The 143056-nt window shown below is 44.7% G+C and overlaps 5 protein-coding genes across 7 annotated transcripts; 4 read left to right on the top strand and 1 right to left on the bottom strand.

Moving 5' to 3' along the window:
- The first annotated feature begins 27717 nt into the window (after window positions 1-27717).
- On the top strand, window positions 27718-57879 carry cdon (cell adhesion associated, oncogene regulated). The gene is made up of 19 exons (XM_084559435.1): window positions 27718-28103; window positions 40464-40602; window positions 41012-41290; window positions 41742-41888; window positions 42437-42580; window positions 42671-42982; window positions 43062-43331; window positions 46012-46286; window positions 46652-46826; window positions 48082-48198; window positions 48768-48971; window positions 50002-50183; window positions 50882-50987; window positions 53169-53291; window positions 53568-53759; window positions 54322-54629; window positions 54748-54827; window positions 56161-56426; window positions 57134-57879. Exons 2-19 carry the CDS (start codon window positions 40530-40532, stop codon window positions 57286-57288), a joined length of 3408 nt encoding a protein of 1135 aa, XP_084415561.1. The 5' UTR covers window positions 27718-28103; window positions 40464-40529; the 3' UTR covers window positions 57289-57879.
- A 25051-nt stretch (window positions 57880-82930) lies between these two features.
- bcl9l (bcl9 like) lies at window positions 82931-108156 on the top strand. 2 transcript variants are annotated; one of them, XM_084559347.1, is made up of 9 exons: window positions 82931-83325; window positions 99403-99472; window positions 99642-100098; window positions 102055-102177; window positions 102598-102772; window positions 102890-102974; window positions 103240-105643; window positions 105743-105997; window positions 106391-108156. In XM_084559347.1, exons 3-9 carry the CDS (start codon window positions 99726-99728, stop codon window positions 107578-107580), a joined length of 4605 nt encoding a protein of 1534 aa, XP_084415473.1. In that variant the 5' UTR covers window positions 82931-83325; window positions 99403-99472; window positions 99642-99725; the 3' UTR covers window positions 107581-108156. The 2 variants fall into 2 exon arrangements, with proteins under 2 accessions (XP_084415473.1, XP_084415474.1); XM_084559348.1 differs by lacking the exon at window positions 82931-83325 and having other exon boundaries at window positions 99386-99472.
- Window positions 108157-108164: 8 nt separating this feature from the next.
- cxcr5 (chemokine (C-X-C motif) receptor 5) lies at window positions 108165-112922 on the bottom strand. Its single transcript, XM_084559351.1, has 3 exons — window positions 112855-112922; window positions 111108-111246; window positions 108165-109462 (listed from the first exon to the last, which is right to left on the bottom strand). The coding sequence occupies exons 2-3, from the start codon at window positions 111138-111140 to the stop codon at window positions 108404-108406; spliced, it is 1092 nt and encodes a 363-aa protein (XP_084415477.1). The 5' UTR covers window positions 111141-111246; window positions 112855-112922; the 3' UTR covers window positions 108165-108403.
- A 293-nt stretch (window positions 112923-113215) lies between these two features.
- ddx6 (DEAD (Asp-Glu-Ala-Asp) box helicase 6) lies at window positions 113216-125327 on the top strand. Of its 2 annotated transcripts, none has more exons than XM_084559349.1 (14): window positions 113216-113321; window positions 114080-114664; window positions 114783-114846; window positions 115143-115247; window positions 116575-116704; window positions 117157-117303; window positions 118087-118181; window positions 118274-118396; window positions 118519-118647; window positions 118864-118980; window positions 119351-119414; window positions 120014-120115; window positions 120220-120399; window positions 122061-125327. In XM_084559349.1, exons 2-13 carry the CDS (start codon window positions 114468-114470, stop codon window positions 120393-120395), a joined length of 1449 nt encoding a protein of 482 aa, XP_084415475.1. In that variant the 5' UTR covers window positions 113216-113321; window positions 114080-114467; the 3' UTR covers window positions 120396-120399; window positions 122061-125327. The 2 variants fall into 2 exon arrangements, with proteins under 2 accessions (XP_084415475.1, XP_084415476.1); XM_084559350.1 differs by lacking the exon at window positions 113216-113321 and adding an exon at window positions 113381-113514.
- Window positions 125328-125534: 207 nt separating this feature from the next.
- Window positions 125535-135879, top strand: treh (trehalase (brush-border membrane glycoprotein)). The gene is made up of 17 exons (XM_084559600.1): window positions 125535-127408; window positions 127505-127788; window positions 128365-128465; window positions 128549-128696; window positions 128784-128871; window positions 130047-130147; window positions 130318-130410; window positions 130599-130715; window positions 130953-131075; window positions 131163-131212; window positions 131855-132055; window positions 132166-132383; window positions 132905-133016; window positions 133787-133899; window positions 133991-134044; window positions 134294-134461; window positions 135539-135879. Exons 2-16 carry the CDS (start codon window positions 127706-127708, stop codon window positions 134429-134431), a joined length of 1740 nt encoding a protein of 579 aa, XP_084415726.1. The 5' UTR covers window positions 125535-127408; window positions 127505-127705; the 3' UTR covers window positions 134432-134461; window positions 135539-135879.
- Window positions 135880-143056: the final 7177 nt, after the last annotated feature.

Here is a 143056-nt window from a genome sequence, read left to right as displayed (position 1 = left end):
TATCAGGTTCTCAGTTTGTTGCTTTTAGCAGCTGTTATTGCATTCAGAAGACTGAAGTGCCCCCACTGAATCACAAGCATGAGCAGAGGAGAGGGACTCTGCCCTCAAGGGTCCAGCGTGGAGACAGAAGAGGAGGCGGGATATTCAAGATGACGCGGACGTAGTACGGCCCGGCCCGGCCCCGGCCCCGGCCCAGGCAGGGATACGGTAACTCCAGCCTGCCAGCCTGGAAACAGCCTGGCAGGCAAGGCAGCACAGGCTAGGTGGTCTGGTCTTGTTTACCCCTTCAGCAGCACGCACAAGCTTGTTTAAACAAAGCGGGTGCCTTACCTCGGCCCGTGGACGTCATCAGGCCGGCGAGTGTTGATGTGGCCTTTCCCTGGAGCTCCTTGGACTGTATACTCCGGAGAGAGAGAGAGGGAGCGAGAAAGAGAAAGAGATATGTAGCCAGCTGCAAAACTCCGACCACAGCAGCCCTCGTCCCAGTTGTTTGACCAGATAACTCTGGGCCAAAAAGATGGTGGAGCTGCATCAACATCTTGGCTCTCTGGCAGCTCTGCTTAACATTTGGATCCTAAAGTCGAACCCTGTAGCCAGCGATTCAGCATTCTTCCACTCGGCAGCGCTGCCAGCTCTGTCTGCAATCACTTGAGACTCACTCCATCACCTGTTGCCTGCTCCACACAGGTGGACCTTACTGATACTGTGTGCTCTAGTGCAGTTGTAAGTTGTTGTATGAAACCCACCACAAATCTGTTTGTACATTACAGTAGAGTGGCAGGCATTGTGTCAAGAATCAAACGGAAATATGGTTAAAAAGAAAAAACAGGAGGCAACACATTTAAAGTAAGAAGAACCTAAGGTGCACCAGGTGTTCTACATGAGAGTCTGTAAATAAAGTGTCCTGCAAACCTGAACTTACGAGATTCATGACCAGAATATTTCAATAAAATAAAACATATCCCTGATTGTGCTGATTAAAAAACAGACAGTTATTAGAATTTACTGTGTGTTTAACCGATCTCAAAGTGAAAGGAACATATTTAAATTTTACTTTTTGTCACTAAACCTTTAAAAATAAGTTCTGGTGTAAAGATGCTGACTTTTGACGCTGATATCTGTGATAACATTTCCTCCATGTGGACCCAATTTCAACAATCATCAATCCTGCGTCGGATAAACCTTACAACAGACTTTCATTTCTGCCCAGAGACGTACACACTTCCTATCAACTGCCAGTTTTCATAACAACAATCCAGACGGTTGAAACTGCAAGACGATCGAGGCGTCTGCCGTTCAGCGGACATCGCGTGCATTTTCATTTTCCGATTCTCGCTCAGATGTTTTAAAGGACCCAAGGTTGTTGAGTGTGAGACAAAGCGTCGAGCTGCCAATTCCTAATGATGAGTACTGGCCTTCCCTTTTAGAAAATAACAAGTCAAATGAGCCCTGATGATTTTATAAATGTCTGGGGCCTGCTCAAACCTCTGAACGTGTTTCTGAGCAATTTCTGCAGGAATCGTGTTGACTTCTTTGCTCTTCCTCAAATATCTGCATGCAGCTGCATCAATAGTCGTACTGTATAGTCTGCAGGGCGACATGACAACAGCTGTGTCCAAAATCACTCCCTTCTTCTTCACCTCTAAGACAAATTTCTAAATAATATTGAACTAAAGAAGCTCTACAAGTCCAGTTGCCTTTCTTTAGTGTTTCTGGATAAATAATATTAAAGAGCATTGCATTGTGGGATTGCAAGTAGAAAGTAGTGTTCATGTCCTGGACGTGCCTATTAAAGGGGAATTACAGTTTTTTACAACCTGGACCTTATTTCTGGTATAAAATACAATCGTTTACTCACCCATATAACTTTTGTGTCATTTGGAGTCGTTTGGAAGATATTTACATCTGCGTATATCCATATAGTGGGAGTGACTGGGGCACCGAAACACAGCCTCAAAAAATAACACATTATCTGCCGCGAAACTCGTTCATTTCATTTTGTTATGATACGCTAGTGTTATTCCCCGTTGAGTCCAGCGTTACCTGTTATCACCATCCAGGGTCTGTAGATTGACCTACTAACCTCTGACCTTAATGATGTCATCTCTGAGCGCACCCCGCTAGCTTGTTTACCTGTAATTTGCTACTGCTAGTTTTTTGCAACATCGCTGAATATTTTTTCCGATTCTGAGGTTGTGGACGACGACTTTGTTTATGATGGATGTCCTTACCGTTTTGAGCCAGAGTATACGGATGAGGAGCTCGTTGAAAGGAGGATGCGGTAGCAGAGAGAGGAACAGCTGGTCAAAGAACAATGAACCACTGCATGTCCGCAAATAGATAACAGGTAACTCCGTACTCAGCGGGGAATAGCACTACTGTATCATAACAAAATATTGGTGAAATTAACAAGTTTTGCGGCAGATAATGTGTTATTTAGAGGCTGCGTTTCGGTGCCCCAGTCACTCTCATTATATGGATATACGCTGATCTAAACATCGTATTTTATGCCAGAAAAAAGGTCCAGGTTGTAAAAAATGGTAATTCTCTTTAATTTGAGCACTTAAATAATAAATAAAATGGCAAAAAAAGGAAGTTCATTTCACTGTTCACTGTAGTAAACAGACACAGATATCACAGTCATGCTGAAGCCTTTTACCGGGGAATGTCAGTTTCCTAACATCTCCTAGTGGCCGCTGATAAACGCCACATCCATATCAGTCAAGGGCAGTTGAATGACTCATTAGTAGCTGCCATGATGACCACTTGACTGCTCACTTTATCATTAATCAAAGCCCTGTGTCCTTTAATGGCAGCCAATAGAGTGTAACAAGCAATGCTATCCGAGTGCTTTGATCAAGCATCTGCCTGTTCTCTATCACCCTCTTGGCCCCTGGTGGCCCCTGGTGGCGCTGGGTGGCCGAGTGTTGTAGGCCCAGCCGGGTCCGTGGGGACTGCTTTTAAAAAAGGTGGCTATCTCAGATGTCCTCCCCTCCTCCATACCGTTCCTCCTCCGTGCCCCCCCACCCCACCCACCCCATGCCTCTCCATCACATGAAAGCTACCAGAGGGCACCGGGTCTGATCCCAGCCGCTGACATGAATTTTTGATCAATGGCTGGTGCCTGTGAAGGGCCTTTTCCAACACTGCTCCTCTCGCCCACCCCCCCCCCCCCCCTCTCCTCCCCTTTCCTCTCACACTAAAGCTTGAGCAACTCCAAATGTCAGTGATGTTAGTTTAGCCATTGTACACGGCTGGCCGCATCTGAATGGGTGACTTGTCCCCAGGCCAGCCCCCTACAATGGCCCCCTTTCTCACTCTGACTTGTTCTCAGCATTTTCCCCCCTCCATGAAGAGAGGGCTCTCTCTCTCTCTCTGGCTCTCTTAGGTCTTTGGCTCTGCTGAGCATGGAGCCAGAGTTTAACCGAGAGAGAGAGAAGGTGCAGGAGATGGAGTGAGAAGGCCAGAGAGAGAGAGGAAGGGTGTGAAGAAAGCACAGAGGTTGGAGGGTCAGTGGGGAGGTGGACCGTGACAGAGCAGTAAGAGGTTTTATAACCAGAATTGTTACAGTGCGCTCTGCCAATAATTACCAGCATAGAGGAACGGCGGTAAATCTGGCTTTCACAGGCTGGCTAAGCTTGTTAGTGTGGTTTAATCGGACAGGGAAAGAGTGTGTTGCAGCGATGAAAGCTTCGGGCACTGAGAGAATGTGCACCGGCTCCGCTGATGAAGAGTGACGAGAGGAGATGGGGTGTGGAGGCGGCTCGGGGAAGAAGGAGGAAAGTCATACACGTATGGCACGTTTACAGATCGGGATGGGTTGAAATTCCTCATCTGTGAGAGAGCGCTGGGCGAGCGTGGACTGACCCAGAACAGGCAGCCAAGTGGGGAAAACAGTTTTTGCAGTCAGAGGCAGTTCTTAACGTCCAAGTCTGCAATGGCAAATCCAGTCCAGTCAGATCTCTGAGAGCGAATCATGAGTCAGGAAAATTTTACAGTTTCATTCTCTGAAAGGCCTGTCGTTCTTATGCTTAATTTCATATCCAGTATATAGAGAACAAAGTGTAAATTAATGTTTTCAAGCCACTGAGACACTAATCGTATACACAGAAGCTGTAAGCGACATATAAATGGATGGGTCGAGTGTATAGGTTGTGCCCGTGTGGATCAATTTCTGGCTGATCTTACACTTTACTCCAGCTGTTTCTATTTGTTTCTTCCAGCCTTTTTCCTTTCTCCTCATGTCTGAAGCAGATTCATACAACCCCAAGTGCAACTACTCCTGTAGATGTCTCAGTTCCAGATGCCACCTTGAGCAAATTTGCTTCCATTCGTAGGAAACTCTCAACTTTCTGTTGACTCTGAATGCATTTTTGCATTTTCTCTGAGCAGCCAAGTATCAAGCTCTTCATTTCCGTGATGCGACTTCGCAATCGAGCCCCTCCACCCCTCACCTCAGCTGCCCGTCGCCACCTTTTCTTCTCACCGTTCGCTGACATAATTATCATCATTAAATCCTCTCCTTCGTTTCCCCATGCGGAACAGATTTATTTTAGCACGTTAAAAAAGGAAAAACAAAACGAATGTAATATTTTCTTGAACAGCTGCTGGCTGGGCGTCTGCCAGATTTAGGAGAGGACACACACACACACACACACACACACTCCGACGCACATGCACAAACATAACTTACAACTTTTTCTCAATGAGGTTTTTATTGACGCTGAACATCTGGAGCAGAAAATGATGTAGAGAGGAAGAGGGGTAGAGAGGGGAAGCAACAAGTCACATGCTGTCACCGACTTTATTTTTAAGGGATGAGGTCATTTCTTTGGCTTAAATTACCGTGAACCTTTTATGCTTAGTCATTGTTTTAGTGGTTGTCTTTGTACTTAACGGTAAAGTTGATTGACTTATGCTGACTCTCTAATGTACTCTTAATATCTGCAGAGATTCAGTTGCTAAATTAAATGCTTGCCGGGCATTTGAACATGAAGAGTGCTTAATTTATTTTATTTTTTTAACTTTGGAGAATTCCTTTTATTCAAACCCTGGAGTTTGCAAGTCAACTTTGTGTGCTGCCATCTACTGACGACTCGCCGCACTGCGTCCAGGGGTCAGATATTTCCACATCTGGAAGGCACATGGCTTCTCAGACAGATGCATGAGGGGCGAGGGGTCACCCGGGCCCTTTAATGCAGATTAAAGAAGAAAAGTGAAGAACAACAGAAAATGAACAAACCTCTGTGGCGGCTCCACGGCTGGAGCGGCAGACGTCACTCAGGTGTGGTAACGTTGCAGGCTGCAAAAAGACGGGGAGAGGGTTCAGAAACAACCCAAGATTAGAATATATGTCACAGTTAACTGCATTTACATGTGAAGACTTTAATAATATGAGGTAACGTTGGGCTAATAATGGCTTCAAATTCAGAATTCAACGTCTATTCCGCTTTCTTGAGGTTTATTATAACATCAGATGATCTTACTTTAAATGTACGTGGCGTGCAGCTTGTGTCGAGTCTTTGTTCCCTCCTCTCCTCTGCTGCTCGCTCTGCTCAGACATGTTTCTCTCCCTCCCCTAAATTCCCTTCTTTCAAGGAGAGGTCAGAGGTCAGGGACTGTGACCTACCCTGGGGGTGGGTGAGATACCCCTCCAACTCCCTCCCTCTTTCTTGAGAGATAGGCCACGTCTCCCCATCTCTTTATTTTGTATACACCTGAGTCCTTCATTCTCTCTCTTGGATCACCCGACAGAGTGCAGACAGAGCTGCGGTGTCCGGTTTCCGGCTTTATTTTGGATTCTTTGAACAGATCAATAAGTTGTGTGGATTCTTTGTGCGTGCAGAAATAAAGAGAAATGCATTGAAACTTTGCTGGAACGGACATAATGGGGTCTGTGTGCAAGTGATGTTCGTTTGCGTCGTTATTTTTCTTTCCACCAAAATGCACCTCTTTAGCGGTAATGATTTTAAATTTTCCACATCCTGAAGATAAATTACACGTCGAAGATGATTCTAAAAACATTTTAGCATCATAAGCTATCTTTAAAAGGTTATTAGGTGTAATTGAGCGGCAGGAAGTTAGCTCAGGTCTCAAACGTAATGGCAGACAGAGTGTGACTGTTCTCTCTGCTCTCATTTACTCATGTGTTCTGACGCTCCTGTACCCCCTGCCTGTCCTTGGCACCGAGTCGACACGTGTGTTGGCTTAGAGTAAATTTTCTGGAGGCTGCAGGAGCGACAAGTTCCATTACGCTCAACCGTCCCCCCCCCCCCCCCCCCCGATCGCAAAGTGTTGCTGGCCTCGTTTCTGCTGCTGCTTCTGCTGCTCCTCAGACACGTTTAAACAACTCGCCTCCAAATCCTCCTCGCGCCGTATTTTGACAAGCAAAGTGTTCGGGGCGAAGCTGGCTCCGTCTCAAGCTTGCGTCTCCTTCGAGTGTCCTGCAGTGATGTGGATGATCTTGTGGTCAGTGTCCAAGGACTGAAGTGTTTCTGTCTGTTTCTGTACTTAAATCTCAAAACGCAAAAGTTACAAAAGTGAAGTGCTCCGGTTCAACATTTTCATCGGCGCTTATCCCTCTCTATTTTTCCACTTCATCCGTGTTTGTTTTAACTGCCACGGTTTATCACTTTTTATCTCCTCTGTGATTTGCATCACCGCTTTCCGTGATGTCTTTTCGTTCAGTACTCCTCCTTTTGGAGTCGCTCGTGCCAATTCTTCATTTTTCTCCACGCTTTTTTTTATTTATTTTTTTTCAGCCAGATATTTCAACAGAAACAGACATTACTGGAGCGGCTTCAGAGTCCCTGTAAACTGTTGAACTCATACTTGGGTTTGTGAGGTTTCACAAGCGGGATATGAGATTCTGCCCCTCAGCTGGTGGCATTCCTTTCCTCCTCAAATGCAATTATCTTTTCCCATTTGTCTGTTTTTGTTTTCCCCATCCTTCCCTCTTATGCTCATTTCCTGTTTTGAGCCGCACCAGACTTTTAGCCCTCGCTGCTCCCCCCTCCCGTATAAGTATGAGAGCATATCTGTTATTTACAGCCCCCGGGGGATACCTGTCATTCTCTCTGCTCCATTGTGATTGCTATGGTGACACCCAAATTCCACGGAGCGCAGGTCCCGACCTCCACCCGCTCCGTCATAAAGCTCTGACCCCTCACCTCCGCACCTGGGGATGGAGGTCACAAAACTCATTGCTGTTGATTAGAGAGCGGAGGAGGAGGAGATGTGGAGGGAGAAAAACAGATGAAGAATCAGATCTACAGTCGCCTAAAGTTATCTGAAAGAATATTTCCTCAAATCAGGAAATCAGTTCCTAATCTGTTTTGAGATAAAAGTTCACATCTTCTTTTTCCTGCTGCAGTATTTCAGTTAAATACCGGTCGTGCATTCATGAAATATCTGAGGATCTTTGGTCTTTGCTTAAAGTGCATCAGTCTGAATATGATTGCACACATTCCTCTGCAGGAATCCGTTTCTTTTCTCAACCTGTAGATATTGTCCTGGATTCAGCGGCAGTCCCGCAGGAGGTGAAGCTACAGTTACAGACTGATGCTGACTTTAATTTGACTTTAATTTGTTTGCAAACCCATGAACATCGCCTAATGTCTCCCTCTTAGCGCCGGCATATCAACAGCAGGCGATTCATTTTATTTTCTAAGGTCAGATCCCCGCCGCTTCTGTCACTAAAAATGATGATGCGTCCGACTGTTATTTAAGAAAACAAGCTCATTCCCCTCACAGGCGAGACCTGCGCCCGTGTGGCTGTTAACATTTAGCGCCGGGTGAATTAACCCTCCAGTCCCTCCGCCTGTGTTAGTCCATAATTACATGGTTTCACCTTTTTTCCCTTACTCATACTCAGCCACGTAATGGTTTACTCCTGCAGATATTTTAGTCCAGCAGACTCTGTAGTGTAACTGCAGAAGGAGATGTTCCTGTCTATTCATGAATGGACTGTAACATCTGACAAAAATCCACCCAGACGTAATAAAGCCATGAAGATAAAGTATCCTCAGATACTTTTACACAGTTTGCATGTTCTCCCTGTGTCTGCGTGGGTTCTCTCCGGGTTCTCCGGCTTCCTCCCACCGTCCAAAGACATGCTCGGCCGTTCTAAATTGGCCGTACGTGTGAATGGTAGTCTGTCTCTCTGTGTTAGCCCTGAGATGGACTGGTGACCTGTCCAGGCCCAATGACAGCTGGGATAGGCTCCAGCCCCTCTAGAGGACAAGCGGTTACAGAAAATGAATGAATGAATGTCGTCTTAACTTTGTCACATCCAAAGGCTCCGTGGAACCTGGTCAGGTTTAACTGTTTTGGGCGTTTAACTGTTTTATTTTGTAAGTCACTAACTCTCTATCGTTTCAGATGTCTTCACTTCCCCCGTGTGGTTGCTGCCCCTGATTGTTTGCCCCACCCTAATGTGTCTCACCTGTGCCTCATTGTATTTAGTCTCTGTGTTTCCTTGCTCCTTTGCCAGTGATGTTCTAGACATTTTCTTGTGTGCTTCATACCTTTTTTAGGACTTTGTTATTTTTGGACTTTGCCTACTTTGGAAGTAAAGACTTTCTGTCCAACACCTGAGTTCTGAGTCCTGCATTTGAGTCCCCCTCTGACCAGTTGCCTCGATGCAAACTTCAGTTGGAGAAGAAACTGATAGTGTTGGCTCTGAACAATGAAGAGCCGTCCAAGTAACGCCTCTAAATGCAGCATTACGTTCTGCTTTGTTGCAGCCTCTGTCAGTAGAAACATTAGAGTTAGTTCTACAACCTATTTCTTACTTTATGACTGGTAAACCTTGATGCAAAATATTATTTTACTGCACATAAAAAGAGTAAAGTCTGTCTGATGTGTTGCCATATTGCTCTGTTAATTATGCTTCAAAAATGAGTAAAATACTCAAGAAGAGAGAATCATATGAGATATTTTTTGTACACCGAAACAATGTGAAACATGCTCAGTCTTATTCTAGTAGACACAAACTACAGGGACAGAAAGGAAACCACACTGTTTCTTACAGCCATAAAGAGAAACCAAAGCTCTTCACCTTGTTATTTAACAGCGTGTTAACTCATCTGTTGCATTTATAAACTTTACAGTCCCGACCAGCATCGCTCCACAAGCTCTCCTCCCTCTGGAACGACTGGTCAGTCTCGTGGTCTGGATCTAATGAGGCAGACGTTATTGTTGGCTGGAAGACTGGCGCGTCAGTCTGACCCCCTTTGTGCCAAGATGCCAGTCTGAATCCTCCGCTGCCGCCGCCGCCGCTGCTGCTGCTTTCCATCTGACTGCCAGCCTGGCTGCTGCCGCACAACCCGTGTGACGCCCACCTGTCCATCACTGTTTTGCATGCCTGTCTTCTGGGCTGTCCACCGTTGGGCCAAACCACACAACCATCTGCTCTCTGCCTGGCTCCAGTCCTCTGAGACATGGATCATCAAAATGTTATTCCAGTGTAAACCTCAGCAGAACTACTGGAACCCCGGCGCTCTGGCACACGTCTGTATTGTCTCTGAGACATGAGGAGGGAACGTATGAACTGGACTGAACTGAACAGATATTGTCTCCCCCTGAGACCCTGAATGTTTCAGAGTGAACAGGATGTTGGGTCAAAGGATCCTGGTTCATCTGCTATAGAAACACCAACATCTCCTGTCTTTTTAGCCATCCATAATATGCACAGTCTTCATGTTCGTGTGCTGTTCACCCTGCTTTCACTCTAAAATCCCCATTTGATGTGGATTTCATGTATAAACTATTTATTTAAATGTGTTTTCAGGTAATTTTAACCGTGATTTATGCACTACATATGCAAATGTCTTCTTATTGCTCCCTTGTCAGTATAACTTTTATGTCTCTACACACAAAGGTAAAAGTCTTTGCAGGACTTTTGTGATATTGGTTGATCCTGTGACTGAATATCTGGCGTTAGTTTGAAGTTAAACTCCAGTCACGTATCCGTTCATCTCTGCTCAGAGATGAGGCAGAACACTGGGCCAAAATCAACAGGTGGCAAACATGCAAATAGACCATCACATTCACTCTTGCACTCTTACCCGACTCGTAGAAAATGTGTTTTAACTTGTAACGTTTGCAAATAAAAGAGTTGAACTCGGATCTGTCTGCAGGTCTGCATATCTGCAGAAGTTTTGCAAACTCCTCTGTGTCTCTAGAGGTAGTTGTTCATAAAACTAAAATGTGTGAAAATGGGAAAAAAAATCACGAGTCTGTGTTTAAACTGAATTGTAAAGTAATCTCTCTATCTCTTCAGATTAACACCGATCCTGATTTATCACTGCAGCAACACTAAAAATCGATTCACTTCACTGCAGAAGTATCATAACCTTAAACCTCTCCATCACCCTGCTTTCACACAGCCCCCCACCATCCTTTTTTCTTTTTTTTTTGCACTGCCTGTGCTCTTCTCTCGTCTCTTGTCTTTGTTTGAAAACAGCTTTCAATTTCCTGGGTAGCCGCCTTCAAAGGGGAGCGGGAGGGGTGAGAGGCCGAGTGGGATGCCAGAGGCACAGTGACAGCTGGGAGGCAGGAGACTCCGAGACGAGATCAGAGGGTTCGAGTTTCTGACCGCCACAGACACGCTGTCATTCTGCGGGCTCCTGCCCCTGCTGCTTTTAAACACACACACACATGTGCACACAAAAAAACGGGCAAACACGACTGAGTTAATGCCTGAATTCACAGTTAAGCAGCTTCAGGCGGCAAAATAAAGTTACAGGGGCACGCTGCACGCACACAACCTAACGTGTGCATGTGCAATTGCACCCACTTAGAGCATTATCACATTAAATTGAACACAAACAAACCGTCACATATGCAACAAATACACAGCTCCTGAAATCTACGCGTACAACTCGAGATCAAACTTTCCCATGAAGCACCTGCCCCGGCTCGACGCCCTTCATCCCGGCGCCAGAGGTCTTCTAAGGCTGCGGCGCGGCTTGCAACATCGAGCTTTTATTCCCAGGTGATGATGTAAGTGCTAAGGGACGAGTGAAAAATAATCTTATTCAATTTACATAATGTGTTGACGTTGGAACCGATACCGTTCAGCTGGAAGGAGCGTTTTCATTGGCAGCTCTCTCGCTCGACACATTTTCGTGATTAATGCGCTCAAACAGACTTGAAACATCTGTCCTACTTTCCCATCTAACCATCCCACTCGCACATTTGATAAAGGCTTTGGTGTGACTCACTTGTTTGGTGGCTTTCATTGCTCTTCAAAGCCAGGAAAGGTAATGGCACTTTGGCTTTTTCTTTCTTTCTTTTTTTAACTTTAAAGAGTTTTTGGAGGTCCTGGCACCACATTACAACCGTATCTCTCTTCTGTTTCTGTGCAGGCCAGAGGAGCCCACTGCAAAGGGAAACTAATTACGTCCTGATAGCGACGGGTAAAGTGATGCCAGGCCGTTTTGTTGCTGCCTGACGTCTGGCCTGGCAACCCCGACCAACCCCTGGAGTAAAGTGACATCAGCAACCACAAAGCTCCCGTTTGCACACGAGCGGGGGAGCCGGGGATAAACAGAGGATCTGTTTGGAAAGGCTCAGCGACGCTTTCCTAGGTCTCACCTCAAAAACCAGAGTGTTGACTGCTCTCGTATTCCCAGTGCATCTCGCACTCTCAAGGAAAAATATGCGAGAGCGGCGGAGGGAAAGCCTGAGATTGAGTATGAAAGAGAGAGAGTGGAAGAAAATGAGACAGTAGGGACTTGGGCTGGAGGGGGGGGAGGGAGAAAAAGAAGAGGGTGAGAGAGGGAGAGAGGCAGAGTGAGGGAGAAAAAGAAAGAGGAGGGGGGGCCGTCTTTGTTAATCCCTCCACATCTGGCTTCTATTAGGATGTGGGGGCCGCTAAAATAATGTTTTTCACCCTACAAGCCTTTCTGTGCTATAAATTACCCACCAGCCACTGTGCCTTCCTGACTGAAACTCTTTCAGTGGGCCAGTTTGCGTTTCTCAGGCAGCCGGCTCAACTCCTCCCCCTTTCTTCTTGTCTTGCTCTCGTCCTCTCTGCTTTCTCCATTTTGAAACTCCCTCTCAGGACCGGGCCGCGCAGTAAAACCGGGCCGTCCTTCCTGTCGGCCTTCCGCACTTCCTGTCTGCTCTTTGCGGCTTTTCGATCTCGTGCATTTGGTGTATTTCTGTACATGTGGTGTCACTGTTTGTGTCATTATTGTAAAAAAAGAAGAGATTTTTCATGCAAGTAAAAGTAGCTCCCTCTAGGAGCTCAGCACTTGAATATTACTCTGTGATCAATCTTTCACTGCGCTGAAAACACACATTAATTTCCCTCTTCTTCTTCTTCTTCTTCTTCTTCTTCACAGATTTAATCCTCTCTGCAAGGCTATGTGATTGCATTATCGTTTGGTCTTGGTTTTAGCTTTTTGGAAGCAAACCAGGAATCAGTTGTTTGCTAAAGAGTTATCACTTTAAGATTAATTCTGTAGCCTTTTCAATCTTTAAATGAGCTTTAAATAGAAAAAAGAAATGTGTATTGCAACTCATTTGACGACCAGCATGATTAATAGTCTGGGATTAGAGTTCTTAAACTGATAATCTGCCATTCATGTCGACAAATAGCTCAGATTTTGACGCTTTACATGTGTGCAACTCATGTGCATGTTTATCACATATGCTTCTTCCACACATGTCGACAAGAAGGGACTCCAAATCTCTGGTAACTTTGGATTTAATTACAAATATTTCTTCACTCATGCAGACTGGACATCACAGAGATTACAGGAATACCCCTGAAGATGTGTCTGGATCACAGGTTTTCCACCAACGTTTGCTTTATGAACACGGTGTAAGTAATGCATCGAGCGCTGAGTTCACTGACGGGAGATAATCCCATCTCAGAAGTCAGCAGCGGGCTGGCAAATCAAAGGGACGCAGCGGGTAAAGTACCGTATAGCTTATCCTGCGCGGCGTTCTGTTAATTCTGAGCACAACAAGTTATCTCTCCTCACAGACGTAAAGCTGTCCCTCGACGAGGTGTAAACTGCTGTAGTCGAATAAGACTTCAAACTGGGTTTCCTGGTTTTTATTGCACCCTTCAATCTTTCAGCGGTGAGACAGTCAGCCAGGTCTGATCTGTCAGTGGTCAGGCTCATCATTTCCAGGGGTTAACCAGAGTTCAGTGTGCAGAGGCGCATAAAATTAGCGGGCTAGCACGTATGGAGCTGGAGACATGAGGTCTAAGGGCCGGGCGAGAGGGCCAAGGCGGGGACCTCGTGGCGGAGGGAGGAAGGTTGGTGGAAGGGCTGAAGGGCGGCGGGTCAGTGCCTCTTCACCAGTAACACCAATTAGATAAATAAGAAGTGACAGGATAGAGGATGAAAGGGAGAGGACTCGCTAATGCGCAAATTCAAGTGGTAACGCTGAACTGAGCGAACCTGATTTTATGGCCATTAGACACCTGTTTGAGGCGGCAGCTGGTCGTGCCAGGAGGCTGAGGATTCCTCAGGTGATCTCCTACACCCGGGCACATCTGCTCTGAAACCAGAGCCCTGCATGCTGCGGCGGCGACCGGCAAACCGTTAAAGTAACCCTGCACACTTGTTGGTTGCTTGTTCTCACTTTATGTTCTTATGCTGACGAACCTTTTATCAGATAAGACTCAGGTTATCGCTCCAAATGGGTTTTTTTCAGTGAGCCGTGGAGGATTCCTGCTTTCGTTTCAGTTCACAGAGATCAATTTCAAATTAGACCTAAAAGAGCCATTACCCAACACCCCCAGTATCACACAATAATCCCCACATCACCCTCTGAAGGTGGCACTGAGTGGGCATCAACAAGCGAAAAACTCCGGGACTTTCACGAGGAGGGAATTAGACGTATCGTGTATCAGTTGAGGATGATTTATGTGCTTTGATACAGCAGCGTTTGGCGAGTCAACTTCTGTTTGAAGTCGTCCTGAGAAAGGGAATCTAATGAGCCTGCGGAGGGGAATGTACGCACACATTTCAGCACAGCGTAATTCTAGCTGGTCACGGCCTATCATCTGGATGGAGTGGATGTCACCCCTGTGCGGGCACCCACTGCGCCAACAGGCCCTTTGTCACATACACATACTCATGCCCTCTGTCTCCTCTTTCCGTCTCTCTTACTCCATCACATAATTACCTTCTGCACTTCTGCCAACTCCTCAGATGTTCACAGAGAGCCATGTCATTAGCCTGCTTAGATGGGCTGGCCCAGAGGATTGACTGTCTGGACCCCGGCTCTTCTAGAGACGTCTGGTCCGGTCCGGCGGTCTGTAACGCTGGCCTCCAAAACAACAATCTCAACGACTGTAATTTATTATCAGAGTAACCCATAGTTATTATGTGTCACATATCTGTGTGTCTGATTATCTCGTATTAGCAAGCTGCTGTTGCTATGGCTATCTGCTCGCATGCATGACGCCTGCGTATCCTCAGGCTGTCAGAGTTTATCGCAGTTAAGAGCAAGAATGTCGAAGATAAGAGATGAGTAACGAGATAGACAGTCAGAGCAGTGAGGTGCCAGCAGACTTGCAGATTCCAGCACGGGAATATCACAATTTATCCTGTGAAAGAGAAGAAAAAAAAGACTCAAACAACCTTTCAAAGAGCGACATGATGCATGTCAACGAGGCTCAGAATACTGGAGCCCACGTCATTTTTCTGTCATGATCCTTTGGATTATTTGTATGGAGGTGGGGTGCGTGGGGGTATGAACAGGGAAGGCTATTCCTCCATGCAGGGGTCTAAGATATCAAAGCCAGAAGACTGTGGGGAGGATGGAGAGGGTGGATGCAGCAGGAGGGTTTTGAGGTGGCGGGGGTTGTCCTTTGTTCTGAGCCCTCCACCAGGATCCCTTGAAAAGATCACCGAGCAGGCGGATTCGTCACGGCTCCGAGCTCTCCCCTCTGATTGGATATGGTGGGCAAGCAGATGTTGGAGCTGCAGCAGGGGGTTCGGATGATTCCAGCTCCTCGCTCTCACACTGCGGGACGGTCACACAGCACCAGCAGCTCTCAGTCACAACCTGCTGAAGCAGGGGCCCACCGGCTCACAACACACACACACACACACACACACACACACACACACCGTTCGCTTGGTTGCCTCTCAAAGACGGACACACTCGTACCCCTGCTCACTGCTCCTACCTCACATCAAAGATGAACATAAATGCTTCGCCCTGAACTGTGTTTTCTTCTCAAGTTTACTATTGGTGTTAACTGAGCGTGTGTGAATCCACTTCAAGGTGCTATTGATGAACTAAACATCTTGTCATGGGGTCATAGCTTAGCTTCTCCTTGAGAACAGATTACAACTGCACATGGAGCTGATGCTCATAGAGTTATTTATGCTAGTTTTTGTACATTTTCTGATGGAAGAAAACAGAAATGCGTTGAAATCATCAGGATCAAGTTTCACCTCATTTGAAGTTTAAAGTTTATTCAATTCAAAGTTGTGTAAAGCTTTTTTAAGCACCTTCCTGCAGTTATTTTAGCAAAAAGGTAAAAAGCTAAGTGTCAAATGAAGCCTGATTTATTTTCACTTTAAGTGCTAGCTGCAAGATAAAAGCAAAAGGATGCCTCAAGGCTAATACTCTGACCTAAACTCCCTTTGAGTGAACTAATTAGTGTGATTAGTGTAGAGATTACATGTCTGTGTGTCATTCGAGCGATCCTGTTTCTCATCCCGGGTAGCTCTGTAGCTCTTTATCCCAATCTTTAGCGTCTCTGCTCCAGCAGATAAGAGCACAGCGTGTACGCAGCGGTCTTGTGATGTAGAGTCAAACCCGCTGAAGCCTGGAGAAGCAATATCTTCTGCAATTTAGGCAGGGATTCTAATTGCTCTGCTTTGCATCAACAGACCGGTGCTCGCTAAAGGTCTGGGTCCCGTACAAACTCTTTCTGGCAGAGTCAAAGAGGCAGATATGCTATCTGGAAAAATCTGCAGACTCCAAAAACACTGCTCCCATACTGTCCCTCCTCGCCTTGGCTAAAGCTGCAGAATAAATGCTAATCTCCTCTGCTCTTCTGGTTTTCTCTTTCTCTTCTTGACTTTACAAACAGCAGCAACACAAAGAGATCAAAAAGAAAAGCTAAATAGAGAGATACTGGCAAACAAGCAGAGGGAAGGGGAACAATCCGTCCAACAATGCATTTTGTGATGCAGCGACCTGGAACAAGTATAAAACAAACGTTTCACTGAAGGCTCAGTTTCATAAATCTCCGCAAGATACATTTCATTTCTAATTCCTTGTTTATAATAAAAGAGTATATGGATTGACTTTCTGGTTTCATCTTGTTGGGATCTGCAGTTCCAGTTTTGGCTGGGGGTCTGAAATAAAAGTGTGCATCTGAACGTATGCCCAGTTCTCACAACACAAATCAGAGTATTTGGAAAGCCAGTGAATAAATGAACTTCTCTGGAGATTTATGTGTCAATACGCAGCATAGCATTCACCAGAAACAAAACAGATGTAGGGCTATCGTGATGGCAAAAGGTTTTATTGACAATATGGTCCAGGCTCAGGCTGAAAGGTTTTCAGCTTGCTGGACCGCGGCCACCAAAAATGAAGAGCAGCAGCGCAGTTTGGCTGAACATTGCTCATGGCTACGGTAGGTGTGATCATCAGAACCATGCAACAACATCCTGAAGGTGTCTGGATCCAGACTCGGTTGATTTTTCCGTCGGTTTCCTTTGTTATTTCTCAGACACATTTGCCGCTCCGCTTGCTTGCTTGCATGCTTTTGATTTTCCTGCAGCTCCAAACGACGACGCAGCTAATGCCGAGTGATTTAAAGCAGGAGGCGCGCACAGGAAGGAATTTCTGATTGATTGAAATAATGAACAGTTCAAGTTTGTCAGCGTTAAAGCCAAAAGGTCAAAGGGCAAATGCTTCTCGAAAAACAGACAGGAGTTGTCTTATCCGCTAGAAATCAGCCTGCTGCGGCTCTGATGTGCGCGCGAGTTTGATCTCTTTGAAGCGCAGCGCTCCCGTAGGTGTAGCATGGCGTGACTCGAGCCCAACAGGGTGAGAGAGGACCTATGAGGGGAGATGTTCTGGTTGTGGTTATCGGTGTGCTATGCTGGCATCCAGGCAGCACAGCATGCTGGAGAGATAACAAGCCTTCGGGAGGGGAGAGTGGGGGAGAGAAAGTCAGACCATCCACCTTTTAATACCATGTGACCAGGCCTCCACCCAGCTTGTGGACAATTGAAGTCTGAGCCAGTAATGCACATCTGTGCCCTATTTTATTGCTGTTCAATTTTGCAGTGGTATGTGCAGAGGGCAACAAACAAAGCACAGTTCCACCTTGTTCCCATATCCTTGACTGAAACCCTCACCCCCCCTCTCCCTTTCTCTCTCCCCCGTGTGGAGACCCATTTGGACACACGTAGGCATGCATTACAGAGAATGCAAAGGTGCAGATCTTATATTGAAGTAGCATTCCAGCGCAGCCCCCACGGGGTACATGACAGGGTTTTACTTAAAAGCAAAAAGGCATGCAGGGGGAGACTTCAAGTCTGAAGAGGATATTAGAAAAATACATTGAAAAAAGTTCCCTCTGGCAATGTTTTTTTCACTTTCAGGAACAATTTGGTACCTTTTCTTCAGAGGGAAAAGTGTGTTCAGATGAGAGGGGGCAGGAGGAAGGGAGGGATGCCATTTTTTTTTATGTGTGTGTGTGTGTGTGTGTGTGTGTGTGTGTAGGTCTGACGTGCAGAGGACGTAATGAAAACCAACTGGCAGGCCGTCACTATCTATCTATCCTGGTCGAGGAGTGCATTGACATGGAGAGGAAAAACAGGCCCTCTCCTAATCCAGTCAAGCCTGCACTTCTCTTTTTCTTCTCCTTTCTCTCCTTCTATTTCATTTTCAGCACACAAAACCGTTCTCAGACTCAGAGCTTACACAAAACAAGAGAACGACTTGGGGATAGATGTGAGCTGATGTGATGCGTAGCTTGCTGAGGTTATGAAAAATTTGATTCATGTGTTCCTCCAGACGTAAAGAGCAAGACTTGTTTCTTTCTTTTATCAGTTTGAGCACAAATCACCCACAAAGAGTCAAAGATTTTAGATTCGTGGCTTGAAATCTGAATCTTGCTTATTTAAAAGAGGGAAAACACCATCAGCCGTGCAGCTTTAACAGTCCTGAAGTCTGTGCAGACGTTAGGGACTACACGGGCTGACTCCCCTGCGTTCCACCTGGCTGCACGGTGAAAGCCGTCTTTGGTTCGATGCCGAACGTTAGCCTGCAGTAGGGGGGGTTCGGCCTGCGAAAGCGATAAGGCTCTGAAGAGAGCTCTTTCACACTCACGCTGCTTCCTAATCCACGCTGCGCCACCCAAACCACCAAGCCCAATATTAGCTTTCCTGCAGCTGGCCGGTGCAGGTAATGAATATGAGCACGAGGTTTGTTTGATTGCGTGTGTCGTGTTCCTGAGCTCCGGAAGGAATGTGAACATGCACATTTTTGACTCCGATGCAGATATGCAACGTGGAAAGTTTCCAGTTTGATTTTTTTTTATTATGGTTACCTTTTATTATTATTATTATGTTTGATTAATTATTGAAAATGTTCATCACAGGTATGGAGAGGCCAAAGCTACATCACTGACAGTCAATCCAGAAACAAGATGTATTCTGTTCACAGTTAAATAAACCAGACAAACAGCAAAACGTCTTATTGAGAATCTGGAATGTTTACTTATGAAAATAATTATTAAATTGTGATAAATATAGTTGATTTTTACGTAATGATGTCAGATCTGCTTTGGATGTCGACTTGGGTCAAACATTCAATCTCAGTGTGGATGTTCTACCCCTGAGAAGGACGTTTTTTGCACTGGCGACGCTCTGTTTTCACTGTGAGTGCATCAGACTCGAGCCTGCAAAGACGTTTCACAGCGAGCACCTTCTTTGGCATCAACAGAAGATTTATTTGCCCGTCTGATGAACAGAAATCCTCGCTCGTCGTTCGGCAAACGTTCTGTCAGAGTCCGCTAAACAAAACCAAAGTCCCATTAAAGCCACTCAGCCGCTGTGACATTTAAACGTTTAAACACTGGGTGAGCTCCGCCGAGGTAGACGTGACGCTAAGTAGAAACCATAAAGTTGAAAATGAATAAATTGTCATTATATGAAAACATCAGACAGGGCCTTTTTATGCCGTCGCAGGAAACGCTGCGGTGCTGTGAAACATTTATGACCTCTGCTCCATAGTTAAATGTTTGTTAACACCCCATCTACCGTTTTCCTAATCATCAGTCATTAGTCAAGTCCAACAGGCTCCTCTCATTAACCAGCGCAGGCTGACAGGTAGAGAGAGCCTTTCATTCTCTCCACATTTATTATTGCCTACTTTAATGAGCACTTTGGACCATCACCTCCACTCTGTGATTTATGGCGTTTTTAGCGGAGATCAGAGGCCCTGGCCTGTTGCGCGCCTGTGAAGCCGGCAGCCTTTCCTGACACTTTTGGGCCCGGCCTGGGTACTAAGAGTGTGAGGGGGGGCACAGCTGGGCCCAACATGGCGAGAGGTGTGAACTCCTCTGGCTTAATGAGCTGATGGAAGAGGCGGATTACAGGAGGGGTCAGAGGTGATGGGACCGGGGCCGCAGAGGCTGCTCTTAATATCCATGAGCCAGATTAAAACAGAAGAGATTAACTTCATCAATATTTACTCGGAGCAAATTCCTCAAAATCAAAATGTTCACTCGGGGACAAGTTGACAAGTCACCTGTGTGTGTCCATCTCTGCAAAGAACACAGGCTTTAAAACCACGGCAAGGACGCATCGGTGACTGAGTTTCCGTTAATGGACTCGTCATCGTTTCACCTCCACGCGGAGAAGAGCAGAAACAGTTCCCAGATAAGCAAAGAAACACGCACCATAATTAATTTCCTCCGCAGCCAAATGATTGCTTTGCGTGTCTAAAGTCTAACGTCTCATTATCTCCTAAATCTTCGCGACTTGACGGCTCTCCGCTCACAAACAGGCCGCTCAGTAGCAAGCGAGTCTGTCATTAGATGTGTGCAGCCGCTGCGTCATCTGTAAGAATAATAAATACTTTGTGCGGCTATTACGTGTTTGTGTCGTGCAGCGTGACTTTATTAAAACTTTCTTGCATGGTCTCTTTGCTGTAAACAAAAGAATCATCTGTTCAGATCCTGTTTTGAAGAAGGCAAGAATCAGTTAGGAGTAATTTCAGTGTATTTTCTGTATTCAACCAGTTTCAGGTTCTTTGGTAGTTTTCTTTCAGCTCAGACCATAAATGAAACTCGCCAAGTCCTAGGAAGCTGCTTTAGTGTGAGAACATTTTCATTTTCAGTCAAAGAATTGTCTTAAAGTCGGTGAAGGAGCACGAGTCGGTCACACCAACCTCCGAGCTTGTTTTGACATGAGGACGATAGAGAAACTCGGGGTCGTGTTAGCCACGCTCCTCTGCTGCCCTGACCCTGCGAGTACGTCCACCCATGAGCACCCGGGACGAGACATTATTCATTATCTAAACCATCAGAAGGTCGGGGTGACGCTACACCTGTAGCAGCAGTTGGCGCTCTGCTGGCTGCTTCTCCTCCTGACCTCAAACTGTCCATTTTCTCAGAAGGAAACTCGAGCTGCCTCAGTGCTCCCCACTGCGCCGTCACTCTGATCTGCTCCTGCACTGTCTCTCTTTCAGCCAATTTGTCCCGGCTGCTCGGTTTTCCTTCGCATGTGAGACTATAAACAAAACTAAACGCGTCATCTCGCCTTCTTCCTCTTGTTATATGGTTTTGTTTGCATTAAACAAATGTATTATCTGCTAAATTTTAACGTCAGATGCTCAGTCAGTCCCGTCTTGGAGCCCCGGCGTTTAAGTATCGGTAGCTGGATGACCCTTTTGTTTATGTTTGGATAACAAATTGGTCCATTTATCAGTCGTTTGGCGTGAGTGAGCGATGCCTCCTTATGTCTGTGTACCCTGCAGCAACCGAAGACATATTCAACGCTCCGTTTAGCTTAGAAACCTGCGATTCTTCACGTGTGGACACACTCTATTTTATTTTAAGCGTAGCGCTCAGCGGTGACCTCACTCTGTCGGGGATAGGAGGCAGAACGAGGGAGGAAGTCCAGTGAACTCATGCTGTGCTGGGACATTAACTGTGGGAGCGCACAGGCCATGAAATATATGCCTCTTTAGAGAGAGGGTTTTATTCTCCTTTAACTGGCCTGTAAACTGCCTCTCAGTGGCCTGATTGGGAGACCACAGGCACAGTGACACCAGCTTCACGAGTCCTAACACGCTGACCTGACCACAAAAAAGAAATGGGACACAGGTAAAAATGCATGAATCCAACTCTGAGGGGTCAAGGGGACTTTTGTCCGGCAAGCCTAACTTGAAACAGGATCCTTTTCAGACAGCTCTATCTGGCTCCCACTTGTACTGTCTTTCCACCCGTCCCAAGGGAGCTGCGATTTATGGAGCAGAGAGGGAAGCGAAGCCTGCGGGATGGAGCAGATTGTTCACGGATCTGGTTTGTCTCTCTGGCATGGGGGGGCGGGGGGGGGAGAGAACAAGAAGGAGACGGGTAAAGCTGGATAAGATAGCACGAGTTAGAGGAGGAAAAAAAAAAAATACTGAGATCATTATGAAGACATCAGTGTCTTCTCTGCACATCTGTCCAAGATTTCCCCTCGGCCCATCCAGTTCCGGCGAAAGTCACTCCTCTGGGGTTTAATTGAACCCAACAAACCTCTTGTGTGTCTTGCCACTGATAAGTCACTGTCATCGCTGTGATGTGGCCGAGGAGACAAAACATGCATCCTTGTGACTGCATTTAAACATACAGTACATGTGCAGGGAATAAACTCACAGGCAGATGCGTACACGTACTTTTCTTTGTTTACTCTCGGTGCGATGTCCTGCGGCTCCACTGTGATTATCTGGCGATGCTCTGCAGTGATTGTGCAGCTCGTCCCTGCTGGGGGCTGCGACGTCTAAAAATGTAAGAGAGAGAGAGTCTGATGGGATCTTCCTGGTGGCTGTTTGACCACCGAGGCGCACAAACAAAAGTAATACTTCTCCCGAGATGAGGGCGCTGTCTGTGTGGAAAGAGACAGGCGGAGGAAAAGAAATGTGGGCAGCGGACGCTCTATCACACCCTCACATCCTGTCCCCGGCCTCCGCTCTGTTTGTTGAATGCCGGGCTTTTTTTTATCTCTGCTCAAATCCCTGAAAACAAACAAACAAGCAAGCACGCCGGCACGGTGGAATATACACCGTGCTACTGCTGCTGGAGGCCTCCCTCCACTAATACCTCCGCTTGTGGATTATTTAAGCACCTGTGGGAATGCCAGCAGCTTCCAAAGGCCATAATGGGATAAGTTTAAACATCCAAACATTTTGGGCATGCGCTGCACTCGGAGTTGACAAATGTGCGCTGAAAAAATCTGCACCCAGGAATGCACACTGACAGCCTCGTGGCCTTGCCTAAAAGAAAGCCGGCATGATGGATGGTGTCCCTCTTGACAAAGCCAGCTGTTTGTGTATTTGCGTATTGACATCTATATATATTTATACGTATGTGTGTGTGTGTATAGATGATGTCCTTGATTCTGACCTTTTCTCAACAGATTTCTAAAATTTAGTCAGCATTTTAAACCATCAGTAATAATGGATGTGGACGTGTTAGCTTTAGTGGCTTTTATTTGGGTGTCTGAGCAGTGCACAGATTATTTTACGTTTATTTTACCAATAAAATTAAGCTTGGAAGCTGCAGCTAAACCCTAAGGAAGGAAAAACTCACAGTAGAGTTTACAACAGCCTTGAATCCAGTCATGGATATCAGGTTCTTTTAATTTAATTTCCCTTTGCAAACTATTTCAAGGGGCCGGAGCGGAAAACACAAAAGCTTTCTGCGACCATCTCTGTCCGTGCAACGGGGACAGACAAGCGGATACGTGTCTAGGGATGTAAAATTACGAGTAGAAAATTAAATAAATTTGCAAATATATTATGGAGAGAAGCATATGTGGAAGAAAACATCCTCAAATTAAAGTGTAAAGCAACACATTTATCTTCAAGCCCTGACTCAGTGAATTACGTCCCGTTTAGATCATAATGTTGTCCTGAATCCCCCCCGAAATAAGAAGAGCACCACATGCTCACATAGCTGAACAATAAGGAGCTCTCATTGAAAAGTTACTTGACAGAGAAAAAAAAAACATTGTGAATGTGAAATTCAGTCTCACTTTGAGTGTGTGAAGGTTATATGACCAGGCGGGGTGCGAGTGAAAGAGAGTGTGGTGACCTGTAACAGCTCCGTGACTCCAGTCTGGGGCTTTTAAATCCACACTCCAGAGTCCTGGATTGAACCCGCAGCAGACGCCCACTTCAGTATAGACAAGGCCTCCCCGATGGGAAACCGATTGTTTATTTAACTACTGTTATATGGAATACCTAGTGACAGGAAGTCCTTAAAACAGCAGCACTTACTATTTATATAGTCCCTTTTCGAAGTAAACACACTCGCCGCCCCTCCTCCTTGCAGCAGACACCCTGCCGTTGAGGAATGCACCCATTCACAAGCTGGTGGCCATCTTGGAAGCTTGCCTCTCACTTCCTGTTTCCATGGCTACACTCCAGTGCTACGGGAGATGATAAGCACTCGCAGGCTCAGGTCCTAATCCTTTTCATCTAGCTCATTTTCTACATCACTTCATGCCATTTGGAATGAGCTGGAAAAAGCCAGTTAGCCGCAACAAGCGTCACATTTGTACGCTCATAATCGCTGGATTCACGGACAGAAGCAAACGCACACACACACACACAACGAGAGAAGGAACCTGGCTGCAATTTTATTTATTTTCTTTGATTTTTCAGGTTGAAAGCATTCGGTCCGAAGCCACATTGACTTAAATGCAAAAGGCCGCGGCTACCGGCGGCTACACATGAAAGTTGTGCATGAGTCTGGTATACACATGTTTGTGCAGCTATGGGGCAGCTGCATTCTGATCTGCTCCTCCAGCGCTGCACCATAAATCACAAGGTCACCATGAGCCGGTGGGACCAGAGGAAACATCAGCGTTAAGCAGGAATGATATTTCACTTCGGCCTCTTCCTGCTCCACTATTCCCCAAATGCCCACTACCAAGGCACGACCGCTTTATCATGACAGCTGGTGCTGATTGGGATGTCGGGGATGAGACCGGAACAGCGTGTCAGTACGTTTTGGAAATGACTGCGCAGGAGTGAAGAGAAGCAGAGAAAGCTGCGTGCAGAGAAAATGCTCCTTCCCGGAACTTGTGCATATATACGAGAGAATATTTTTTTATTGACAGATGCTTTTCTGGATCAGAACACCTCATTAGTTTGATCCTGGCAGGAAAATCGGTAGCCGCGTTTATGGGAACGAATATATATTCTGGGGCCTGCGGACAACTCAGGCAAAACGGCGTCAATGTGAAAACTGGAGTTCGGACAGTTTTATGTCCCGTCAGTTCTCGCAGAGGCACGATATCAGACGGGGAGAAGGCCGTAAAGGCGGTCGGAGGATGTGCAGGGTCAGTGCGGTGTCAGAGTAAAGGGGACTCTGCATGGTGAAGTCCGGGGAGATGTGTGAATAAGTGAGATGTTACAGACTGATGAAATTCCCAGAGAGGCCACAACGGATAATGTGATCCCACCACGGTGATGCAGAAAACAGATGGACAAGGGGTGCCTTCGAATTTCTCTTTCTCCCTTGTCTTTTACACTTTTATGAACAGGGACTCGACGCACACACACACAGACAGTCGCTGCACACACCTGTCTAAGTCATGAGATATACGGCCCTCTGAGGGGAAATCCATTTAGTCTATCTTGTAAAATATTGTGATTTTTTCTCACTCTCGTATATATTTCTTCACCTGCACAAAGTTTTCCTTGTCTTATAAAAACTTGTCATGGCTACTTGGAAAAAAAACATTGTCCTACTCTATGCTAACTTCCCCTATAACAATAAATTCACAACAAAAGATTTCTCATGATATTTTACACCCTACATGTAAAAACTGGACCAATCCGCAAACCCAGACTGTCCCAAACACAGGGATCCTTCTTGTGTTATCTGAAAGTGTCTTTTAATAGCACTGGGAGTCAGGCGTCACTCAGGCCCCTGCTGACAGAGTCAACACAACAGAGCGCCGCTTTGCAGGTCATAAACACTCTGGTGACAGCGGTTGGAGGCTTATTATCCTCGCAGTAAAGGACAACAAGCTGAATGTACCAACTGCAAACAATCCCAGCCTGCAGATTTAAAACACAAAGCCCTTGTTAGCACGTCTCTCGCCATATCTCTGGATTTTAACCTCAATCGGGGAGTCAAGTGAGGAGAGTCAGTATGAAGTGTAAACTGACGGCGTTTCCGGCTGCTGCTAACTCATGGAGAAGTTATCTAGTATTGGCTAAATGTGTTGTAATTCGGTACATTGATCAGGGCTGATATGACTGAGAAAACAAGCCACGTATCAGTTAAATGTGGGCCAGAGGTCACCGCTGCTTTGTGTGCTCAACGTTTCTGCTGCTTCTGCTCTCAGTGAGCAGCTATCCGAGGCTGCTGCTGCTGCTGCTGTGGAGCTGGCAGCTCTGCGCAGATAAGTGAGTATATACCCCAGGGGTCCAGAGACAGCCGAACCCTCAGTGGATGAGAAGTGTCTGTGCTGTCAGCTTTGGTTCCCAGCGTGGCCTCTCTTGCTCGGCCGCCCCTCCCGCCCCCACCGAGCCCCTCCGTGGCCCTTTGTGTGTGGACCCTGCTCCCTGTGGACTCGCCGCTCTCTGGCCTTTCACATGCGACTGTGTCCAATCACCTCAGTCCCCCCCCCCCAACACACCACCCTCTGAATCCAGAGCCTCCGTCTCCATCTCCAACCAGCTCCTGACCCTGAGAGAGACAGAGGGAGACAGAGACAGAGAGAGAGAGAGAGAGGGGGCTGTTATTAGGGAGTTGAATACCTGCCTGAACGAAAACGAGAAAGAGGCAAAAAAGCAGCACTGTCAAATAAAACAAACCTTTATTTAGAGTTTATACGTTTAAACAGATTATGGTTGTTAATGCAAATTCACAGAGCAGGAACAAGATAGTAAGAGGAGAAGCTTTTAGTTTGTCACGTTGGGATAAATCACGTTTTTACTGGTGCGTATCTACCTCCACTATCAGGCCTGCAGTTATACGTGTTAATAAATTGTTAAGAAGGGTTTTTAATCACTTAGACTCTGCAGTTTAATAGTCACTGCTGACATTAAGTGTAATACAGAGAGCAAATAAAGTAGTTCAGATGCTCCGAGGTGAGGAGGTTAAGTTTACACTGAGAAAAGACATTCCTTCAAATCTGGTAAACAGTGGATTTATTCCCAAGTCCTTATCAAATATCTAAAAAGTCAGAATACGTGATTTCAACTCCCCTAGAAATAAAAAATAAAAGAGCTACGCAACTCCCTATATGAGAAAAACCAGAGCTGTGGCCTCCGTCCTTCATCGGTTCCACCTCTCCACCATCTCCTCCGCGTTGTTTTCCCTCGCCTGCCGTGCCAGAGATGTGCTCGTTTGTTGGTTTTGGCCGTGACCGTCTGAAGGCCTTCGCCTCCGCCGACCCAGCCTTGGGAGGACTGGATCACACCTTCCGTCAGAGTCAGCTGTCAGATGGTGAGCTGCACCTGCTGTCTGAAGCAGGGTGGGCCCGCCGTTGCTCCTGCCTCCTCCTCCGCCGCCGTCGCCCGAGCCAGCGCTGGAACACATAATTACTAAAGATGATTATGCTGTTTACTCATGCCCATACGCACAACAGATGACTGTTTCACACTCACTGCTCCCTCTCCCCTCTGCCTCTCTGAGGAGGCGTCTCACCCAGCGATGAGGAAGTGATTGCAGCCAACCATCGCTTAGACCATCCATCCAACAGGTCTGATGCCAGAAATGAGCCACAGCTATTAGCTGCTCAAACAGCCCCCTCCCTCATAACTTTGATTCCATTCAGTGGCCTCAGTGAGTGCTGGTTTAATCTGCAAGGAACAGTGTTGTCCACTGAAAATAAATACCTTTATACCTTTAAGGCTGTTGGTGCAGCAGATACACTCCTATCACTTAAATCTGTAAAACAGCTGTGCTAGTTAGTGTTTATTTAATTTAAAAGCCAATGTAAGATCACAATTAAGTAAAAAAACATATTGTTGAATTATTAACTTGCTTATCATCTGCACAGCCTTCATTAAATCTCTGCAGGTGAACTATTTCTTTGGAGATGTTGGTGATATTTTGGGATTAGGGTTTTTTTTAAATAAATAAATAAATAAATAAAAGTATTTCTGCAGCATAATGTTGCATAAAAATGAATTCCAACTAACGTATTTAATTTAATTAAATGATAAAAGGCATTATGCTTGTTAATTAAACGCGCCCAGGTGAGTGAACGCTCCAACACCGTCCACTCGTGCGCGCAGAGGAGGAAGGAGGAAGTTATTTCCTCGTTAGATTGTAAAACTTGTTAATGCACAGTCTATATGGGTAACACCCCCCTTGCTCTCTCTCTCTACCTCCCTCCCTCCCTCCCTCTCTCCCTCCCTCCCTCTCTCCAGGAGCCGTATTGAGCTGTGGGGCTGGGACATTCCTGGTTTGACGACCAGCCTCGTCGCTGCCATGATTTGCTGAGCAATTCGACACTGGCTTCAAAGATGCGTGTGTGGAAGAGGCAGCGGTAGAGACGGAGACGGAGAGCTGGAGAAGTTACAATAACGGGTAGAGAGACACAGAGACACACAGAGAGAGAGAGAGCGCGCACCGAGCCGGGACGTTAGCGCGTTTAATCCAAACAAACGGATCCAAACTTCCCAAGAGAAAACTCTCCAGACCAGGGGGAGTTGTCGCACCTTGGCCCCGAAGCCTGCGCCGCTCTTCGGCTCTGAAAACTCTTCCCCTTCTTCCACCTCCGGCTGTTTTCATGTTCCTCCCGTCGTCTCGCACTTTGAGCCCGTTTCTAATGGAGGGCCCCGTACGGATTTGCCATCAGAAGAATGCGTTTTGCTGCTGATTCAGCCGACGACTCGCAGCCTTTGCGCTCCTGCTGCAAGGAGAGGTAAGGAGGGTACGGAGGGGAGGCAGAGAGGGGAGTCCCGGGCTGGCAGCCTTGGGAAGGCTTCGGTGTGCGCACCAGGCCAGCTGAGCTCCTCTGGAAATAACAAAAGAAAGGTGGCGTTTAAAAGAAGCTCCGGGGTGTCGGTTGGTTTCCTCAAAGGCTGCGGAGCTTTCTCAACTTTGTGTTGAGGAGACCAGCGGCTCTGAGGAGCAGTAGGAGCCGAGTCTGAGGCAGGACGGAGGAAGGAGCTTGATAGTATGTGGTGGTATCCATGAATCAACTGTCCACATTATTATAGAAGTACAATACACTCTGACTTTAAATACTTAGGGAAACTTGTATGCTTTTATTGTCTACTTCATACAATGACAACACTAATATTTAACTATTCTCTAGATTGGTTTGCATTAAGTGTCAGATTATGATGTTATACTACAGTCTGGACTTGTTCAGTTTAAGGCGTTGTTACAATAAAACATGTAGCCTAAATAGAATCTTTTCAGCAGCATTATTCTGTAAAATCAATCCCTCCCCAAAGCATTCAGGTTAATACTCTGACACAGCTCTGCTCTGTTGTCTCTGAGCTGAATGAAACACAAGAAAAGACTTAATATTTGCTCAGTAAACAGCTCTGGAAGGCGGCTACACTTTACTCCACATCCCTGCTGCAAACAGATGGCCTGCAGGCTGCATTTCTACTTTGAAAGATGAAAGAACATTTTTAGAAATATATATATATATATATATGTGTGTCCGCTCCCTTGACACAGCAGTGTCACCTTTTTTAAAAGGTGAAAATGAGACGCTGCTTTGTCCTGATGTTGTATTTTTATTTTACAGTCGATCCGCTGAAGGACCCAGCCTTCAGCCACAGTTACCACTGAGCAGAAACATGGTGGCTTAGACTAATATTTGAAGTTGGGTTTTTTTTTTCTCTCTCCCTCTCTCCCTCTCTCTCTCTCCACAGACAGAGAGGCTTTATTGTTTCAGAGAAATCCCCAGAGGGTGTCATAAATGCCGGTTTGGTAAATCGATGTTAGTGTTGCTCTGAAATTTGGCAAGTGCACAAATCAGTGCGCGGAGCCGCGACTGTACCTTCCTGCTCAGGACGGAGGTGTCGGTGTTTACAGAGCAGGAGTATGATTAAACGGTTGCACAAAGCGTGAAAGCACTGGAGGCAAAGGGTCGTCTTTGAGGAGGCTGGAAATGAAAGCTCGTCGCACAGTCTTCACTTTGTTCCTCTCCGCTTAAATCAACACCTCAGCTCACTGTCTTACTCTTCTAATCTCTGTGATGTGAGGACTGTTTGGAAAAAAAATGTCCTAGAAGTCCCTGCTTATTTAAAGATTAGTGCGTTCACAAACTAAGTTATCTCACACCTTGCACTTCAATAACTTTATATATTGTCTGTTTAACAACCGGCTTACATTGGATTTTAAGAATTTTTAAAGTTAAAAATGTCTTTACTTTTAATGCAAGCCTTTGTTTTGCCCTTTATTACTAGAACTGTGTTAAATAATGTGCTAATATGAATGAAGTCTGCATAAATATTGTAAATATTGAGTCCAGGAAGGAGTTTTAGCTGTTATTCTGTGTGAAAAAGTAAAAGGTGATAGAGTAAAAGTGACTTTTTTTACCCCCCCTCGTCATGTTATTTCCTCTTCCTGCTGTACGCCCTTATCATCAGAGCTGCACAGCGACTTTTGTTACATACGGGTGACTCTCAGAAAATTGCACACTTAAAAGTTATCGAGAACAAAGTCTGGAATCCCTCTTGAATGCATGACATCCAGTCAGTGGGACACACATGGCTGCCCTCAGATAAAACACCTTCAAGTTCAAACAGTTGCTCGCGCATTGTTGCGTCGGCGGGGAACAAGAAGACACTTCCGACGGCTTTCAGATCCTCTCGGTGCTTCCCAATATTGGGCCAGCTTTTGACAGGGGGACGGAGAGAGATTTGCTCTTTGTGCTCGGGCTCGGAACGATGGCGTCCACTTTAAATGAGAACTCCTTCCTTGGGTTTTGATTCTGAATCTGATCCAGGACTTTTTTTTCTTTAAGTAAGTTGTTGTAATTTACTTTTTCAGTGGCCACTTTCCTTCAGCTTGGCTCATTTTAACTTAATTGACTCTAACATTTCCTTCAATACTTTTCTCCCTCGCTCTTACTACACATCTGACTGCACTGCGTCCTGGTCAGTACTCTTCAACACTGGCTTTTCTCTCTGTGCACTGACAGAAAAATGCTTTTACTTTTTATTTAGAAGCCCTGACGCCAAGTCATGACCTTTACGGATATGTTTCAAGTGTCAGAAACACACTTTTTCTGTCAGTTGTTCTGTTTCACATGATAGAAATATTTTAAAAAGGCATCAACGGGTCTTTTTTAAACTATAAAATACTAAAAATGCCACTTTAGGATCCAAAGCTACACGACTATTAGCTGCTGGTGTTCAAGCTGTATTTTTAGCATGTGAGAAATGACCTTGTTGTTTTCCCCACAGTTGAGAGTGTGATTGAATCGGGCAAAGATAGAGCCTCAAAATCTTTTTATTTTTTATTTTCCCCCCACCCCGTTTGTTTTCTCACTGTGTTCCTAGGGAAATTAATAAACCATTAGTGGCCCGGCTCTTATCAGGCCGACCCGAACAAAGCACAAGTATGCCATTAAGTTGAGTTTGAATAATGTTCTGGCCATTAGGCTGCTCGTTAATGATAAACACATGTTGCTGTAGGAGAACTATGTTAAGTGGGCAATTTGAATGTAAGCATGTGTAATGATACCAGGCCCTGCACTCATAATGGCTCTCTTGATTTTTCTGATGAAGTATTAAAGTCACACAGCCGCATGCGCACCGGCTACGACGAAGGATTGTGGAGTGGTCACAGCTGAGGTCACACTGAGGTTTTATTTAAGGTGAAACAGGAAGTGAGGTCATAATACGAGTTCAAGTCACGTAGTTCCTTTTATCGATCAGTTTATTGGCAGACGGTAACTCATTTCAGCTTCTAAAAATCCTCCTTTGTCTGTTATTTTGGGCTCTGGGAGACGGTGTAGCTGTTAGCAACGATCAGCAGATGTAAATAAGTCTTAGATGCAGCCGTCCTTTCAGCTGCTAAAGATTTTCAGTGATGGATAAGGTCTGTCTGAGGTGAGCATGGTGGGAGAGGGTGTGTCTGAGTATATATTTTCGGCACCTCCCACAGTCTCCCATTTTCTTGGCCGCGCAGGTTTGAGGCCAGACGGCTTAAAAAAAAACCTCAGCCCTGGCTCTGGAGCGAATGGAAGCGATTTTAAATCCTGAAATCACAACGTGGTCGGCTTGTTTATTTGGTTTCACGCTACGATCTGTCGTGTCATCGCACCGCGGATCAACCTTTGGCCGAGAAAAAATGTTTTGAGAGTCGTAAAACAGGAGAAAGAAAAAAAAATCTTGCGCTGTTGTTCATCACCGTTCGTTGGACTGCTGCAATGAAGTCACTTGCTAAATCTCTGATTGCTAATCCATTTCAGCGTCTTGCTGTAATAAAGCAGAATTTAGAGGACTGTTTTATGGTTGACATTTGACCCTCCTAGAAACTATTCCCAAACTAAAACCTGGCTTGTTTTGAACTCTTGACACACAGCCCTCCTTTTCCTCCCATTGCTCAGGGATTGAGTCATACTGCGGCGTTTTTCCCATTTTCTAACGCCGGCCTTTTTACTCCGCGAGCTTCAGCTCCCATTCGTCAAGGTTAGACTCAGACCTCAGCCCCTATTAGATGGACAGAGGGGAGTTTTGGGCAGCATGCCAATGAGCCCCCATGTTCAAGGAGCCGGGGGGGGGAGGAGCGGGGGTGCTGATTGACAACACCCAGCAGCCACGAGCGGTGGGTCGCTGGGAAAGATGGGCAGGTCAGAGAAAGAGTTTGAGTTCTTGTGACTGCTGGGTTGGTGAGTGCACCCTGCAGCTGCAGCGCTAACAAAAAAGACTTCACTTTCTTCCCTCGGCTTCCCTCCCTAAATTTATTCTAGGGCCAAACTGTGAGAGGAATTGGGTAAATTGAAGCCGCGTCGGAGGAGCCATGACGGCAAAAAGCAGTAGCCAAAGGTGTCGCTCGTGTTTATATGAAGTTGTCTTTATTAGCAGGTCTTATCTGCTCAGAGCTACACAACACATATTTCTCTCAGTGGGACCCCCTCCTCATTTCTTCCACTGCCCACCCCCCCGACTCCTCTGACAGATGATCCAAACAGCTCGCTGAACTACGCAAGCATGTTACTCCAGGAGGCTTCAGATAAGCTGCATGCTTCCTCTGGTACGGCTCTCCTGAAATGTCAAAGGTGAGCCGACTGTAGCCCAGTGTATACACCAGCTTTCAACAGATGGTCGGGTTGGGTTTCTAAAAATTCAGAACCTTGAAGGACCTGAAACTGGATAATGACTTTCGAGAGATTTCAGAAAAGAAATGAGAAACATCGGGGCGTAATTGTTAAGACAAACAAATAGTTTTTGGAGCAGTAGAAACAGATGTTCCAGCCAGCCACTGAAATGCAGCAGGATGAAGCTGTGCAGGCTGGAGATAGGCAGGGGCGAGGAGGCCTGCTTCTTCTCTGATGATGCTTTGCTTGCTGTTAGTGTTATGGAAATAACAGGCTTCGGCTAAATATATATGTTCTCGATATGATAAGGGAATGTAAACCAATACCACACACATGGAGCTTTGAGGGGGAACACGCTGTCCTGTAGAGAGGCGGCTGCAGATAATGAAAATGTCTGCAGATGGTCAAGAGCTGTTTGCATGAGACAGTGGGACGCTTTTTTTTTTTTTACTGTAGGAACAAAATAATTTAGGTCGGAACTTATATGGAGCTGAAGGGCTTGATAAAAAGACCAAAAGATTATGACAGGCTATTAAATTCTTTATCGGTCCCGAGCCAGAGGAAGCGCACTGAGAGTCTTTTTTAGCCGTATGGTTTGAAGTTTGGTTCTCTCTCTCTCTCTCGATGCCTTTTATTTATGGGCTCATAATCATTTAAAGGGAGTGTCTTTTGGCTTGTGCAGCAGCAGCAGCAGCAGCAGCAGCGTATGTGTCCTTAACGTGATGCAGAGCGCCACATGTGTGACAAAGAACAAAAAGTCCCTCGGCGGGGGTTTGACGTGGCGTTCCACCCGACGCGCTCGGCTCCCGACGCGAACGCGCGACGAGCTCCGTCGTTCTGCGGCGTCGTCTCGTTTAGCTCTCCTAATGATTCCTCAGCTCCGGGTGGGGGAAGAGATTTGAACTTGTGAACCGGACCCTTGCTGACAACTCTCACAGCAAAGCATTCTCGCAGCCTCAGCTTCTTCCTGTTTGCAAGATTCATTTCTTTTTCCCCCTTCCTGTAACTGACCCGGCTAAATTTGACCGCCCGGGTCCGTCACCTCGGCGCAGGGCCCCGAGAGCTGGCCCTTTTTTTTTTCTTCCTGAAAATGCGAGCGACCGCAGCTTTCTATTTCCAATGCTCGACCAATAAGTCACATCTGACATGGGGTTTTCTGCGAACCAGAATGTGTGCGCTGTTGAAAAGCCAGTGCGAGGATCAGCAGGACTATATTAAGGCAAAACTAGTGGCTGGCACTCCCCTTCAGCTGACAAACAGGCTTCTTGTTTGAAGGGCTGTTTTTCTCCCAGATCAGAGTGTGAGGCAGTGTGGGTACTGCTGCTGCTGCCTGCCTCCGGGCCTGTGGTTACGGGTGCCATTTTGGGCCTCCCCTTCTGCAACATGTGGGCCCTTAGGGAGCGATGAAACCCACTATTTATAATAGATATTCAAAGTGAGCGGAGGAATGTAAGTCGGAGGGATAAAACCTAGGGTCGCTCCAGCCTTCTGCATTGTTCTGGGAATGTTTTAAGATGGAGGCAGATACTCGGGTGTAGTTCCGCCTCGTGATAAATGGCAACACATCCCTGGTTTGACCGACTTTAATCAAGCAAAATAAATTACTGTCATCTCTTTGCGGCGCTCTCACACAGTAGCAAGTGCGCACAAACGTAGACAAAGGGTAAACCGAGCTGGCGTGTGCGTGGTTTCTCTATTTTTGCTGTGTTTCGGTGTTGTCACGAGGTTGTGTTTCTCTTGGCACCCTCGCGGCGCTACGTCACCCGCCGCCAAAAAAGCTCTCCTCACCTCCAGCAATAAGCGGCCGGGGCCCTAGACATTTTGGAGAGGTTTTTTTTTTTTACACGGTTTGACCCAGAGCCAGAAGTGGAAACTCAGATGGTGTGTGTGTTGATGTATCACCACGGGTTTGCTTTGCGTTCATTCGATTGCCGCACAACAAGCGAGGAGTGTTACAAGGAGAGACGGATAAACATTTAGACAAACTAAATAAAGCATTTACACACTCTGTCTGAGACCGTGTATTTATCTTCGGGTCCTCAGACTTGTACGTATAAGGGAGCCGGTTTGTTTGTTTGGGTTTTTGTAAGAGATTTGTGGAATCGGCGGAGGAGACTAATTATATTTTAACCCTTTTACATGTGTTTGTTTTCGTTCTGCCGGCTGGCCGTGGAGTTCAGGTTCTCGCGAGCAAGGCTTTCTGTCCCATAAATCCTCCCCCTGCGAACACACGGCCATCGTTCTATTATACTTACAGAGTCAATTTATCACTCTGAAAAATGAAAATACTCCGTGTGTGCTTTCTTTCTCACGCCTCTCAAGTGGCAAACAAAGAAGAGGCAAACACCCCGAAGGCAGCCCTGGTTTTATTTCTGTTTGCTTTTAAATGGTGACTTTGTAAAACGGAGTTTCTTGTTAGTATCTATTTGGACACCCTGTCATTTTGTTTTTGTAGCACATGTTTGAAATTACATTATTTAATGTATGTTTTAGCTTGAAAGTACTTTTGGTTGGCAGCCAGGGACCTATCAGGAGGAGACTGAACAGAAACTGTTGTCTGCGTCTTTGCTGCTTGTTGCCGTAGAGACGCAGGCAGTGATGGAATCCAGGGGAGTCGGGGAGGGACGGGAGGCGGAGGGGAGGACGGGGTGGGGGCAGCTGGATCGGATCACTGTATGCCCATAGTTCACAGCCCACACAACAGCATTCAAACACGCAGATAGTATCTGGACTCATCCACGGGAGACGGACGTTTTCAAGACATCCAGCAAACTTGATAATCTTCTTCCTCCCCTCTGCATTAACGTGTTTTCCCATCATCTCTCTAATCAAGAGTGATGGCGAGGAATGTGAATCTGTGGCCTCCGGCCCCGGTGCCACGGCTGTACAATCCCGGCTCCCCTTCTCACTTGCCGTGATGAATCAGACTCTTGGCACATGTTGGAGATCAGTGTTCTAACACACCCTGCGGGCAAGAAGGCCTTCTTGTGCATTCCTCCTTTCCATCAGAATTACCTTTTGCGTCTGAGCAGACGTTCCCCCGTGGGCTGAAAGGCCTGTGAAATCAGCTGGAAGGGCCCAGAGAGCTCAGACAATGGGGACGGGTTGTTAGTTACATGCGCTTTGCAAAAGGTCTCGAGGTGGCCTTGAATGGTGGCGATACCCGCGGATCTGTTTCCAGTGTCCGAGGTCGCTATTGAGTTTCGCCCCCGTGGTTAATCCTGCTGTTCAGGACCTTGGGAAACAACCATACCTCCCTACTCTCCTGTCCCTCCCCCTCACAGATTCCCAGGAAAAACAAGACATTGCAGAACAATCGCCAATTAAGATGGGTCTTACATACTGTACCATTCAGTCCCCACTCTCTGTCTCCATCCTTCCACCCCCCCCTCTCCCTTTCTCTCCGCTCTCAGCTCTCTGTTTGTGTCCTCGGCCAACAAGCCTTAGGGTAGAATTAGCGCTGTCTCCCAGGTCCCGGCCCTGGCACTTTGGGAGGGTCGGGCTTTGGTGAACGGAGGCGTTGTGGAGGGGGAAAGGTGGTGGTGGTGGTGGTGGAGGGGGGAGGTTGGGGTGTGTGTCCTTGGTAAACAGGGCTTTGTGGGATGTGACTGTCTGATCCCCGGGGGCCTCTCCTTTCATTCTTCCTCTGGTCTGATCCCACACCACTGCAGCGTAGTCGGGACTCTGGCGTCAGCGGGCCCTGGGACCTGCGTGGCCTCGTTATCACCCCGCACCTCCCGGACTGCCGATGCTATGTCTGCTGGAGACGGGACACGACAGCCGGCTTTGCCTCAGCAGCAGAGTGTCCTTGACGATGTATCTTGTTTGTCTTCTGTAGTCACATTCAGTTTAAAAGATTTATTGAAGAGGCTTACTCTAACTTTCTGCAGGATCTGGTGTTCAGACAAGGGCAGTCACTTTGTATTACGCGTCAAATTCACCCCCTGAAAGTTATTTTCTCCTTAAATCTCAAAGTGGAACGAGAAGGAGCCTCCTAATTCCTTCGGTTCATTCCAGATCATGTCGCTCTTTCTCTCCCTTCGCCGTCGCTCACTCCCCTTTCTGTCTAATTCTGTCCCACTTTTAATAACATCTCAGTCTTTAATCACACAGAGTTAGGCCATACCAGAGGCCCAGTGTTTCCACTCATTAGTTTCCTCTGTGGCCCCGGGGCTGCCTCTGTGGACTCACCCAGACCAATAGAAGAAGCCCATAATGGTCCCTTAGAGTCTCTTCTATCGGGAGGCTCTTCCCAAGTTCCCCAGGCCGAGCTGAATGTAGTCGGGCTGAATCATCAGTCAGTTTTTGGCAGACGTGGATGCTATTATCCGTATGCTCGTATCTCCGAGCCAAACAAAGAGGGAGGGGGAAAGGAGTTGGTGCTTGGCAACTTTTCACCTTGCGATGAATGTTTCACCTCTTCACACCCCCACCCCGCCACATCTCCTTTTACTCCTCAACCAGAGAGGCTTTCTATTTTCTATTATGCCACCCATCATCCAGTTTTGAGTCTATCTCCCATCTCTCTTGTGTGTGTGTGTGTGTGTGTGTTTCTCTTGTCTTTTTTCTGTGTCCGTCGCTCTCTCTCTCTCTCTTTCTCTCTCTCTCTTTGTGAAGCTGAGGAATGTGTGCGCTGCAGATCCTCTGTCAGTGAGATGTGGGGCGAGTGCAGACAGGTTTGGGGTATAGCATGTGAATCAGCTTCAGTGCACAGGTCAGATTAGACCATCATACCAGAAAAGACTTGACTGAACTCTTACCCTTCACGTCTCTATTAGCAGCTCTGCTCTGGGCGTCGAACCCTTTTTTTTTTTTTTTTTTTTATTAATCAGACCCGTGCCACTCTACGGTCTAGATGGCCGGCGCAGTTGTGATCAGCTCCTGTCATATTGGAGACCTGCTTTGTGATGTTTGTGCTTGGCTTTCGTTCAGCTGTGCAGTCTTGTGAAGCAGAGAGGCCAGGCCCCCTCACCGCCTCAGTCAGCAGCACCAGTTGTGACCTGTTCTTCCTCTGCCCCTCCAGGTCTTTGATGCTTCGCCGCGTTGCTTTTGTCCCTGTTTACCCAATATGACAGGGATATGGGCCAGCCCTACATGGGGGCAGATGGGGCTTTAAGTAGTTCCTGTAGAGAGGAAGCCAAAAAAGAAGTGCAGGTGCTAACCGCCCCAGAGCTTGAATCCCTTTCCCCTCCCTGAGGGCGGCCTGTCAGAGTGTTTATTTTCTCTTGTGTCATCACACGGGATCCCTCTTGTCTTACAAGGTTATAGATGGTCCTATTCCTGTTTCTGAGTTTTGTATTACTCCCTAGATAGATAAATAAAGGTGCTGCCCCTCAACACTCTGTTTTTACAATGGGACGTGACAGGTAGAAGTACAAACAACACACAAAACGGAGGTATGAAGTCTAAGAAGACCGATGTGTTTTCTTGCCTTCACACTGTTAAGCCAGGTGTCAGTCAAGCATTTTCCCAAACACACATGGGTCAACCCCCAAAAGACAGGAACTTTTCCACTTGAACTCACTGACATCCACCTCATTTATTTTCATTCACTGTCCCCGCGTCTGTGTATCAGCTTTCAGCTGTGCAGAGTTGTTTTTAATGCACAACGTCTATTCAGTTTATAGCGGGGTCGGTACGGCCTTGAGAACGGCCGTGCATCTAGAGCATAAGTGCAAAAACAGGAGGGTAACTCCAGATCAGATTTGAGATGGGAGGAAGAAATCAGTTTTTTTTTTTTTCCTCTTTAAAAAGGAAAGTCTGGAGTTTTGAGAGGAGTGAGGGAGTGGGCTGGCTGCAGATTAACACTGGACCAGGAGAGATGGCTCCCAAGCTGCTCAGACTTCATTTGACAGGGACTTCCCCTTTGTCAAAGGGCCACTCCAGCTTTTGTCTGGGCGTCTGCTCACGAGGAAACGGGACTTGCCTTTCCACGCAGCCAGTGTTGCCAGCATCAGGACGAGTCTCTGATGGGGGATAAAAGATATCCTCACAGTGTCTGTCTCCACTGAGGAGGCTTCATGGTGGCGGATGTCAGAGCACGGCCAAACAGATAAGAAGCAGGAATGATGCCCTTGTGTTTCCTCGTTGCGCCAGATCCATGGGCCAGATAGGCAGCTGTGTGTGTGTTTACACAAGGGCATCTAGTCAGAACTTCAGTGCACACACTGGTGCGCCCGCTGGGAGGACCGAACGCGCCGGAGTGAGAGAAAGAACGGTGGATGCGGAGAGGAGGAGGAGTCACAGAGTCGGCTCCGGTTTCCCTTCCTACCGTGTGCCAGTGTACCCGAGCTTGGCTGTGCATTGTTATAGCACTGTTGTTATTATTGTAATTATATATCATTATTCCGGCAGAGAGAGAAAGATAGTTTCCACTGATGACATGAGGGCAGTGTGCAGGGCCTGTTGCAACTCGTGGGATGGAGAAACGCCAGCTTGCAAGATGTGGGTTTGATCTGCCTGAATGAGCATGCACATACTTACTCTGGAGTCTCAAATGCAAGGCAAACACCACATGCATAATGTAGTATGTTAATAAATCCTTAAAAAAAAAAAAAAGAGTTCACTCAGAAACGGTTCTACCAGCTATTTGACGTTTAAGCTCTTCTGCATGTGTGTGATTGAAACAGAAAGAGCTGGAGGTGACCTCAGGGGGCTGGTCCAGGGCCACCAGACACCCGCTGGTTCATCCTCTCTCCCTGCTTTTCCCTGACCTTTGACCTCGGGGTGAGAAGGGGGCGTGAGCCGGGAGCTGGAAGAGTTTATTATTTCCTGCTTCTTCTCTCTTCCTCTTCTCAGGATACCTCAGAAAAAGAGAGAGAGAGAGAGAGGGAGGGAGAGGAAGATGAAAGTGTGCAGTTTTGACATTCGAAGTAATTACCGGCATTGTCTTTGAATGAAATGCATTGGCTGGAAAAAAAAGGAGCCCATGGTTTAGGATCTTCGTGCAATGAAGTGGACAAATCAAACATCTGGTTGGAAACCTCATCACGTTGAGAAGAAAGGGCTGAAATGTTTAGTAATTGCAAATGCACAGACTCCCTTCCATCAATATTATACTGATTAGAACTCTGCAGATGCACGTGTTTAATTTTTGAATCAGTTATTTGCAAAGGCTCAGCCATGGATGTGTTTGGAGGATCAAAACTTGCACCATCTTCTCATTTCATTTCTCAGCCTCTAACCAGACCGACCTGCTCGAGTGTCGAGCAGATGAAACAGTGTTTAAGTTTGAGAATGAGGGGTTAGAAACCTGTTCAGCTTCACCGATCCCACCTAGGCATCATGCTTTTAATTTGACCCACCCTTCAGCCTCTGTTGGCCCTTCCGCTAATGTCTGCGAGCCACCGAAGCACCAGTGTGAATATCACAGCTGGACAGCCATTGTCCCTCCGGCCTCTGGCTCAGACCCTGGTTACCAACCAGGAACCCGGGATCAAAGCTTGCCCGGATTACTCTCGGAAAAAAAAAGGAGGAGGAGGTGCTGCATTCGGAGGGGGTCGGTTTGAAAAGGATAGAGGAATGCTCCTAATTACGTGCCCTCCACTCCTTTTCTGTCTCTCCCTTTGGCTCTTCTCTTGTCTCCCCGAGTGTGTCTGGCCTGCACTTCAGGCTACACTGAACCTATGAGGAAGCAACACAGTGTGACAAGAGAGTGATATTAAGAGTGAGGCGACAGTCTCTCCACAGCTACTCCATTAGCAGGAGACCTCGGCGACCCAGTGGGTGAGAGGCTGGACATTCCTGCCTCTGTGGAGACACTGAAGTGGGTGAGAAGACGGGTCAGAGGAGAGGGTGGGAGGTGGAGATCAAGGAGTGTGTAAAGAGGATGTGTCGTGAAGATTAGGAGGATTGTCGCACGGGATTAATTTGGAGCCTAATTGATTTATTTTTTTTTTCTTTCCACCTCAGAAATCCTCTTCCATCTTGTTTATTTACTTCTGCTCACGTTTCCGTCGGCGCTCACGCGTTTCTCCTCTCGTCTGTGTGCTGCAGGTTTGCTGAAAACACGAGGGCGTACGCACCGGGCAACACGGCTGCTGGCAGGGGTCAAAGTGCACCATGGACAGTGGCCTAAGGGTCCTCCTGTCCACTGTGCTGTGTCTCAGCCAGTCCCTGCTCATCAGCTGCTCATGTAAGTTGCTCTCCGGCTTCCTTTTTAAAAAAAAAAAAAAAGTATCTTCTTTCAACCACAAACGGAGGTGTGTTTTATGGTGAGGTTTGCACAAAAATAGCTTGGTTTTAAAGCTGTTACAGTAAAGAGACAGAAATATATTACGTACATTCACTAGGAGGCAGTAGACAGGCTATGGAGTGTCCTAAAAATAAATAATTGCAACTTTAAAATACAGATTTGTGATCTTTTAATATCCTTTGGTTGTCCTCGGTTAAAAAAAGAGGCAAAAATAACACAGATTGCATCCAATACTTTGCAATTTTCCTTGCATGAACACTGTAAACTAGTCAGGATCCGAGTCTCTGAGATGTCAACCTGAGAGACTCTTGACTGAACCTGTTTTTCTTTGCCCTTGTCTTCTCACCAGCTCAATATCCCTTCTTCCGCTCTGAGCCCGAATCCCTGGTCCAGAGTCGAGGCTCCGTAGCTCGTCTGCGATGCTCGGTCAGCCCTCCATCGGCGGCGGTTTCCTGGCGCTTCAGAGGCCTTCCCCTGGACCAGGACACGCTGCCCGGTTTGGAGCTCAGCAGGGGCTCCCTCACCATCTCATCCCTCACGCCCGGCCACGTTGGCGTTTATCAGTGCGTGGCACGCTTAGACCACGGGCCGGCAGTCGTCAGCCGCCACGCTCGTGTGGCCATAGCAGGTACGGATGCAGGGAATTGCCCCACTGTGCACGCTTCTACTCACTTCAAAGCAGAGTGTTGAAGAAAGAGAGGAAGTGGCCTTGAGAAAGGGAAGGCCATTTTGTGAGTGTTGAACACTTAGAATAACGCCTATCCTCGGCTGCGTGTTGCTGAGTGGCCGAGGGGAAGGAAGCGGTAGGAGCTTTTGTGTGGGCACCCTTCCAGATGCCTCTTGACCGGCATCCTTAATGAGCCTTGGGCTTTCCTGTGTGTAGCGTTATATTCCTGCTGGGGCCGAACGCTAAGAAGCTGACCTGGAACTGAATCACTCACTGCAACAATAAACAAACCCGCCGATCCAACACAAGCGGTGCTGATCGCCTTCGATCTAGGCTCGGCTGACGCTATAACCCGAGAAATGTTTGATATTCTCCACAGAAAGTGAGTTTAACTTTTATTTTTTTTCTGCAGAAATATTAGAATATGAAGATGGGAGGCGGCGGTCGTTATCGGTTCAGGAAGGCAGCACCGTCCTTATAGAGTGTCCACTACCACACAGCGTCCCTCCAGCGCTGCCCAGACTCAAAGTACGAGGGGAATGGATGGAGGTGTCGACAGGTACGTTTGAAACTAGTGAATAAACGTGCAGGTAGTTTTGTTTTTTCTCGATTCTGAACGAATACCTTGGAACATGCAGTGGTTGTTTCTGATGTGCATCCTAAATGTGTTCAAACATACAAAACAGAAGGTTGGAATTCTATGTCCCAGTGTTTTCCCTACGTTTCCAAAGATAATATCAGATAAGTCAGAGTGAATGTAGGTCACAGTTATTTAAAATGAATCTGATCCCATATTTCCACAGTACAAAGAATTTTGGGTTTCAAATCAGAAAAGACATTTTTAAATAAGTTGTTTCTCTCAGGGTGATAAATGATAAAGATTTAATGAAGACTTGGAACGAGTTGGCAGGTCCACTCAGTGAGGATTAAGATTCATTTTACAGTGATTGCGTAGAGTCCGGTGACATGATTGGACACGATTCTCCAAAAACAAACATTTGCGTTCGATTATTTTGGCCGAAGAATTCCTCCATTTGTCCTTCATCGTCGTCTTTGTTCGCGCTCATGATGAAAGACCGTTTCTAAAATCTCTCGTTTCCTTCTCAGATGATTATTTAGTGCTTCCGTCTGGGAACCTCCAGATCATCTCTGTTTCATCCCAGCACCAGGGCATGTATAAATGTGGTGCAATCAACCCTGTCACACGGGAAACCGTCATCCAGAAACACGGGACGAGATTATCAGTCAAAAGTAAGCTGAGCTACGTTTAATTTGAAGGTTGAGATGTTTTTATATGTGTTTGCTGTTAACATCTACTCATATGGCTCATCATTTGTCTAGATCCAGACCCCTCCTCCTCCTCCTCCTCCTCCTCCTCTGTGAGGATAGTTTATCCCTCCACCCCGATGAATGTTACGGTGCAGGAGTCCCAGCCGCTGACGTTGGAGTGTGTCATGTCGGGAAGTCCTGCACCGGCCGCCAAGTGGTTGAGGAATGGTGAGGAGGTCACACTGGGGCCTTCTCTCCAGCGACTGCACAACAACCTGGCCTTTTCATTAGGGGTGACGAGGCGTGATGAAGGGAGTTACAGCTGCGTCGTTGAGACTGAACAGGGGACTCTAATCAGCGCTAACTACACTGTGAATGTCCTCGGTAAGGAAAAAGACGAGAAGATGAGTTCATGTGGTGACACATGGTTGTGGTGAGGTTAATGTTCGTCCTCTCCTCCCAGAGCCTGCTTCCATCCCCGAGGGTCTGGGCAACCAGCTCATCTCTCCCGGCTCCTCCGCCAGTTTCACCTGCGTGGCGAGAGGAAACCCTCTACCGAACGTCACCTGGCTGTTCAACGCCGACCCCGTTGTCACGTCGCGCCGCGTTCAAATCTCCGGATCCTCGCTGCTCGTTTCTGACGTCACGCCGCGGGACGAGGGAGTGTACCAGTGTCTGCTGGGCAACGGGATCGGCTCAGCGCAGTCACATGGGATTCTCACAGCTCAGTCGGGTATGTGTGCGCCGCTCACCTTGACTCATTTATTATTTGGGTTAGGCAGCAAACCGCATGAGTGATTCATTCAACAAATATTGAAAACGGCAAAACATTTTTTGGGCAGGGCGACCCAAGACGACAGAGGAACATTTTAATATTAAATTAACATGTGAAAATGGTGGAAGAAGAGCTTCATGTGTTCCAGTGTCTAAAGACGGGAAACAACTTTTGAAATGTCAAAATATTTTTGGGCAGGGCGACCCGGGACAGCTAAGGAATAACTTTAATTTAGTTGGAAAATGGTGAAAGAAGACCTTTATGTGTTTCAAAGCGCAGCAACATCTTCAGACTTAATGTTTTGTCACTTTCTCAAAAGCTGCAAATCACTTTTGAAAAGTTTGGAAACCAGACTTTTCCTCCCCGGAAGAGTTGGTGTTATGGATGCATGACTTGTAAGGCTGAACAGATTACAGATACCAAAGGGGTGGAGTTCCAGAAAAGCCACATCACTGTAAATGGTGAAAAAAAAAAATCTGTGAAGTGTTGGAAAGAGTTAAGGCGTCTTGCCAGATGGGATCTCTGTGGGTCTGCACATACAGTATCCGCAGGGAGTCCTCGCTTTGTGAGTGTGAATGTGTGTGTTTCTCTGAGGGCTGGTAGGGGAGTCGTGGCCAAGGCCGCCCTCCTCCTGAGCCTTGAACTGAGCTTGAGCGTGAGAGTGAGCTTTGTGCGCACCGTCGGGGATAAGCCCCCGGACGCTGGAATGTAAGGAGTAGCCGTGGAGGGTTATGACGAGGACCAGACCACCCAGCTGTCAACATCATACACAACTGCCTTTTATTTATTAACACATCACAACCCTCCTCCTCCTCCTCCTCCTCCCCGTCCTCCAAGCCTCCCCTCTTCCCTCTCCCCGGCCGCTCTCTGAGCTCAGACCCCATTCCTCAGCTCGCCCCTCTATCTGCAGGATGATTAATGCAGCTACATGTGGTACATAGGGAGTACAAATCAGACAGGACCGGGCGGGTTCACTGCAAAACATTTGCCCCCCTCCTTCCACAAACTACAAGGAGGAATATCTTTTGCTGCCAAACGCGTTTATACACAAAAACAGAAAGTGAGGCCGATAAGCAGGAGCTGCCGAGCACAGGTAAACACTCCTCGGTACCAGGCGCGGGAGCTTATCGGACGCCCTTCGCGTTGCAAGTAAACAGTCTCGTTGATCTGTGCACGGTCTGTTATGGCAATTCATCACAGAGACCAGTCTGAAATACGCTCGGGTTTCTGTTTGGTGTCGTTGTATCCGTTACCGTGACAACGCGCCGCTTTCATCCTCCAAGCAGAAACACAGAGAGAGAGATGTGGTGTTCTGTCTGTTTCCTCTCATTCACGTCAGCGCACGTTGTTTCCTGCTCTGAAATGACGAAGCGACGAACGCGGCTCGTGCTGAAATCATTAATTTATCAGTTGATTAACGTGAAATCCATCATCAGCGACAATAAAACAAGCCTTTGACTCTGTTTTACACCAAATTATTCACTGATTCACTGAAACAGCGGCCTTAGTTGCAAGCATATTCTCTGGAAGGCATCATTTTCACGTCAGAAATATGATGAATACACCCACAAGTCCTCCGCATAAGCTCAGCTCTGTCCAAAGTGAGGCTCCTGTCGCTGCTGGTAATCCTTCGTGATTTAACATTTGCTCAAAGGTGCTCTCCTCTCTAATGGACTGACCTTTTTCTCGGAAAGGACCTGGCAGCACATCCCTGTCCAGGTGTAGTAGCATTTACTCACGATGCATCACCCCTCCATCTCCATCGGCACGGTGAGGCTGCCGTGTCCTTAATCGCCTCCCCCCCCTCCTGTGTCAGCGTGCCGGAGCCCTGGCTGCGGCTGAGCTATGAGTCAGAGCCGCGGAGAGCCCGGAGTGTCGGAGGGCTGAGGGAGGGAACGAGCAGGAGAGTGCTGAGGTCTGATTCTCTCCGGTATTTTAATGGTTGGTGTGTGGAATGTGTGGCAGCTGGCCGCGGTCCCGGGATCAGGTCTAGTGTTACCAGCTCCAGGCCTGTTTGTTTTACAGAGTGAACCGGTGCCGCACACACCAAAAAACAGCCTGAAACTGGACCCAGGACCCTGCAGCGTGCCCCTGTGGCACGCCACGCCGCGCTAACCTCCTTACTCGCTTGTTTAGATCTTAATGCTCACTCGTGATGCTGTTTGACCTCAGCGGTGTGGCTCAAACTTTTCGTGGGGCACTGTGTGAAGGTCTGGGGGAAGAAGAAAAATAAAAATAAAAAAAGTTCCACTCGGACTCTGCCAAACCGGTGTCAGCATAACTTGCCCAGGTGGACCTCTCCGGCTCTGGCACAGATTTAATGAAAGTGTGATTAGATCTAGTGCTGCAGAGATCCAGGTTGTTCTTGTTATTTTATGTCGATGGCAGCTTCCAAATGTAAAACTTTCCAGCGCTGTAAGGCCGCTCTGTTAGCCGCTCACTGAGTAACATTGATGCCTTCAGCTTTTATTGCACTGTGCTTTCTGAGTTTGCAAGTAAAGCCCAGTTATGTTAGACATGTAATAAGAGGATGGAATTAGATGGTACTGGTTCAGACGTTGATCTATAACATTTTCATTTCTGTCCTGATTTTATCTTTACAGTTGTATTTTAATAATATTGTATTTCTCGTTGGCAGATCCGACGCTGGGCCCCACTGGCGACGTGCCGCCAGAGGCCTCGCCATCGCTCCACCCCATCCAGAGCGACGAGGGCCACGATCGCTTCCTCACCGAAGACGAGAGCGAAGCGTCCAACCTGCCGCCCGACAGGAGCGCCGACCGCCCCACCCCGGAGGCGCCGATCATCATCAGCCCGCCGCAGACTCACAAGCCCGACGTGTACGACCTGGAGTGGAGGGCGGGCCGCGATGGGGGAAGCCCCATCAGCGCCTATTTTGTCAAATATCGGAAGGTGAGAAGTTGAGGATGTTTCATTTCTTTTTTCTAACCCAACTGAGAATGGGTGAATATAATGTGTGCATTGAATGAAGAGAAGTTCCTGGACTGACTGAAAGGTTGATCATTTCCGCTTTAAAGTCCCGTGTTAGCTTCAGTAATCCTCTCACTCTGGCTTTTAAACTGCAGCGGTACTAGTGAGGCTGTTGGCAGCAGGACTCCGCTCCGCTGAGTTGGAAATTGTGACAGAAATCTCAAAGGCATTGTTTCTGAGGCCGGCCAGACTCGGAAAGAGGCAGAGCTGAACACCGCAGCAGATGACTTTGTTTTTCTCTCAGTCACTTTCTCATGTTTTTTTGTATTTGTCTTTGTGTGTAATAGGTTGATGAAATGGGAACAGTGGTGGGAAGCTGGAACACGGTCCGTGTCCCTGGCAGTGAGAAGACCCTCAGGCTGTCAGAGCTGGAGTCCTCCAGTCTCTATGAGGTGCTGATGGTGGCTCGAAGTTCAGCCGGCGAGGGTCAGCCAGCCATGCTCACATTCCGCACCGGCAAGGGTCAGTCCAAAGAAAACCATCGTCTGCCTCCTATTCCTCGAGTGTTTCTTGTCATTTTCCTGGGAACGTACGCAAATACAAACTCCCTTTTCCTCCATGGCTACAACAGGGGGAAAAAAATATATAGAAAATAAATTCAGCTGCTTAAAACATCAGCAGTAAAAGTCAGGATTTGGTGTCAGCTCCTCTGAGTTAAGGAGCATCTGGTTGTTTTGCACATTCAGCAGACGTTCAAGAAGAGGAAATTTATCAGAGGCAGCAGAAGCATCTTTCTCTTATTGATAGCAGCCTCGAGAGAACGGATAAATATGCAAAGCACGTTGCACTTTCCAGTCAGGGAAGGACATTTGTGTGTCTACCTTTAAAGGAAATCTGCTGAATTATGTTTGTAATTTATAGAAGAGGACACAAAAAAACTTTTGGCTGAAACACACAGCAAGAAAATATGCATTCCCATTTCTCTAGACTGATAATAAATAAACTGTTGTTGTTATATACAGTATACTGTATCTGGTAGATATTTAGATGACAACTCCCATCAGATCATTCGTAAAAAAACAAAAAAAAAAACATCACGATGATCAGTATGAGTTATAAAATATGACTGTTTTCGCCTTTTTATGTGTTTCTGAGACAAATAAAAATAAGACCAGCCGCAAGCGTTCCAAAAATCTAACAATAGACTAAACCACGGATGACATAACAAAATGTTCCCCCGGTCAGAAACGCACAAATTACTGCCAAACCCGCGAATACGACTGTATCCCGAGGGTGGTTCTTTTACAAAATGATCCCGAACCGAGGAAAATGCCAGCGTGTCCAAAAACCAGGCTCTTGTGTCCAGATGTGGCTTCAGTTTCCACCAGAACAATGCCACCAGGAAATAAAGAGGAATGCGCATTGTTTTTTTGTCTGGGCTGTTGTATTTTCTGAAAAACGCTCCCTACGAGGCGCTCGTTTCAAAACCTCCCCCTCCTGGGGTTAAGAATATAATTCAGGATGATAACCACGAGGTTTCTTGTCTCTGTTCTGCTCCTGAAAACCTTTGAACTAGATACACGCTCATTTCCAGCAACCGCAGAGCTAAGTTCTAGCCTCAAAGCTGCCGAGCTGCGGAGTGGAAACCTGATAGTGACCTGATAAAGCCGGGAGGAAATTTTTCCGAAACAACGTCTGAAGCTGTTCCATGTGTTTGTAGGTGTTAACCCTGCAGATCTAGTGTTCTCACTCCCGGCTTTTCTTCCTCCTCTCTCAGAGAAGAGCACCTCCTCCAACAAGAATCCGTCCAAGCCTCCTGTCATCTCCGTGCCGCCCAAAGTTCAAGAGGACAAAACCCCCAACACCCACTTTGGAGTCGTCATCCTCGACAGAGGTAGGTGTAGGCACAATCCCTGGCTGTCTGCGGAGCGCCGGGCCGCTCGCTGCAGCTCAGACAAAGGCTGTGGGATGTTTCTGAGGAAACGAGGCTTTGTGTCGTGTGTTGTTGAGTTCACGGCCAGGCTGTGTTGAGCAGATCTCGGAGCGGATTTTTTAGATGTGGTCTGCTTTGTTTCTTTGCGCCTCGGAGTACAAACAGTGAAACGATAGTTGACACCCTGTAATGACTCTTTGGAAGAAAGATGCTGTAAGCAGAACGCTGTGAGACTGCACACAGCCTCAGGGTCAGATGTGTGTCTCTGTGTGTGTGTCTGTGTGTGTTATACTCGCATTACTAAATTACTGAGACTCACATTATTCTTTTCACTAACCCTCTTTTCTCTGTCTCTCCTGCCCTCTCTAACTTTGTGACTAAGAGCTCAGGCAGTAAGTATGCAAACCTCCACGGCTTTACTGTGAAGTCTTTTCTTTTTCGTTCCCTGTGAACTTGTTTCATCCTTTCATGAGCTGCACCGATGCCGACAGCTTTTTCATTTTTTAACCCTTCATTTATTTCCGCCCCAGTGCCCGAGGCCCCCGATCGGCCGACCATCTCGATGGCGACTGAAAGCTCGGCCTACGTCACGTGGATCCCGAGAGCCAACGGCGGCTCCCCGATCACAGCTTTCCGCGTGGAGTACAGACGCGGCCGCAGCGCCGAGTGGGCCGTGGCCGCGGATAACATCTCGCCTCTCAAGCTGTCCGTGGAGGTCCGGAACCTGGAGCCTGGTGAGTGAAGCGACTCTTCCGCTTAGATAAGGGTGTCTCTGTCCCGTCCCTCAACATCACTTAAAGTCGTACGACTGGTTTTCAAAGCTGGCCCCTCTTATCTTTACTTCTTCTTTGTCATAACTCAACCTTACGTTTCACTGTTGCATAGAAGACTGAATCAGTCATCCAGAAAACACCTCACTCTGTCACTGATGATGATGATGTGGACAAACACATTTTCTTAGCTGGTTAAAGCATGCACATGTTGTCTGTGTGTGAGTTATTATGGCCCTGCTGGAGGGCTGCAACACAAAGTGGAAACAGCCGACAGAGTTGCAGAAATAAAAGGTTTATTTCGTTAAAAAAAAAAAAACAAGGACACTTGCTCCGCCACTGCAGGGCCGGTGGGTCGGCAGAAGGACAAGTGTAATAGGTGGTTTAGGCTTCTACGTCAATTTGAAGCGCAGAGCATACGCAGACCCTAACACCGTAGCCTGACGTGCACCTCCCCAGAAATGCAGACTGCAAGAGCTGTGATTGGTCCGCTTGGTAGCAGCGTGTTTCCACTTTAGTATTTCCGACTGCTTCTCCCCATCTCCACAATTTTCTGATTGATTGTTCACGATCAATAAAGATGGAACACATCGAGGAAAGGTTAACTGAGGAGGTACGGAGATACAAACATTTGTACGACTCGTCTTCGGCGAAATTTTGGCGAAAGTTTCAGTCGCTATTGTTGAAAGTGAAGCAGGAAGTAGAAACAAAAATGAACCCGACTGGCAAAAAAGACACAGTGCTGACTAGTGTTTGGGTGGCGTTTTTACCGAATGTTTACACTTAAGCTATTTGGAAGTTACTGGCTCACTCACTCCTTGACCAACACATGTGACTAATCCATCACTGGAGCGCTGAAAGTGTTGAGACCAGCTCAAACTTGATTTGTTGTGCGTCTCATCCGTCATGCAGCTTCCATTAAAGTGTTGTTTACTGATCGTTCTTTACGTGCACCACTGCATCCTAACACTCATCGTCTTCCTTCCTCCCTCAGGATCCACCTACAAGTTTCGAGTGGTGGCCATGAACATGTACGGCGAGAGCCCCCACAGCATCCAGTCCAAACCGTACCAGGTGCCTCAAGCCAGCCCCCGGATCGCGGACCGTCCCGTGGTCGGGCCTCACATCTCCTCCACGGACGCCATCAGCGACACGCAGATCATGCTGCGATGGACTGTGAGTAGTTGATTATTGTAAACATTTATTTCAGTTCCTGCTTAAACTTACTACCTACTGTAGTTTTACTGTAGTTGGATTGTTATCAGAATTTGTTGTTGTGTCCTTTTATGTGCAGCTACAAAACTTGTGATTTGAACGTTGCACAAAAAAAAGAAAAGGATTTAATGCAGCATAAAGTGCACACACTGTTCACCAGGGAGTACCTTAATAACTCATTTTCCATGCATGAGAGCAGCCAGTGGAATAATTACGGCGGCGCTGTAGTGTCTTTTCCAGCTGGCTCACCTGAGTTTGAGCTGCTGGTGGCTTCTCTTGCAGCCAAGACTCAATCCGACCTTTAATTGAGCAGCCATGCTGATTAGGGCTCTGCTCACTCAGAAGAATAAGAGGCCCCCGTCCGTCCATGTTTTTGATTCTTTTCTCCTCAAAGTGTTTTTTTTTTTTTTTTCTCCTTCTTCTCACAGCAGTTTGGGCTGCAGATGGATGCAGATAGTTCCCCGCATTTACTTAACCTCAGACAGACTCATTATTTCCTGAACTTCAGACAGACAGTGCAATCACGATCTCCCGGTACATCTGCTGATAACGAGGGCAGCCATTAGTAGCCGGAAAATTTCCTCTCTTTGTATAATAATTGCCCACCAGATTGCTTTCGTCCAACGTAATCTTTCTTTTTTTTTTCCATCCCCTTCCAGTATAGTCCCTCGAGTAACAACAACACCCCGATCCAAGGCTTCTACATTTACTACCGGCCCACAGACAGCGACAACGACAGCGACTACAAAAAGGACGTGGTGGAAGGTAAGAGGAAATCGTATTTTGGAGGCTGCGTTTCCACCGCAGATTGAGTCCATAGCCGGGGCAGAGCGTTTGTCGACAGCCTCGTCCCGTCGTGGATGTAAGCTCACGCTGTGCAGATAAACTGGGACCCGGGAGCGTAATGGATACTCGTTGTCGAGAGCGCGCCGAAGTGAAGAGGGGCATTTGCACGCTTTGATTTATAGAGCACTCTCTCCCTGGGCAGCAGGGCTTTCTGAAATCTGTTTTTAATAAATGGTTGCCAGCTAATGGGCCAGAGCTGTAACATGAGTCCGGCCCGAGGAGAGGGGCTCAGGTTGCTGGGTGGAATGCTAACAGTTGAGCCTGGTACAGGAAGGGAAGGAGGGACGTCCTTTTGGTGGACTCTTCAACATCTGAGCGTCTTTGCCCGGGCTACTTGGTGTCGGGCCGTGAGCAACCTCTGTCTAGGTTCAATAAAAACTTGAGTTTTTTAGAAATGTAGTCTGCATACAACTACTTCCACAATGTTTCACTGACCAGATTTGGATATGGTACTGCTGAAGTTGGTAAAATGTAGCAAGTTTATTCAAGTACTACAAGTTTAGTTATTTTATACTAAAATTGAGGTAGTATACTTGAAGTTCATTTTATTAAGTATGCTTGAGTATAAGTATACGTATAGGAAGTATACTACAGACCATGTACTTGTAGTGTACTAGAAAGTATACTAATTTAATACTACTTCGGACTACATTGGAACATTTTTAAGTTTATAAAAGTATACTTTAAGTATACTTTATAAGGTCATTTTAAGTTTACAAAAGTACACTTTCAAGTATACCACAAGTACTCTCATCTATATATTACTAGTGTACTAGGTATATACTTCTAGTCCACATTTTAGTTTATAAAAGTACACTTAAAGTATACTTAAAGTATACTTTTATATACTTAAAACGTTCCAATTTAGCCGGAAGAAGTATTAAATTAGTATACTTTCTACTACACTACAAGTACACTCATCTATATACTACTAGTGTACTAGTTATATACTTCTAGTCTACATTTTAGTTTATAAAAGTATACTTAAAGTATACTTTTATAAGTAAACTTAAAGTATACTTTTATATACTTAAAATGTTCCAATTTAGCCAGAAGAAGTATTAAATTAGTATACTTTCTAGTACACTACAAGTACATGGTCTGTAGTATACTTACTATACTTATACTCAAGTATACTTAATAAAATGAACTTCAAGTATACCACTTTTTGCTATGGGGCATTTAAAATCCAACTTTAAGACATGGGCCGCACCAGGATTTACTACTTATTTCACACTTAAATCTAAGAATTTTAACTTATTTGCCATGAACAAGCACTTATATCGTAAAGTTGTAGAACTGATCTAAAACAAGACCAAACTTACAATACTACAAATCACCTCCTGGCCAAGCTACTGTACCTTTCCGTATATCCTTCCTCCCTCCTTCCCCTCAGATAATCTTCGAGTGTGCACATTTAAAACCTGCGATCGAGCACGTGCGGTTTAATCACTTAAATTCTTACTTACTGGACATTTCCTGCACCTCCTGAGTAGGTTAACTGTATTTTCCACTTGCATGAGTTAAAGCCTACCTTGGGGCAGAGGTAGCACGGGCCTGCGGTGATTTATTGTACCTCATATGAACGAAAACACGGCGAGAACAGCAGCCTATTTCAGCCCCATTTGTTGGAAATGTAGCATTTCCACGTCGGAGGCTGTCGTCCCTTCTGTGATTTCAGAGCAGTGTGATAGTGTGTGTGTGTGTGTGTGTGTGCAGAGTGGGAATACTGGAGGCCAGCCAGGACAAACATGAAGCTGCCATATATGGAGCTCGTCTAGAGTAAAGCAACTGTCTGGGCCCTCGTGGGACAGACGGAGAGAGAGACAGGGGTGGAGGGGTTGGGGGGCTGAGGCAAAGAGGGAGAGAGAGAGAGAGGGGGGGGGGGGGGGGGGTGAATGAAAGAGAGCGAGAGCATGAAAGAACATGACCTCCAAAAAAGTGTGAGGCATGGAGAGAAGGACGAGGGGAAGGGAAGTACCGGTGCCGAGTTTACACAGGATCTGGTGCAACGTGAGTCAACATTGACTTAACGGAGGAAGTGATTTCTCACCTTTGCCCCGTCCCCCCTCCCCCTTTTTTTATTTTTTTTCTTCTCAGGTGTAAAGACCTGGCACATGATTGGACATCTGCAGCCCGAGACGTCTTACGATATCAAAATGCAGTGCTTTAACGACGGGGGAGAGAGCGAGTACAGCAACGTCATGATCTGCGAGACCCGAGGTAAGAAAACACGAGCTGTTCCGCGCGAGAAGTGACTCATGCTGCAGCCAAACCTCTACTTTATCAGAGGTCCAGGCATGTTTGTACGAGGCCTGTAACTTTAATGACGGGTATGATGGCCAAAATTACAACATAAATGTTCTCGGTTTTATGAGCCCAACAACAATGGCTTCCATTTTATAGTTTGGTACTGTGTTATTTAGCTTTGATGCTAACGGGTATGAAAGCTGTTCCTCATGTTCCCTCCCTCCCTCCCTCCCTCTCTTTCTGCTGCAGCACGTCAGCCTCCGGGCTCGCCCAGCCAGCACCCCATCACCCCACCTGGCCCCCACCCTCAGGAACCCCCCAGCCCTCCCGGAGGACTCCTGTACCTGATCGTGGGCTGCGTTTTGGGAGTGATGGTGCTCATCCTGCTGGCTTTTATCGCCATGTGTCTGTGGAGGAATCGGCAGCAGAACAACATGCACAGTGAGTTTAAAGCTAGCACGAAATGTTAAAAAAAAAGAACGCGCCGGGAGATTTTGGATAAAGCGCGTATTGTGCACGCTCCAAGCTGTCGTGCCGCTCACGCCGAAATGAGCAAACACACAAGAGTTGACTCTGTTTTAGTCGTCTCGTTTTTAAGGAGAGTTGGCCCCCGACGCAGCTTGAGAAGAAATATTCCAAGTGCTCATTCCAAGAGCATATACAGATCCCACAGTGCTCGCAAAAGTATCAGCCATTGTTCGATGGACTCTTTACCAGACTGTCTGGATCTGTAAATTGTTGGAGTTTTGTAGCTTATAGAGTTTGTGAAAATCTGAGACCAAGTCACAGGTGCCCACTATCTCTGAGGGTCACAGATAATTCACCAGAGTTCAACGTCATAGTTTTCAAACTACAGGCCTGCAATGTTCAATGTTCTCTGGAGAAATTAGGAATCACCCAATATTTGAAAAATTTAATAATAGTAAGCCTTGCAAGGGACAGATTTCTGTACAGACAGACAATATATCAGACTCTCAACCTGGTCCCTGTGTCTCTCCTGCAGAGTATGACCCTCCCGGCTACCTCTACCAGCCAGCAGAGATGAACGGCTACGTCCTGGAGTACACCGCGCTCCCCGGCTCCAGCCGCCTCAACGGGGACATCCACGGGGGCTACGGGCACGGCGGCCAGATGTTACCCCAGGGATGTCACCACCTCCACCACAAACTCCCCAACGGCTTGGCAATGCTCAACGGCTCCGGCGGCGGCGGCGTGTTCTCACCTGGCCACCCACACGGCCACGATGGCACCCTGCCCCACGGCAACCGGGACTGCGAACACTCGCACTCGCACCCTCACCACCACCACAACGTGAGTCCTGGCACCGCAGGTTGCTGCAGAGTACCTTGAGGCTGACGTGTTCGTTCACGGCTTTATCAGAAGGTTTGGTTCAGTTTGGCTAAAATTAGCGTTCGTGTTCTCTTGTCAGGGCGGAGGCATGTACACAGCTCTTCCCCAAACGGAGTCGTCTGACTGTATGAGCTGTCAGAACCTCTGCAACAACAACAGGTAAGAGAATGTTCTGATCTTTTGTTCTCAGAATTTAGGATTCTTTATTTCTTTTATGTGTCCTGCTAAAGATTAGGAAATTTATAGGGAAATCTGGTTTTGCAGATTAATCACTTGTTCTTTTTTTTAACTTATTTATTACACTGATCAGGCATAACATTATGACCACCTTCCTAATATTGTGTGGGTCTCCGTTGTGCCTCCAAAACGGTAGTGACACATCAGAGAATGGACATGGGCCTTCTGAGGGTGTCCTGTGGTGTCTGGGAGCAGGATATCGTTAGTGGGGGGGGGGCTTTGAGGGGAGGGGGCCTCTGTGGACCATCCCACAGATACTTGATCAGTTTGGGATCTAGTGAATTTGGAGGCCTAAAGCGTTTTTGTGTGTGCCTGTGTCAGGCTGCATCCTGCTGGGGATGGCTGCTGCCATCAAGGAGTGTCATTGCTATGGGGTGGGGGTGTCTGGTCTGGTCTAGGTGGGTGCTAAATGTCTACAGTAACATCCACACCAATGAATGCCAGGTCCAGAAGTTTCCCAGCAGAACATTGAATCATCACAAGATGGTCAATGTTATTTACTTTTCCTGTCTGCGGTCATAATGTTGTGGCTGATTGTGTATAAGTGTACAATCTGCTTCATTTTAAAAAATCTGAATATTTTTGGGTGGAATTAATATTGCAAAGAAAAGTTGGACTGAGAAAATTAAACATGGGTCACATTTAATAAAAGGCAGCGGAGAAGAAATTCATATGAGTCCACACACACTCACTCACACACACTTGGCCTACTGCTCGTCCTGTTTATGTACTTAAGGGTCCACAGCATCACAGTTTACCCTGTGTGCACCCAGCCAGCAGACCTAATGAGCCCTGTGTTTATTTACCTCCGGCTGCTGGGAAAACGGGGTGGAGGGTGGTGGGGTGGTGGGGGGTGTGGTCCCAATCCAATCATGTAAGGATGGAGGGAAGCTGAGTCAAGGAAAACGCGAAGAAGCTTGTTTCGTGCAGCTGTCTTTTGTTTTTTTGGAGCTTCATAAGAAGAGTAACAACCCACAATGTGTCACAGTTACTTAGAGGCTGTGAAGCTGCACCTTTAATCTCAACTTTTTTTTCGGAGCAGAGTGTGAGAGTGCTCCAGCCGTGTTCCAGCTCTCATTGTTTTATCCGTTGTTAGTTTTAACACAAGGGTTTTCTGCGTCTGGCGGTAAAAACCCACGGCTATCTGCAGAGAGGTCGAGACGGAGCGGTATGCGGAGCGCTGCTGAGAGTTGTCTCGTACCTTTTTATAAATGAACGTCTCCCCACTTTTCATTCCATCTCTGTCTCGGGGCAGATGTTACAACAAGACCAATGGCACTTTCTCCAGTGGCACTCTGCCTCTAATGCATCGCGTGGCGCCGTGCCAGCAGGACGGGCTGGAGATGGTGCCTCTGGGCCAGGTTTCCTCGCAGCAGTGCCGCGGCCCCGACGGCCAGACGCTTTCTGGTGACCTGGAGGCCGACGTGGGTTACCAGGCGGATGAGCACGGGGACTCGTCGCCCTCGCAGCATTCCTGCTGCCTGATGATGAACAATGAAAACTCTCCAGCGCAAAACACTGGTGAGATTTTTATGACGAAGGCCCATACAATCATACTTTTCACATGATAGCAGATAATGTTTCAGTTAAAACACATGATAACCGTTTTTACCCTCTTTATCACTGATCAGATATGAATGATTTTTCATTGCAAGAACACTTTTTAATGTTTGGATGCTGGGAATCACTCATATTTTCATATTTAAAGCAATTAATAGCTAGAAAATTGATGCCTAAAACAAACTGGTAATAAGAAGGCACCTCCAGCACATAAAGCCTAAAGCTACAACTTAACCCACTCACCAGGTGTCGATATGTGGATTTTTATTTCTTTTTTTAATCTTCAAACAGATCCAGTCTAGCTGTTTCCTCCTTTTTTTCCCCCAGTCTTTAAGGAAAGCCTCATTGATGTTTTCATCCAACAAGAGAGAAAATAAATAATCGTATTTCCCAAAATGTCAGCCTGCAAGACATTAGAGGATTAAGTGAGAACAGTTACTTCCAGACACTCACGGTTCAGTGCGATTGTAAATTTGAACTCTCAGAACAGTTGTTCTGCTCCGTGCCTCACCATGGTACGGTTTTTAAATCGTCACCAAGCCTCATGTTGTATGCAGACGAGCTATGCTGCGTCGCCACAAATTACACCGTGGGCCTCTCCAGAATCTGAACTTGTCTTTTCTAATATGAAACATAAACCCACTGTGTGTGTGTGTGTGCGTTTGCAGCTGAGGAGGAGCTGGAGTGCGTGGACGTGGAGGGGCCTGTGGTGTGCTGGGAGAGTCTTGGCCTGCCCGACTTGGACTGTGACGAGAAGCCTGGGTGGATCTCCAGCTGTAGCCTGGCAGGAGAGCTGATCCAGCCCGGCCCACAGGAGGCCTGAACGCGGCCCACACACAAACACTCTCCTACAGTGTGGAGGGTTTAGAAGGAGAGAGAGAGACAGAAAGGCTGGATGAGAGGAGGAGGAGGAGGAGGTGGAAGAAGGAAGACCAGCGATGTGATAGTCAGAGACACTGCATGTTACGGTGACGAGGACACAAAACTGTTGACGGACTGAGATGAGACGAGGGACGTGTGTGGAAAGAGACACTGAGAGCAAAGCCAGACGGAGAGACTCTATGTCCCACTGGAGGGAAGACTTTCATAAAAGATCAAAAAACTCTTTAGATGACTTATTTATTTTTTGTAGTAGTAAAATATTATTTCATATGAATGTATCTGTTTTAAAGAAAAAAAGTTTGTCTTTTATATTATTTATGCCTTTTGGATGAGAAATACTTTTTATTTTTTGTCGTCTTGTCTCTCCGTGTTCCACTCCAGTGCGGAGATTAGCAATTGTCTGTGTAAAGTTTTGTAATAATATAAAGAGAAGATATGGGAGAGTCAACAACAAACTCATTTCACTGTCTTTCCTCCCCGCCCTCGTGCGCAGCGCCTGATGAGTGATTGCCATAGCGAATTTCCCAGCCACAGTCCAAACCCATCGATGTTTCTGGCAGGTCTTTGATGTGGCTCCGTGATGGGCTGTCCCGCTGCAGTGACCCCTGAGCGGGGTGAACACTCCCTTCACTGTTCACATCAAGGCTGCTGCTCTTTGCTTCAGTGAATGCTCGATAGCTCGTCACTTTGCGCCGAATGCACCGTCGCTTTGAGGGCGCTGTTGACCTACTGGCCCCAATCTGTCAGAGAAGTGGAGCAGTTGCATTAAAACTTAATGTTTTTTAGATGTGCGAGCAGCGCACTCGTGCAGATATTTGCATGTTGCAACTGCTTCGCTGCAAGTGACAGGGTACACGGAGCACAGTGGAAATCGGGGAAGAACTGAATCTGAAGTTACTGAGAAGAAAAGAAAGAATAGTTCAAGGAAATCAGTAAAAGGAGAAGAGGACCCTGTCAATTCTTAACGAAAACATTTAATGTTTAATCAGCTTCTTTGGCCAAGCGTGCACACACGTACATTTAATTAGTTTTCTGCATTTTCTGCTCAGTCGGAGTCATGTGCTGCACCCCAGGGAGCAGTTTATGGTGCTCGGTGGTTTTCTCAGGGGCGCTTCAAACCAGAGACCCTACGCTCCCAAATCTGCGCTTCTAATAGCCCATGGCTGCAGAACACGTCTTCAACGAAATATGAAACTTAAACCTGAGGCCAAGCGGAAGAAAAATGTAAATTTGAGGCATCAGGGATTAGGGGGGAGAGATCCACGTACCTGGAAAGTGATTTCTGGGAATCTGAAGCCGCTGCTGACATGCAAAGTTTTCTGTTTACTCTGTTTTAGAGTAAAATGTACAGCGGTATGTTGTAGGTAGAAGGAAGATATCCTGATATCTGTGTGATGCTCGTGATGTGTGACGGGGCTGCAGATAGCTCATTCATAAAACGCTCGTAGTACGCTCATCTCTGGTTTCAGCCCGCGTCGGCCAAACCCATTTTCTAAAGGCTTAAAGCCTCTTATTGGTTTTAAAATAATCTCCGTGGTGTGCTGGCAGATTGGAGTTGATAGGATTGCAGCGGGCAGATGACAGGGCTGGCCGTGCTTCACTGAGGGTGACTGCGGTGCAGGCTTTCCATGCCTGGTGCCTGTCTGCCTGTGCTTTCTGCCAGAGTTGGCTGCCAGTCCTCAGGCCCTGCCTCGCCTGGCATCCCTTCTCCCCCGATGGTATACGGGATATTCCTGGCACCCGGATTTACTCGCCCCGCTGCCGAGGCGTGGCACCGCCTCTTCCGGCTGTTATTTTTAGTTTTGATTGAGGCTGTTGTGCCATTAAAGCTGGCAGCGTTTGTTAGGTTCACTTAAAGTCAATTCTTTCCCAGGAAAAACTTTCCTGAGTTTCTCAGCCCTGAAACCCCCGTGTGTTTTAGATGCACAATGGTTTCATTTAATTGTATTTATTTTTTTAGATGTGATGGAAAAACAAACTCGTGACAATTCTCTGCACGGTCTCGTTAAGTTTCCTTTGCAGTAGCTCTTTCTGGGGTCTGTTCTGAGTCCTTTTGGAAGACAGAGGAAGAAAACAATGGGTAGGAAATGAAGCTGGAAATGAAAGAGGAATGGTCTGGGGAGAGAGAGGGGATGCTGACAGATGCAGCCTGGGCTGATGAGGAGAAGATAAGGCCAGGGTTGTCCCTAAATGAGCTGCTTCTCCATCTCCCACGTCTGTCAGTCGGCACTCTCCCTCAGCCCTGCCCTGCACCCTCTACCCACACAGCTACACCCCTTCATTAAGGAGCCCATGGGAACAAGAAAGCTCATTGTCCGCACTGGAATTTTTGCCCCTTGCTGCAGAGCCGACCTGTTAACGCCAGTCCCTCTTCCCTCCGCCCACCATTCTTCTCCGCTCTCCCCTTCCCAACACACCCTGAATGAATGCAATTCTTATGAATCGGGCAGTGTGTCGTTAACTGCCTTGATTCAGCCACGGGCGGTTTTATCCTTGAGATGTCACCAACCATAAGGGAGGCATGTTGTGGTTGGATGCAGTCCAACGGCATTCCGGCGGGTCCCTGCAAATGATGAGCACATATGCAGCGAGACCAATAATCTAATTTCCACTCTAAAGGATAATGGCTCTTTATTCGTAAAACGTGCAGATGCCACATAGTTGATATCCACGGTTTGCATGATTTTAAAATGGCTGCACCTGATCTGTGTTATCGGCAAAAACAAGTTTCATTTTTAAACAAGCTGGATCCACTTAACTGCCCCTAGTTTACTGTGATCAGATGCTCTGGATCAATAAGGAACCCATGAAAAGCAGGCAGGACCTCTTGAGAGTCAAACTTTTTTAATTAACTGGCCGCTCTCTGGGAGATGAGAAACGATGTGTTTATTCGCTGCATCATTTAAGAGGACATTTGCTTTATGGGCAAGGATTTCTGCCGAGGTGTCAAAAGAGGTAAAATGTTCCATAGAAGAGTCTGAGCTCATCCTGACGCACTTAAACGAAGACAAACAGCACAGCAGGGGCGGTTATTGGAATCAAACCGAAACCATAATCAGCAATACATTTCAAAGAGAAGCAAGAACACTAAAAGCAGTCTAATGAAGCCGCGATCCAGATGGTTTTAATAGACGGGGTGAAGTATCTGACGTGGAATCCACAACCTCAGGTCCACGCCGTGTCACGGTCTGTAAGTTTATACGAGTACAAAGATGGAAGGAGACAAAAGAGACGGTCTTCCCCTGATCCGAGCGTTTGTCCAGTTTGAGAAATAACATTCTCAAATCTCCAGATAATCCAAAAGCACAGAACGGCACGCAGCGATGTTTAGTTAATCTTGAATAACACACACAAAAAAAGACAATGGTTTATAGAGGAATGATTTTGTTTTGCAGTTTCATGTCAGCTTTGCTTTCCACCAGACACAGACGTCCTGTTATCTTCAAGCTCAGTTAACGTCACTTGGATTTGATAAAACTATATTCGTATTAAATATTACTGTTATTATTATAAATGCTTTCATAAGTTGGACAGACTTCCAACAGAGTGAGTAATCAACTGGTGAATCTTCTTCTTGCGGTGGTTGCTCTGAGACGGATAACTCAGCTCCTGGGCAAACAAGGCAAGAAGATTTATGTGGCAAGATACCACTGGAGATAATAGAGACTATCTTGGAAAGAGTTTGGGTGAAGCAGCTATTTAAACCAGATGGCGGGGACGGTTTTAGGGCGGCGGCGTTCTCATCAGTCGTCCTCCACATCCAGGCGAGTGAAGTAAAACGTCACCCTGGCGCCCTCGTCCGTGTCGTACAACGCCTGGCAGGTGTACATGCCGGTGGCCTCTTTCTGAAGCTCCTCTATGACCAAAGCCGAGGAGTTCCCAGGAACCAGCATGCGGCCCAGGCTGCCGGACTGAGACTGGAGCTTGGGGCCCTGTCCGTAGTTGTAAGCCACCGCTACGTTGTTATCGGTGCCGGGTTTGGTGAAGCCCCAGATGAAGATGGTGGGCGTAACGGAGCCGCAGTCCAAGGTGACCGAGCCTCCCGCGGCGGCAGTCACGTTGGAACGAATGTACTCCACCTCCTCGGGGTCAAGTATCTCCAGACCTGTAACACAAGACGGCCAGATCACTTTCCATAACTCTATAACGGGAAGAAAAGGGCCCTCGTTGTTTTCTGAAACAGCCTCAGACATGACAGATTTATTTATTAATAAGCGTCTTCAGAAAACTTTTTCAAGACCTCACAGTTTGTTGGAAATGGACTGCGTCAGCTCTTGGGGATGAACAACACATAATTAAATACTCAGTTGATCTGCCACTGGTCTCTTTGATGGGTTCAACTTTATGATTCTCCCTCTGGCTGCACTTTTAGTTTGACAAAATGACGAAGCCGCACTGTGATAAAGAGAAAGTCGGCTTGCCTGAACTTGCCTCTACCTCTTTTAACATCTTTGTTAAAGGGAGCTTGAGTACAATGAGTCTTTACCTTGTAGAGGAAGAGCCATCCAGCAGAGGAGCAAGCAGAGATAAGGAGTCATCCTCAGATTCCTCGTGGAAGCTGGAAATCTCAAGTCGAGAGGCTACTCGAAGCCTATCAGAGAGCTGATAGCGTGTTCCCTCTCCGGTCCACACCGCCGAACGCGCTGAGAGTGACTGAGCGAAGCTGGAGGACTGACAGGGAGAATTCTTTCAAACTACACTGGATTCACTTTAAATTATTCATCAACGCTTCCACCTCCCCGGTGTCGCTCTGTTTTTCCTGTCTCCCCGGCTCTCCACTCATGACTGGGCTAATGGCCGGGCCCGAGAGAGAAAGGTGTAGGGTGTCAGGATGATGCCATGGCTTCATGTATTATTGAATAAACCCGTGGAGATAGCCTTTTTAGAAATTCCATCACTGGAAACGTGAAATGAAAACAAAGGCCCTGCAAGGTCAGAAAATCTCCCACAAAAAAACTGACTTATTGTTTAGAGGCGAGCAGAAACAAAATCACCACTGATTCATCTGCTGACTAACTAGTTTATTAGTGACTCACTGAACAGTACGTGTCGTACTCATGGAAATGCATGGGTTTTTACATAATTCATGTATGGATATCAGTCCCCAAATCCCCAAAACGCTCGTTGAAGTAGGACACTCCTGCAAGTATCTCTGTCGTAATGGAAAGAAAAGCCTGTGTTTCGACTAGATTTAGGAGGAGAAAAGCGCTGAACATCGTTAGCGGTGCCACGCAGCAGCAGCATCCAGTAAAAACCGACTGATGTTTGGTTTTGAAGGCTGCAACAAAAGAAGCTCGACGCTGCTGCCCTGCAAACAGTCCATAAACCTGCTCTTACTGGAGGCAGCCCCAGACTGAGGAAAAGGCTCTAATTAGAAAGGGCTTCATCTTCAAGTCGTTTCTGGAGGGTAGAGGAGGACTATATTTAGAAAAACTGCTGGAAGACAAACAGATGCAATAAAACTGCAGCATAAAACAACATGGTTTCTGAGGGCAGAGTGGACCAGCAGACCAAGTAAACACATTTAAACACACTGCATGGTATTGTTTTTTGATAAAATATGCAATCGTAGATATCTACACCGCTTTATAAAATGACTCGGAGAGTAGTTTTCTTTTTTGTACCGACCTGTTGTTATTTGTTGTGAACATCACCTCCAAGCAGCCAGATGGTTTGGGTGGTCGTCCAAAGAATGTTCTTCAAATCCTGCTTTCCTGCAGAAATTACAGCAAAAATAAAGTTTATGAGGCGTTAACAAATTTGGGAAACTTTAAATTGGTGCGTTCTGTTGGAAAGCAGTTTTAACAGCACTTCCCCGTGCGGCTGAATATACAATAGAAAGATCAAATTTGAATCCTCATAACTCAGATCTACTTCATAAAACGCAAGACGGAACCGTGGCATACACTCAACAGAAATCCATTACAGGCACCTTTAATTTGCCTCCGGTTCGTAACTTAAAACAGTGCAAAAGCATTAAAAATGTTAAAATTTCATGAGAAACTGGTTTTATTGTACATCACAACCACCTGTTACAGTGTGGACAGGGTCACTTGATTTCCAGTCACTGAAGTGGGATGAAAGTAGTTGAAAGCTGAACTGGGTAAGCTGGCCTTGCACTATACAATGAAATAATTAATAAAAATGATTGTGCACGCTGCAGATGATGCCCGTGCCAGTGCTGCCGGCTGCTAACACAACCGCCCTGCAGCTGCTCCAGGCTGTGTTATGTCCAAGATATGACAAAGGAGCAAAAAAAGTCCAATTTGTCACCAGTAAGTCCGGCTCTGTTGGCGTAAGAGCAAATTCTTTGCGGCTGAGGCACATCCTTTCTGAGAGCTGCAGTCCAGCAGCACATAAGGGCCTGCCACATCTGCTGGCTGCTTGCCTGATTCGCTGCCTGGCCGCTCAAAAAAAGAACGGGAAGGAAGAAGACCAGGCGACTGGAAAATGTGAGTCGCCTGAAAAGCGAAATGTTTCGGACGGTGGTCGGTGATTGTGTGAGTGTGAGCGTGTGTGTAGGGGGGGAGATTGGCCTTGGTGTGGAGAGTTGGCGACAAAGGGAAAGTTGCATCTTATCTGGACCCTCTTAGCTTGGTAAAAGCTTTCAGGTGCAGTGCCCCATGGAGCGGATCCGGCCGGGCCAATCTCTAGCAACTTTTTTTTTTACTTTTAGTTCTTGGCAGCAGATGAGAGAACAGAATCAGACCCAGATAGCTGAAACTATATAGGGATCTGTGTAACACATTACTGCCACCCCAACATGTGCCACCCGCCCAGACTGTGAGCTCTTGGCAACTCTGCACTTTATGTGAGAGCAAAGCTGGCAAAACAGGTGGGTTCCTTGAGCGTGCCCTGTGATTAGATCAGTCATTACCGCTGGCATTGTTGCAAGCAACGCTAACCTCTCATTTCAGAGGACCACCTGTAATGGAATGTGTTACTAAACCTGAACAGAAGATGATTCAACCTCTGGATGAGATAAATAGTCTGCGCTGGCTTACAGTAAGGATGTGTGTTTCCACTTAGCATCTAATGAGATTCTGATTTGCTTTTATTTTCCTCTCTGACAGAAAATGCTCCATGTTTGTGTTTTCATGAGAGCAGTTGTTGACTTCCTCTCATGTAGCTGTCCTCAGACTTTAGTCCCATACATCTCATTCTGGCTGCAGCTGTGAGGTTTCCTCCGCCTCCCTGCTTTCTCTTCAGCTGACAGTTGTGTCATGGACCACACATAGAGGAGGTGGAGTGGGGCTGTTGTTCTACTCTGCTCGACAGGCTAACATATATTAGCCAGCCTCCCGTATATTTCGGCTCTATCATCATTTATCTGCCAGACAGTCAGAGTGGAGGTAAGCAAAGTTGTGCTCGTAAAACACAGGGGCCCACCTCCTGACCTCCATTTCCCTCCAGGCTCACTTCTCATCTCGCAGCCTTAGACTTCGCCATGCTGGCCTCCTCTGCAGAGGACTCCCTGTTGGGCCTGAATCACCGAGCAGAGCACAGCCACAGCTGACTGGCCTTGGGACAAGGGCAGCAGGAAGGAGCCTGTCTCCGCCACTGAGCCCCAGGAGTCCATAAGCACAAAATATTATATCTGTACAAAATGTACAGACAGCGTGTTTTTCCTACTGATATACAAGTCCAGTTTGGTAAGTGACTTAAAGTACACAGAAATAAACAATATTACAATTAAGTTATTTGCATTGGAAGCAACAATCAAAACCAGAGCAGGTTCTACATAATAGTTGGATATTACACTAAATAATTATGGTGTGGTGGCAAGAAGGTTCTGGGTTCTAATCCATCTATCGACTGGGGCCTTTCTTTGTGGAGTTTGCATGTTCTCCCTGTGTCTGCGTGGGTTCTCTCCAGGTACTCCAGCTTCCTCCAAAGACAAGCTAGTTAGGTTCACTGGTGATTCTAAATTGGCCGTAGGTGTGAGTGTGAATGGAGAATAGACTGGAGACCTGTCCAGGGTGTACCCCGCCTCTTGCCCAATGACAGCTGGGATAGGCTCCAGCCCCCTTGTGACCCTTCACAGAAGATGAATGAGTGAATGACTGAACAGTTAGCACTGATGCCTCACAGCAAGAAGGCGTGGGTTCTCTCCGGGTACTCCAGCTTACCAGGTACTCCATGTCCAAAGACGTTAGGTTCATTGGTGATTCTAAATTCGCCATAGGTTTGAGTGTGAATGGTTGTCTTGTTGTGTGAAGAACTCTTTGCTGAGATTTTGAAGGGAAGATCGACACTCTCTAACCTGTCAGATGAAGTTATGACTCAGTCCAAACAACTTCTGACATCAGAATAGCTTGCCGTAGCGACATACAAACAGCACAGCCTTCAGTGTATCTTCTCATCCAACTTTCAGCCAAAAACAAATAAAAAATGCTTCTCAAATTACCACGTAGATGGATGTCCATTTTTTTTAACCAGTATTTCAAACTACAGCATGGAAACTGATAAACTTCAGATGAAATTCAAGTCCAAACAATACAGATTTTAATTGCTGAAGACATTTTTTGTTTGTTTTTGCTGACGTTGTCTGGTTTTCATGGCGTTACAGTAAATGAACTTGCTCTTATAGCCGCACTAGAGTTGGTTTAAACGGCTGCATGTCCTGCGGGTTAATGTTTTAGAGTCGACATCTTGTTTTTTCTCCAAACAAGAGGAAAAATGTGTCATTGGTGTAAGATTAACTCGTTCCCAATTAAGACCAACTTGTGTAAATGTTTGCTTGAATCAAGCGTCGACCTCTTGGGACCAGTGGAGATGGTCTGCTTGTTCCTAAGATGTTTACAGTCTAGTTTAGAGTCCTGTAACAAGAGAAGCCACACTGGATCGAACGGGAGTGGTTTCACTCTGCTGAATGCATTGATTTTTTTTTTTTTGATCAAATTTTTATTTAACAAGAATACAAGTTACAACCAAGAAACATGACTCATTAATGACAATAGAGACAGTACAAAAATTGACTGTAACAACTAAATCAAGTAAAGTAAAAAAAAAAAATAAAAAATAGACAGAAAAAAAAAGGAAAAGGAAAAGGAAAAGGAAAATGGGCACCACCCACCCCCCACCCCCCACCCCCCACCCCAACAGCACACTCACAGTGGTACGCTCTCTAGCACCCTATGGAGTATAGATCTGACGTGACACACACGCAAACAAACCCATTCAGGAAAAACAAGGTTAGAGTCTCATTGAGCTTATCTTATAAGTTCTTTCAGTGCGTCAGCTGCTGCACGCCAGTTGTTTATGGAAGCCTCACTAGCGCCATTAATTCTAGCAGTTGACAGTTCTAGATAAATTACATCTAGGAAAGTAAGTGCCCAGTGTCTGATGGTGAGAGAATGGGGAGGTTTCCATCTTAAGGCTATCAACTTCTTGGCAGCTGTTAAGCCAGCTAGTACAGTGCGCTTTTTAAGTTTAGTAATATTAACTTGTGACAGATCAATTAGCAAAAGGACAGGTATAGTCACTGGTATGGTCACTGATACTAATTCAGAAAGCTTGGCTGCCACCTTGGACCAGAACTGTGAAACCGGGGGGCAGTTCCACATCATATGCAAAAAAGTTCCAGAGGCCTTCATAGAACATAGGCCACACAAGGGATCAGGTATCAACTTCATACAATGGAGTTTGCGAGGGGTCAAATATGTTCTGTGTACATAGTTAAAGTGGATCTGCTGGTGGTCGGGGTTGCGGGAAGCCTCTCTAATATTTGCCCAGACCTGTGACCAATCAAAATCAGAGTCCAAATTAGGGCAATCATACCTCCATATTCTGTCAAGTGGTAGTTCATTATAGGAGGCCTCCAGGAAGAAATGATAAAGTGCGGATACTAACCCTCTCTTTTTAATTCGAGTGGCAAGTACTTTGTATAGTGGGTGAATGGGCAATGGTTGTTGTACCGGAGCACCATGCGCCTGTAAAGATGATCTAAGTTGCAGATAGAAGAAGAACGAGTTTGCAGGCAAATTGTGCCTGTCTCTAATATCTTGAAAGGTGCGCAGCCCCGTGTCACTATATACCTTGTCTAAAGTGCGAATATTACTGTTATACCAGGCAGCACAAGAGATCGGTCTCCCTCCGATTAATAGGCCATTGTTTTTAAAGATCGGTGTAAGTGTATGCCACTTACAGGAGATTTTACACTGAAGCTCAGCCGCACGCCATGTCTGAATGAGTTGCGAGACTATTGGACCAAAACGTAATTGGCATTGTTTATTGGATATGTTAGCAAAAAGAACCTCCTGCAAGTTCCAGGGTCTCACACAGTTTTCTTCTAGCCTGCGCCAGGAAACTGAGGCATCAGAGTCACGCCACACAAGTAATGGTCTAAGTACGAATGACCAGAAATAAAACTTAAAGTTTGGTACAGATAAGCCACCACTGGCCACTCCTCTTTGTGTGATGGACAGTTTAAGGCGGGGGCGCTTTCTGTTCCAAATAAATTGAGACACACAAGAATGTATTTTGTTCCAATAATTGACAGGAGGAGAGAGGGGAATCATTGAGCTGATAAAATTAATCCTGGGTAAAATGTTCATTTTGACTATAGAGACACGGGCTCTAAGAGAGTTAGGGAGATTCATCCACCTATCCAAGTCTGCTTTAACTTTATTAAATGTTTTTGAGTAGTTGTGCGTTACAATACGGTTCAAGGACGGAAAAATTTGTATTCCGAGGTATTTGAAATCCTGGACAACTGGGATGCCAACTGGAAATTGCAACCCTTTAGCCGAATCATTAAGGGGGAGTAACGCAGATTTGGTCCAGTTGATCTTAAAACCTGAGAGACAGCTAAATTCTTCACAAATGGACAGTAAGTTTGGAATAGATTGTAGTGGCTTCTCCATGAAGACCAACACGTCATCAGCATACAATGATACGTGGTGATCTGAATCCCGAACTGAAATAGGATGCACATTGGGGGACTGACGAATCATCTGAGCTAGTGGCTCGAGAGAAAGTGCAAAAAGTGCCGGTGACAGGGGACAGCCCTGTCGGGACGATCTGGTGACAGGGAACAGCACAGAGGATAGTTGCCCGGTGAGTACCAGAGCTGAGGGATTTGAATACAGGACCTTTATCATATGAATAAAGTTATTTCCGAAACCCATTTTTCCTAAGACCGCCCACAAAAAGGACCACTCCAGCCTATCAAAGGCTTTCATAGCGTCAAGGGATAGCACTGCAGCTGGTGCTGTTTTGTCTACTGCTGCATCGACTATATGGAGAAGTCGTCTGACATTGTCTACAGCTAGCCTAGACTTTATAAATCCAGTCTGATCACAACTGACTAATGTCGGCATGTGATTCTGAATGCGTCTGGCTAGCACCTTTGCATATATTTTAAGATCTGCGTTTAATAAACTGAGAGGTCTATAACTACTGCAGTCTACAGGGTCCTTATCTTTCTTTAAGAGTAAGGATATTAGAGCTATATTGACATCTCGTGAAAAACTTCCTTTGTCTATAGATGTCATGATCATGTCTAGAAGTAGCGGACTCAGCATGTCCCAGAATTCCACATATACCTCTGGAGGTATTCCATCAAACCCTGGAGATTTGTTTCTTTGCATGTCGAGAGCTGCTGCCTTAAGTTCTTCCAGTGATATGGGTGCGTCCAGATGCGCAGAGTCAGCCACTGCCAATTGTGGTAGATCTAGTTGGCCAAGGAAGTTCTGACACTTATCTCTATCCAACTGTATCTCTGATTGGTATAAATTAGAATAATATGTGCGAAAGGTCTCATTCACCTGCTTAGGATCAGTTAGAATTTGGCCTGTTGTTGACCTGACAGAAGGAATGTCAGCAAAGTATTCGTTGGTCCTTATTTTGGAAGCTAAGAGATGGCTGGGTCTAGACCCCTGAAAATAGTAGCGCTGTCTAGTCCTATGTATCAGGAATTCTGACTGTTGTTTTAAAATATTATTAATTTCCTTTTTAATGATTTCCCGTTGTAATTCAACCTGTTGGGAATAGTTATTTTGTAAAGTCAATTCTATTCTAGCCAAGTCAGCTTCCAAAGCTTGTAATTTGGCTGTTCTATCCTTACGCAGATTTGAGGCAAAACGGATGGCGTTACTTCGTATAAACCCTTTGACTGCATCCCATAAAATCCTGGGGTCATTGACTGAGCCTAAATTAAAGTCCAAAAATTCCTTTAGATGGGACAAAAACTGAGATTTATAATCATCATTTTTTAACAAAGTGGTATTAAAGCGCCACCTAGCAGCACGTTTGGATAAGCAGCCCAAGGTCGCACAGCAAAATACTCCTTTATGGTCTGATAATGCAATAGGTAGTAAGGCAGCATCATTTACTTTTTGAAAAAGTTGTGGTGAAGTGAAAAGAAAATCTATCCGTGAAAATGATTTATGTCTGGCTGAAAAAAAGGAGTAATCTTTCATGGTTGGATTGAAGGAACGCCATACATCTGTCAGGCCAAGGGTCTTGGCCCATGACTGTAAAGCTGCAGTTGCTAGCTGTTGATCTTTGGAGGCGCTCAAGCTAGATCGATCATCTGTATGCCACACCGCATTCATATCTGCCCCCACAATGAGAGAATATTCAGATAGTTCTAACAACTTCTGTGTAAGCATGTCATAGAAAGTCTTGTCAAATTTGTTTGGAGCGTAAGCAGAAATAACAGCTACCTTCCTCCCATACAATTCCACCTTGGCTACTGCTATCCTTCCTGCGGTGTCCGCCCATACGTCCAACACCTTAATATTTAGATTACGTTTACAAACAATAGCTACTCCTTTACTTTTCGCTTCAGCTGAAGAGGAAGCAATTGTGTGGTAAAATCTGTTGGCCATCCGACCAGAGTCTCTGCTTAACAAGTGCGTCTCCTGTAGGAGAGCCAGGTCAATTTTCCGCCGACGCAAAAGAGTAAGGACGCTGGTCCTCTTGTGTGGTGTATTTAACCCATCACAGTTCCAAACCAAAACGGATAAATCACCCATTACTGCATGCTGAACTCAAAGTTAACGACCATGTACCCAAAGATAAAATATAGAGCCAGCAGTTGTGGTAAACTGACCCAAACTGACAGATAGGCGTACAAAATGTGTGTGCCTTACCCCCCATTAACCCTTGACGGTGCCCGAAAAACAACATAACATGTAAAACCCCATGAACATTAAGGCTCAAAATAACTAAGCCAAAAAATAATAATAAAACCCTCATATGTTGATCCGTGATCTAGTATGGATATGGGGCCGCAAAGGTTCAACCTTCAACCTCAAACCCAGCAAATAATAAACAAAACCGTTGATATCAGGACAAGATGAGCTGCTACCAGCAGAGATAACTAACTTACTTTCCTTACTTAATACTGAAAAAAAAAAAAAAAAAAGAAGAAAGGAAAACAACAACAACAAGATTCTAGGAGTGTCTTGTGTTAGCGTTACTTCCATGCCCGGCACTCATACACGCAGCTTAAATTGGTGAGCAAATAACAAAGGCCGGAAAGTTTAGAATTAAAGAAAAAAAAAAAAAAAAAAAAAAAAAAAAAAAGGGAGGAGCAGCGACACTTGAGCAATAAGATGAACTGAGTCCATAGTAAACATAACTTAGAGATGACCAAGTGCAAGGGTTAGCCTTAGCTTGTCCTCATCATTCCTGCTGGCAGTGACCATGACTAACCAAGCAGCAAACTATGTCCAAAACAAAACACAAAAATAAAGTGGCGGTGTGCTCAGTACTGTTCTTAGAGAATGAAAACAAGAGCCTATAGCTTAAGCATCAGAATATATAAAAAAAAAAAAAAAAAAAAAAAAATAATTACGGACCAAAATGATTATAAATTAACTGCTGATGCAAGGCAGGCTAGAGATGTCATATCTCGCTGATAATAACAAGAAAGGAAAAAGGAAAAACCTGTCGCACACTCTGATTAACAAACCATACTGTGGTAGAAGCTCTGAGTGATGATCAGCGCTTTAATCCAGGCACCGTGTAGAATGATTCAGTTCCGACATGGTTAGCCCGCAGCTTCGTCTGGTTGTCCAGGTACCGAGCCGTCATTCCCAGCCGCAGGTGGGACTCGCGGCGCCGGGAGGGAGCTGATGAAATCCTCGGCGTCCTCCGCGGACTGAAAAGCCTCCGTTTTGCCGGCCGCTTTGACTTTCAGTGTGGCGGGGTAGAGCAGGAAGAACTCCACTCCTTTGGCTCGGGCCATGTTCATGGCTTGAGTGAAAGCTTGTCGCCGTTTGACAGTGTAGCCGCTGTAGTCGGGTGACAAGCGAACCGGCCGTCCATTCATTGTGAGCGGGGATTTCTTTGCTGCACGAAGGATAAGTTGGCGTGTTGTGTACCGGAGCGTATTAAAGATTAGAGTACGGGGCCCGGATCTCTTTCTGTTGTCACTGTACACACGGTGAGCACGCATGATTTCGCCGTCTAGATTGCCCAGGGTGGGGAACCACTTCGGCAGCGATTTTGTGAGGTACTGGACCGCGTTGGACCCTTCGATCCCTTCTGGTAGCCCGATGGCGCGGACATTGCAGCGCCTGCTCCGATCCTCCATGTCCGCTAGCTTAAGTTGCATGGTCTCCAACGTGGCCTCGTAGCTGGTTAGCTTCCCACGGTTACTTTCAACATCTGACCGTATTTTGTCCAGTTCCACATTGACGGAGCCGATACTCTCGTTCAGAGAAAATAAATCAGCTTGAATGGCTCCCAATTTTGCCTCCGTGTCTTCTCCCATCTGCTGAAGTTTGTCGAAGCGTGTCTCCAGGTAGCCACGTTGTTTTTCAAGTACCGCTTCCGCAATGGCCTCCATGTCGGACATCCCTCTCGTCTTTACAGCAAGCCCTGGCTCAAATTTCTTGCTCGAATCCGTCATGGCGTATTTATAGTCAGTGGTGCACTCAAAAGAGAAAAGTAATAGTTGTCACAACGGTGGAAATCAATAAAAATAACAATGCTGGGTTGAGCGAATTCGACCTAAGCCGCCATCTTGTCCAGCTGATCACGTGACCTCCTGAATGCATTGATAAGGCTTAGTCGGACACTGAACAGGATCTGACTGTGGTCGTTTTTTTACGTTCGCGCTGGTCAGAGTGGAGCTTACAACATGCGAGGCTGGGTATGTAAAACCACAGAGAGCCTGGGACTGTGTCTGCCCGAGAAGCTGAACGCAAGGTCCGTGTCAGGGAACGCGTGTGAAGTCCCGGATGAGCTGACCTGGAAAGATCCAGATGGGGATTGGGGTTTAAGTGCCACAGAGGCCTTCTGCAAACAACATGTGGAAAGGCTTTGGTGGCTAATGTAGCATGGAGTATTTATGCACTGAGCAAAGACTTGACCACTGTCCACCAGGATTTAGGCAGCAGATATGCCACATTCATCCATGACCCCTGCAAACATTTCCACCAGACCACATCACCCAGACCAGCCTCCCTCCTCCTCCCCTCCTCCGGCCTTCGCTCCCCACGGGACCCTCGCAGTGCTCCTGGTTCAGCTGTTTAGTGTACAGTAGCTCATACCCACAATCCTCTCTGAGCAGGTGGTCTGTCATAGGCCTCTTTGTTTTCCGGAGTCTCTCGTGGCAGCTGAGGCCAGAGAACAAGAGAAACATGCAATAATCCGGCGCTGTAGGCTTTTCTGGCTGCGCTTCCTCTGGTTAATTCGTTTATCCAGTATATTATATCAGACAAGGAGACCGGCGCAGTAGTTTGCTCAGTGAGTAGTTCATTTTATGGTACTGGTATTAGGATGACAAGCTTGTGCTGAAGGTTTTAACATAATGCAATTACGAAGGTGATTTAAAGCGGTCAGAGAAAGGTTTAGAAATCTCTTAATAGCAACAGATGCTGAACAATCAGATGAATTACGGCTTCAGTGATTTCATTTCACCACAAACATGACATGGTTGTTCTAAACCTGCATGGACTCTAGCTGCAGAGCGTTGTACCGCTTTGTGTTTTTGCAGCATATACAGATGACAGAATCAACACTGCTGCGATATCTGCAAAGCAAATTCAGTGCAGAGCAGCACCTGTATATCTCACAATTTATATGTTCTGTTTAAATCTTTAAATCCTACTAAAACTGAATGTTTTAGACAGCATGAGACAGTCATTTCCTGTATTATAACACAATCCTCTTGTCAGGAGGACTCTCATCTAACAAAAGTCATCTAACGAAGCATGGTTCAGGTTGTTTAACTATTTGTATAATGATGACGAACAATAGCTGCTCCACTTTTACTACCTGAGCATTTAACGTGACTTTAGTTCTTAAATAAAGGGAACAAATGGGAATATCTGGAAAAAACTAACAAACTACAGAATGCTTTCAGAAATAATTAGCAGTAGCATTAGGAGCTCAGTATGAGATGTGATAAATGGTCAGAAACTTGGTTTAAATTGCTTTGGTCAGATGCTAACTTTATTTTTTCCTTCGGTGTCAGATGCCATATAATAACTGTCACTCTGACCCGTGCTTTCTTGCCCAAACTGTTTACGCGGCGACATTCGGGGATCACTTTGCATTATTATCCAATTTATCCCCAGATGTACGACAGTAAACGATCAGACCGAACAGAAGCGCGGGCCCGCGTGGCACGCTGACAAGCTTAACGTCGAGATGTTTCCATTGGACCAAAAATTAGCTCCGAAACTGCCTCAGACATGACAGAGAAATTACTGTTTTGTTTCCACTGGTGTAATGGAGATGTCAAACATGGTTTAACTCCTTCGCTCTCCAGGATAAATAAATCCTGCGTGTGATTTACGAGCGCGCCGCTAATTTGTGCAGATGGGGGGGGTGTGAATGTGGATGAAGCTGGTTGGCACGGTGCTCGCTGATTTGAGACTGGCAGGAATCACAGGCTGGGTGGGGGGATTAGGGGGGTGTGGTCTTTGAGTTTACCAGGATCTCACATGAAGTCTATTAGTAAATAGAGTTTATTAGTTTCTGAGATCTTAAATCTTACAGATGTTTCAAAAACATAAGGTTTAAAATTAAGAGTGTCTCACATTCTCTTATATGGACTGAATGCACAAACATGTCTGCATCTAACAGTTTGTTTTGAGGCGAGAAATACTGAAACTGTAAAGAAATTAATTATTATCTATAGTGACTTTGTGGAATCAAGCTCATATTCGTGCTTGAGGAACGGTCAGCATCTAGGAATTAGTGTGGGACGTTACAGAAGTCGGTCCTTTAGTCGTTGAAAAAGTGCTAAAAGCTAAGAGCATGAACCTGGAGGTGACGCTACAGGAAAAGTCAGGGGATCTCCAAACTCGACCATGAAAGTCAGGGTTGCCAAGATATACGATAATTATCGTATTCGTAGGATAGTTTCAGGGCCTATGCGATATAAAAGGGCAAATATACGATAGTTTGCCATTTGACTGACGATGTATAAAGCAGTTGTTTAATTCAAATGGCCAAGCCTCCGTGTTTATTCCTTAGATCAGGGGTCTTTAACGTTTCCCAGGCCAAGGACCCCCAAACTGATGAAGAGATGGAGCGGGGAAATTTAAAGACATTTGAATTTGTGGAAAAAATTGCAGGTGGGAATATAAAAAAAAAAAGTCTAATCAACCAAAACTTTCGCAACCCCCCTGCAGTACCTTTGCAGACCCCATAGGAGTCACAGACCCCCTGTTGAAGACCTCTGCCTTAGATTATTGCAGTTCCGCGCACATAGAATAGCTTTCATTTTAAATGCACCGTCCTAGCGTGTGATATTTCTCAAGTTGTTTTTGTACATACGATAGTTTGGGTCAAGATACGATTTCTTCATTTTCCATCTAGAAGCACTGATGAAAATCCACGCACCATTTTATCTCATCCATCCAGTTGCTGATATATATCAGGACCAGCACCTGAGATTGCCATCACTAAACCCATATAGGACTCATGGACACGTCACACTAAAGAATGCTGCATTTTATGACTAACTGGATGCAAATATGTGTTTGAACCATTCATTCATTCGCAGCCTATCCCAGCTTTCTTTAGGCAAGATCCGGGCTACACACCTACAGACAATTTAGAATCACTAATTAACCTAACGAGCATGTCTTTGGACGGTGGGAGGAAGCCAAAGTATCCGGAGAGAAACCACGCAGACACAGGGATGACATGTAAACTCTACACAGAAACATACTACATTTACCGTACTCTTAGTCTCCAAAAACTTCAGCATTATTTGTCTGTTAGGAACACTCGCCATAGTAACCTTGAATTAGTGAAAGCAAGATTTAAAAAGGTCCGGGGAGTTTGAGGTTGCTGTCTGTTAAAAGCTGATTTACAGTACACATCTGGTCAGCAGGGATGCTCAACGGTTTAGTGACTAAGGCTGGAACATCAATAATCAACCAATGATTTAAAATCTTCTGTTTTTTGTGATATACGATGCAAACTGAAAAGAGGAGCTGAGGCTGGTTTATTGAGGTATTTTATCAGCATTCAGAACTTTTTATTTTTGGCTATATTGAGAGGCAGTAGACTGCAGCGCAAAATGAAGCAGCAAATGAAATAAGGGTTTAAAGCAAAGGTCTGCACAAGTCATTTGAATTGCACTTGCACTGTGAAAAGTTCTTCTAACATTAAAGAGAGTATATTTAATGTAAAGCAACCTCGACTCAGCTGGAGAGTCTCTTGTAATATTCTGTACAGATGTTTTCAGTGTAAGACAATGATGAAACTGCTTCTCCTTACATTCCTGAGCCTTCAGCTACTTTACAAGCCTCTTAAAAAGATACTTTCTCATCCTTAAATGGGTACTGTCATTTATATGGAGGACGTCTGAAGAGCCTTTAAGGTGGGAACTAAACTTATGGACGTTTTTCCGTATAACCCTTCCTCTCGTCCTTTTCTTATATTTGAAACCAATGTTGTTGTTTTTTTTTATCGTTTAAGTGCTTAAATTTATGCATTATGATGTGGATAATGGGAGACATGCACGCTGGCTGAGCACAGACACAACCGCATCTAGTTTGTTTGTCTAATGTTCTCTGGAGATGAAGAGTAAAGGGAAATCAGAACAAATGTCTGACATGGAGCCATGCTCATGTCGTTCCACATGCTGCTTCTCCACAGTGTTAAACCACAGACACTGTCACCAGTGCACGAAGCTTCCCCTCACACATACAGTGGCCACAAAAAAAAAACAAGTGAAGGTAACCAACATGGGATCTAAAGTACGCGTTTTGCAGAGCGACACATATCAGCTGCAGGCTGTGTCTCGCTCATGTCGGCGTCTGTGCCGCTTGCCGCGTGGTTTTTGTAAGGTAAAGACATTAAAGCATTTCAGTTCTTTTTTTTTTTTCAAAAACAAACTTGAACCCTGGAGTGCCTTTCCCATCTGGAAGCAGTAGAGGGCTTGTCTAAAAGATAAAAATGATATGAATCGCTGCTGGCAACTCAAATGTCCAGTCTGGGATCAATTACATAGACAGGATTCAGAGAAAGAGCAGGGAGCACAGATTCTATATCATGGCTGGGTCCAGCAAAAGGCATGTAGCCCCCGTACGCCCACGCACAAACACACACACACACACATTACACATTACACAAACTGCTATGTGACCTGCAGCTTGAGGCGCACAGTTCCCAGTGTCTGGTTATGGATTGGCTGAGACCGCATGCTGCCACGATCCCGCCCCCCTCGCACACTGCATTTAACAAGCGACTGATGGCAGTTCCAGATGAGGCCGCTCTCAGCCAGCTGCTCTGTCATGTGGGTTGGGGCAAGGATCTGTGCGAGGATCAATAGAATAAACTGGTTGTCTCTTTTACAGCTCCGTCTGCTTTTGTAGTGTCGACCGAACTCACACAAACAAGAGAATTATTTAATCTCGAGGATTCCAGCTTTATGTTCGGTGTCCAAGTTTTTCTAACGTCCCTGTACCCAGAATTCGTCGACTTCGCAACACATCTGTCTTGCAGTCTCGCCGCAATGCATTGTGGGGCGCTGAAGACACAGGGGAGGGTCGTAAAGGGATGAATATGAATAACACAAAGTAAAAACAGACCGGCCGACCGGGAGGGGAGAAAGGGAGAAAGACAAAAGGATTTAACAGGATCCAGACCGCTTTGAGCGCTCGCTGTTTCAAAGGAAGACGCTGCCACATGTATGCATGCATGTATGTACGTACGTACGCGCCTGCCGTTGTTTCTTTGAGACCTGAGCAGGCGCGGCCAGGCCTCTGCAGCTTTACACGGGGTCACGGCAACACCTCCAGTCCCCATAACCTTTTTTAGGGTCAAGCTTCGATTCACAAATAGTGCAGGACCTCACCTCGTGTGACCCCCATTAAACTTCATAGGCACGGCCTGCTCTGTGTCTCCCATTACCCTCACAAATGTAAATACGCACTGTTGCAACTGGTCGGATGTCACGCATTACTGTACGGCAATGGATTGGATTGGGGTTAAAATTAAAAAGAAAACATATAACAATTTATGTGTTTATTTAAATTCAATTACGAAGCACATGTTGATTTTACTTGTTTATTTCCACTTTGTTTTTAATGTTTGGGGGTTTGGGGACAGGGACGTAGCGCCAGGAGAGACAAACCGAGTAATTGTTAGGTGGCCCGTGAAAAAATCTAAACGAGAAAGGTGGCCCCCAGATGACAAATCAATCCCCTTAAACCTATGAAGGCCCTGCTATGCATTGACAATACTCCACACCCCCTCCTAGAGCCCCTATCTATCTACCCTATTATAGGTTTTGCTAGTTTGGACCATAGACTGTAAATATTCGGACTAGTTTGAGGATATCACACATATGTCGTTGCCTGGGGCCCCTCATAACCTACAATCACCACTGTTCATAGTTTGTGCACTGTGTTAAAGAGGAGAAAGAATTATTTTGCCGCCCGAATGGCAGCTTGTACAAATTCAGATTTTCATTTTTCTTCCTTCTTCTGCTTTTCGTTCGGCCTCAGAGAACCTGTTTATGCTGAATGATGCCGCTGAAGGAGGAGGAGGACTATTTAAATTCATCAAAGTAACTCTGCTGCCATCTACTGTTTGAAGCCTGTTGCTTTCCACCATGAAAAGTCAGCTTGGTGCAGCTCTGACCACCAGTATGATAAACTAGTGGCGGTCAAGTTTTCCAGTCCGGTTATCAATCCATAAAAGATCAAACTTGTGCCTGTTCTGAGGTCCATGTGGTCAACGTGGCTTGAGGCTTGATTTAAAGAACACCTGTCGCTGCTGAGCATTTCCAGCTCACATGCATATCCAGTGAATCATGGGTATTTTATCGCGCTGGGACAACACTTTTAATTTCATTTAGTGCAAACAGGAACCTGAATTTCTTTCCTCCTCTGTAATTGAAGTGATTTCAATGATTCATTTTGGAACATATTGGAAGTCTGGCTTTGAACGTTCTCAGTCGTCCAGGTCACAACGGGTTCAGAACAGATTCCTCTCAGTACAGGTAACTATCTGGTCGTTAACAGACAACCACAGATGTTCCTGTTTAAACCCCAACTCCCCACCAGTCTGTTGAAACAATCCATTGATGGAATAACCTGGTCATTCAGTATATTCAGGTAGTCAGCTGACCTCATTCTTTGGGCAACATAATGTTGCTGAACCTAGACCTGAGCAACTGCAGCAACCCCAGATCATAGCACTGCCCCCACAGGCTTGTACAGTAGACACTAGGCATGATGGGTGCATCACTTCATCTGCCTCTCTTCTTACCCTGATACCCCCATCACTCTGGAACAGGGTAAATCTGGACTCATCAGACCACATGACCTTCTTCCATTGCTCCAGAGTCCAATCTTTATGCTCCCTAGCAAAATGAAGCCTTTTTTTCCAGTTAGCCTCACTGATTAGTGGTTTTCTTAAGGCTACACAGCTGTTCAGTCCCAATCTCTTGAGTTCCCTTAACATCATACGTGTGGAAATGCTCTTACTATCACTATTAAACATAGCCCTGAGTTCTACTGTTGTTTTTCTTCCATTTGATTTCACCAAACGTTTAAGTGATCACAGATCATGATCAATCAGGATTTTTTTTCCGACCACATTTCTTCCTGGAAGACGATGGTTCCTCACTATCCTTCCAGTTTTTAAATAATGCGTTGGACAGTTCTTAACCCAATTATAGTAGTTTATTCAGTCTCCTTAGATGTTTTCTCTGCTTGATGCATGCCAATGATTTGACCCTCCTCGAACAGACTAACAACCTTTACACGACCACGGGATGTGTCCTTAGACATGGTTGTTTAAGAAATGAGAAGCTACTCATTGCATCAGTTGGGGTTACATCTAAACTCTCAGAAACAGGAGAAGCACATTTCCAGTCAGATGTGCAGGATGCTCTTCTTATCCCAAAACCAACCACGTCACAGTTTCCAGTCTGAATTCTTATCAGTGAACATCTGCTCAGCATCTATCACTGCTCCCTTCATTTCTGTCTCCTGCCTTTTTTTTTTTTTGGCTGCCCTCCGCCAGAAGAGAACTGCAGGATTTTTAAGTGAGGACTAGATGAAAACATGATTTCTGCTGAATTTGCCCATCTGGGAATCCACCTGTTTGATGCATACCAGGTTTGTGCATCAGTGGCTGCTCCAGTCTGCAACAACTTCGCCCCAGTTACAGTTACACTCCGATCTCCAGAGACAGACTGAACACACAAACAAATCTGTTGCAAGGAGGCTGATAATTACATTACTTAAGCTATTTATCAGTGTCAGCCACTGATGCATTTGCTGTATTCTCAAGCTGACTACTTTCTATTTGAGATATTAAGAATTACAGCTGATCAACTGACAGCATTGTGAAGAAAGGGTGTCAGACTGCTGCAGTGTCTCGTAGCTTAGTTTTTATTGTGTGTCTACTGCTGTGATTTTCTGTGTGTTACATGTAATGTACTGTGTGCATAATAATGTTCATGAGTAGTTTTGTTATGTGCATTTAATACAAACAGAGTGTATGATGTTTTTTTGCACAAGGACACAAAGACACACTCTGGAGCTGCTTCAGTGGCGTCTGTTGAGGACATGGTGTTCTCTGATGTGCTCACTCTGAAAGCGCTGGTAGAGACTGCAGGTGAAGGACTTGACATCCTACGTTGCTCCACACAATGGCACGGGTGTAGTGTTTGTCGCCACGGAAACCATTAGTTTCTTGGCAACATTCACATCATCTCTTCTCGCCGCCTCTAAACTCTGCACAGTGCGATTCCAGCGGTCGGCCGGAGCAAGAATGTGAGCGAGGAAAAAGAGCCAGCGAAGGCTCTCTTCTGGCAGAGTGGACAAGCTGCACAGGTGAGAGGAGGAAGAAGGACGAGGCACGGAAAAGTTGTTTTTCCCTTTCAGGTCTCAAACTAAAGGCTCTGCACAGACGTCCACCACCACGCTATGTGCTGTAGAAGCGGCTTGACAAGTGTTTTATGAGGATGAAATCATCTGCGAGCAGCATTACAGGGCTGACATGCATCATCATCAACATAAATGTCAACTTGATAAAGTAAATTCCTGATATTCAGCTGCAGCCAAGTTTTTTTGTGTTTTTTTTTTTTTTACTATAATTACTAATTCACCCACTCAAACTGACCAATTCTAAGTATCTGTTCAGACTAAATTGATGCAGAGTGAGTCCCCCAGCTATCCAAGGAGTCAGCACACTGAAGCTCCAGATTTAAAGATTCGTCCATTTTGTCATTTTTGTCTCACATCTCCTTATTTGTATATAACGCCACAGCATAACTACATCTGTCTGCTTATATTTCCTCTGTAGCACCATCACATTCCCTAAGGGTAAACCAATTTACATTCTTGTTTTGCTCTTCAGATCCATGCCAGTTTCCATGACAACATAGTTTCACTTTCTCATCCTCTGTGTCTCTCTCCCCCCCACCATCTTTTTCTCTCTCCCTCCTGTTCCCTCATTTCCCACTGCTCCCTCCTTACGTTCTCCTGACCTTCCTCTAATGTTTCATTTGCTTTCTCTCCAAAAATTCCTCCCGTCCTCCTCTCATTTCCTCACCTATGAGCTCATTCCCCCTGCTTGCCATATACCAGCAGAGGATAATGGACTTGGGGGGGAAGGAGGAGGAGGAGGAGGAGGAGGAGGAGGAGAGGAGGGGGGAATGGTACTCAGAGCGTGCTTTTGCATTTTTGTCATAATATCCAAACACAGCAACACTCTGCCTGCTCACTCTTAAATATCTCGGGGCTGGTCTGTTTGGTAGGAGTGATGCATGGAGTTGTGAAATTATTGAATCAAAAACATTGTGCAGCCACGGGGGTTCTTTCCCTTCATTAAAATATTACTCTTGTTAGGAAGAAATGCGTCCACGCGGTGGTATAAGGCACTCAAAAAGAACAAAGAAGACAACTTCTACCAAATGAAGGGAAAAGCTTCGACACGAAATCTGGTCTAATCCATAATATTTTCATTTCTAATTCAGAATAATGTGGATTCTTCTCTGGTTAATGGCATAATTAAAAAATCTCAAGCTATTTAATCACTCAGTGATTAAACACGTCTGCAGCCAACAGGTGTGATGGTGATTCTTTGGCTGATTAATGCCAGGGTTTTCTGTCTCGTCTGGAAGGAGAAGCCCGAGCAGACGATGGTCGCAGCTCCTTCCGGGTCACATCAAGTCACCTTCTTTAGGTCGGTGATTATTCCACAGCTCTGTTCTGACCTTGATCTTGATCCGCAGCAGATCTGTGTTTGCTTATTTCTCTCGTTTCGAGTATAAATCACTGCAACTCCCTCCTTGAGGATTCAAGATTGCGCTGTGCCGTGCTTTGTGTGTGTGTCCTTCTTTTATATTCAACTGGTTGTCTCATGAAAAATAAAACAGAAGCGGGAGGGGGGTTATTCATCATCTGAGCACAAGAAAGTCTTTATTGATGTCAGCGGCTGAGAAACCAACGTGCAAACTCTGTAAGTCTGGGAAAGGAGTATTTTATACTATATCACTGTATTATATCATGATGCCAAATCATGAAGATTACTGTATGTGGACTTGGAAACATTTACCTGTGCTGTGATAGATTAAAATCTTTGAATTTCACACCTGTGTTTAAAAACACAGCGGGTACATCTGCAAGAAAACGCCTTGAAAATCAGTTGAGGACATGTTACCAAACCCTAAATCTGCTAGCCACACCACTAGAGGGAGTATTCATCTGGAAAGAAGAGAAGAAAGAAAGAAGAAAAAAATAAAAACAGTGCAACAACTGGATCCTCTTAACTTTATAATAGTTCCTCCCAGTAATAAGAGCCTGACCTGAGTTTGTAGTGTTTAATATTTCTGCTAATGCTGATGATTATTTCAGTGTTTAGCGTCGATTAGAAATGTGATATGAGAAGGAAAGTGATTTATAGTGAGTGAGTGGAAATAAAAATTGATTCATTTATTGAGGGTATTGAGATTTTTTTTTTGCAAGTATATATTTAATTTTACTGTGCTTTCTTTTTACTATTATATGAAAATATGTATAAATATTATTATTGATCATATGGAAGTGTGCGTGTGGAAAAACATCCGCGCTATCAGTCCGCACAGAAGTCCAGTCTGACATCTCAGCACAGTGACATACGGATGCCCGTGTGGCCACACTAATTATTGTCAGCGGCTGGGAGTGTTATGGACTCGCAGAGAAACGCTACGTCCTGCCCTTCCACATCTTGAATAGTGGGAGTCATGAACCGCTGCAAGGTGACGCGTCCTCTGATTTCGGGCGAAACTTCAGCCGCGAGACACGCCGCGTTATTTATCGCCATCTGATTTCAACCTCCGTCAAAAAAAAAAACTGCACCGAGCTCCTTCCTGATCAAACGACACGATCGGGACCATCTTGCGCAGTGATACGGCGACGGGAAGCAAGTGGTGGCGGCGGCAGGAGGAACAGCGGCGGCGGCGGCGGCGTCGGAGGCGGCCACTCCGGGGAATGTCGACTCTGGCCGTCAGTCCTCCTCCTGACATCGGCCTCTTCTGATCTCAGACAGCGAGCCAAATGGGGTAGAGTACACAACAGCGTTTTCACAACACTGTCACCGCAAGAAGCCTGCTAGCTGCTCGCACATTTCCCGAGCTGTCTTCCTTTAACGTGCACTAGACGCGTAACTTTCTCCTCTCCTCTCTCTTTTTTTTTTTTTTTTTTTTTCTTCTAGGAAGTCTTCGGGTTCGCTAGCAAGCCAATAACAAAGTTCAAATCCCATTAGCTAGCTGCTGGCTCGCCTTGCAGATGTGTGCTACGGCAACGTCAGCTTACAAGCAAGTAGGCTAGCGAAGACATGAATTAGCATGCTAAGTTAGCCCGTGGAGCTGGATGGCTGGCTGGCTGGCTGGCTGGCGCAGCAAGTCCCCCACTCATGAGGGTTCACACCAGGGGCATGTGTCCTTAAATCCTCCTAACGAGAGCGAGGTGCTTTGCTCAACTTTATGCTCCGCGTTTGAATCCAGATGTGTTAATTGCCAGCATTAGCTTGTCAGCTAGCTAATCTTAAAGCAGCATTTGAATGGTTTTGTGCTAAACAGCTAAACCGTGTTCAGTAAGGTGACGGGCTGCGTAATGATACCTGTCACTTCAACACACTCCTACATGCTGTGAATATTACTGCTTGACTAACACTCCCTGCCTCTTTTAATGTAGCTTTAGTTACTTTAACGCAGACAAATACACTATATCTATATAAATGCATGTTCTTTTAAATATATATATATATATATATACACAATCTGGCTGAGATTCATCTGCACCCAGTCACAGTAGCTGTGTGGCACAATAATATAAATATGCTGTCACCGCTAATAACCCATACCACTGCTGGAGTTGTAGTTATTATAATTTCGCAGCTAAATGCTGTCATGCAGCTCGTGCAGAGCGGTGCAACATCATTTCTTCCTCTTTCTCCCTCTCTGCATGTGGTCTAGTAAACTTATGACAACCCTCATAGCCGTTCAGCCTGTTGAATAATACAGATTGTCAAAGAGAGAGAGAGAGAGAGATACTACAGCTTTTCTCTTCTGGTACACAGCCTTTCCGTGTGTGTGCACAGACGCCTCACGCAGTGTGTGTGTGTGTGTGTGTGTATCTACAATATCCTGGTGAGCTATATATAGCACCTAACAGAGTTTGCAACTTGATCCGAATTGTCTTTCAGGGCTACAGTACACTGTGTGTTTCTTTCCACTGGAAGTGGAATATCTCTTGTAGCTTTGAGCCTTTTTTTTCTTTTTTGGACTTTTTAAGAGGACCGTTTACCTGCAGGCCTTTGTTCAAGCCTGATTTGATTTGCTTTTGAATGTGTTTTAGCTCAGGGGCTCAGGGTAATGGTGGCAATCTTGTGCAAGACAGTTAATCTTGTATGTCGAGGCTTGACAGATTGCATGGATGTTTTAGCGAGTAGTTGTGCACACGTATTGATTGATTTACTGTATATAAAGTTCAGTGAAGCCTCTGTGGCGTCGCTCATAGTTTTCCTGAAGAACAGTTATGAAGCTCAGTGTTTTGGCTCAGGCCGCTGCCATATTGTCGATGTCTATCTGCATAACTTGCAGCTGATCCAAAAATGCACAAAGAGGTGGAGTGTGAGTGGAGCTGACAGCTACCGGCCTTTGGTTGCAGATAACTCTCATGCAAAACTTCATTACCATTAGTGATGCATTATAAAGGCGGCAAACGTGATTATTTCTGCAGTAAAGTAAGAGTTTTTAACATCTATGAGGAGGAGTGACTCGCTATTAAAGGAAACCTCAAGGGACTGCAGTTTTTGGCACTTCTCCATCAGCTACATATTTCAGGCCCGGAAGTTGCTGCAAAGCCAGAACTAGTTATGATGAAGCAACCTTTCTGTATGAGTAAGATGGCTAATGTCTAATTATACAGAGCAGCAAAATATAAACATGCATGTATTGATTGACATATTCTAGGTGTGAATGAAGCGCTTCTGCGTCTGAATGAATGACAGCGTGTCAGCCGCTGCTTGTCCACACATAGTGCTCGGGTGCAAGCAGACACAGATTTGGAGAGCTGCTGACAAAGTGTTTCTTATCTGGTTTGGTGATCTGAGAACTTTGGGGTGAGTTACAGGGAGCACCGCTAAGGTGAGCTATGAAAGAATAATGTGATACTGAGAACGTTTCCACACGACAGAATATACGAAGACTCTTTAGGCCTGGTGAAAACGGCAAGGCCTCAGTGAAAGACGTAAAGAGAAAGCATTTTTATGATCCTGGGTCATATTAATGTGCCAGTGCTGTTGTGTCTCTGTGGCCTTATAGTTTGCATGTTTTGCATACAGCCCTGCCAGTGGAAAGTACATTGTCTACTGGCTCTCAGAACTTTCAAATGACTTCAGTGCATTTAGTGTGAGCAGTGAAGTCGGGCTCTTTAACTTTAGTTTGTTTAGTCAGGTGAGAACAATGTCATTTGAACTCTGCACCACATAACCACAGTAAGATCTCTGACACAGTGAGCACGACGGTCTTGGCTCGTTTCCAAACAAACTGGGGTGCAGCTTGTTAGAAGTGAGACTGTAATCTGAACCAACTACAGGTTCGACCATTAGATATTGTACACCGTTTCATGGGTGCAAGAGCGCAGATGTTTATGTCACATGTTTACATCGGTTTTCTTGCTCAAAAAAGTCTCACGTGACGAATTGAATTTCAGCGGATGCTTATATTAGTGTAGGGTTTAGATTTATCCTCCTTTTTCCCCAAACTGTACATCACCACTGCATATCGAGCAACAAACACAAGGAACAGCACCATGATAACATGCGTGAGACACATGATTTTGAGATAGGACGTAACATGGTGAGAAAGTTTCAGTTCCTAAGTGCTTCCTGCCGTTTGTGGCTTCTATGGCTGCAGGTACCAAGCTCTTTCCAAAGTCACCAGAGTTTTTTGTATCTGCACCTTGATGGACAGTTAAGTGGGTGGTGACGTTCTATTGTCACTGCAATGCGTGCAATGAACTGTTATTGATGAGTTCGGTCTAGGGATGCACCGAAAAATTTTCGACCGAAAACCAAAAATGCACTTTTGGGCCAATTTTCGGCTTTTAGCGCCGAAACAACCCGGCCGAAACAGGATGTTGTGATGATGCAAGCAACAACCACAGCAAGTTTTGGCCGAAAATAGCCCAAAAGTGCATTTTCGGTTTTCGGTGCGTCCCTAGTTTGTGTTGAGTAGTAAAGGAAGACGGTTTGAACAGTACGTTGGTTACTACAGAAGGAACATGGTGGCCAACATCAAGTCCTATTAGTTTACAGATGACTGTCAGTCTTTAGTTGATAATTGTCAGAATGACCTAAACATGATGGTCAAAAATTTAGTTTCAATCTGACGTACTGGAAACTGTCCCCTGTTTCCGCTGCTAGAGAACAGGGTGCGGGGGAAGATGGAAAACCTCTAACCATTTCTTATATTTTCATGACATTGAGATGGAGGTGGTGTTGGTTGCACTTTTGGGTGAAATGTGCAACCGTGGTGTAATCGCCCCGAACATTGGTGATTGTCAGAGATCGGTGCAAGAATGACAATGCGGAATATTTGGAGGTAGGAGGTAGGTGATACGAGGGCGAGGGGCTGGTGTATAGTGTGTAAAGTAACGGGCTCAACACATAACCCTGTGGAACGCTGGGGTGACAACAGTCGTGGTTCTTGGTCTTGTCCAGACAGTTTGATGTCCTTCACTAAGTGTTTTCTTACTATAATTATTTTTTTTATTATTTGATAAAGGGCCCAGTCTAGTGCAGTCACCGTAGTTCCAATCACAAGGAGAACAATCTTGATATTTTTTGACCTGCCATGCTGCGAAGTCGTAGTAATATCCAGTAAATTAGGGTTTGCTAGACTTTTGTTTACAAGTATGAAACTTCTTTTTTTGGTTTTTGTCTAGATGACTCAGAGAGGAAAATACATCAAAGTGAACTTTCCAAAAACAAAACTAGCTGTAGGTGTGATGACAAGCTTGACGACCAGTGAGCTGGTTCCTCATTTTGACATGAGTCCTGATCTCTGAAATCACATTTATAGCAGCAATTGCTATAAATCGGCCAAACATGAGCAAACGCTTGGATGATCTGGAGGTAATTTCCCACCTTGATTCCAGTAATTACATCTGTGCTTGTTTAATCCAGGTGAGTCTTTCATCTCTCTTTCATCCCGGGTTTCTCTCATGTTGCATCACTTCTTCAGCCCAGGATACTCACCTTTCTGGCACCAATTGCTGTTGATTTACAACCAAATGAATGTCCCAGTTATTTTTGATGTTTCTTTCATTGTCGTCCTCCTGTAGCGCAGTTTCAGTGTTGGTTGAGTTGACTTCTGGTTATGTTTAGGTTAATGTTTTGGTCATTATTAATGGTTAGTCCAGTGTTGTTTTGGGAAAAAAAAGTTGCTGTGTACATCCCCTAATTGTCTCAAGAGAAGCAACCTTTTAGTTCTCATTCCCCCAATCTGAAAACGGTTCAACGTCAAAATATACAGCATGATAAACCGTCTCTGGTGTGTATTATTAAACCCTTCTTAATGATTATGATCTTTGACCTACAGAAAAATGTTGTCGGGTTGCCCAGATTGGTTCATCATTTCCTGAGCAGACTGGGAGATGTGCGTTTAGTTTGACACAGAATGGCTTCCGTCCATCAGTCCTCTGTTTTCCTGCTGCTTCTGTGCCGTAACGCCTTAACCGAGGCTGCAGTTCTTTTTCCTTGCTCCAGTTGGCTTCCTTCCCAGAATGTGTTGGAAAGGATACAACCCTTGACCCTCTGTACAAAACGAGTCCAGTACTTCCCTATCTCTGAGCCGAGGCGAAACCATGAAGTAGGTGCCTGCAGGCTTCTTAAACGCTTAATTTCTAACCTGTTGATGAGGTCTTCATCACAGCTTTTTTTTTTTTTTGCAGAATAACCAACGGAACACTCACATTTTGCACGCCTACAATGAGATCCCAGAGTCCGGTTAGTTCAGACTCCATACACGTGCACTATATAAATCAGCGACATGGCTTCAACCAACCAGTCCCATCTTTTGGCTGAAATATCCTACTGCCCCCTCTGCTAAATTCAAAACTTTTTGTATGGTTTGTAATGCTTTAAAAGGTACAGCTCAGATCATTCCTCCTGTCTCATCAAAAGACACCAATGCCATGCGTAGGTGTACGTTAATTAATGATCCAACACATAAAAAGAGAAGACGCAAGGCATGAAATGGACACAACCCTGAATTATCAGACCCTTAAGGCAAATCCAAAAAATGTTGTACAGTAATCCACCTTTTAAAAAAGGGAATAGAGTTTGGTCTCAGTCTCAATGACCAGGCTTCAACAAAGTGAGGCTTATTGGCCCTTTCCTATATGGTAAAATGAGAAGGAGGAGAACCATTGCATGTTCCGCACGTCATAAACCGACAACAGACAGTTTAGAGAGTTCAACAACATTCAGTCAAAATCCATCAATCTTTGAGTTGGATTGATTCCTAAACAAAATTATTTTTCAGTTGATTGATTGCTAATTGATTTACTTCAGCTCAAGTAACCCATTTGTTAGTGAACCATTTTTAAGATCTGGTAAATAATTCTTGTGAATGTCTGTATACATCTATGTAAGTCAGAAAATAAAATTCTAAAGAAGGAACTATTAAAAACAAAAACACAGAGATACTTTGAGATCTTCACAAGTATCTTTTCTTCCGTGGCCTCTCTACTGTTACTGTGGCTTCTCTTTCTGCACATCCCCTACTGTTTAGCCTATATTTACTCAGCCCTGTGACATGTTTTGCTGCCATAGCAACCTACCACAACCCCCCTGGTGTGTGGATTTTTTCAGTCACCTGTGCAATGCCCCACAATGCACTGCAGTTTAACCCCAACAAGTGTTGTGAGCAGACTGACAGTTGTCAGCACAGCTATGCACCTCAGAGTTTGAAACAGTCTTTGAACTTTCTTTTCATTTTTTTTTGTATTAAAGTTTTAAATATGTATATGTTTGTTAAAATGGATTCTTACATAGTGGAAACTCTTCCTGTGCATCTAGACTAATGCATTCCTAAATCATGTGGCTGAAAAACAAACTGCAAGTTTGGGGGGGGAGTGTCTGAAAGAAAGGGGGGAGGAAAGAAAACTGAACTGTCCAAGCGAGGGCTATAAAAAGCAAGTTATGGATATACGGTTAAATTTGGTCCGTAATCCATGAACAGGGCTTTCCTTTTTATCAGACTCACTTGAGTGCTCTGACCAAAAATGCCAAATATGCAGTTTACTTTTTCCCCTAGAAGACTTTTGAATAAGTTCCAGCTGTGTCCTTTTCTTTCCTACAACTTTTCACAGCAAACAAACACGCTGATCAACCATAACGTTAAAACTTAATTAATATGCCTTATATTGCATGGGTCTCCTTTTACCGCCAAAGCAGCTCTGACCCGTTGGGGCATGGGTAAGGCCCCATCTTCTTGGGGTGACCTATGGAGTCTCTCACCAGGACGTTTGGCAGCAGATCTTTTTGGTCTTCGTGCGTCAGGCTTGTTCTGGTACATCCCACAGATGCTTGATTGCATTGGGATCAGGCATATTTGTGGGGCGAGTTGTGTTCCTCTGACTGTTCTTGAGCAGTTTTTATGGTGTGGTAGTGCACATTGTCTGACAAGAGGAGTGCCTTTACCATAAGGGGTATTTGCTAAGGCTACAGAAGTGTTTAGGTGGGTGGTACGTACCAAAGCAAAATCCAAATGGATGCCAGAGCCAAAGATCTCCCATCCGAATGATGCATCGTAATAAATGGTCAATGATTTTTAAAGTTGGGCCAGGTCAGTTTATAGTTTCCCTCCACTTATAAAACAGATATTTCTAATCTACTTCCTCTGTAAGCAAAAAGGTAAACAAAGCATTCTCATTGTCTGCATTTCAACATAAGTTGTAGTTTCTCGTCTAATAACGGTCGCTGTATTATCAGGTATAGCTGGTTAAGTATTTCTAACTTCGTGAGCTTTTAGTGGTTAAGAGACTCATGAGGATGGTTTTGCAGGGTTGCAACAGAAGCTTGCAGAATTATTCCCCAGAGAAAGTCTAGAGGCTGTAATATACTGTCTGCTGACACCAATAATCACTCAAAATGTACTGATGGCTGTCAATTGGAACCAGTTTCACATTATTGGTCTCACTTGGTTTTCCTCGAGTGAAAGTTGGCAGGGACCTTAACGGCTGATTCAACATCTTTAAACCTAGCCGAGCTTGCGTGTCATCATTCTTGTGCATTTTTTTTTTTTTCTCTCGAAGTTGCATGGCTTGCAAATCAATTCGGCTCCTGCAGTATAATGGTAGTTGACAGAGCCTGAAATGTGGCTTAATTTCCAACTTTGAATTCTAAAAATGTAGTCCAGTGATCTTAATTCAGTCAATAAAAGCTGTGATTTAGCTGTTTGGGCAATTCTTCCTGTGTTGTTGAGTGTTTGTTTTTTTCCTAAGAAGCAGGTTTAGCTTTGTTTTCTGCGTGCTGCAGAGAAACCGAGACTCCTTTCCTCAGTTTCAGCTGTGTCCTTGAGCTGGCAGTTGTCTGAATGGGTTGTTAGCTCCATGTGATCTCTGACTGTAGGTTCACTTGTTGGTATGCTGCACTAAAATTGCACTTCTGGTATTTTTATAAGTAAGGTACCAAGCAATAAAAAAACGGTGACTGTTTGGACCGTTTTGAGTTCGGAGAAATTACATCATCCATTGCTGATTTCATTACCTTATATCCCACATAGTAATACCTCCAGTTTCAATGTGATTATTGGGTACCTTCCAAAATAAAAGCGTTCAAAGTTCAAGTTACATTATGCAGTTTTTGATCGAAAATTTCAAGGTCTGCTTTAGAGCTCACAGACAAAATCCCGAGCAGATCCTCAGTGAAATACACATAATGTCTAACTTAGGGGAAAGTTGTCAGTGGTGATAAAGGTGACAATTTCAGGCTTGTTTGAAATCATTGTGTGTGGACTTGAAAGAAGTCGTTACAACAGCCACATAACCCACATTTGTAACGTGTGTTTTAACAGAAAGCAGCTGGGAAGGAGTCTTCATTTAGACAGGTTGTGGTAAATCTGAGCTGTGAGTTTTTATCTTACAAAAATATTATACAGGAATGTACACAACAATCAGCCACAACATTAAAACCACTGACAGGAGAAGTAAATAGCATTGACAATCTTGGGACAATTCAGTGTTCTGCTGGGAATCTTTTAGGCCTGGCATTTACGTGGATGTCACTTAGACATGTACCACCCACCTAGACCAGACCAGGCTCTCCCACCACATGGCAGTGACATTCTTTGATGACAGCAGCCATCCCCAACAGGATGCAAACACAAACGCGGTTTAGGAACAACTAAAAAAAGATGAAAAACAGCACAAGGTGTTGACCTGGCCTCCACATTCACTGGATCCCAAACTGATCCAGTATCTGTGGGATGATCCACAGAGGCCCCTCCCCTTCACCCTTAGGACCCACGGGCCCCCCACTATGAGACACCACAAGACAGCCTCAGGACATCCTCAGAAGGCCCATGTCCATTCCCTGATGAGTCCCAACTGTTTTGGCGACACAAGGGAGACCTACACAATATTAGGGAAGGTGGTTATAATGTTAGGCCTGATCGGTGTGCATGTAGAGTTACAACATTCATAAATGTTTGTGCTCTTTGAAGATGACATTGGTTCAGAAGCCAGAATAGTTTTGAAGAAATATTTTCTCTGCTGCATATAATGCTTTCTTTCAGTCCTGGTTGGATTCTCCTTGGAAATGCAAACGGAGGGTTGTGTCCTCGGATACACTTTTGATTTTTTGTGCCTTAGGAGGGGAGAAGTAATTTGCAGAGAAAACAAGATAAACATTTCAAGGAAAATGGTGCCATATTACCTGAAAATGATTTGATTGTGTCGATCTGAAAACACATTGTTATAGCAGTCTTACGGGGTTGATTGTCTCATCTGTTGTTATTGGAGAAATCACTGTAATATTCCTATAGCACTCCTAGCAGTGGTATTAACATCATTATTGTATCATAGTTCAGTTGTATTTCAGCTGATCTCCTTGTCTTTCATAGACTTTTGTCAACCTACAGTATAAAATCCATTCACATAACCAGAACTTCCTGCTCCAACCCTCAGAAATGTATTCTGGTCTCTAAATAGCCACTGATAATAACTTGCTATATCGTGCGAGGAAAGGTTTTTAACACTAATTAGTCGTTGGCAGAGGATTTATGTTGTTAACAGTCATACATGTTGTGTTAGCCGTGGCCTTGTCTTAAGTCGGAGCACCGAGTGGCCGAGCACATTAAACTAATTTTCCTTCATTTAGGCCACGTTTCGTCTGGCGCCAAGTGCAAATGCAGTTTGTTAACCAGCTGATATCTTTGTGTAACTGTATGTGCTCCTGCGTCACGCACATTATTCATTCATCAGTATTGTTAAACACTTTGGCCTGGGTGTTTACTTGTGTTGATCTGCAGAGCAGCACTGTGGCATCTGTGTTTTAGACTTGGCTTCATATTTTGTTCTCTCTGTTGGCCCTGACTTCCCAGGGCTCTCTGCATCTATTAATACCAGCTCTGTGTGACCCACTGGGACTAAATAGGAGCTCAACCTCTTACCGTACGCACAAACACACAAACACAAACACACAGCAGTTGCAACATCTGTCTTGTGGCTGCGGTACCGTTCTCCTGAGTTTCACACTGAAATCGGAAAATTAAATTACCGTACCATGAAATTTTCCAAGAATACAACAGACGACAATCCTGGATGTCCGGCGGATAAATATAAATATAAAGCCAGAGTTGTTGTTTTTTTTAAAAATGCAAATAGCTTTTGGCAAATTGATTTAACCCATTCATGCAACATTTAGTCCTAACTGAGAGCAGTGACGTTTGTTTTTCCGTTGATGCTGAAGGAATGTATGGCCACATGTTTGTGTGTGTGTGAGGGTTGGCGTGGTTTTTGTGTACTTATCCTCATTGCCGTAAACGAATTGGCCTTATACGCATAGATCATGTGTTGTGGATTTGAAAACTCATTGAATTATTTCCCTAATTTGTTTGGAACAGTAACTGGACACATCTGGACAAAATCCAATTTTAAAATTGAATTTGTGTCTCCAGCAAATGTCAAATGAGGGGTGGAAAATGAAAAACATTTTATTCCTTGCCCCATTTCTTGATTGGGTAAGACATCAACTTGGCTTAAAGGTACATTCAGATCACACCAGCAATCCTGCTACATGTTTCATCAGAAGTGTATCAATCAGGCAAAATAATGGGACATTAATCCCTCGTTTTTAGGGCTGGACCAGTTTTTTTTTTTTTTTTTTTTTTTTTTTTTTACAAACCATCTACAAGTACTTCCATTAGGGTGCAGTGATACCAAATCCAATTTATAAGTTGCCAGTAATAATACAACAGATCCAAAAACTACTTTTTATAGGGAGGTTGAGTGCCAGCCAACCTGCCTGTGCTGTTAGCATTGGTTACGTTTTGTAACCCTAGGTCCTATAGTGTAGTAACTATACTGCTAAAATTTCTTCATGTATTTCACACAGCTGCAACTGGAAATGAGTGATGGAGTTAAATGCTGATCAGAAGGAACTTTCATTTAAATCACTGCAACACAAAAAAAAGAAAAGATGTTGATTTGAGTTGAGCCTGAACAAGGGAGAATATTTGAGAGATGTGGACGAGGTAATACATTTTGGACCAATCACTGCTGTTGCCGTTTGCACATCAGGCACTCAACCAGGTGAACTATCGGAGTTGAGTGTCCCCGATACCTGGTAGAGTGGCCCCGGGTGCCCCTGTTTGTGTATTCTTCACCAATTTATGTTAACTGTGCTGGCTCACCATTGCGTTGGCTTTACAAAAGCTCCTGTAACTCTATGCTAGCAATGGATGACATGTTGATTTGTCCTCAAGACAGATAAACCTTTAAGACACTGTTGAGCAGAAATTGTAAATAAGGCAAGTCATAGAGCTGGGGATACCATCTGTGACTGGTGGTGGATGAAATAGATTAACAGTGTGTAGAGCCACGACAAAGAATGGCACTTGATTATCTTAAGTAGATATATTTTGATAAATACTATGTACACAGTGAACACTGACTGTGATAAATTATCATGGCTTTTCTGTGGTATGCATGTCTTTTATTTATTTTTACACACCTTGATTCTCTTGGTGTTGGACAATAAATGTCTTTGAGGCAATGAAAGGAACCAGTCTCTAAGATATAAGATGTCCTGATCATTGCAAACGACGACGATCTTTCCGGTCTTTGCTGGAGGCATCTTTTAAAACAAATGTTAATTTAACTTGCCGTTCGGTTCTCCCCATTCCGTGTCTTGAACAAATGCTGCACAATACAAGCTACCGTGGAGTGTGCAAACATGACTTCAACAAGAAATATTAGAAACATTGAGGTTATTGAGAGAATTTCAACAGTTTCCCTCGGCTGCTGGTCCTCATCTACTTCCTGCTGCGGGGATCATACTTAAGAGGTGTTTATATAACATTTATAACATCTTCATTATTTATATCATTGGAGGCAGACTAAATATTAGAAACACCTCAATACGATGCAGTATAATCCAACAGCAGCACCAACTTCAGCCGATAAAGTTAAATCAACACCTCTTCAAGACAGTTTCAACAAGAAGCCAAACATTATAAAGAGTCCGTGAGGGTATGGTTTACTGGAGGATTGCTGTTCATTATCTGAAGCTAAGTTTGTATTGTTCAGAGTATTACTACGCTGAGCTACGCAAGTAGAGGCCATTCCAGTGAGACACACTGCTGCAGTCAGTCAGCCACTATCGGCCCATTCAGTGTACGTTTTATTTAAATACCTGCTCAGACGGACTCGTCGGTCCACATTCCCTCATGACTGAGCAGAAGCCTCAGCGAAAGCCAGGATTTCTGAGTTGCCTGGATAATTTGGCTTTGCAGGGGTAGATATCAAACTGTAACACATTTTTGATTGTGTGTCCCCTTAAATCAGTGCAATCCTTGTGTCCCTTTTCTTTTTAAAGTATAGACTCCTTTTCTCAGGTGAGGTACCGTTACGATTTATCAGCACTGGGAGCTGAAGTTACAGGTTGTTGTGTGTGTGTTTTCTGGGCAGTGGGTCTTATTTTACTTACTCCATTCTCGATGTTACATGCATGCATTGTTTTAGCTCTCTGTGTTTCCTCTTGATTTGCTTTCAGCTCTGACTGAAAGTGCAAATTCCTTACAGATTTTACCCCAGGTAAACGTTGGACTCCACGTCGCGTCAACAAAAACCCAGAGGTGCTCTGTTTCCTTTAGTTCATGCGGCAAATTTGACGGGATCTGGCTTTTACCAAGATATCCACGCACCTCCTATGTAGTACATCTCTGTGCCGTCTTGTTTTTGTCTTTGCAGTGGACTGATGGTAGGCCCTAGAGTCCTCTCAGTGATGCTGAACAGGCTTTCCCTACTAATCTTCAGTCAAATGATTTGGGGCGGGCTTTACACGGTGACGGACAGAAGTGTATCAGCGATGTAGTGATACACGTCATCTGAGCGCTGTGGAGTTGAATTTGTTTACAACAATGTGGCTCTGATTGGTTGCAGGACTATCCCATTGCTAGGGGAGCAATTGTCTTTTCCCTGTATCGGTTGAAACACGCCCTGTAATAAAAGTCAAATGGTGTGTTACCGGACTTATATTCTCGTAACAATTGAGTCGTTGACTACACCAGGTTTGTCAGGTACTACTGCTCCTTAAGTCCTGGATGAGCCATTGTTTTTAGGTGTAAGTAACTGGACTTTCAATAGGGGTGAGCAGCATTAATAGCTTTTATAAACTGTTCCTGCTGAACACCATTTTAAATTGTAGGCTACTGTGCACTTGCCGCTTCAATCTAAATGTCCCTGTACTTTTCAATAGCTTTCACAGTTTGGGAAATTGTTAACATGGTTTCTCTTTTTATGTGTTTTCTCAGCTGCTCCTCAGTATGGGTGACGCCAGGGCCTTGATTAGTCAGTCTCTGTACACACCAGGTATGTGTGATGATTAGTCATAGGAAGCAGCGCCCTTTACATAAGGAGTTCAACCAGCATTTGTACATTTTCCAAACTGTATCTGCATGCTCTTTTACGCAGACTTCAAGCAGCTTCATTAGACATTTAGTTATCTCTTGCAGGAAGCCGCAGCTTTTTCCACGTTGTTCATTTTATTTCTGTTCCTATCCATCTTATCTGTCGTTTGAAGAATTTAAATAGAAGTGGCATTTTAAGACTCGTGGATTCAAATGAATCGTCTTTTCTTGCCACTGATAAGTTGTTAAAATACTGGAAAGCTACAGTTTGTGTGTGTGTGTGTATGAGGAGAAAACCAAAAAGGTTCGAGCCCGACGACGAGATGGGAGGGGAACGGGGGAACGCCTCCCCTGAGGGACATTAACTTCAATTTTACAACCTCGGATTTTATTGTAAAATTAATCGCACGGCGGCCAGGTTGATTTGATTTAATGCATCATTCAAATGCCGCCATAATGAGTTCTAATCATTTCTCAAGCTTGGCTGATGAATGTCTTGTTGTGTTGACGTGTTGACGTTGGGATGTAATGGATGCAGGTGGCACCAATAAAGTTTAGCAGCGTTAATCTGATCAGATGGTTCGACGTGTAAACTCATATTTTTACTTCTGATCATTCTGCACTGTAGCACCTTTAATTACGAAAAGAAACTGAATATGTTGTGTGTGACTTTGGCATTAGTTGGATCTGAATGTGTAACCCGAAGCTTTTTAAATGACTCGATTCCCTCCCTCCACTTTCTAACCTCAAACAGGCCTGTCACAATTGTGCTACGTAATCGCCTGATTGTTCGAGGCTGACCACGAAACATTTTGCGTAATGCTTTTGGTGAACCTGCTCTAAAAGCAGCTGCATGAAACTAAAAGGAATCCCGGTATCGCTGGAGCCCTTCTAATGCCGTCATCCCTTCCTCTTCTGCTGCCGGTTAATGACACCTGAAGGCAGAATTAGTGTCATAAACTGTTTATATTAGGTGTTTAACTCCCAATATGTTGCTTTTGTAAAGTTTACTGATATAAGTAATTCTATGAGAGATTTAAATGTCTTTATCAAGCTTTTGCATGACAATTAAAGTAATATTTCGAAGATCGTGCGAGCCCTGCCCTCTAATGACTATTTTGTTAATCTTTAGACGGAGCTTGATTTTTACGGGGAGGCATGATTGTTTGTTTTTTCATTGTGTCTGTAATGCGCCAAAGCACCCTGCAACACAAGTTTGGTCTTGAGCCTCTTGGACGTGACGTCTGCTTTAAAGCGCTGTACAAACAGAGTTTCTCGACTCCTCGAACAGGGAAACCTGCTTTGTTTGAGACCTGTGGCAACACAACACTTCAGTTAAACATTAATGCGCCAACCAAAACTCGTTAGTCGTGCCAGCAACGTGTGTCGCTGTTATTCCAGGAGAAATAGCGTTTATTACGTTATGAATTTACTGTAATCCGGAGGGTGGAGATAATGCGTTCCTGAGGCCAAACTCCATGTTTACAAAATCCTTGCGTGGTGCAAAGAGCTTTTATAAAAAACTCTCAAACTGAACGACTTCTTAAGACCTTTCCCTTTTTACCCTGATTCGCTTCTTCTTGTGTCAGCTGTGGCAGGAAACGCTTGATATCAACTAGACTGGCATTCAATTTAGATAGCTCCTATCTTTTCCCTAAGTGTCCACTCGAAGGTCAGCGTCTCACCATATGATTAGTCCTCCTCCCCTTTGTGTTGCACAAAGCAAGTGAGTCACACTTTGTCAACAAGAACGACGTCTGACTGTCCCCGTTTGAGTTAATGAGTGATGAAGTCCTCCGCCGGCGAACAAGGCACCTTTCTGTGCTGACTTAAAGCCGGCGTTGGTTAATGACTAATTGCAGCATTGTGTTTACCATTACCTGTCAAGGTGAGCGAGTGGTACACATGGTTCTGTTAGTGACACAGCTGACCCGAGTGACTGTGCAGCGGTGTGTCATCGGCCAAAAATGGAAACCAGTGGAAATGTTTACAGGTCATCTGCATTATGTCAGCTGCATATCTGACCTAGATGTTGTTTGTGAGCAGGCTTGCGGTACTGTGCCTGTTTGGATCGGCTATTGTTCCCCATCAACAGGTGTGGAGGGATCTTGTTGAGACTTGCAAATACTGAAGAAGTGTTTAATGTTTTGAGCAAAGGCAGCGCCAGGAAAACTTGTGCGCGGCTGGCTTGCAGGCCTCATGCATACTCTTTGATGCAGAGGTTACAATCGGAAGCTTGAGGTTATGGACGCAGGCAGGTGGTGGTGTCAGGAGGACGTGAATTTACAGGTATGGATCTGAACCCGGAGTGAAGTCTCATTTGTTGGAAAGTGTTTTTAACTGTGAGCTTGAATCCTGCTCAGTTTTATGCTCTTATTACTTCTCTAGGAACGATAGAAGCAGGTAGTTGAGAGCTGAGGGGAAGGCCTCGACATCCGGGCCTTCACGTGACGTTAAAATAGAATCAGAGCAAATGTGGATAATGCTGATGAACTCTTTAGGTTGTGCCCAAAACTAAAACCTGTCATTATTATTATTATTATTATTATTATTATTATTATTATAGAGTAGTTTTTGGCTGCTCTGTAGTGTGAGAATGAGTCTCTTTGAGCGAGGGAGTGACAGACAGGGCTTGCGACAGACAGCGTTGTAGAGCGTGTGGTGGAGTTTTTGTGGTTTTGCAAAGTGTTTGGTGAGGGGAGGGACCTTTAGCAGCACTGAGCTACTTCTGAGTTTCAGGTCCCACCCCCGGCTCAGACTCAGTTTTGCTTCGTTTCCCTTAAAGGGGCAGTTTCCTCACAGTGTCTCTTCGGCCTTGCTCTCTTTTCTGTCTTTTGGCTTCTTCTTCTTCCTCTCTCTCTCTCTCTCTCTCTCTTTTCCGTCCTCACTCATGAAGTTAATGTTGACCCACAGGCTGACATATTCACCATCAGATAGCGCTGACTGTAAAGGTCACTATATGCCTCTGCTGATGATATTGCTCTTATTGTTCCCCAGGTCTATGTGCGGTGAAGCATCCTGGAGAGCAGCATGGAAGTGTGTCAACTGAGCGTCTAGGTGAGATGAGGTGAGTGCGCACACTGAAAGATTTGCTTTGTTGCTTGTGCAGTGGTGTGACTTGTGTTATTCCCAAGTCAAGCCTAATGGAGAAATCATGTGAATTTGACTTTTTAAATATCAAGGCCCGCAGCAGAATGATGACGGCCATGTTTGTTTTGTTTTCTCTTCTCCATCAGTGTCACCTGTAAGCAATGTGAGCTCCACTAACGGGCACAGCTAATCTTCATACCAGACCTCCACTGTAATCACCAGCCATTCAAATGCTCGCAGACAATAAACTGGCCAATCATGGCAAGCAGGTCAGCAGTGACAGCCGGTCCCAGATACCCAGTGTGAACCAGCAGGCTCAGCAGCAGCAGCAGCAGCAGCAGCAGCAGCAACAACAGCAGCAACAACAGCAGCAGCAGGGAGCTGCAGCCCACCTCGGTTCAAAGGGCGTTGGTGCCGGTAGCCATGGTGTCAAAACCAACCAGATTCCCCTCAGCGGCGCCGGGCTCAAGGCTGTCAGCCAATCAGTGAGCAGTGTCGGGGGGATGTTGAAAACCAAATCCAAGCGGGAGCGCAGCAACTCTATTGACTCTGGCGAATCAAGAAATGCCATTCCTCCAGTCCTGGAGACAGATGCCAAAGGAGGTAAGGCCTAAATGTACACAAAAGATCGCAGTCGGCATTAGCTAAGCTGTAGCTGAGCAGAAGTTCACTTCCTTTACCTTCCTATCAGCCAAATCTTTACCCGAAATACCAGATTATGTGCATTCACCTCCTCCACAGCAGGAAGTGAACATAAGGACCGAGAGGACAGAAGAACTTGTTTTCTCTCTTGCTGAAATGCCCTGACCTTTCACTGAGGCATCAGAATTTCCCCCTTGGCTTTTGATTGTTTGTGCCATGCCTGCACGGCAGTCACGTGTCTCAGATGAAAAAAAAAAAAAAACATCTAGGCTCTGTGTCGGGCTCTGGGGGAGAGGCAGGTCATGAGGTTGTGAAAGCTTAGTGAGCCTTGAGAGGTTGTTATTAGAGCAGCAGATGATAACTTTTTTTTGTGAGTGTTTCTGCAAATATTTGTGCTCACGTGGCCCGGTGCAGTGTTTGATTTGCATTTGTTGCTTATTTAGGTGTTCATGGGAGGGTTTGGTTGCAGATGACATTAATGTGTTTTGTGAAACTCATCTGTGCTTCCTGTACATGACTGAAACACACACGCTCATGTTTCCATCACTTCAGAGGACATTACATTGACTTGCATGCATTTCCTGGAGGCCTACCCCCAGTCGTAAGAACACAGCAGCAGATCCTACCCCTTTAGATCAACCTTAGGCCAGATGTTAAAACTTTAAAGTTAATCATTTACATTATAGGGACTTTCTTTTTATCCCCAAAAGAAGGAGGCAAATCCCCACAATGTGACCGTGTAAACAGATTTATGTCCCCACAATGTGACTAATATACAGAAAAGCTCTCTCAAGGAAAGGTGTGGCTCCAGCACAAAGGGTGAGGAGAGGTAGAGAACAGAAGACAGGGTGGATCATTACAAAGAGAAACTCCTCTGGCTCCATGTGGTCTCCCCCTTTCATACATATTCACTCCTAAACACACACACACGCCACACACACATTCTGGTATCTCTCTCTTTTTCTCTCTGATTCCCCGAGATTACGGCGTGTCGAAAAACGAAAGTGCATTCCTCCCATTTATTAGACCCGTTCTCATCTCAGTAGCCGACGTGGCTCCGTAGCTGGCTTTCTTAGATAAACTAGTAACTGCTGGTAACAAAAACAAGAGGTCATCTCTTTCGTACAGCCTCTCCGTAACAAGGCAGCAGTCCTCCCTCTGCTGTCCTGTTCTCTGTATTGTCATAGCAACTTCCTTTCTTGAGTGTGCATGCACAGGCTTTTAATGTCAGCGGTTGATTGGAGGGTATTCTCCCTTCCACGAAGTACATAACGTTGTCGGGTTGGGGTAGTCCCCCTCCCCCGTGTTGTACCTGTGCAGGTGGTATCCTCCCAGCCAGATACCTGAACTAGCTCACACCTTTTATTCAGCCACTTCTGTTTTGTTTTATGTTTTTTTCTTCTTCTTTTTTTTTTTTGGTACAGGCAAACAAAAGAGAGCCTTTCATTTTACGTCACTGCTCTCGGGGAGCTTTGTATGAACTTGTTTCCATATAGTTGCACGAATGAGATTGCACCAAGCATGCACGCTTTCAGGGAGGCTCCAAGCGAAACCTTTGTTTTTCACCTTATAGGCTTTCAATCTTTGTGTAAATGCTCCTCACAAATGCAGCTCTGGTGAAAAATAATCCATAAGAAAGGACTGTAGCGCATTGTGATTGGCTGCTATGTGATTGTGTCAATGTTCAGATTTTAAGTGATCAGTTATGTTTGTCAGCATCTATAGGCTGGCATCACATAGCATCATATAGTATGTACAGCAAACTTCATTAGGACAGATACATTAGCTGATGGCTCCAAACAATAGAGTGGTGGGTTTAGACCATTAGTGGTTAATGATAAAAACACAACAACACGAGTGTTGTCTTTGACGGAACAATGGTCTGACAGTTGTCGATGTGTGCGTATTATCCTCTAGAGGGTGTTATGCGCAGTAAGCGACGCTGTGTTCTGGAGAAGAAACAGCCATATAGTGGAGATGAGTGGTGCTCTGGACCTGACACAGAGGAAGATGAAGACAAGCCACATGCTGCAGCCCACCGTGAGTTTTTTTTTTTTTTCTTTCCCCCCCCCCCCCCTACCTCAGCACTGGGGGGAAACACATTTCTATTTGCTGTTGTCTGAATGCAGCACAGTCCTCACTAACAATAGTGTCATTGTGGCCACAACAGTGAAGGTCACATGAATTCCATGTAAAAATAAATAAATAAATCTGCTGCGATGATTTAGTTTTATTTCCACTGAATACAACAGGTTAAAGCTGTAACTTCCAAATAGCTATATCAGATCCCACACACACAGAGACACACACTGAGAGGAAGATGTCAGCTTGGAATGCCATATTGTCCCTTTCCACTGATTTGACTTTACATGTGTTTTAGCTCCATCTAGTGTTCAGATGAAGAAGCCAAGTTTTTACACATGTGAGAAGATAAACCACTGTTTCGCTGATTTTTCACAGGGGACCGAGCGCTCGTAGGTCCCATCCAGGGTCTCTCCGACCGCCTGTCTGCAGCACCCATGCCTGAATCTGGGGGAGCAGTAATGGGATGTGGAGCGGGACCAGGGCTAAAAGCAGAAACACCTCAGCCTTCACAGCAAGTGATGTATGTTTTCACAACCAGCCTAGCCAACAGGTGAGGAGGATTTGCATGTCTGACACGCAGGTGACAACGCACATAAGAAGTAAAGATAATGACTGATAACTGCAGTGATTGATTCATTTTTATACCCTTGCTCCTTTTGTTTGACAGTGCTGCGGAGGCAGTGATGAAAGGACAGACTGATTCTATCCTACTGTTTCACCAGCAAAATGTTTCACACTCCAAGTTGGAGCAGGTCAGACAAATAACAACCATGATTTTTCCCCCCACAGTTAAGACTTTTTTGTAATTTCCAAAACACATTTGTTCCTGTATGTCTCTTAAGTTGTTAAGACTGCTTTGAATAATTCTGAACGCTTCACTCTGTGTTAACCCTGACTAATATGCTGTAAATATAGCCTAGAATTACTACAACAAGAATAATAATGAACTGAATAAACAGAAATGTAATTGTGTAGCAATGGTATTTTAATAGCTTGTCTTCCTTTTGTTCACCACAGGGCCACCTATCAGGGAAGCTTCCTAACCTGTCTGAGAAGTTAATCTCCAGCAACTCTCCACCCACGGGCCCCCCCAAATCCCAAAGTGGTACTCCGCGTCCAGCTTCTGCGGGAGTTGGAGGTCCGTTGCATCCTGCAGGGACCCCTTCATCAGTGGGACCTTCCGATAATGAATCCTCCCAGACCAGACCTAGCGGAGCTTCCAGCAATAACATCATTGTCGCGCATAGGTCAGAGGGAGGGAGCACGGCCACACCTGCAGGCCCAGACCCAGGAACTGGAAATGGGGAGGGTGCAGGTGGTATGCCCCTCCCTGTTGCCACTGTCTCTCCCTCGGGAAGTCCCTCCATCCTATCTGCACATCTACAGAGTGATACAGTCCAGAGGAGTGGCCCAGCGAACACCGATGGTCTTTCCAAAGAGCAGCTGGAACACAGGGAGCGCTCATTGCAGACACTGAGAGACATAGAGAGGCTGCTTCTACGTAGTGGAGGTGGAGGCCCTGGAGACCCAGGGGGCTCCAGCAACAATCCTCCTAATAACTCAACCAACTTAAATAATAACAATATTACTGATAGGGGTAGTATTCTCGAGGACAGCGAAAAGGGGTCTAATAACTCTGGAAATTGCGGTAGTGGTAATATGTTATCGTCGGCCATGGTTCCAATGGGGGGGATGAAGAAATATGAAGAACCCCTCCAGTCTATAATTTCCCAAACGCAGTCCCTTGGTGGACCGCCCCTAGACAGCCCTCAAATAGACTCTCATCATAACCTACCACACCCCCATCACCAGATGCCATCGCCTGGTGATGACATGGGTCCCTTACTTGGACAGGAAGGGTTGACCCCGGAGCAAATGGCCTGGAGGAAACTTCAAGAAGAATACTACCAGGAAAAGAGACGGCAACAGGAAATGCAACCCCCTACTCATCCCCAGCACTTTAGAGTGATGACAGAGATGGGCATGCCTGGAGGTCCCATGATGATGAGAGGACCTCCTCCTCCCTACCATAGCAAGCCTGCAGACCAGCAGTGGGGTCCTGCCAATATGATGGGAGGAGGAATGGGTGGAAATGGACGAATGATAGATATGCACCAAGAGGGACCCCGTGGCCCAAGGTTCCCAGGGACAATGCAGAGAGGACCGCCTGGGGGAGTGGGCTTTCCTGGTAGTCAAGGGGGAGGTTTACCATTGGAGGGTGTAGGACCCCAAAGGCCCACCCGCCCAGGGATGATTTGGCTTGATGATATGCCCAACAACATCAGTGGTGGAGGTCCCTTTCATGGCTGCTTCCCCAGTGGGCCTCATCAACACATGCAAGGTGACCCAGAACACCTTTTAACACGCGAGGAAATGTTTCGCATCATGGAGAAGCGGCACATACAGGGTGTTTCCAGATTTGAACTTGACAGATTAGCTAAACAGCAGCAACAGGGAAACCTGAGCTCGAGAATTATGGATAATCTTGGGGGCCCAGACTTCCCCAACTTGGGAATGGGCCGGGGCCCACCCACCAGTCGAGGTGATCCTTTGGACTTTCCTGGTCCGCGGGAGATTATGGGATCTCCGGGAGGGGGTCCTCAGATGAGAGACTTGATGGATTCTCCCCTGGGAAGCAACCTTGCAATGAACATGAACCCACAGATGAATGTTCAGCAACAGCAAATGATACTGTCTCAGAAGCTCAGAGGAGGTCATGCAGGAGGGGGACCGTTAGGTGAGATGTTTGGAGAGATTTCACGAGTCAGGGCTTCACAAAACGGAAGAGGAGGAAATAAGGGAATGATCCCAGCACACGATGGCCCCTTCCAGTTTCCCAATCAAGGTCCTTTCTCTGGTGGACCGGTGGATGGGCCATATCTTCAACAACCTTGCCCTGAGATGTTTGGGCCCGACCAGCAAAGTCCTAATCAAATGGGAGGTACATCACGGCTTAGTCATATGATGATGAGTGGGGGCCTTAGGGGAGCAGACCTCGGTCCTAGGCACCCCTCTGACTTGTCAGTCAATGTAAACCCCCTGACCTCTCCTTCAGTGCCACCTCCTCATCAGCTCAAGTCTCCTTCTCTCAATCAAGAACCATCTCCTCTTCTACATTCACCCTCAGCTCCAGGATTGAAGTCACCATCACATATGTCCACTCCTGGACATCACCCCCCTCTTCCCCCTGCATCTGGTGCTGGGACTCCTTCCTCTTCTTCCATGAAGTCTCCTCAAGTAGTAATGGGGTCTTCCAACCTTGGATTGCACTCTCCGTCTGCCTCTCCTGGACAACTCAAGTCTCCGGCCATGGCTGTGAGCTCTCCAGGGTGGACATCTCCTAAAACAGCTCTTCCAAGTCCAAGTGGTCCAACCAATGGGAAGGTAGTGAGCAACGGAGGAAATAGTTCCACTGAAACAGGTACAGTTGAATTCAAGATCCATGCAATGGAATCAGTGATCATAATTAGTTTTTCCTTGTATTGCTATACCACTAATATTTTTTTAATGTGCTTTGCAGGCCACTCACTTCCACCCAGGAGCTCCAACTCTACCCCCATTAGCCAGCCAGGCACTATGAATCCTACTATGCCATTTACTTCCTCGCCCAGTGCCCCACCAACTCAGAATCCTTTGTCCCTTATCATGTCTCAGATGTCCAAATATGCCATTCCCAGTTCTACTCCTCTTTACCATGAAGCAATCAAAACAATCGCAACTTCCGATGATGAGATGTTACCAGATCGACCTCTTCTTTCTGGTGTCAGCATTGGAGGTATGGACACTGTACACTGTTAAACTTTATGAGATGTGTTCTGTCAGAGAGGAATCTTAATCTTAATCTTTCTTGTAATTTTCCCAGGCATGTGTAGTCGTACTGTCGTCGTGTCGGTGTCGTGCATGTGTCTGTGATAAAATGGCGTCTTACGCACACTGGCTGGCTATATGACGGCGCTACGTAGCTACGTAGCGCCATCTTGTGGGTCAAATTTACAATGTCAGCATTTACCCTGGTATATAGGTCGCACCGGTGTATAAGCCGCACCCAACTTTTTAGATGAAAAAAAAAGGAAAAAAAGTGCGGCTTATACACCGAATTTTACGGTAATTGAATGTTCAGATGGTCATAGTCTGATGTCTTTACATGTTGGTCTTGTTTTATCACCAGGGAACATGGGGAATCCTCAGACATCACAGATGCTTGTGTCCCAGGGCTCCATTGGTCCCCACAGTGATCCACAAAGCCCCATGGGAATTGTAAGTCAAGGTCAACAGCACCTGTCCCATGACCCATCAGGACCTGTCCTCTCGTCCCCAAACCACATGGGTATGCCTGTCATGAATTCTGCCATGATGGGAGGAGGAGCACCTGATGGAATGGGACCCTGCAACGTTTCACCTATATCTCAGAACCAGATGGGAGGTTTTCCTCGCATGCAGCCACCACCACATGGGCCCATGCACTCACCTATAGGAGGAATGTCACAGAATTTCTCCCATCCTAATGAAGATATTCTGCCACATCAGCAATTACACCTGCTGAGCAAAGGCCATCCTCACCAACGCCCCCCTCACCCATCAGACTCATTTGCCTCTCTTCCGATGGGAGATGGCCCAGATCTAAGTGAAGTCATAAGACCCACTCACAGTGGCATCCCTGAGTTTGACCTCTCCCGCATCATTCCTTCTGATAAGCCCAGTAGCACTCTTCAGTATTTCCCCAAGAGTGAGCCTCATCAGAACCCACACCAGGGGCCACCATCCCAGCAACCTACTCCACATCAGCTCCTCAAGCAGCTGTCTTCTTCTGGCCCTCCACACAACAGTGGCCCTTCATCCAACCCCCATTTAGCAAGCCTACAGAATATGATGGCTGAACAGCAGCTACCACCTCACCCCTCACACGGTGGAATACGCCAAAGCATGGGCATTCCCCACGGGGGCTCTAGGGGTATGGTTTCTGGTGGGGGCATGGGTCCCATGTGCCCCCCTGGAAATATGATGGGAAGGACAGGCCTAGGGCCCCAGCAGCAACTCCAGCAACAACAAGCCATGATGGCGAACAGCCTCCTCCACCATCCCTCCAATCCATACCCAGGCATGATGCCCTCTCAGCAGCACCCGCATAATCTGATGGCACAACAAAATATTATGATGATGCAGGCTAAACAGCGAAGCATGTCAATTCCAGGGGAATTTGGACCCCAAGGCCCTCTAATGTCCCCTCAGGGTCCCATGATGGCCCCTCCCCACCCACAGTCTGGTATGATGGGCCCACAGTCTCTCAGACAACGGGGAATGTCTCTAGACAGTCCCATTGGCTATGGCCCTGGGGGTATGGCCAACATGCCATACTGATCCAGCTCAGTAAACTGTAAAAACATGTCTTCACTAGGGTACCTTCCCATTGTGTCCAATTTCTTTTTTTCATCTAATGTTATCCTTGTAGTTGTTTGAAAATAATTGCTATAAAAAATTTAAAAAAAACACCAAAAACAACAAAAAAAAACAACAAATCAGTGATGATCTTCAAATTTGAGATTACCACAGATTAAAAAACGGAATATTTAAAAGCACTGTAACACTGTTCAATAACAAATTTGAAGCCATTTTCTAAAATACTGTAAAATGTGTACATTTCAAAAATGTGTGTATTTGTTGTGGGAACAGTGGCGGTCAGGAGAGGAGTGCCTCAAATTTCTATTTGTTTTAATATCATTGATTTATTTTCTCCAACTGCTAAACTGTTGTGCAAAGGAATTATATATATATATATAAATATATATAAATATACATATAATATATACTTGCTGTAAATAAGATGCGATTTGTGATTGTTTGCAGTTGTTCTGTATAACTGTGTTTTAATAGGAGTCTAAAATAATAAGAATAATACTGATATCTAATGTGGTTATTGTGTTTTTGTTATTTAATAAGAACTCGGTTGGTGCATAATAATAAAATCTTTATTGATTTTGGTAAGCAGTAGCTACAATACAAGCAATACAGGTTTTAGCCAACATTTTTTATTTTTTTCCCCCTTGTTTGGGTGAATAAAACATATAAGTACAGTCAAAATAACAATGAGTAATATCCTATCAGAACACTGGATAAAGTTATAGCATTTACCAATATTACAAGTGGAATAGAACAGAAATATAATACAACAGAACAGAGGGGTTTAGATGAGGACACTGCTGGCTGTTGTTACTCCATCAGAAACGGATGACCGATGGTGACCCGGAGCTCTCAGGAAGGGCAGACAAATGCGTCTGCAGCCTAGTTGGCAAAGTAGGTGTATTAGCTCGTTGCGGAACCGCACCCCCACAAAGGCGTACAAGAAAGGGTTCAGGCAGCAGTGTAAGATGCTCAGGCTCTTTGTCGCCTCAAGAACTGGTTTCAGTAACATAAAACCTCGACAGGTGTCATACTTGTAAAGGCCCACGTCTTCCAAAGTTTTTATCAGTAAGGTGACATTGTATGGTAGACAGCAGAAGAAAAACACCAGGGTGATGAGTAAAGCCAGTCGAATGGCTGATTTTTTTGTTTGGCTTTTCTGACTATTGTATAAAGTAATTATTAGTGCCGTGTAGCAGTAACACATGACAGCCAGTGGGAAGAAAAAGCACACGTGATGTAAGACTCTTTTGGTAATAACCCAGTTATTTGCATGAATGCCGTAATTATAATAGTAACAGGACTGCATAGATGGGTCTGTGTAATTCTTTCCAACAGCAAGAAACACGGTCTCGGGTATGGATAAGCCAAAACAGACCAGCCACAGAACAATGCATGTTAGCTGCACTGTTCTCGGCCGTCGACTCTGCATGCTAGGGATTGCATGAACGATGGCCAAATACCGATCAAAGCCAATGCAAGCCAGGAGGAAACTTCCACAAAGGAAACTCAGGCTATTCAGCAGGCCATTCACACAGCACAGAAACTTCCCAAATACCCAACCAGTGGTTGTGTCAATCACTGCAAAAGGAAGCGTGAACAGTAGCATGAGGTCAGCCAGGGCAAGGTGCAGTAGGTAGATCTCTGTGATGCGCAGCTGGCGCCAACGTCTCAGGAGGACCGTTATCATCAGGCCATTCCCTGCCACACCGATGAGAAGGATCATACTGTAAAACACGGGCTGGAACACGGTAGAAAAAGTCTGCAGGTCCACCTCCTCATCACAGAAGGTGTCTGATTCATCAAGATCTTCATCTGTCCAGTTATCCGGTTCCCATGTATACTTAAAAATATAGAGACAAAGAAAAAACATTTTTAGGTTACCTGAGCACAACTGGAGAATCACTATTCTGTGGAGATGTGACTTATCTGCTTCCATCTCACCCCGTCCCCTGTATCCTCTTCTCTCACACCCAACTATCTTCATGTCCTCCTTCACTACATCCATAAAGCTCCTCTTTGGTCTTCCTTTAGACTTCCTGCCTGGCAGCTCAAACCTCAGCCTCCTTCGACCAGTATATCCACTATACCTCCTCTGAACATGTCCAAACCATCTCAACCTGGCCTCTCTAACTTTATCTCCAAAACATCTCCCGTGAGCTGTCCCCCAATACACTCATTAGTAATATGTATGTGACTGTTTTTACTCATATTGCTTTATTTCGTAATGAAAGAACTCCCCTTACATAAGTTAGGCTTTTAAATAATACTGATGTAATGATTATTTTCTTGTAACCAGCAGAATTCTCCAGTAGTCATACAGGAAACCCTGACATGGCCAGAGAGCTTTCAGTTCCCTTTTGCACAAACCGTGAGCAATTTTTAGGCAAATATGTCAACATCTTACTTGAGCTATTAATAAACTAGTTTTTATTAGTTTCCACCAAAACGCGACCAAATCTATGCATTTGGTGGAGACGCCTCAGCTGTTAAACTCCGAGGTGTCACTTTAAATGTGGACTCAAATGTAGTGCAAAAACAACTTTTAGTAACTTAAAGTCTTGTGAACATTTCCACATTGAGATAATAGTATTACGTCAGTGACAAAAAAAAGTCAACCTATGTGTTTCTGTTGTTAAAAATATATATAAATATAAATGAATATTAGGTAATATTATGTAATATTGTACAGATGTATTTATAATCTCATAACACTAAGAGCATCTGCTCATTCGTATAATGTACTCTGCTAAATAACTCCTAGAAAAACATATCTGTATGAAACAGGAGTAAATATTTTCAATAGTCATCGTAGATAATAGTTATGTAGACATTTCCACTGAATCATCAATGAATAATTATATTGTTCTCTTAAATAATTCAGTGTGAGTGGAAATACGCCTCTCTCTTTACATATAGGAGGTAATACTGGGGATTTCTTCCTTGATGAGATGACGGGAAAGATGCTCGATGCACACAATTTAACTAACATCTGTTGAGCTGCATTTTACGGGTCGGTGATTTGTCCATTGTGCATTTGTGTCAGTAGGTTCTGCATTACATCCCTCAAATATGAAAGAATTTAAAATTCCGATTAAGTCTTAATCATAGGAGACAGTTACAGGTTGCTCATAGCCTTGAAGACTCCTGTTTTAAAACACCAGCTGCAACGGAGGTTTGGAATATGTTCAAGTTTACTTTTCTGTCACGGTGGAGACAAAATATTGCAGCAACAGGAAATTGCTGACTGCATTAGACTGCGGATTGATTTCAAGTAAAACCTAAACTCCTGTTTACTGTGACTCAGATTCTTTAACAACATACTATATTTATAACAAAGTGAACATACACAACTAGATTTACATCGCGATTTGCATTTAGAATAAAACGTGCCCTGTTATGAATTATAATAAATAAAAACTCTTTAGTTCTGCATGATATCTACAGAGATTTACATTTAATTTAATCAGTTCCTAATTGTATCTTACCTCATATGGCACAAACCCTTCTGTCACATCCATGCTGGTAGATCTTCACCGCTTGACTGTATGTCTCACACTGCTGTAGTGAAGTGTGCTTGTACTTCCTGTAAGGGGTAGCTCTTATAGTTATCCTTGGCTGGTTTCCCTTGGTGGAAAAAACACGTCAAAACAGACTTCGTACCAGGCTTTCGGTGTCAAACATGCAAAAGCAGCAATGCACATCCAAGTAACTGCGGCGTGCAGTATTTTCTAGCTCTTTGCATGCATGACACAATCACTGAAGCAGTAAGATTTTAAGCAAATCTGGCAACAATCATACAACCTATCGGATCATTATTGCTTTAATAGTAATAATATGTTGGAGTGAGTTGCTCAAAAGCATCCACACAACATCATCCATTGTCTTTCTCGTCATTTTACAGTCTGAGTCTTTGGATATATTTGAAGTGCAGTGGTTAAGGAGTGGGTTTGGGATTAAAAAAATGCTTGTAGTTATAGGTAAGGTAAGGTAAGGTAAGGTAAGGTAACTTTATTTGTACCCAAGGGTAGATTTGGTTGCAGGTAAAAAGAGTGGCTTTCTTACACACACATAAATAGACAACATTAACGACATTGACAGAAAACAGTGACATAACAGTGGCAACAGTGCTCCAGACATAAAACTATAGATAAAAAGTATACATGAATGTTATTAGTTTCAAAATTCAGTAAATAAAAATGCAGAATAAAAGTCATCATAGCAGATACAAGAGCTAAACCAGATTAAATAAATAAATACATTAAGAAGGCTATGCAGTCAATAAGTGCAGTCAATAAGTTAAATAAGTTAAATAAGTTAGTGTGTAGTCTAACAATAGCCTAAGTGCTATTTAACATTCTGATAGCTGAGGGAACAAAACTGCCTCTGTATCTTTTAGTTTAGGTAAGTGGATATGGATCGGATATATTTGAGTGGAGAAATCGCAGCCAAGCTGTTGCGCTAGACCTTAAACCCCAACATCCAGCAGATGAGAATGTGTTTGTCGTGAGTATTGATTTATGTGGGACTGCTCTTACATGGAGGAATTAAATGATGGTGAATTAGGTGTAATGTGGATTAAAATAGCATGTGTGAAAATACAAGGTAAAATAAAAATATAGACGCACAGAAGCACAACAGTACAGCCTACCTGGGTCATCTTAAATTTTGGGTGCACCTGGGTGTTGTTTGTCTGACACTTTTTTTTTTTTTTTTTTTAAATGTCTTTCACGTCTCATTTGTGAAGAAAAAAAAGGAATTTGTGGTAATGTGAAGGTGGAAGTATGCTGCTTTGATACAAGCAGATGGCAGGATGTTTATCCTCACGTGTGATCAAAGTGGATATTTAAAGTAATCAGCCATCCAAATTATTCTGAGTCAATCTCTTTACCTACAATAAAAGTCAGTTTTTAGTTCAGTTTGTACCCAGTATCAGCATATTGTAAGTTTGAGTTATGAAACTGTCTCAACCACTGTCTCACATGGGATTTATGAGACTGTAGCGGGTGTGGTTGAGGTGAGAATGTCCAACTCAGTTGTGTCTTTAACTACTCAGATTAACTCACACATACAAGTAAAATAAAAATTAAAAAAAGTTGTGGAAACAAAAGTTGGACACATTTTACATTCCTTTACAAATCAAACACGTTACTTAAAGTCGGATTCCTGCAGTCCGTGTAAACTGTCACTATTAACAGTAACAAAGAGATTTTGTTTGTATTTCAAGTTACTCACCAAACTTTTTTTTTCTTTTATCTCCTTTTGTATTTGTCATCAAGTTTAATTCCGACATTCGTGTGAGGGGATCTCTAGTGAAGAGAAATGCTTTAGAAACCCAGAGGCGAATAACAAAACAACCACAATCTTCATGTAATTTGATACTTTTATTTCCGGTTTGATATGAAACTGCATAATTAGTATAACAGAATAAAAACATACAAGTCCCATAAAGTTAACGGGAACACGGGATCAGTGCAGCAAGTTATTTAAGATATTAAGAGGTTTTGCCACCCGCATTGTTTTCATAGGACACACTGATTTGAAATGAAATCAGCTGATTAGCTGGATTGGTGGGCGGGTTCAAATACGAGTGGAAGCCATCTTGAACGGTTGCTTGACTCTTTCGTAGTCAGCTAAAAACTGAATACACCTTACACACACACACACCGCATACGGAACCGGTTATTTCAGTTATCCAAAAGGTAAATATGCATCCGCTCAGACCGCTTCCATCTGTGGTTAGCTCGTTACCACACATTCAATTATTTCGTGACAAGTTTTACGGCTGGCTTAACTGTTCATATGTGTCGCCATCGCTACGCAGACTAGCTTAGCCCGTTAGCACAGCTAGCACGGCGCTCTCCAAACGGCTGGGTTAGCTAATACTAGTTGATGGTAGGTATTACACCGGACTTTAGTTTATAGGTTAATACTTGGTGTTATGTCGCATATCTGTTAGACTAAAGCTGTGAAGCCGTAAGGATTAGATATAGATATTATGAATGTCGTTAGCAGTACTGCACATCAGTAGCATGAAGCTAAAGCTTCATGTGGTAGTTAGTCATTTGTCGGTGGCTAGCGGGAAGGTAACTAGCCTAGTTCTCCTACGAGGCTAGTTTGTCGTATTAAAAGGACACGGAATCCTCCTGGCCTGTCATATTCAGGTATTTATTCCCACGGCACAACACAGTCTACGACAACTGTGTATTTAACCTGCTGATGATCTTACTTCACTTAAGTCTACGCTCTTTTCTCATTGTTAGCGAAGCTAAATAACATTAACCGTCATCGCTGTGTCGGCTAACTTTTGACGTTAGGCCAGGCTCCTACTGTTACTGCTGTTGATCAGCTAAATTTTGACCCCGCGACTCACGCCAGCGGCAGATAGGACACGTTGCCACTGTGCTGTCAGTTTTTATCCGTTTATGCCATTTCTAACTTTGTCTCTTATCTGTTTCAGGGTTGGACAGACCTGAGAAAGGACACAGCGGCTTAGTTAAGCTAACAAGGTGGCTAGCTGAACAGTCGGCCAATACTTGAAAGCTAGCTAAGCCCTCCTGGTGTATTGTTTTCCAGATAATATTGGCAGATTAAATCTATGATACGCCCTAATTTAATTTCCATGCATAGAAGTCTTATAAAAGTTGAAAAGTGGAGTTTATTTCTTGACACTTGATGTCCCATGAATATAGTTGAGGAACTGAAGATTTACAATTTATCATTAGTTATTAAAGTTTGAAGAGACAAGGGCGATCTTGAGTTTTGCGCGGTCCCAGGAGAGTGGACTCACTTGTTCTGGAGACTGTAAAAGGTTTTATTAGTGGGACAGAAAATTAAGCCGAGTAAACATGAGCACCGCCAGGACAGAGAACCCAGTGATTCTGGGCTTGTCCAACCAGAACGGACAGCTAAGAGGCTCCGTAAAGCCTGCTGGAGCACCAGGTGGAGGTGGAGGAGGACCTCAACAACAGCAGTTTAACCAGATGAAAGGCACAATCAACAATGGTAATTCCCAGCCAGCCCCTGCAACAAACGCTGTCATCAAGTAAGTTGTTTGATGCTAGACATACAAGAATTGGGACTCATTTTCCCATATGGCACGCAAATATGGGTGTCAGTTCTTTTGTTAGGATTATTTCTTACAAGAACTGATTTCTTTACAGGCCTGGAGATGACTGGAAGAAAAATTTGAAATTACCCCCAAAGGACATGAGGATGAAAACTTCGGTTGGTACAAGATACTTTATACTGAGCTGAAAGCATTTGAATTTTAGTTGTGCTTTTGTCGGGACATCTTTCCAATTTCAGTAAGATGACTTCTCCTGTCAAGTCTTTCTGATTTTAGAAAGACAACCCAAGACTCAGCCTGTTTAAAAATGGTGTTTAATAAACATACAATATCTGTGTTGCCTGAGGATTACTGTAATTTTGCAGGTGTTGCATCTAAACAACTCTTATTTTTTCATTACTTTGTCCAATTTAGTATCTTTGAGCCAATTGCTAATAGATTGACATGATTACAGGATGTGACTGCAACCAAAGGCAATGAGTTTGAAGATTATTGCCTAAAGAGGGAGCTGCTCATGGGAATCTTTGAAATGGGCTGGGAAAAGCCATCTCCAATCCAGGTACGATTAGTCACGACAGTGAGTTGATCCCTTTTGACAGCTGAACAAGTAGGTGTATTTGTACTGATAATTATAGAGCTGGGTAGAGTCCCATTCATTGTTTCATTCCCTTGACTTTTATGTGTTAGAATTGACTGATACCTTTGCTAAATTAAAACAATATGCAGTTTGTATAAAACGTGTATACACAAACACCACTGCGGGTTCAAATGTGGACAATGTTGAAATGGATTTGGTCAGACTGGGGTTATACAACAAATAAGAGAGCCTTTGCACTTGAGGTTGAACTATTTTTAGCCGTCCAAGTGGTGTGGCTCGAGGGCATGGCAGCATTTGTTGGCTCCACTACTTCTGCCCAGAGTGAAATATCTGGATAACTATTACACTGCTTGTAATAAACATTTGCACAGACGTTCATAGTCAGTAGATGATGAATTCTAAAAACTTTGGGCATCCCAGACTGAACGTGGTCAAAATTTTAATTTATTTTGTGAAATCTTAGCTTAGCAGATATATATTGGGAAAAGGTACGGTTCCCAAACAAGGCATTGTGATTTTGATCTCGGTTTGGCACCACTATGAAGTATCTTAACAAGCGATGGTTTAATGGAACCTTTGTTGGCCTTCTGATTGGTCTGCTGACTACCAACCAGATGACTCACACCCTTTGTCATGTTCTGATAGGAAACCTGTCAACTTGGTTAGCATTGAAACTTGTATTTATAATTCTTCCTAAATGTGTAAAACAACTGCAGTGGAAAGACTAATAATTAGTTTTTTTTAATGTCTACCAGCTTTGGCATGGCTGCAAACATAAGCTGTTTTCTACGTTATCTCTGAAACTGTTGTTGATTTTGGTGGAGCGTGCACCTGACATTGCTCTTGTTTGTCTGACCTAGGTACAGTAAAATAGGAAATAGGGACTTGACAAAGGGTAGGAGCACTCTGGTCAGTGACCACAAATTTAGTTAAGCCAAAACTTAAAACACTTTAGTATTTAAACTAATTTCAGTTGGCAAATCTTAAAACAAATTGTCTTGGTGAACTTTATACCTTTTTATACCAAAGTACTACCATTGTCAATGTGAGCATGTCGGCATGCCAACACAAATATTATGCTTAAAGCAACACTATACAGCCTTAAATACCTTCTGGTTTTGGTAATCAACTTAAGTCTTATTAAACATGCACTCAGCACTTGGCATCACTGGACTTTCCAGACAAAATGCATCTATATAATCTGGTTCCTTTTAGAAATGTACCGACTGTGCCCGTCCATAGCGATGAACATAGTGTATTGATCCGTTACAACTGCTTTTTTGTGTAGGAGGAAAGCATTCCCATTGCACTGTCAGGAAGGGATATTTTGGCCAGAGCCAAGAATGGCACGGGAAAGAGTGGAGCCTACCTCATTCCCTTACTTGAACGCATTGACCTGAAGCGGGACTGCATACAAGGTGAGAAAGCTTTTTCTTCTACCATAGTTTACTCACAACACAATAAATGTCAGAGTTAGCGCTCACTTAGTCTCAGTTGTTCAGTATACATTCAAATTTCACAACGGTGGCATACGACACAAGTATTAAAAGCAGCTCATGTCTCATCTTAGGCTTTACCTCTGGGCTGTTGAGTGTAAAAGCCAGACACATCACATTGCCTAAGAGGAAATACCTTCTCCTTAACTGTATTCAGAATTTCATCACAAGAAAAATGTGTTACCAATAAACGGAAGTTTTCCCAGGTTTACGGTTCTTGATCATTTATCAGAGTTTAGCAGTGTGCTCCTCGTTCAACTAAATAACTGATTTTATGAGTCTGTCTTAACTTTCAATTTAACACTAAGCTTTTGCAGGATGAATTCATAATTGGGAACTGTGTGTTTTTTAAACAAGTGTTCCTGTTTTTCCAGCTTTGGTCATAGTGCCCACCAGAGAACTGGCTCTGCAAGTAAGCCAAATATGTATCCAGGTTAGCAAACACATGGGTGGAGTGAAGGTAATGGCAACTACAGGTGGAACCAACCTCCGTGATGACATCATGAGACTCGACGAAACGGGTAATCCTCGGATTGTACTGCATTTATGAGTCAAAATATCAAATTAGGGCAAGTTGGACATTGAGCTGTGATTTTCATAAGTTAATTGGTGCATAGACTATGTAGAAATATTGGCTTAAACTGTCTAATCTTCCATGACCCAGGTTAGGTGTTATTTAATTTGATGTTGCTGCAATAAATAATTAAATGTGCAGTGTAAAGTTAACGACCGTTTCAGAAAGTCCTTTTGTATCTCTACTAATTTAATCCATAACCATAATTAAGTCTTGTTAAATACTGGACACCCTTCAAAAATCTGGCCTTTTCACAGGAGTGTCCAATTCAGCACTACTTGTTAGTAGAAAAAATATTTCAGTATACATTCTTAATTTAGATGTGCATATGAGACTAAATTTTGAATATTTTGTGCATGTTTTAACGTTTGGCCTGGCAAAGCTCAGTGTTGCAGCAAATCTGCTCAAGCAAAACTCCTGTGTTGTACTGTAAATATTCATGTGAACAATTGTGTTGGCTTATAAGAACAGTCAAGTAACTGTATGCTGCGTACACACACAGCACATGAAATAATTTTGTGCAGCATTAGCAAGTATAATTAATCTCAGCTGGGTTGCGGAAGAGACTTTGTCCGTGCATCTTGAAAATCGACTACACCTTTCAGGACCTGCAGTAGAAATGCCAGCAGCCGGAACAAAACAAACAAACAATTTGACCTCTTTGTGCTTCGATTGTCGCTGTCAAAACAGATTCTGTTTTTAATTACCGGTGTGTTGTTTACTTTTACAGTACATGTCGTCATTGCCACTCCCGGGAGGATCCTAGACCTCATAAAAAAAGGAGTGGCCAAAGTGAATCAAGTGCAGATGATTGTTCTGGATGAAGTGAGTTAGATAACTACCTATTTTGCTTTTTCTAAATAAAACATTGTGATTTGTAAACTAAATGTGTTTCCCTTCTTGTCTCTGCTTAAAAGGCTGACAAACTACTGTCCCAGGACTTTGTGGTCATGATGGAGGAAATACTGGGCTTCATGTCCAAACAGAGGCAGATTTTGCTGTATTCTGCTACCTTCCCTCTCAGTGTTCAGAAGTTCATGGTACTTTTTTTTCTTCTCATATTTAAGCACTCGTCCCATCATTTCCATTTAAATCCTATAAACAGATCTACCTTCATAACCTGCAGCACAAACTGAACATTTGTGTCTTTACTACTTCGTAGAATTCACACCTGCAGAAACCCTATGAGATCAACCTAATGGAGGAGCTTACGCTGAAGGGTGTGACTCAGTATTATGCTTACGTAACTGAAAGGCAAAAAGTCCATTGCCTTAACACCTTGTTTTCCAGGGTAAGTGTTGCCTTTCTGCACTTTATGATCCTGTTTAATTAACTATGTTCAGCTGTGTCACTAAGAGAGTGCTTGAAAAATCCAACCTGATTCTAAACTTTTAATTAAGTTTCTGTAAAAACTTTGAGCAGGGATGTGGCCGTAAATATACTTTTCTATAAGGAGTGTTATTTAAAGTCCATTTGACAAATGTCTCTGTGCATTTTTGATTTTCAGCTCCAGATCAACCAGTCTATAATCTTCTGCAACTCCTCTCAGAGAGTGGAGCTCCTTGCCAAGAAGATCTCCCAGCTTGGCTATTCATGTTTCTACATTCATGCCAAGATGAGACAGGTCAGCTCAATATACGGCTCAGAAAAAAAAAACTTGTTTACCACTTTTATGAAATACACAAGTGGCGATGGAAGCACACAAGAACAGCTGCTACTATTACTTTTGTGGTGCATTGTTTAGATGTGCACGTCGATGTCTATTTCTGGATTCTGCTTCCATCGCTGTTTCTTTCCAAGATGAGCGATAATACTTTTTAAACGAGAGCAGCTGAATATCAGTAAAACTGTGTTTAAAATGAGCCTTTTCATTTTCTACTTCAAGTTGATTTGAATACATGATATTTACATACAAGAACAGCTGTTGTGGTGTTTAAGGTTTACATGACCTATGTGTGAATGCGACATTTAAATCGACCTTATCTGCTCTCTAGGAGCATCGCAACCGCGTGTTTCACGACTTCAGAAATGGCCTGTGCCGGAATCTCGTCTGCACTGGTAAGTGATCGAGGCGCGTGCACGTACATCTGATACATTTCAGCTGTCGTGAGACTGTCCACACATCACCAGACGTCCACCTGTCTCTGCATCAGCTTGAGACATAATTTTCTATGTGCTGACTGCTCACTACTTCACCACTGAGATGTTGGTTCAACTAATCAACCCTGTTTGTCAGTGACTTTTCAAATCACGTCCAGTGAGGTTAGGCATGATCTAGATTGTTGAGATGCCATAGATATATTTGTCTTAAAAATAAGTTTGTTTATTAGCTCTTTGCATGCCACTGAATGAGCTCATAAGTCATGAATGAGGTCATGTTTCCTGTAGTAGCACAACAAACCATGGAATTTGGACTGTACCTTTGCCCTTGCTTTGTTTAATGTGAGGTCTCGTGATAGACATGGCGTGTTTACAAAAGTGACAGAGTAAAAAAAACAAAACCGCATGCCTCTCTGTAGACATCACCACCTCCATAGGTGTGTTCACAAACTGAATAGTTTTGTTTTTTGTTTTTTTTGTGGTAAATGATGTGTATCGTAATAAGTATTTTATCACAGTGATATGTATGTGTGTTTGGTTTCATTTGTCGTCTCCAGACCTCTTCACAAGAGGAATTGACATTCAAGCTGTGAATGTTGTGATCAATTTTGATTTTCCCAAGCTGGGAGAAACATACCTTCATCGCATTGGTAGATCAGGTAATAACCCGTGTTATTTGTCGACTGTGCACACTTTATTTCTCTCGTAGTTTTAGCTGAAAGTGACGATATTAAAATATCACTTCACCCTCCTTAATTCACAGGCCGCTTTGGACACTTGGGTCTCGCCATCAACCTCATCACATACGACGATCGCTTCAACCTGAAAGGGATTGAGGAGCAGCTTGGAACAGAGATCAAGCCCATCCCTGGCATCATCGACAAAAGTCTATATGTGGCAGAGTACCACAGCGAGAGTGGCGAAGAACTCAAGCCATGAGCCAGTGAGTACACGCAATGACACACAGTATTTCATTATCGTGGAAAGGTGCCTGTTTAATTTGCTGGAACAATAGTTGGAATAAAACTTGTTCTAGGACTGGTACTAGGACTTTTTTTTATGGTTTACTTGAACAACTAAATAATTATTCAGCCAGTATTGCTGTCAGGCTAGTCTGTGGGTAAAATTGTCCTCTTTGTCTTTTAAATACATCTGTTACCATTATTTTAAAACACAATCTACTGTCAATCTAGGTTGGAATCTCTAAGGGAAATGAGCAGCGACTCCGTTGTTCAAAAATGGTAAATGCAAAGTTAGTGTTTGGAATATTTGATCTGAATCAGATATAGCTGATTTTGTAAAAACAACAAAGACCTTTTTAATATCGGATATCTGCTGATAATGAGTCAGATCTCACATGTTGATACGATTAATATTAGGGATGCACGATAACTTTAAAAAAAAAAAAAAAAACCTCGTGGTACTTTCTTTAAACACTTTCTTTTATTACAAACAGCCAGAGAAGTGTCATCCTCGGAAACTTTAAAAAAAGTCCCACACCTCCGCCGCCGCTGCCGCCTTGCTGTTTACAAACGCATGCACGTTGTGCTGCATTCAAGTGGCGACGGAAGTTCCCTGTTTGAGTTGTTTTTCCCATAGACATATATACATAGACGCCTCATTGAGCGCTGGACCGTATGTCAGCGTCGCCGCCATATTGGATCCGTCCCGTGAACCAATACGGGTTAATGAAAAATGAACTTTATTAAGCGTCTTCTACAAAGTACTATAAGCATTTACACATTCACACACCAACATATATATTCAGGAAACCGTTAGGAACCAAAAACAACGTCTGATTACATTCTGAGTAGTTGATGTTACAGACGTTGTTTTTGGTTCCTATCGGTTTCCTGAATACCATCCGCTCAGTGAGGCGTCTATGTATATATGTCTATGGTTTTTCCGACCTTTTATGTTTCTGTGGTTTATGTGTGACATCCTGGGTAATCGCAGCTACTAGCAAATGAACGAGTTGTTTTTCCGACATGAGGGAGTATTTTAATAATTTATTTTTTTTGTTTTTCCGCGTATACCGATGCCACTTGAACTTCAGCATTCACTTCAGGCCGTTCAGGTATCATGTGGGAGTTGGAGCGATTGATTAAAACAACCACTCACAACGCAGTACTGACAAAAATATATATTATATATTATCAGGGCCATTCGTTATGATATCAAACTTATCGGAATGACGTCATAATTTCCAGATATCGGCCGATAATAATCGTGCACCCCTATTTAATATCCACCCTGTCCACCGGTGTACAGTGGTGTTACTGAACAGTACACGCAGGGAGAAACTCTACATACCTGAAACGAGGATTATGTAACATCAGTCAGCTGATATGACCGTAGTCCACAGCGATGTATATTTATTTATTTATTATTTTATTGGAGCTCACTAAAATAAGGAGCTGCTATGTGAAGCTTTTGTACACTACTGTTTGCTGTTAAAGATGTAGAGAAAAGGTTTCATTTGTCAAATATTGATCCTTTAAAATATGTCTGGATCATCTCTGCATTTCTAGTAAACTCCTCAATGATCGGGCAGTAAAAATAATCATTTGATCTAACTTTAATTCCCCTCTTCTTTCTCTGCAGATCAGTCCATCCTTCACTCCCCTTTGTATCCTTTCTCATCCCCCACCATCTTGGAGTTTTTTTCATGTACAGTTTCTTTTTCTTTTTTTTTTTCTTCTTCTCCTTTGGACACCACCATTAGGAATGTGTATTTTGATGGACGCGTTTTGGAAGAACTCATCTGCCTTCTCATAAGGCTCCGTGCTGCACAACCACACCCTGAAGACACAAGCACCCGAGGAAAGCATGGGACCAAGTTGAAAATAATATCGATGCACATTGTGATAATTCATATCCACCACTGACACAGAGCCAGCGCCGACAGACCCGCATACGACGCCCTCCATTCTCCACTTTTTAGTTTGAAAGTTTTAACCAATTTGTATCAAGTGCCTTAACAAGCAGTTCAACTCGTTCTAAAGTAATAACCCTGCATTATCCGCCATCTCGCTCACTTCATACCACACATTCATGCTCACCTAATTGAAAATTTGTTACACTAATTTAACGTCTAACCAAATAGGTGATTTCATAAGTGTTTTTGGTTCGGTCATTCATTCGGATATGGAGATGATTTGGAGGGGGTCTGGTCTGAATTATCTTTTTGCTGGCTTACCTGAACACGAGTCTGGCTGACAAAAGAGGACAAACTTGGATTTTCCATGGACAGAGATGCTGGATTTTCTTTCCAAGAGACAGCCAGACTTCCCATATGCTTGTGAAGAAGCATTTGCTTCTCAGAGACCCAGAGTCTTTCCTCAGTCTTCAGCATCAGAACACTAAAAATTAATGAGCAGCCTCGCAACACCATGAGTCAAGAGGATTCCTGTTTCGATGGAGTTTATTTGGAGAGAACGCTTTTTTTTTTTTCTTTCTTTCTTGTCCTGTGTTTCACCTTCCTATGGGGATGGCCATACTTAATTCTGCGAGATGTGCAGCCCACATGCGGGATGCACCTTACACCTTGTGTACATACCTTCATTTTAAGATTGTTTTAAACAAGTTCAAACGGCTCGATGACAAACTGAAAAGCCACCCGCCCCTTCTCTCTTGTTAGCACTGGAGACTCTTTCCTTAACTGCCAGTTAGTTTGATCTGCAATGTTGGCCTATGACTTAATTTATAATTTTAGAAATTGCAGAAATGATCGGATTCTAAAACATTTAAATGAATTTTATTCAGGAGATGTTTTTGGAGACCGTGGTCACTGATAATCTTTTAGCCCCTCCCAATTTGTTGCGGGTGCAATTGTTCAAAGACGCACTTCTGAGCGGACATTGTTTAAATCGTTGCCCTTATTCTCTTTCTACCAGTGTTAACAAGTGTCGAGTCTATACAGATGGCTTCTTGAGCTTTTGCATTTGGGTAATGAATTATTTGTTGTCACCAGCCTTGACTTGTGGAACTGACTCTGAGACTAAGATCTCCAGTTATGAGTGCTGGTGTTGGACGAGAAAATATTCTATCACGTAGTAGTACTACTTGCTGCAGTGCAGCTGATTTGGCAGATAATTAGTTTTTAGGGGGGAGGTATTAGCTGTTACGTTGTTTTATGCCCTGTTTAAGCACAGCTACGTGACTTCTGAACGTTGGGGGAAGCTGTCGTTTTATTTTCCCCTTTTGAAGAATGTCGGCCGGACGCATCAAAACAAACTATCAGACCTAAAATGTAGCAGGATTTCATTCTCTGTGCGTTGCCATTTAGCTGTCTCTCCTAAAACCAGCTAACAAAAGATGCTTCTTTGAAAATGACCTGAGCAGGTTGGGCTGCACTTAACACACACACACATACATACATACATACATACACGCGCACACACACACACACACAGAGCGAGAGATGGTTTCAGGCAACGACACTGACTGCACTGCTGTTTTTGTACGCCCATGATGCCCTAATAGGAGAGACGTGTATGTCAGTACAGGGCATTTAAACAATTGGCACAGAGGGGTAATGGTCATGAAGGATTACAAAATAACTAAGTTTGACTGCTTCTTTAAAAAAAATAACCTGGGCACCTCAGCCTGCTGAGTTTATGGCTTCATTCTCTGCCATTTATGGCTTTATTTTGTGGGGAGGGGGGGTTACATTTTTTGGCGTTTATATGCAACATAACCTTTCACTTGCATTAAGGTCCTCTGACCATTTCTTTGTTCAGCAGAACCTTTTTGCAAAAGAGGTTCCCTTTATTATGGTGAGATGCTCTCTTTACTGTTCTGACCAATGAGAAGTAGTATTTCATATTTAATTTAAGCTCGTGTCAAAAGAAGAAAACGATGTAGCAATGATTTATTAAAGACTACCTATATATTTCTCATTGGTCAAAACGCTGATCCCTGTTCTCACAAGTTTGTTGTCCTAGAAATACTTGAAGTTGATAATTGGATGTTCTGGCTGTTTGTTTTTTTGGGTGGGAGGGCTTTATTTATTAAAAAAAAAAAGAAAGAAGAAACAATACAAATTGAACATTAGTTGTGGGAACAGGGATCTTATTGTGCAGACGCTTGGCAGCTGTCTGTTTGTTGTCGGCCCACTGGCAGGAATCGCCACAGAAAAGTCTGTCGATGCTAAAGAACAAGAAGATTCAGTGTACCTGTTGTTGGGATGTGGCGTTACTGCCAGGGGGGGCCGTCATCGGACAACCTTAAAGACTGAGACAAGAGCATCTTGCCCCAGATTGGGTACTAATTGGTTTGTTGTACTTCCTATATTGTCTCAATCTTTAAGGTCTTTTTAAATTCATGGGGAGGTATAATTGGTACACCTGCTGCCCTGATGCACGGGTTCATCCTCTTGATAGTGGTGACGCATTCATGATGACACAGCTTTTGTGTAAGATTTGGCCGTTTCAACACTCGTCTGTCACGAGGATGCGAGAGGAGTCCTTTTTAGGATTTCTTTCCAAACTGATGCATCAGTAAAGAAACGTGGGGAGGGGGCCTCTGGGCACTTTACAAACGGGATAATATGATCTGAAGATCCAAAGTTTTGGAAATGGGTACAAAAAGGTTTGGAAAAAGTTGCCCTTAGATATTGTTTTTGTTTTTTTGTTTTTTTTAAAATGGAAACGTTCAAGTGGAGTACACCTTACTGAAAAAGCCTCCAAATTTAAGTACAGAATTTAAAGCTTGAGTTTATTATTTTTTTTTATTTGTAATTTGGTTATTTAATTGGCAGATTTTTCAGTGATGCTAATTTTACAGTGGAGTTAAGATGTCATGAATATTATTGGCTACTGGATCGGATTAAAAGTTTTGTTCAGAAATAATAAAGCTCACTGAAATTTATTTGGAGTCTGCAGTTGTTTTTTTTTTTTTTTTTTGGTTGTTGCAGCAGTTTCCTTTTTTAAATTTGTCTTTCAGAGCTACAAGAAATCTGTGAAATGGTTAAAAACAAATCTCATCTCAGCTATAGTTTTAGCAAGTCTTAATGTGCATCTATTTAATGCACGACATGAGTCATTTTTTCCAGCAACTGTTTATAATTTTTCTTAAAATTAACTTTATCACAGTTTCAGTGTGTTCCATACACCAATCGTCTTTAAACAACTTCCTCAAAATAACAACATGACTATAGAAGCTACTTAAAATCTAATTAACATCATTTGATTCAAGTGGAGGTTTTAGCTGTGGATGTGAGACTTTTTCTGGTTCATCCTTTTGAAATATCTGAAGGTACCATGTTCATCTGTGCAAACAATACTCTCTTCTGCTCAGGAAGGAGGTTTGAGATGAATGTACAATCTCAGAACAACAGCAGGGACCTTGAGAAGACACTTGATGAAGACATACTCGTTTAGTGGAGTAAAAGGAGGCCTACACTGATCTAACCTCAAAGGCTATATAACAAAACATATTGGTTTGCAGCTGCATGTGGGGAGAAAAAATAATTTTTTTTAGAGAAAAATGTCCAAGTCTGAGAAAAACAAATTGTACTGTTCAGCCATAAAAATCAGAATAATGTATGGAGGAAAAGGATGAGGCTAGCAAGCCGAAGAACACTGTCCCAACTGTGAAGCATGGTGGTGGCAGCATCACTGTGGGGGCGCTATGCTGGAAGAGGGACTGGTGCACTCATGAGGAAGGAAGATCTAAAGACCCTAGACAGGAAGTTAAAATTCTATCCTAGCCTAATGTTGAGCCTATCCCAGCTGTCTTTGGACGAGAGGCGGGGTACACCCTGGACAGGTCTCCAGTCTATCGCAGGGCTAGCACAGAGAGACAGACAACCATTCACACTCACACCTACGGCCAATTTAGAATCACCAATGAACCTAACCAGCATGTCTTTGGACGGTGGGAGGAAGCTGGAGTACCTGGAGAGAACCCAAGCAGACACAGGGAGAACATGCAAACTCCACACAGAAAGGCCCCAGTCAGCCTGGATTCAAACCTAGAACCTTCTTGCTGTGAGGCATCAGTGCCGCCCAGGAACTTACAGTTCAGTCTCCCAAATGAACAACGACCCCAAAAAATTGAAAAACTGAAAAAGCATGAGTGAGCGTGGAAGACCACAGACCTGACTCAATCACACTCGTCCTGTCACGAGTAATGAGCTGAAATTCTTCAAACTTAATGTCAGAAGCTTGTGGAAGTCTCCATGGAACATCTGACCTAAGTTAAAGAAGAAGTTTAAGACAAGTCTGCTAACTTTTGACACACTGGAAATATGATGACAGAAACAGAAGAAATCTATCTCTCTAACGTGATCCGAACATTTCACATTCTGATCCTTACTGACCCACACACAGGGAAATGCATGAGTTCATCACAAAACTGCTTACACGACATCAAAAACTGGATGAACGACAACTTCCTGCAGTTAAACTCAGACAAAACGGAAATGATTATTGTTAGACCCCAACAGCTGTCAAAATAAGTTCTACCCTTGGCTGGTCCTCTCTGTAAGAACATCAGTACTGTACGGTGTCTGGACTGATTACGACCCAAGTTTTGAGTCCCACATTATCAAGACAGTTCAGACTTGTTTTTAACATCTGAGGAACATTTTCAAGATCCGTCCCATTTTATCTTTTTAAAGAGACACGCTACTGACAGTTCAAAAATTCAGCTGCCGGGAAAAGGGATCACATCACTCCAATTTTAGCAGATCTCCGCTGGCTCCCATTATGTTTTAGAATGGATTTTAAGGTCTTCGTGGTTGTGCCCCAGGCTGCATCGCTGACCTTTTAGCGCCATACGGGCCAGCGCATACCTTGAGATCCTCGGGCAGAGGTCTGCTGTCTGTTCCAGGGGGGAAAACACTCAGGGCTCCGGGACTGTGGAATGATCTGCCTGAGGAAATCAGGTCAGAAAATCAAAAACATACTTTAATCGGAGGGCCTTTCTTGGTTTTACTTTAGTTTTAGGTGAGTTTTAATTATGTTCTTAACTGTACGGTGTTGTTTTATTGATTTTCTTTGAACTGTTTTGCTTTAATTAACTTTGTTATTCTTTGATTTCAGGAAGTGTGTAGGAGTATTTGTCTGAGGTGCATGTGAGCTGTGTGTCCCTGGCTGTAGGTGACAGTATGTCGCCGCTGCTGCTGCTGCTGCTGCTCTCCTCCTCAGCCCCGGTGTCTGGGTGTAAACTCTGACCAGGAGGCAGTCCTCAGACGAGCCCTCTCTTGTTTCTGCTCTGAGTGTCATCTCAGTTCACAGCTCAGCATGCGTCGCCTGGTCATACTTTGGCTCTCGTCAGTGGCTCTCGCGGCCGGGGTAAAGAGCGAGCTTCCTCCGCCGTGTGACAAGTAAGACGGATGACTCTCCAAGTGTTCTTGCTTAAAAGGTTTTTGTATACACGAGGAAGTGTTTATAGACGTCTTTGCTTTCTGTTCTTCATCTTCTGATGACTGAGCTGTTAGTCAGAAGTATGTCTCAGAGCACCGTGGAGGATCTGAAACTCTATGAGTTTTTACATTTAAGTTTTTGCAAAAGTGCTATAATGCTTGTCTGAAATACTGAAACGACTTCCTTTCTACTGTCTGAATCTGCTCTCTAGTCTCTTAGTCATGGCAGCTTTCCATGGTTTTCCTCTTGCTGGGGAAATGTTTATGAGTTAATGTCCGGCCTTCTGCTGTTGCTCATTTCAAGGGGGTGGGGTTAGTTTGTGTAAATGTTGAATGAAACTACTGCATCCAGAAAAAAACCCAAAGTTTTCTCGCTTTTTATTTTATTTTACATTATTAAATTGTCAGTGGACCTTTGCACTCGCCTGCTAATTTTAGAGACATTGATATGGATTTATTGCTCCCCACCCAGACTCAACACAAATACAGATATGACCTTTATGACATGTGTTAATAATTCACATCTCTTCATTACAGTGAGATTTACTGCTGGGGCTCCATCTTGCATCAGGTCCAAACAGCTAAACTGTATAAAGACGATAAAGACTTTGTGGACATGAAGCTGAAAGCAGCTCCTGGTGAGTCCAAAGCTGCTGCTGCATCATCTCATCCCTTGCCTGTTTCTTTTTCTCACATCTCTATTCCCCCCCCCCCAACACAGATGTCGTTCTGTCTACCTTCCGCAACCTTTCAAACGAGGCCCCAAATGGGACCGTCCCTCGCGGCAAGCTGGTGGAGTTCATCGCAGAGTACTTTGAGAATCCGGGAACGGAGTTCGAGACGTGGACGCCGCCAGACTGGAAAGACGGGTGAGGGCCGGCTGCGAGGCCTTCTGCTCCGAGCATACGCTTGTTTTTAATTGTGCCAGATTAACATGAGTTGACTTTTACGTGCAGGCCAAAGTTCCTGGGTGCAATAGCGGACCATAAACTGCGTGACTGGGCAGGAAAGATACACGGTCTGTGGAAGTCTCTGGGCAGGAAGGTGATAATGAGTAGATGATCAGATTATTATGTATTTATGATTACTGACTAATCATTTAAAATAAATTCATTCATTCATTTGCTATTTCTTAGATTTAGAATTTGACCAAGATATGAAACAATACTGGGCAGCACAGTGGTGTGGTGGTTAGCACTGATACCCCACAGCAAAAAGGTCCCCCCGTCCCTGCGACACTCCAGAGGACAAGAGGTTACAGAAGATGAATGAACTTTAACTTCCTGTCTGGGGTCTTTTGATCTTCCTTCCTCATGCGTGCACCAGTCCCTCCTGCAGCATAGCGCCCCCACAGTGATGCTGTCACCACCGTGCTTCACAGTTGGGATGGTGTTCTTCGGCGGCTTGCTAGCCAAATCCTTTCCCTCCATACATTGCTCTGGTTTTTATGGCTAAACAGTTGTTTTTCTCAGACTTGAGTCTCAGAAGTGAGTGGTTGAACAGTTTGATTGCACGGGGGACAGAGGAGTTCTTCAGTCTGTTGGTCCTGTAGCCTCTCCCTGAAGATGCTTCTCTGGCTGCTGATGGCAGTGTGCAGAGGGTGCCTGGTATTGTCCAGGACACCCAGAAGTTTGTTCAGTCTTCTCCTCTCTGCTACGGTCGCCAGCGGGTCCAGCCTCCTGCCAACCATGAGTCAGCCCGCCTGATCAGCTTCTCCAACCTGGAGAGGTCAGCTTTGAGGTGCTCCCGCTCCAGCACACCACAGACTGATAGACAATCCCCAGAAGCTTCTTGCAGATGCTAAAAGATCTTAGCCTCCTCAGGAAGTACATCCTGCTCTGGGCCTTCTTGCACAGCTGCTCTGTGTTTCTCGTCCAGTCCAGCTTGTTGCCTGGACACAGCCCAAGATATTTATAGATCTGCTAGACCTCCACCTCCTCCGCTCCTAACAGAACTGGTCTGGGGTTGGGTCTGTTCCTCCCAAAGTCAATGACCAGGTCCTTAGTCTTTGAGGTGTTGAGCTGCAGGTTGTTCGTGTAGCACCAGACAACAAAATTCCTCACCAGGCTCCTGTACTCCTCCTCTTCATTACAGAATATGAATGAATGAAACACAAATCCAGATGAATCCCTAATGAGTCACTGGTTGAATCCCTAATAATCATGTATTTCTCCACCCGCATACATGTGTACCGTCATCAAAACTCATTTCTCCTCCAGATTCGCGACGATGTCAAACAACATCCAGAGCTCTACTCGCAGATATACACTGAGAATCCCGTCGTTGTGCCGGGGGGGCGTTTCAGGGAACTCTACTACTGGTGAGTGAGCGATGAAGCCTTTCACTCAGCTGTCTGTCTGACAGCTGCAGTAGAGTCCCGGGTCAGAGCCGAGGAGAGATCACAGTCAGACCCAGCCAGGGGTCTGTGCTGAGAGCCCACCTGAGTGCTGTGTGTGCAGACAGTGACGTGATGTGCTCTGTGCCCGACAGGGACTCCTACTGGGTCATCAACGGGCTCCTGCTGTCAGAGATGACAGAAACGGCCCGCGGGATGATTCAAAACTTCCTCGACCTTGTCAAGACGTAAGCCTTAAAGCTCCTTTCATCTTTCATAGCACGTAAAGAAAAAAAAAAGCTCACTGTGGGTAGTTTAGCATGATCATTGTGAATAATAAGCATTTAGCAGGACGTACACTTTGAAAATGGAGCTCTCGAGGGGGGATTTCAAGATTTGTGGAATAAAAGATTATTTTTTTTCCTCCCTCTTTCAGATATGGCTTCATTCCAAACGGTGGGCGGATTTACTATGAAAGGCGCAGCCAGCCTCCATTCCTCACTCTAATGGTGGAGAGCTTCTATCAAGCCACCCAGGATAAAGAGTTCCTCAGGTGATATTTAGGCAGGAGCTGACGTCCTGCCTGACACATAATCATTCTCCCGCCGCCTCCCGTCCTCACATCCAGAATATTAAACATTAAGACCTCAGCAAATTCCCGTTCCCTCCGGTGTTTTGTTTCTCTGAACCGAGCTAAATGAGAAAGTGACGGTTTGACTTTTGGGTGCGGTGATGTTACGGAGCGTGGAAAGTGTTCTGAATTATTCTGTTCAAACCTGCACTGTTTCAGAGAAGCCCTGCCGAATCTGGAGAAGGAATACCAGTTCTGGATGCAGAATCGTTCCGTGTCCGTAACGGTAAATGGAGCGGAGCATGTCCTGAACCGGTTCTACGTGGAAGCCGACTTGCCAAGGTATGTCTGAAAGAGATTCATTATGAGAACGAATCCAAAATATACGGGGTTTGTTTTCACTTACACTCGCCACGTGCTTCTTTCCAGGCCTGAATCCTACACGGACGATCTGGAACTGGCTGAGGGGCTCTCCGACGGTAACAGCTTCTAAGTCATAAACCCTCCTTTATGTGCATGAGATGCATCACCCCTGCTATGGTCATTTTATTCCACAAGAGAGAGAGACAAATGTTTTAGCCGTGGGGTTCCCCCTCCTGGAATGGAGGCACTGTATTTTAGAGAAATGGAATATATTCCCACGGAGTCGAGGATCGTCTGCGAAAAACAAATTTGCTCTGAAAATACTTCAGCGTCGGCCTGTGATGAATATTTAATGTTGAAACACATTCATTCTCTGAACTATTTCATCACACTTTAAAGAAGAGAAGCTGCGTGAAGGAAAGTCCTTGTGTTATTAGCGGCTAAATGTTGAATTTTTATTACAAAAAAAAAGGTGTTTGCGCTGATTAATGAAGCCGTTTCATTTTTTTTTTAATAACACATATTCAAGTTCTTGAAGTTATTACCTCCTTAGAAGAGACATTTATTTATTTTTTGCCTCTGAAGATGATGAAAAAAAGTACAAAGCTGAGACAAACATGGCCCAACATGAGGCTGCATATTTTATTTTTTCTTTCCCCACATTTAAGGAACACGACATCATGACTAAGTACCATATTTCGGATGCTGATTTGTTGTGGCTCTTACGAGTCATATTGTGTGTTTCTTCCTGCCCTCAGAGCAGAAGCAGCAGCTGTGGATAGATCTGAAATCCGGGGCAGAGTCTGGTTGGGATTTTACTTCCCGCTGGTACATAGACGCTGACGGTCACAACAAAGGCAGCCTCAGAGACACCCGCACCAGCCAGATCCTGCCCGTTGACCTCAACGCTCTGCTGTGCCGCAACGAGAACACTCTCGCGTCGTTTCACCGGGCACTGGGTGAGAAGAAGAACAGGAGCAGCCTTTGACCTTGGGTGTAGCTCTGGCGTGCACAAGGCTTTTAGCTCCTAACGGGCGTTACATAACGGTGATGTGCTGCTTCTCGACAGGTAATAATGACTCAGCTGCACGCTACGACGAGGCTGCAGCCCGCAGGCTGAAGGCAGTGGAGTCCGTGCTGTGGGATGCTGAGAGGGGAGCCTGGTTTGACTACAGCCTGGTGACGGGCGCCAAACACTTTGACTTTTACACGTCCAACCTGGCACCAATTTGGGCAAAATGCTATTCTCAGCCTGAGATGGAAGAGAAGGCAGTACAGTATCTGAAGGTTGGAGAATATTCTCATCTGCACCGTGGTTTTATTTCTCCATTAAATTCATTTTTTGACCTAGAAATTACTATTCACACACAAGTTTGGTTTTATTTGAGCACATTTTAAGATTTTTTTTACTCACAAAAGTGGTTTTACAGTAAAACTCAAGGTATCTCAAGAAAAAAAATAAAAATAAAACATGAATAGTTTTTAGAGGGACTATTTTCTCAGCGGGAAGTGGTTCCAGTGAAAAAAGCCAAATTATGGGTAAAGGTTAAATTATGTATTTATGCCATTTGTGTGAAAGGCCTCTTTAGCATCCAAATAAGGCTGGGGGGGGAATAAATAGATGGACGACAGCTGATTCTGCACAGAGCTGTGATCTCACCCCGTGTGCAGAAGCAGCACTTCCAGCCTGACGTGTGCCTTCTTGAAGACCGATGCTCTGAGACGGTTGCTCCAGCAGATGGCACACACACACTACAGAGCCTTCATGCATGCGTAGCCTCTCCTTGTTGCTGTTTGTGTCTGTGCAGGGGAGTGGCGCTCTAAACTACACCAACGGAGTCCCGACGTCACTGAACGAGTCTGGGCAGCAATGGGACTACCCGAACGCGTGGCCTCCTCTGCAGCACATGCTCATCGAAGGTAGCCGGGCCTTGCTATTTGTCTTTTTGATTTCCGGTAAATGCAGAGCAGTTTAAAACTGTGAGAGCACTGCAGCGGTATTTGTTGTGGCCCATGTAATGAGCTGGTAATGATTGAGCTGAACTGCTGACCTTGGGCTGACGCAACATTTTCATCATAAGGTTCATCTCCGAAGCTCATCTGGAGGTTTCGTGTTCCTCAGCAGATGACGTTGTCAGTAAACAGTTGATGTCCACATTTCAGATCCACGCGGGCCTCAACTGCTGACTTTTGGTTTTAATTTGACGGTGTTTACACCCACATTAGACACATTGCAAGAGCTGCTCTCCTTTGCATGTATACATCTCATATTTCCTTATTATCCGCGGTCTTTGGCGACGGTCCGATGTGCCTACATAGCAACTATCTATATTTTCTCTTGTGCTTCAGGGACTTTTTTTTTTCTGCCTTCTGCTCACTCTTCATCAAGTGAAATACACGCTCAGCTGCACTGGAATCCCATGAATGACTGGATCAGTCAAGAAAATTGCACAATGTCGGCATAAAAATATCCTTGGTTTTCAAGACGCCTGTGTGTTTAGCATTCATTTTGCTTTGCCGCGCTGACTCCTCTATCGTCATCTAAAGCCGTGTGCGGAGTCAGGAGTTCCTATCCAGTCGTTTCTTATCCACTGCGCTGGAGTACAGAGTCAACATAATGAATAATATGTCACTTATGTTGTATTTTTGTTCTGAGTTTGTTCTGTGATTGAAACCTTTTTTTCCCCCAGGTTTCTCCAGACTGCCTTCACAGGATGCTCAGGACCTAGCGTTCGATTTGGCCCAGCGCTGGATCAAGACAAACTGGTTGGCTTACGACTCGTCCGACGCCATGTACGAAAAGGTGAGGAGTGTTTTCGTTCTGCTCGAGCGCTTCGCAGCTCGTGTTGCACGGTGATAACACGCAGACTGTGTCGCTTTCCTCCCCCTGACAGTACGACGTGAACGGCGACGGCAAACCAGGCGGCGGGGGAGAATATGAAGTTCAGGTATTTCCTTTCATGCGTTGACGGCGTAAAACTAACGCGCTTACAGTCACACACGTCTCCCTAATTTCATGCAGAGCCTTCTCACTTTCTGCTTCTTAACTTGAACACATTTGCATGCACATGTACTCTCACTCCTCCCCTCTTCTTCTTTTTTTTTTTTGTTTTCATCTCCTTTTACTCCAGCTTGTGCCGATGGAAATAGTAAGAACACATCTTGTTTGTCTTGCTCTGTGTGTTGTCTCTCCGTAGCTGGGGTTTGGTTGGACCAATGGCGTGGCGCTGCAGCTTCTGGACCAGTATGGGAAGCGTCTCACCTCAGGAGGGCAGCGTGTGTGTTCTGGCCTCCTGCTGCCTCTGGTCATCTCAGCTGCTCTCACGATTCACTGAATCGGAGGTGTCAAAAGCGCCTGACTGAAGGTTGGATTTTACTATTCCTGCTCTCACTCCGGTCCACTGACGGGCTTTAAACAAACACAAGCTGACATTAACACTGAGACCAAAACGTGCATATTTAACTCTTTTAAATCACACATGATCAGGAACGTTTTTATTTGCAGTAGGAATGGAAAATAATTTATAATATCTCTGATGAATGTTTTAGTATTCATCAGAGAATACTAAAACAATGATCCTTGACGTTATCAGGAGATGCAGATCATCCAAGCACTTCTGGACTCTCTCCAGTAATGCAGTCTGTTGGTGCTTAGAGCACAACGTTAACTAGTCCCAGATATTGAGCTGACATTATAAGCAGTTATTCCCCTAATTCAATTATAAACTTTATTGCCGTACTGAGGCCTAACTCCCACAGAGACCTTCTATTTGCCGAAGTCGGTATGCAAATGAGTTCATGTGAGAAACTAAATGGGAAGTGGCTGCATTAAATACATTTACAACAAAGCAGTATTTATTTTATGTGATCGGTTCTGCGGTATATAATGTTTAACACGTCAGCCAAGGAATAGTAGACTGCAATGATGCTATCACATCACATGTTAATTATAGTTTGTATTGTTTTAAAAAGGACTGAAATGATTTCATTTTCAGTAAATGCAGTAGTAAAAGTGTGTGGGAATAAATTTCCCTGCCTTCTTCCAGCTGTGCTTTAGAAAACACTGCGTGTTAAAACGACCTCTGTTCCTTTTTAAAGATGCGCAGCGCGTAGACTCACAGTTTGGTACAAAACATGACGACAAAACAATGATTTGTTCTGCGATTGCACGCACGGCAACAACAGACTTTACTGCTAATGATTGCTGCTTTTATATGGACACTAGTTTTCCACTAATAATCTGAATAATAACAATAACGAGATTTAAAAAGCCTCATGCAGCCACCTCACTCCAAACAGACTGGCCTGAGCCAAAGGAACTTTCAATCAGAAATCTTTGATGACCTGTTCAATGGGACAGTGTTAGCTCCTAAACACTCGATCTGATCTTTCTCCCTGCTTGAAATGAATCCATTCTTCCTGTGCATGTTTGCTTCACGTAGGGTAAACACGAAGCGACGTGATGCGTCTCCAGGAGGGAAGGTTGAGAGGTGTTTGGAAAAAGACGAGCAAAACCAGAATCGACGCGGGCAGGGACATTTAAAACGTGGCTCAGTCATCTCAGTCATCTTCTGTTATTGAATGAATGTAATGCTGTGAATAAAAATATAAATGTAGACAATGAGAACTCCTGTATGTACAGGTGTTGAGTGGCAGTTGCAGAGGAAATGATCAGCCGACCATCAACGTTGTCAAATAAAGTTTGATTAGCATGATAATGCACTTTAAAATTAAGATGGTATCTACTTTTCACTGTTTTCTGAATTGTTGAATCTTGCCTTCTTTGACGTATGACCTTTGACATGAGTGATACACACATAACAGACAGAGAGTAGATAGACAGTTAAATCCGTTTACTGCCCATATAACTTTGGTGTAATTTGTATTCCTTCGGGAGATATTTAGATCTGCGTATATCCATATAGTGGAAGTGAATGGGGCACCGAGACGCAGCCTCTAAATACTGCTACAGTTCATCCACAACCTCAGAATTGAAAAAAAATTCTCACATGTTGCAAAAAATAGCAGTAGCAAATTACAGGTAAACAAGCCGACCGTCGCGGGTGCGCACGTCGCTCAGAGATGACATCATCCAGGTCAGAAGACATCATCCTGGGTCGGTAGGTCAATCTACCGACCCAGGATGATGATAACGGGTAACTCTGGACGCAACTGGAAATAGCATTAGCGTATCATAACAAAATATTGGTGAAATAAACGAGTTTCGTGGCGGATAATGCGTTATTTAGAGGCTGCGTTTCAGTGCCCCAGTCACTCCCACTATATGGATATACGCGGATCTAAATATCGTCCGAACAACTCCAAATAACACCAAAGTTAAATGGGTGAGTAAACAATCGTATTTTATGCCAGAAATAAGGTCCAGGTTGTAAAAAACAGTAATTCCACTTTAACACTTCTAACTTTGAGTCCGTATTCGGCCTCACATCACCGACAGTGAAAAAAAACAAAGGGCTATAAAATGTCGTGGTGGCTTTATAAAAACTGAGCTGTAACTCAGAAAAAACAACAACAACGTGTCAATAATTTAAAAAGAAACAAAGACAAGTCAACATTTCTTCATATTTTTTTTTCTTCGCCACCTCTGATTGTTCCAGGGAAGTCATTCTGTCTTTGGCATTTCCGCGCACATCAATGGTGACATGCTGGTCAAGCATGAAATTAAGTCCATATAGATATTCAAATGGTTGTCAAGAAAAAAAGTAATGAGAAATTTGCCTTTTAAATAAGAAACTGCATCCTCCTTGGCCGCGAAGATACGAGGCCCGGGCAGGGATTTCTCTGAATCTCTCTCCTTAGCATGAGTGAACACAACAGATTGGCTGTGCAATTTAAATAGGCAAAAGGCCAATAGGTGCAGCAGCCCGTGCAACCCCAAAGATCACACTCTGGTGATGTGCTATTGTGTGTCTCCATCTACTTGGCATATCGCTGGCATTTCCTTTACCCTCATGCGTAACTGCGACACCCACGCGGTAGTACACAGTAGCAGCGGCAGCCGTGTGTAATACGCAGCGTTTAGAGATGTTTAAGCAGCAGTCATTGTGTTTCCAGCCCTCGCCGACAGCAGTAACTCAAGTAGAACCTGCTCCATTTGATAACTGTGCTGTTTTAGCGCAAAACGCGCCGCGCTCTGTTAATGAGATCGAGCTGCAAAGTGAGGAAGAGGCCGCCTGACGGGGTGACACACACCGTGGTGTTTGTGTGCACGTGTGTGTGCATTTAATTACACAAATCTGAGGACATTATTCTCAGAGGCACATTGGATGGGCGGGCCAGGAATTGTAAAGCAGCGGTGACAACTGCATTACATGTTGTTCTGGAAGGAAAGGTCAGGGTGTCTTGTCCTCACCAGTCATCCACTAACTAGCACCGCATACAAATGAGGCTTCGCGATTATGAACTAGGTTTTTTTTTTTTTATTAATCATTAGGATTTATTGTTTATGGGAAATGTCCCTGATGGTTCACATAAAAGAAGTCTTTATAATTCTGCATGTATCCTCATGAATCTGTATGCACCTCTGGATTTTTTCAGGACACCACGGCATTCCCTGATTTCCATAATGAGAGTAAGATGCTGGGTGATATGGAGAAATGTGTGAAATCTTATCAAACAGCAAAGGGCGAGAAAAAGAAAAAATACTGGAAGACAATAGAAGTGGATTTCTATCTGTGTGTGTGTGTGTGTGTGTGTGTGTGGCTTTGGACGGAGGCCTGCGCTTCATTACTGCTCCCTGGCTCAGCCTTCACTAGCCCCTGCAGCACACATCACAAAGACTGCTCATTATCCACTGAGTCCTCGCGGTGCTGCAGAACCCGGCTCTGCACCGCCGGGATAATCCCCAGCCCTACCTGCCCGCATCCCCCGACGCCTGTGAAGACCCGCGGTGGAGATGTGCAGGGAGGCTGCCTGTCTGTCCTGAGATGGTGAATCAGAGCCAGACATGGCTCCTCAGCCACCCCATTCAATACGCTCCGATCAATAACTCATTGAGGGATCATGCCTGTCTTTCTGTGTAATATATTTCCCTAATTATGACCGTGGCCTCCACAAAAAATAAATAAATAAATAAATGGTTTGTCTGTGGCTTAGTAGCTAAATTGTTTGGAGATTAAGCCAACTCCTTGACCTCTAAACTGGAAGGATTGGCTAACTGGAGGCATTATGCGGATAGATATGAGACAGCTTAGTCATATCGATCCTGCACTGTCCGGAGATATCAGACTTTTTATGATCAATAATGCTTGAGGAATCGTTCCTATAGAATTTCTCCTGCTTAAAGAGATTTTAAAACCTGAGCTAAAGTAGGGAAGAGCTACCAGCGAGAGAGAGAGGGAGAGAATTCATCAGTCTCTCTGCAGATGTGCAATCGTGAACTTGGGACTTGCGATGAATCTCCCAAAAAAACCTCCATCAAAAGCAGAAATCTGTGAAGGTCCTCATCGGTTCTCAAATACTTCTTTTCATGATGTTGTCAAGTGCAGCTGTGGATGTATTCTGCTTTTCTCACAGCCTTGGAAAAAAACACATACCTTTAATATTCTTTGGATTTAGCTTACAGCTGCTTGGACGTCACCGAAGTGTTGGCTCATTTCTTTGCTTTAATAAATAGTCTAAATTGAAATGCACACCCTCTAAATCTAAGTTTCTAAAAGCCTCCCCGGTTATTAAAAGTTTGAACCGATGAAATGTTCCATTTGCGCAGGATGGCGTGGGTGTGGTTTGATCAGATTTAATTGACAGTGCTGGCGGCGCGAGCAAACAGCCCCACATCTGTCACCGCCTGTTGACTCAGATGTCGCTAAACTGATTAGCATACAGAGGCTTGTAGCTAAACCGGTGAGAAAAAGAACAGAAATATATATACATATAAAAAAAAAGAAATGAGGTGTGAAATGGAAAGAAGCCTGACGTCTTTAAGGTATGTGAGAATGGCCTATTATCTCTGAATATTTAAACATTCAAATGAAAACTCAAATAAATTAGGACTATTTATAGAGATAAATTCATAATAATTCAAAATAAATTAAGGGAGTGAATCTCATGTTTGTGTCCTAACTATTTCCCCCTCCTCCTGTCCCAAAACATTTGGGCAGGAGGTGCCACTGTGCAGTAGTAGAGCTCTTCCCTGTAATACATGATATGCCTTGTTTTTCCAGCTATGCCATTTGGCTCTGGTGAGCTTCCAGTCAGTGTTGACGCCTCCAAAGTCTATCAGCATGTGCAGACGCGTGGCAGAGCGTCCCTACGTTCACTTGGAAAGGCTTTTACCAGCTACTTCACACGCTAAGACAAGAACTAATCACATATTCCGAGTTGAAGACGTTTTGAACTTACAGGCCAGGAGAATCTTTTTCCATCGTGCCCATTTTTCCATCATCCAGCAGAGTGGAGTGTCAGTGTGATTACTGGCTCAGATCAATAGTCTGCTGCTGCTGCTGCTGCTGCTGCTGGTGGGGACTTGAATTGCTAGACTGCGCACTCTTCACTATGAGAGGGAGATGGTTTTGTTTTGTCCGAGTAATTGAGAGTGATCATGCATTTAGTGCATGGCCCGGAGTGAGCGCGTGGAAGGGTCATCACATTTATGCTTTCAGCGTCAAAAGCAGTGTTTTGCCAACTGGCCTTGCGTGATAGCACGACTCACCGCGCGACAAGGCGGTCGGAGCCATTTTTTTGCTTACTGCACGGTGGCTCCGTCGTGGGACGCGAAAAACAGTCAGTCAGACAGCAGAGCAGGGGAGGCCGTGTGCCTGGAGAGGAGGGCGAGCCAGAATCGGGAGGCAAGAGAATGCGAGGGAGCACATGAGGAGTCCTGCTTATTACAGCTGCACAGATGGCGCAGCAGATGAGATGGGAGGGATAGATGGATAGATATGGAGCGGGAGTAAGACGGGGAAGGAGAGAAATGGCAGGAGAGCACGTGTTTGACAGTGTACATAAGGAGCTCCTGATTGGAGAACTTCCAAGGGAAACACTTAAATATTTATTGTTCTGGCTGGAAACTTTCTTTCCGCCTCCAATTCGTCAGCAAGAAAAATGGCTGAGGAGACGCCCGTGAAATATTAATTCAATTGCGGGGAAGCGCGGTGTCGAGGATGGAGCAGGATACGGCACGAGAGTCACGGGGAAAAGAACGCCGGGGTTCACAAATGCACACATGAGAAGGGGTCGGAGTAGGGAGGGCTCAAGAGGAAGAGAAGGAAGAGAAGGAAGGAAATAAAATCATTAGTGGAGGAGCTCATGAGTCTGCAGCAGCAAAGGAGAAATATTTGAATAGCCCAGATTTTGTGCTTTGTAAGCTATTGTCCTCTGCACCGTCAATATTCACTCTGTCTGTCTGCTCATGATGAATGCAGCGGTAATAAGGAGAAAATGACATCTCACACTTTCCTCAGTCACCTGTTTGTCTTTAACGTTCAGATCCGGCAGAATTTAGAAAGAAAAGAAAAAAGAAGAAGAAGAAGAAGAAGTGATATTTGCTGCACATTTTAAATTATGAATTATATTTCAATCAGGAACGGAAAGAGCAGCGTCGTTACATAGTGATGTGTGATTGCTGCTTTGACATTAATGCTCAGACATAAATATGTGCTCTTCAGTGATTACACCCCACAGAGGATTCATAATGTCATCGCTCTGGAATCTGCTCCGTGGGAGAGAGAAACGGCTTCTGACTGTGTGACTCCATACGTCCTTATTCTTATCCGACAAGCAACGTGAATATAGTAGCACACGTTGTAGAGTAGATTTAAACATCACAGGGGGCATGTGACTGCAAACATTTAAAGTCTCCATGACTTCATGTTGGATGTGTTAGTGATCAGCCACAACATTAAAACCACAGACAGGAGAAGTGAATAACATTGACCATCTTGTGACAATTCAGTGTTCTGCTTGGAAATAATTCAGACCTGGCATTCATTGGTGTGGATGTTACTTAGACATGTAGCACCCACCTAGACCAGACCAGACACCCCCACCCCATAGCAATGACACTCCTTGATGGCAGCAGCCATCCCCAGCAGGATGCAAACACAAACGCGGTTTAGGAACAACTCAAAAATGACGAAGAACAGCACAAGGTGTTGACCTGGCCTCCAAATTCACTAGATCCCAAACTGATCAAGTATCTGTGAGATGATCCACAGAGGACCCTCCCCTCAATCCATAGGATCCAAAGCCCCCCCCCCCACTAACAACATTGTGTTGCCAGACACCACAGGACACCCTCAGAAGGCCCATGTCTATTCTCTGATGAGTCACAACTGTTTTGGAGGCACAAACCCTAACCCTAACCCCCTACACAATATTAGGACGAAGATTACAAAGTGCTAAGCAACCTTCACATATCCATTTTGTCCATCAGAGGACATAATGCCAGTGTTAATTACTCATCGCCTTCAGGGTCAGTCAGGTGTATTCAAGGTGTGAACGAATGGATTATTTTTGAGTGACACGAGTGAATGTCTTTCATTTTTACTTACTTTTTATCAATGTTTCATGTGATTTAATTAAGATTTTGACTAAGCTGAAATAAATTCATGAGGTGTATATTGAATGTACTGTTGCCTTTAGTCAGGTGAGGATGACGTAATCCCTCATTATTTTTTATATTGAGATGCAGTGTTTTAGAGCAACAAAAGAGAAACTGAATAGAAAAATATAAGTCATGACTTAACATAAAACGAAAAATCACAAATCTGGTTTGTGGACACGGGTCAGGTCTGTTTTTGTAAGCTGAAGAAGATCTTGAAGAACCTTGAAGAATCCAATAGATGGCGATCCAGTCCAGTGGAACCCAGATCTACATGAGATACTACTGAGCTGAAGGTGACATGTCTGCTGTGGTAGGATTGTATCAGTCACGCCGGAACACACACGAGCAACAGACTGCACTCGAGTAACGTTTTATTCATGAAATCTGACCACTGAACTGGACACAACACACAGCACCAGTATTCAACGAACTCTTTAATCCTTTGAAGGCACCATTTTGTTCTGTTTGTTATTCTCCGTACTAGTTGTATCCAGTTGTTCATTTTCTACTGCAACAAGTGTATTAAACTAGTCAATTTTCCAACTTATGTGTCATGGTTCTGTGTTATGATTCCCTGTGTTCATGTTTCATGTTTTTGAGTTTAGTGTTCTTTTGTCAAGTTTTTCTGTTTCCAGTTTTATTTTATTAAGTTTTTCCTTGTTTCCTGTTTTATTTTGTTAAGTTTTTCCTTGTTTCCTGTCTTGCCTTCCTCCTGTCTTGTGATTTCCCACCTGTGTAATTGTCTGCCCCGCCCTGATTGCTTTCACCTGTGTCTCCTCTGCCCTTGTGTATATATAGTCCTGCCTTTCCCTTTATCGTGTTGTACTGTTTCCCTCCCATGTGTTTTCAAGCTCTAGTCTTGTCATGTTATGTTCTTGTCTTTTTGAAGATTTGATTTTTTATTTTTTTTGATTTGCCTGCCTTTTTGCAGTGCCTTGTGTTACTTTTGGTTTAATTAAATTCGTTTTTGCCTACTCCTGCCTCATCGTCTGGTGTCCAGCGTTTCACTCTGAAAACCTTGACATACTGTGTGTGTCCGTGTCTTTCATTGTGACTATTTCAGTTGTATGAGCTCTATTCGGTCCTAGCCTATTAATACGTGTATTATTCCAGGATTGGGTTACAGTGGCAAGGAAAAACAGGAAGCTTTTAACAGGAAGACATCTTAGAGGCAGAACCCAGCTCATAAGGGACGACCGATCTGCTTGAGGCCGGCCGGGTAGAGACAGATAAAGAGTGAGAAGAGATAGGAGAGGAGGAATGAGATGAACATACATCTGTCATAGATACAAGATATAGCTGAGGCATGTTACATGAGAGTTTGATAATGAATATAAATGAAACTGTTAGTGACAGCAGTAGTTCTGTTACAGGTGAGTCAGCTGTGGGATAAATT

Source organism: Chelon labrosus (genome assembly GCF_963514085.1).
Source record: "Chelon labrosus genome assembly, chromosome: 13".
In the NCBI taxonomy this organism is placed as follows: Eukaryota; Metazoa; Chordata; class Actinopteri; order Mugiliformes; family Mugilidae; genus Chelon; species Chelon labrosus.
The sequence above is the reverse complement of the archived record's forward strand: the minus strand, read 5'-3'. Positions and strand labels throughout refer to the sequence as shown.

What these genes read in the sequence shown, in the direction of transcription:
- cdon (XM_084559435.1), top strand. Translation starts at nt 40,530, where the DNA reads ATGGACAGTGGCCTAAGGGTCCTCCTGTCCACTGTGCTGTGTCTCAGC. An exon ending in AACCTCTGCAACAACAACAG is followed by an intron (nt 54,828 to 56,160) that starts GTAAGAGAATGT and finishes GTCTCGGGGCAG; the next exon opens with ATGTTACAACAAGACCAATG. An exon ending in CTCTCCAGCGCAAAACACTG is followed by an intron (nt 56,427 to 57,133) that starts GTGAGATTTTTA and finishes GTGCGTTTGCAG; the next exon opens with CTGAGGAGGAGCTGGAGTGC.
- bcl9l (XM_084559347.1), top strand. Translation starts at nt 99,726, where the DNA reads ATGCTCGCAGACAATAAACTGGCCAATCATGGCAAGCAGGTCAGCAGT. An exon ending in AAATAGTTCCACTGAAACAG is followed by an intron (nt 105,644 to 105,742) that starts GTACAGTTGAAT and finishes TGTGCTTTGCAG; the next exon opens with GCCACTCACTTCCACCCAGG. An exon ending in TTCTGGTGTCAGCATTGGAG is followed by an intron (nt 105,998 to 106,390) that starts GTATGGACACTG and finishes TTTTATCACCAG; the next exon opens with GGAACATGGGGAATCCTCAG.
- cxcr5 (XM_084559351.1), bottom strand. Translation starts at nt 111,140, where the DNA reads ATGGATGTGACAGAAGGGTTTGTGCCATATGAG. An exon ending in AAGGGTTTGTGCCATATGAG is followed by an intron (nt 109,463 to 111,107) that starts GTAAGATACAAT and finishes TATATTTTTAAG; the next exon opens with TATACATGGGAACCGGATAA.
- ddx6 (XM_084559349.1), top strand. Translation starts at nt 114,468, where the DNA reads ATGAGCACCGCCAGGACAGAGAACCCAGTGATTCTGGGCTTGTCCAAC. An exon ending in GCAACAAACGCTGTCATCAA is followed by an intron (nt 114,665 to 114,782) that starts GTAAGTTGTTTG and finishes ATTTCTTTACAG; the next exon opens with GCCTGGAGATGACTGGAAGA. An exon ending in AGATGATTGTTCTGGATGAA is followed by an intron (nt 118,182 to 118,273) that starts GTGAGTTAGATA and finishes TCTGCTTAAAAG; the next exon opens with GCTGACAAACTACTGTCCCA.
- treh (XM_084559600.1), top strand. Translation starts at nt 127,706, where the DNA reads ATGCGTCGCCTGGTCATACTTTGGCTCTCGTCAGTGGCTCTCGCGGCC. An exon ending in CCGACGCCATGTACGAAAAG is followed by an intron (nt 133,900 to 133,990) that starts GTGAGGAGTGTT and finishes TCCCCCTGACAG; the next exon opens with TACGACGTGAACGGCGACGG. An exon ending in GGGGAGAATATGAAGTTCAG is followed by an intron (nt 134,045 to 134,293) that starts GTATTTCCTTTC and finishes GTCTCTCCGTAG; the next exon opens with CTGGGGTTTGGTTGGACCAA.